The 136809-nt window shown below is 42.3% G+C and overlaps 4 protein-coding genes and 1 long non-coding RNA gene across 7 annotated transcripts; 4 read left to right on the plus strand and 1 right to left on the minus strand.

Annotated features, from left to right (window-relative positions):
- Window positions 1-859: 859 nt before the first annotated feature.
- On the minus strand, window positions 860-23321 carry LOC139542025 (zinc finger protein 664-like). Of its 3 annotated transcripts, XM_071346999.1 has the most exons (3): window positions 22722-23318; window positions 11563-11680; window positions 860-2248 (listed from the first exon to the last, which is right to left on the minus strand). In XM_071346999.1, the coding sequence occupies exons 1-3, from the start codon at window positions 23044-23046 to the stop codon at window positions 2227-2229; spliced, it is 465 nt and encodes a 154-aa protein (XP_071203100.1). In that variant the 5' UTR covers window positions 23047-23318; the 3' UTR covers window positions 860-2226. The 3 variants fall into 3 exon arrangements, with proteins under 3 accessions (XP_071203100.1, XP_071203099.1, XP_071203098.1); XM_071346998.1 differs by lacking the exon at window positions 11563-11680 and having other exon boundaries at window positions 22722-23321; XM_071346997.1 differs by lacking the exon at window positions 860-2248 and having other exon boundaries at window positions 6968-11680; window positions 22722-23321.
- Window positions 23322-37742: 14421 nt separating this feature from the next.
- On the plus strand, window positions 37743-65462 carry LOC139542026 (zinc finger protein 180-like). The gene is made up of 2 exons (XM_071347000.1): window positions 37743-38426; window positions 61370-65462. Exons 1-2 carry the CDS (start codon window positions 38096-38098, stop codon window positions 62437-62439), a joined length of 1401 nt encoding a protein of 466 aa, XP_071203101.1. The 5' UTR covers window positions 37743-38095; the 3' UTR covers window positions 62440-65462.
- Window positions 65463-67495: 2033 nt separating this feature from the next.
- On the plus strand, window positions 67496-69758 carry LOC139542037 (uncharacterized). The gene is made up of 3 exons (XR_011668457.1): window positions 67496-68922; window positions 69009-69088; window positions 69216-69758. It is a non-coding gene; the product is annotated as an uncharacterized lncRNA (long non-coding RNA).
- A 45579-nt stretch (window positions 69759-115337) lies between these two features.
- LOC139543231 (neoverrucotoxin subunit beta-like) lies at window positions 115338-129708 on the plus strand. The gene is made up of 3 exons (XM_071349488.1): window positions 115338-115412; window positions 117538-117630; window positions 127695-129708. The coding sequence occupies exons 2-3, from the start codon at window positions 117540-117542 to the stop codon at window positions 129239-129241; spliced, it is 1638 nt and encodes a 545-aa protein (XP_071205589.1). The 5' UTR covers window positions 115338-115412; window positions 117538-117539; the 3' UTR covers window positions 129242-129708.
- Window positions 129709-132076: 2368 nt separating this feature from the next.
- On the plus strand, window positions 132077-134091 carry LOC139543232 (neoverrucotoxin subunit alpha-like). Its single transcript, XM_071349489.1, has one exon. The coding sequence runs from the start codon at window positions 132172-132174 to the stop codon at window positions 133621-133623; it is 1452 nt and encodes a 483-aa protein (XP_071205590.1). The 5' UTR covers window positions 132077-132171; the 3' UTR covers window positions 133624-134091.
- Window positions 134092-136809: the final 2718 nt, after the last annotated feature.

A 136809-nucleotide genomic window follows, 5' to 3' on the forward strand; every position in this document is an offset into this window, starting at 1 on the left:
CTAGGAGGAACTATAGATCTCTGTGAGGAACTATAGATCTCTGTGAGGAACTATAGATCTCTGTGAGGAACTATAGATCTCTGTGAGGAACTATGGTTAAGTAAGCATTTTTTCACTTTAAAATGTATGCAAAACAAAAACCATTGCTGCTTTAAAACCACGTGTGTGTACAAATATTAGTATTTACTGGTGTTACTCTGACGTACTTCTAAATTATAATATACAATCGTATCTTTTCTCCTTTCTCTTTTTATAGAATCCTAAAACTCACTAGCTTCTATTCCACTTGGAACGAGTCCAAACAAAACTCATCTCCAATATGGAAAAACGTGCAGTCAAAATAAAATGTGATCAAATGTACACCCCTTTGTGAATATGTATTGGCAGTAATTAACTTAATGGTGAGGCATGGAATAATAAAAATGTATCTTTTGAAATATGAGGTGATTTGAATCATGCTTCTTCAGTAGTGGAATAAAGACAATTAGCACTTGAATGTTGTCAAGAAATACTGGAGTGATGTAGGATTGTTAATAAAATTGATTACAGACCCATTTATTATACTGCGTCCATGTGTATAGGCTGCAAGTACGTTGAAATTAAGTGGTTTTCAAGTCATTGACAAAACTTTCACTTTCAACTACAACCGAACGGATATTGGACGTCGGGCATAGTCTTCTTTTCAATTACATTTTGCTCGGTGGAATAGCCCCAATGTAAAAACACAGTTTTAACATGTCTAAATCAATAACCAATATGCAGAAACAGTTTGTGATATATTCAAAACCTAAACATAACATGTGCTATGTACACAAACATCTGCCACAATAATCATATGACTTTTTTTTTTTTTTTAAACAAGCACCTAATAAACTGCACAAGCACCAGCAACGCTGTTGTTTTGACAAGTAGCAATAAATCACGGATATCGATTAGGGGGGGAAATCAGTTCTACGTGCTGTTGAAACTAACGACAAAAAAAACATTGAAATGGGAGATATCTTTTACCTCACTGGTTAGAGGACAACCTGCAGAAGACAGTCAGCTACATTTTGGAGTGATGCATTGAAATGTAGGGGTCGCTAAACAAAGGAACGTAACACTTATTTGTCATCTCTCATCGATATCACGTTGAAATCATTTGTGCGAGAGGAGGGAGATGAGGTTGCACGTCCTGTTAAAACTAACAGCTCAAAAAACACACGGAATCTGGGAATAATTTGTACATCCCTGGTTAGAGGACAATTTGTGGAAAACAGCTAGCTACATTTTGATTCAAGTGGGTCGCCAACGTGGTAAGTGTAATGCAACTCTTTTTTTTGTTAGTCACTTTTTGTTAAATCACATAAATAGTACTCTTTTCAATTCAGACCCTAGATTTTTCCGTGAGGCTAATATCCATATCATGCTGAAATCAATAGAAAAGGGGGCAAACGTTTAGGGTTCTACATTGTGACATTATTAAAATACTCCTTCTACAATGTTTAAACATTCTACATTGTGAGATTTTATTTAATTGATATCGTGAAATAACTCCTTCATGTATGTTTTTTCTGATGTTTGATCAGAGATCTTTTACTAGAGTATCTCTTGTCACATTGATCACAGCTATAAGATTTCTCTCCTGTGTGTGTCCTCTGGTGTATAGTCAGACTGCTAGACGTAACAAAACTCTTCCCACATTGATCACAGCTATAAGGCTTCTCTCCTGTGTGTGTTCTCCGGTGTGATATCAGGCTGAATGACTGACTAAAAGTCTTCCCACATTGGTTACAGTTATACGGTTTCTCTCCTGTGTGTGTTCTCTGGTGTTTAGTCAGACTGCTAGATGTAACAAATCTCTTCCCACATTGATCACAGCTATAAGGTTTCTCTCCTGTGTGTGTTCTCTGGTGTGATTCTAAACATCCTGAAGAAACAAAACTCTTTCCACAGTCAGAGCAGCTTAAAAGTTTCTCTCCTGTGTGTGTTCTCTGGTGTTTAGTCAAACTGCTACATGTAAGATATCTCTTCCCACATTGATCACAGCTATAAGGTTTCTCTCCTGTGTGGATTCTCTGATGAATTGTAATGCCTGCTGAGGAGGTGAATCTCCTCCCACAGTCAGAGCAGCAATGCGATTTCTTCCCTGTGGTTCTCTGCAGGTGTGTCTTGAGGTGTTCTGATCTGGAGAGACTCTTCTCTGCCTCGTCAGCATCATGAGGTTGTTGAGGCTCCCCAGAGGATTCAAGATAGTCCCATCTCTCTCCTGCGTGAACAAAGTCAGACAGATGGTTAAAGGCCCACAACAGCAGAAATCCACTGTAAAAGGTGATGCCAACAGCGTAGCCATGTTGTACAACAATTGACGTCTGTAATGAATGTTAAAATTATTTCACAATTGTCTTAAGACAGTCAAGTGAGAAAGTCCTATTTTGTCTTGTTTTCACATCAGTAGAAACATCGATGATTGTAGGCTAGAAGAAAGTTATTAAAGTTGCTGATATGAGTGCATTTCACACTACTTTTGGATTATAATTATAAGTCTCATTTGAATGTCCTGTGTGTTATTGTGTTATTGTTACAAATCAACTGCTTTATACTTAAAAAAACACTTAAACCAGTAAAAGGCTCTTTCGCTAGCTTTTCCATCAGCCTGAAACTGATGGTTTGTACACCAAGTGTATGCCAAATTGGCCCATAACTTCACCTAACAACAACATAGACCTACTGTAGGACCCATAAATTCACCTAACAACAACATAGACCTACTGTAGGACCCATAACTTCACCTAACAACATAGACCTACTGTAGGACCCATCTTTCTATTGCTGGCCATGCTTCCCACCTGGCTACCCCTACCCCGGTCAACAGCACTGCACCCCCCACAGCAACTCGCCCAAGCCTTCCCCATTTCTCCTTCTCCCAAATCCAGTCAGCTGAGCTGATGTTCTGAAAGAGCTGCAAAATCTGGACCCCTACAAATCAGCCGGGCTAGACAATCTGGACCCTTTCTTTCTAAAATTAACTGCCAAAATTGTTGTAACCCCTATTACTAGCCTGTTCAGCCTGTTCTTTCGTGTCGTCTGAGATTCCCAAAGATTGGAAAGCAGCTGCAGTCATCCCCCTCTTCAAAGGGGGGGACACTCTTGACCAAAACTGCTACAGACCTATATCTATCCTACCCTGCCTTTCTAAGGTCTTTGAAAGCCAAGTCAATAAACAGATTACCGACCATTTCGAATCCCACCATACCTTCTCCGCTATGCAATCTGGTTTCAGAGCTGGTCATGGGTGCACCTCAGCCACGGTCAAGGTCCTAAACGATATCCTAACCGCCATCGATAAGAAACAATACTGTGCAGCCGTATTCATTGACCTGGCCAAGGCTTTCGACTCTGTCAATCACCTCATCCTCATCGGCAGACTCGATACCCTTGGTTTCTCAAATGATTGCCTCACCTGGTTCACCAACTACTTCTCTAAAAGAGTTCAGTGTGTCAAATCGGAAGGCCTGTTGTCCGGGCCTCTGGCAGTCTCTATGGGGGTGCCACAGGGTTCAATTCTTGGACCGTTCTTTTTTCTGTATACATTAATGATGTCGCTCTTGCTGCTGGTGAGTCTCTGATCCACCTCTACGCAGACGACACTATTCTGTATACTTCTGGTCCTTCTTTGGACACTGTGTTAACAACCCTCCAGACGAGCTTCAATGCCATACAACTCTCCTTCCGTGGCCTCCAATTGCTCTTAAATACAAGTAAAACTAAATGCATGCTCTTCAACCGATCGCTGCCTGCACTCGCCCGCCCGTCCAACATCACTACTCTGGACGGTTCTGACTTAAAATATGTGGACAACTACAAATACCTAGGTGTCTGGTTAGACTGTAAACTCTGCTTCCAGACTCACATCAAACATCTCCAATCCAAAGTTAAATCTAGAATTGGCTTCCTATTTCGCAGCAAAGCATCCTTCACTCATGCTGCCATACATACCCTTGTAAAACTGACCATCCTACCGATCCTCGACTTCGGCGATGTCATTTACAAAATAGCCTCCAATACCCTACTCAATAAATTGGATGCAGTCTATCACAGTGCCATCCGTTTTGTCACCAAAGCCCCATATACTACCCACCACTGCGACCTGTACGCTCTCGTTGGCTGTCCCTCGCTTCATACTCGTCTCCAAACCCACTAAAGTCCCCCCTTATCTCAGCTCGCTGGTCACCATAGCAGCACCCACCTGTAGCACGCGCTCCAGCAGGTATATCTCTCTGGTCACCCCCAAAACCAAGTCTTCCTTTGGCCGCCTCTCCTTCCAGTTCTCTGCTGCCAATGACTGGAATGAACTACAAAAATCCCTGAAACTGGAAACACTTCTCCCTCACTAGCTTTAAGCACCAGCTGTCAGAGCAGCTCACAGATTACTGCACCTGTACATAGCCCATCTATAATTTAGCCCAAACAACTACCTCTCCCTCTACTGTATTTATTTATTTTGCTCCTTTGCACCCCATTATTTCTATCTTTACTTTGCACATTCTTCCACTGCAAATCTACCATTCCAGTGTTTTACTTGCTATATTGTATTTATTTCGCCACCATGGCCTTTTTTATATTTTTATTTATTTATATATATATTTTGTTTGCCTTCACCTCCCTTATCTCACCTCAATTGCTCACATTGTATATAATTGTTTTTTCTACTGTATTATTGACTGTATGTTTGTTTTACTCCATGTGTAACTCTGTGTTGTTGTATGTGTCGAACTGCTTTGCTTTATCTTGGCCAGGTCGCAATTGTAAATGAGAACTTGTTCTCAACTTGCCTACCTGGTTGAATAAAGGTGAAATAAAAAAAATAAACTTCACCTAACATAGACCTACTGAAAGACCCATAACTTCACCTAACAACATAGACCTACTGTAGGACCCATAACCTCACCTAACAACATAGACCTACTGTAGGACCCATAACCTCACCTAACAACATAGACCTACTGTAGGACCCATAACCTCACCTAACATAGACCTACTGAAAGACCCATAACCTCACCTAACAACATAGACCTACTGTAGGACCCATAACCTCACCTAACAACATAGACCGACTGTAGGACCCATAACCTCACCTAACAACATAGATCTACTGTAGGACCCATAACCTCACCTAACAACATAGACCGACTGTAGGACCCATAACCTCACCTAACAACATAGACCTACTGTAGGACCCATAACCTCACCTAACAACATAGACCTACTGTAGGACCCATAACCTCACAACATAGACCTACTGAAATACCCATAACCTCACCTAACAACATAGACCTACTGTAGGACCCATAACCTCACCTAACAACATAGACCTACTGTAGGACCCATAACCTCACCTAACAACATAGACCGACTGTAGGACCCATAACCTCACCTAACAACATAGACCTACTGTAGGACCCATAACCTCACCGAACAACATAGACCGACTGTAGAACCCATAACCTCACCTAACATAGACCTACTGTAGGACCCATAACCTCACCCGACAACAACATAGACCTACTGTAGGACCCATAACCTCACCTAACAACATAGACCTACTGTAGGACCCATAACCTCACCTAACAACATAGACCTACTGTAGGACCCATAACCTCACCTAACAACATAGACCTACTGTAGGACCCATAACCTCACCTAACAACATAGACCGACTGTAGGACCCATAACCTCACCTAACAACATAGATCTACTGTAGGACCCATAACCTCACCTAACAACATAGACCGACTGTAGGACCCATAACCTCACCTAACAACATAGACCTACTGTAGGACCCATAACCTCACCTAACAACATAGACCTACTGTAGGACCCATAACCTCACCTAACAACATAGACCTACTGAAATACCCATAACCTCACCTAACAACATAGACCTACTGTAGGACCCATAACCTCACCTAACAACATAGACCTACTGTAGGACCCATAACCTCACCTAACAACATAGACCGACTGTAGGACCCATAACCTCACCTAACAACATAGACCTACTGTAGGACCCATAACCTCACCTAACAACATAGACCGACTGTAGAACCCATAACCTCACCTAACATAGACCTACTGTAGGACCCATAACCTCACCCGACAACAACATAGACCTACTGTAGGACCCATAACCTCACCTAACAACATAGACCTACTGTAGGACCCATAACCTCACCTAACAACATAGACCTACTGTAGGACCCATAACCTCACCTAACAACATAGACCTACTGTAGGACCCATAACCTCACCCGACAACAACATAGACCTACTGTAGGACCCATAACCTCACCTAACAACATAGACCTACTGTAGGACCCATAACTTCACCTAACAACAACATAGACCGACTGTAGGACCCATAACTTCACCTAACAATAATATAGACCCATAACACTGGACTATATATAATTTATATTATTATTATATTATAATACAGTAGGACTTTTGTCCCAGAAAAAAAAAGTTATTTCATTTTTATTGCTTCTTCAAATCAAAACAACAACAGTTTTCAGCTTTGTTAAAGAACAAGCACACTGTTTACAAAAGCTTTGTTAAATCAGCACAACAGTTTTCAGCTGTGCTAACATCATTGCAAAATGGTTTTCTACTGATCAATTAACCTTTTAAAATGATAAACATGGATTAGCTAACACAACGAGCCATTGGAATACAGGAGTTATGGTTGCTGATAATGGTCCTCTGTACGCCTATGTAGATATTCCATTATTATCAAATTTATAATCATAAAAATGATGGATTTGAAACATTTAGGTACATAAACAGTTGAAGTCGTAAGTTTACATACACCTTAGCTAAATACATTTAAACTCAGTTTTTCACAATTCCTGACATTTAGTCTCAGGTCAGTTAGGATCACCACTTTATTTTAAGAATGTGAAATGTCAGAATAATAGTAGAGAGAATGATTTATTTCAGCTTTTATTTCTTTCATCACATTCCAAGTGGGTCAGAAGTTTACATACACTCAATTAGTATTTGGTAGCATTGCCTATAAATTGTTTAACTTGGGTCAAACGTTTCAGGTAGCCTTCCACAATCTTCCCACAATAAGATGGGTGAATTTTGGCCCATTCCTCCTGACAAAGCTGGTGTAACTGAGTCAGGTTTGTAGGCCTCCTTGCTCGCACACATGTTTTCAGTTCTGCCCACAAATTGTCTAGAGGATTGAAGGCAGAGCTTTGTGATGGCCACTCCAATACCTTGACTTTGTTGTCCTTAAGCCATTTTGCCACAACTTTGGAAGTATGCTTGGGTCATTGTCTATTTGGAAGACCCATTTGCGACCAAGCTGTAACTTCCTGACTGATGTCTTGAAATGTTGCTTCAATATATCCATATATTTTTCCTTTCCTCATAATGCCATCTATTTTGTGAAGTGCACCAGTCCCTCCTGCAGCAAAGCACCCACACAACATGATGCTGCCACCCCCATGCTTCACGATTGGGATGGTGTTCTTCACCTCCCCCTTTTTTCTCCAAACATAACAATGGTCATTATGGCCAAACAGTTCTGTTTCATCAGACCAGAGGACATTTCTCCAAAAAGTACAATATTTGTCCCCATGTGCAGTTGCAAACCGTAGTCTGGCTTTTTTTATGGCGGTTTTGGAGCAGTGGCTTTTTCCTTGCTGAGCGACCTTTCAGGTTATGTCGATATAGGACTTGTTTTACTGTAGATATAGATACTTTTGTACCCGTTTCCTCCGGCATCTTCACAAGGTCCTTTACTGTTGTTCTGGGATACATTTGCTCTTTTCGCACCAAAGTCCGTTAATCTCTAGGAGGCAGAACACGTCTCCTTCCTGAGCGGTATGACGGCTGCTTGGGCCCATGGTTTTTATACTTGTGTACTATTGTTTGTACAGATGAACGTGGTACCTTCTGGCGTTTGGAAATTGCTCCCAAGGATGAACCAGACTTGTGGTCTACCATTTTTTTCTGAGGTCTTGACTGATTTCTTTTGATTTTCCCATTATGTCAAGCAAAGAGGCACTGAGTTTGAAGGTAGGCCTTGAAATACATCCACAGGTACATCTCCAATGGACTCAAATTATGTCAATTAGCCTATCAGAAGCTTCTAAAGCCATTACATAATTTTCTGGAATATTCCAAGCTGTTTAAAGGCACAACTAACTTTGTGTATGTAAACTTCTGACCCACTGAAATTGTGATACAGTGAATTATAAGTGAAATAATCTGTCTGTAAACAATTGTTGGAAAAATGACTTGTGTCATGCACAAAGTAGATGTCCTAACCAACTTGCCAAAACTATAGTTTGTTAACAAGAACAAGTGTATATAAAATGGACAGACTAGGTCTATACTGCTCCTACATGGTGTAACAATACATCATGTAGATGTATATAATGAACAGACTAGGTCTATACTGCTCCTACATGATGCAACAACACAGTGCATTCGAAAAGTACTTAAACCCCTTCACTTTTTCCAAATTTTGTTACGTTACAGCCTTATTCTAAAATGGATTTAAAAATTTTAAAATACTCCATCTACACACAATATTCCATAATGACAAACCAAAAACACGTTTTTAAATCTTTTTGCTAATTTATTAATATAAACTGAAAAATCTACATAAGTATTCAGACGTTTACTACGTACTTTGTTGAAACACCTTTGGCAGCGATTACATCCTTGAGTCTTCTGGAGTATCACGCTACAAGCTTGGCACATCTGTATTTGGGGCGTTTCTCCCATTCTTCTCTGCAGATCCTCTCAAGCTTTGTCAGGTTGGATGGGGTGCGTCGCTGCACAGCTATTTTCAGGTCTCCGATCGGGTTCAAGTCCGGGCTCTGGCTGGGCCACTCAAGGTTATTCAGAGACTTCTCCTGAAGCAACTCCTGCATTGTCTTGGCTGTGGGCTTAGGGTCATTGTCCCTTTGGTAGGTGAACCTGCACCCCAGTCAGAGGTCCTGAGCTCTCTGTAGCAGGTTTTCATCAAGGATCTCTCTGCACTCTGTTCATCTTTCCCTCGATCCTGACTAGTTTCCCAGTCCCTGCCGCTGAAAAACATCCCCACAGCATGATGCTGCCACCACCACGCTTTACGCTAGGCGAGCCACTTGGCAGTCAGGCCAAAGAGTTCAATCGTGGTTTCATCAGACCAGAGAATCTTGTTTCTCATGGTCTGAGAGTCTTTAGGTGCCTTTTGGCAAACTCCAAGCGGGCTGTCATGTGCCTTTTACTGAGGAGTGGCTTCCGTCTGGCCTCTCTACCATAAAGGCCTGATTGGTGGAGTGCTGCAGAGATGATTGTCCTTCTGGAAGGTTATCCCATCTCCACAGAGGAACTCTGGAGCTCAGAGTGACCATCGGGTTCTTGGTCACCTCCCTGACCAAGGTCCTTCTCCCCCGGTTGCTCAGTTTGGCCGGGCGGCCAGCTCTAGGAAGAGTCTAGGTGGTTCCAAACTTCTTCCATTTAAGAATGATGGCGACCATTGTGTTCTTGGGGACCTTCAATTCTGCAGACATTTTTTGGTACCCTTCCCCAGATCTGTGCCTTGACACAATCCTGTCTCTGAGCTCTACGGACAATTTCTTCGACCTCATGGCTTGGAATTTGCTCTGACATGCACTGTAAACTGTGGGACCTTATATAGACAGGTATAATCCTAATATGATTTAATGTGGCACAAAACAAAAACACAAATTCTCAGTCAAAAATATAAGTCGGAATACAGCCTTTCTATTCTCTCATGTGATTTCAGGTTCTCTGACTGGGAAAATGTTCTTCCACACAGAGAGAGAGCAGTGATAGGGCTTTTTCAGTGTGTATTCTCTCATGCTTCTTCAGGCTCCTGAACCAGATAAAACTATTTCCACACTGGGAGCATTGGAAAGGCTTTTCTCCTGTGTGTATTCTCTCATGAGCTTTAAGGTCTCCTACTCGTTTAAATCTGTTTTTAACGCTGGGAGTAATGGTAAGGCTTTTCTCCTGTGTTTGTCCACTCATGCTCCTTCCGGCTCCCTAACTGAAGAGAACCTAACTGAAGAGAACTCATTCCACAGTGGGAACAGTGATAAGTCTGGTCCCTCTCCTACCAAAGACAGAGTATTTAGTTAAATACTAAAAAGAGAACTGAATTAAACCTCCATAAAATACAACCGTCTTCCTGCGAGGCTAGAATCCTCAAAAACCTGAAGTCAGTTTTCAGAACATACCATAATTTTCATAACTTGGTGGCTGCCCTAATAATAATAATAATAATAATAATAATAATAATGTAGAACATAAAATCTAACCTTTCTTGCATGTTTATAGACTGAGCAGAGCTCTATAATAGGGAATGGGAAAGGGAGATACCTAGTCAGTTGTACAACTGAATGCATTCAACTGAAATGTGTCTTCCGCATTTAACCCAACCCCTCTGAATCAGAGAGGTGCGGGGGGCTGCCTTAATCGACATCCACGTCTTCGGTGCCCGGCTTTTCTTTTGTGTGTATCCTTTCATGCCTTTTCAGGGTAGCTAACACGTTAAAACTCTTTCTACACTGGGAACATTGGAAAGGCTTTTCTCCTGTGTGTGTCCTCTCATGAGCTTTTAGGTCCCCTACTCGGGAAAATCTATTTTTACACTGGGAGCAGTGGTAAGGCTTTTCTCCTGTGTGTATTCTCTCGTGCTCTTGTAGGTGCCCTCTCTGAGTAAAACTGTTTCCACAATGGGAACATTGGAATGGCTTTTCTCCTGTGTGTATTCTCTCATGTCTTTTTAGGTTACTTAACACAATAAAACTCTTTCCACACTGGGAACATTGAAAAGGCTTTTCTCCTGTGTGTGTCCACTCATGCTCCTTCAGGCTCCTCGACTGAATAAAACTCATTCCACAGTGGGAACAGCGATGAGGCTTTTCTCCTGTGTGTATTCTCTCATGCCTTTTCAGGTTAGCTAACACAGTAAAACGCTTTCTACACTGGGAACAATGGAAAGGTTCTTCTCCTGTGTGTGTCCACTCATGAGCTTTTAGGTCCCCTGATCGGGAAAATCTCTTTTCACACTGGAAGCAGTGGTAAGGCTTTTCTCCTGTGTGTATTCTCTCATGCCTTTTCAGGTTAGCTAACAGAGTAAAAATCTTTCTACACTGGGAACACTGGAAAGTCTTTTCTTCTGTGTGTGTCCACTCATGTGCCTTCAGGCTTGCTAACTGAATAAAACTCATTCCACAGTGGGAACAGTGATAAGGATTTTCTCCTGTGTGTATTCTCTCATGCCTTTTCAGATTAGCTAACAGGGTAAAACTCTTTCCACACTGGGAACATTGGAAAGTCTTTTCTCCTGTGTGGGTCCTCTCATGAGCTTTTAGGTCCCCTGATCGGGAAAATCTCTTTTCACATAAGAAGCAGTGGTAAGGCTTTAATCCTGTGTGTGTACTCTCATGAGCTTTTAGGTCCCCTGATCTGGAAAATCTCTTTTCACATTGGAAGCAGTGGTATGGCTTTTCTCCTGTGTGTGTCCTCTCATGGCGTTTTAGGTTCCCTAACCAGCGAAAACTCTTTTCACAGTGGGAGCAGTGGTGTTGTCCCGCTGGTTTGGGCGTCTCTGGATCTGGTTCCCCTGAAGGACTCTTCCTGCTGTCATAGTGAGAGTCTGCTCTTTCTCCTGTCAAAGACAAACAGTATCTAGTTACACAGAGACCTAACTGAAACCTCCACATGATAAAACTGTCTTCCTATGAGGTTTAATCTAGACTAGATCCCTCAATAAAAGAGCAGAACTGGTCATCACAGAGTGGCTGTAGTGCTTTGTAGGCTGGGTAAATCCATTTGAATTCAATACATTTTTGACAACATTCCGTTTGATTAAAAAAAGAAGCTTTCCTTACATGTTTGCATATGGAAGAAGTGGTAAAAAAGTCACTTTTTGTAACTGAATGAAAAAACATTCATGAGATATACAGTATCAGTCAAAAGTTTGGACACACCTAGTCATTCATGGGTTTTTCTTTATTTTTTACTATTTTCTACATTGTAGAATAATAGTGAAGACATGAGAACTATGAAATAACACATATGGAATCATGTAGTAACCAAAAAAGTGGTAAACAAATCAAAATATATTTTAGATTCTTCAAAGTAGCCACCCTTTGCCTTGATGACAGCTTTGCACACTCTTTGCATTCTCTCAACCAGCTTCACCTGGAATGCTTTTCCAACAGTCTTGAAGGAGTTCCCACATATGTTGAGCACTTGTTGGCTGTTTTCCTTCACTCTGTGGTCCAACTCATCCCAAACCATTTCAATTGGGTTGAGGGCAGGTGATTGTGGAGGCCAGGTCATCTGATGAAGCACTCCATCACTCTCCTTTTTGATCAAATAGCCCTTACACAGCCTGGAGGTGTGTGGGGTCATTGTCTTGTTGAAAAACAAATGATTGTCCCACTAAGCACAAACCAGATGGGATGGCGTATCGCTTCAGAATGCTGTGGTAGCCAGACAGGTGTGTGCCTTTCCAAATCATGTCCAATCAATTGAATTTACCACAGGTGGACTCCAATCAAGTTGCAGAAACATCTCAACGATGATCAACGGAAACAGTATGCACCTGAGATCAATTTCAAGTCTCATAGCAAACAGTCTGAATACTTATGTAAATTAAGGCATCTGTTTTTTCTTTTTAATACATGTGACATGTTTTCTACAAACCTATTTTAGCTTTTTCATTATGAGCTGTTGTGTGTACAGTCGTGGCCAAAAGTTTTGAGAATGACACATTTTAATTTTCACAAAGTCTGCTGCCTCAGTTTGTATGATGGCAATTTGCATATACTCCAGAATGTTATGAAGAGTGATCAGATGAATTGCAATTAATTGCAAAGTCCCTCTTTGCCATGCACATGAACTGAATCCCCCAAAAACATTCCCACTGCATTTCAGCCCTGCCACAAAAGGACCAGCTGACATGTCAGTGATTCTCTCGTTAACACAGGTGGGAGTGTTGACGAGGACAAGGCTGGAGATCACTCTATTATGCTGATTGAGTTCGAATAACAGACTGGAAGCTTCAAAAGGAGGGTGGTGCTTGGAATCATTGTTCTTCCTCTGTCAATCATGGTTACCTGCAAGGGAACACGTGCCATCATCATTGCTTTGAACAAAAAGGGCTTCACAGGCAAGGATATTGCTGCCAGTAAGATTGCACCTAAATCAACCATTTATCGGATCATCAAAAACTTCAAGGAGAGCTGTTCAATTGTTGTGAAGAAAGCTTCAGGGCGCCCAAGAAAGTCCAGCAAGCGCCAGGACCGTCTCCTAAAGTTGATTCAGCTGTGGGATCGGGGCACCACCAGTACAGAGCTTGCTCAGGAATGGCAGCAGGCAGGTGTGAGTGCACCTGCACGCACAGTGAGACAAAGACTTTTGGAGGATGGATTGGTGTCAAGAAGGGCAGTAAACAACTAACTTCTCTCCAGGAAAAACATTAGGGACAGACTGATATTCTGCAAAAGGTACAGGGATTGGACTGCTGAGGACTGGGGTAAAGTCATTTTCTCTGATGAATCCCAAATCCGATTGTTTGGGGCATCTGGAAAATAAGCTTGTCCGGAGAAGACAAGGTGAGCGCTACCATCACTCCTGTGTCATGCCAACAGTAAAGCATCCTGAGACCATTCATGTGTGGGGTTGCTTTTCAGCCAAGGGAGTGGGCTCACTCACAATTTTGCCTAAGAACACAGCCATGAAAAACGAATGGAACCAACACATCCTCCGAGAACAACTTCTCCCAACCATCCAGGAACAGTTTGGTAACGAACAATGCCTTTTCCAGCATGATGGAGCACCTTGCCATTAGGCAAAAGTGATAACCAAGTGGCTCAGGGAACAAAACATTGATATTTTGGGTCCATGGCCAGGAAACTCCCCAGACCTTAATCCCATTGAGAACTTGTGGGCAATCCTCAAGAGGCGGGTGGACAAACAAAACCCCACAAAATCTGACAAACTCCAAGCATTGATTATGCAAGAATCGGCTGCCATCAGTCAGGATGTGGCCCAGAAGTTAATTGACAGCATGCCAGGGCGGATTGCAGAGGTCTTGAAAAAGAAGGGTCAACACTGGAAATATTGACTCTTGCATAAACTTCATGTAATTGTCAATAAAAGCCTTTGACACTTATGAAATGCTTGTAATTATACTTCAGTATTCCATAGTAACATCTGACAAAAATATCTGAATATCTGACACTGAAGCAGCAAACTTTGTGGAAATTAATATTTGTGTCATTCTCAAAACTTTTGGCCATGACTGTAGATTGATGAGGATTGTTATTTATTTAATCCATAGTAGAATAAGGCTGTAACGTAACAAAATGTGGAAAGACTTTAGTGACATAAATAAGGGGTTAAAGACATGTAAAATATATAAAATAAAATGATATCTATATTTATCTCAGATACAGGACAAACACTTCAGAACAAACTTCCTTTAGATTTTTTTGGGGGAAACAATGTTACTATGGTTACTGTTGTTCCATGTTGTGAATGTTATCCAATGTGTTACTATGGTTACTGTTGTTCCATGTTGTGAATGTTATCCAATGTGTTACTATAGTTACTGTTGTTCCATGTTGTGAATGTTATCCAATGTGTTACTATGGTTACTGTTGTTCCATGTGTTTCTACAGTACTATACCGGGGAAGCCCTTCATGTTGGAGGGTGTTTCTACAGTACTATACTGGGGAAGCCCTTCACGTTGGAGGGTGTTTCTACAGTACTATACTGGGGAAGCCCTTCACGTTGGAGGGTGTTTCTACAGTACTATACTGGGGAAGCCCTTCACGTTGGAGGGTGTTTCTACAGTACTATACTGGGGAAGCCCTTCACGTTGGAGGGTGTTTCTACAGTACTATACCGGGGAAGCCCTTCATGTTGGAGGGTGTTTCTACCGTACTATACTGGGGAAGCCCTTCATGTTGGAGGGTGTTTCTAGAGTACTATACTGGGGAAGCCCTTCACGTTGGAGGGTGTTTCTACAGTACTATACTGGGGAAGCCCTTCACGTTGGAGGGTGTTTCTACAGTACTATACTGGGGAAGCCCTTCACGTTGGAGGGTGTTTCTATAGTACTATACCGGGGAAGCCCTTCATGTTGGAGGGTGTTTCTACCGTACTATACCGGGGAAGCCCTTCATGTTGGAGGGTGTTTCTACAGTACTATACCGGGGAAGCCCTTCATGTTGGAGGGTGTTTCTACAGTACTATACCAGGGAAGCCCTTCACGTTGGAGGGTGTTTCTACCGTACTATACCGGGGAAGCCCTTCATATTGGAGGGTGTTTCTACAGTACTATACCGGGGAAGCCCTTCATGTTGGAGGGTGTTTCTACAGTACTATACAGGGGAAGCCCTTCATGTTGGAGGGTGTTTCTACAGTACTATACTGGGGAAGCCCTTCACGTTGGAGGGTGTTTCTACAGTACTATACCGGGGAAGCCCTTCATGTTGGAGGGTGTTTCTACAGTACTATACCGGGGAAGCCCTTCATGTTGGAGGGTGTTTCTACAGTACTATACAGGGGAAGCCCTTCATGTTGGAGGGTGTTTCTACAGTACTATACAGGGGTAGCCCTTCATGTTGGAGGGTGTTTCTACAGTACTATACAGGGGAAGCCCTTCACGTTGGAGGGTGTTTCTACAGTACTATACCAGGGAAGCCCTTCACGTTGGAGGGTGTTTCTACAGTACTATACCGGGGAAGCCCTTCACGTTGGAGGGTGTTTCTACAGTACTATACCAGGGAAGCCCTTCACGTTGGAGGGTGTTTCTACAGTACTATACTGGGGAAGCCCTTCACGTTGGAGGGTGTTTCTACAGAACTATACCGGGGAAGCCCTTCACGTTGGAGGGTGTTTCTACAGTACTATACTGGGGAAGCCCTTCACGTTGGAGGGTGTTTCTACAGTACTATACTGGGGAAGCCCTTCACGTTGGAGGGTGTTTCTACAGTACTATACTGGGGAAGCCCTTCACGTTGGAGGGTGTTTCTACAGAACTATACCGGGGAAGCCCTTCATGTTGGAGGGTGTTTCTACCGTACTATACTGGGGAAGCCCTTCATGTTGGAGGGTGTTTCTACAGTACTATACTGGGGAAGCCCTTCACGTTGGAGGGTGTTTCTACAGTACTATACTGGGGAAGCCCTTCACGTTGGAGGGTGTTTCTACAGTACTATACTGGGGAAGCCCTTCACGTTGGAGGGTGTTTCTATAGTACTATACCGGGGAAGCCCTTCACGTTGGAGGGTGTTTCTACCGTACTATACCGGGGAAGCCCTTCATGTTGGAGGGTGTTTCTACAGTACTATACCGGGGAAGCCCTTCATGTTGGAGGGTGTTTCTACAGTACTATACCAGGGAAGCCCTTCACGTTGGAGGGTGTTTCTACCGTACTATACCGGGGAAGCCCTTCATATTGGAGGGTGTTTCTACAGTACTATACCGGGGAAGCCCTTCATGTTGGAGGGTGTTTCTACAGTACTATACAGGGGAAGCCCTTCATGTTGGAGGGTGTTTCTACAGTACTATACTGGGGAAGCCCTTCACGTTGGAGGGTGTTTCTACAGTACTATACCGGGGAAGCCCTTCATGTTGGAGGATGTTTCTACAGTACTATACCGGGGAAGCCCTTCATGTTGGAGGGTGTTTCTACAGTACTATACAGGGGAAGCCCTTCATGTTGGAGGGTGTTTCTACAGTACTATACAGGGGTAGCCCTTCATGTTGGAGGGTGTTTCTACAGTACTATACAGGGGAAGCCCTTCACGTTGGAGGGTGTTTCTACAGTACTATACTGGGGAAGCCCTTCACGTTGGAGGGTGTTTCTACAGTACTATACAGGGGAAGCCCTTCACGTTGGAGGGTGTTTCTACAGTACTATACTGGGGAAGCCCTTCATGTTGGAGCGTGTTTCTACCGTACTATACTGGGGAAGCCCTTCACGTTGGAGGGTGTTTCTACAGTACTATACTGGGGAAGCCCTTCACGTTGGAGGGTGTTTCTACAGTACTATACTGGGGAAGCCCTTCACGTTGGAGGGTGTTTCTACCGTACTATACCGGGGAAGCCCTTCATGTTGGAGCGTGTTTTGCGTTTGACACTTCAGCAACTGGTTCCAGTGTGTTAGTAGAGGGTTTCATTCATATTCGGAAAGGATTTGGCTGGAGGGAAGGTTGTGCCAAATCCTGTCGTTTGTAAGGAACCCAGAATTGAGGAACCTGATGGGTTATCAGAAAAGTACCCTACAGTGTTCCCAGCATGTGCCGTTACACGTGCTCTGTCTAAGAAAGTCACCGGGGGCAAGTCTAGTGTTGAGGATGTTCGCGATCCCACCATGGTCGATCTGTCTGAGACGTTTATGGGGGATCCTGATTTTGGTAATTTCCTGAGTTGACCTCTCCTTTGAAAACCCCAAAGGTGAGAGTTTGTAGAACCTCAATGAAGAGAAGATCCCTACAGTTGACACTTGGATGTCTAGGAAGCAGCAGCTTGCTGAACAGAGTAAAGATGTTTCTAGGAAGCAGCAGCTTGCTGAACAGAGTAAAGATGTTTCTAGGAAGCAGCAGCTTGCTGAACAGAGTAAAGATGTTTCTAGGAAGCAGCTGGTTGATGAACAGAATAAAGATGTTTCTAGGAAGCAGCAGCTTGCTGAACAGAGTAAAGATGTTTCTAGGAAGCAGCTGGTTGCTGAACAGAGTAAAGATGTTTCTAGGAAGCAGCTGGTTGCTGAACAGAGTAAAGATGTTTCTAGGAAGCAGCTGCTGGCTGAACAGAGTAAAGATGTTTCTAGGAAGCAGCTGGTTGCTGAACAGAGTAAAGATGTGTCTAGGAAGCAGCTGGTTGATGAACAGAGTAAAGATGTTTCTAGGAAGCAGCTGGTTGCTGAACAGAGTAAAGATGTTTCTAGGAAGCAGCTGGTTGCTGAACAGAGTAAAGATGTTTCTAGGAAGCAGCTGGTTGATGAACAGAGTAAAGATGTTTCTAGGAAGCAGCTGGTTGATGAACAGAGTAAAGATGTTTCTAGGAAGCAGCTGGTTGCTGAACAGAGTAAAGATGTTTCTAGGAAGCAGCTGGTTGATGAACAGAGTAAAGATGTTTCTAGGAAGCAGCTGGTTGATGAACAGAGTAAAGATGTTTCTAGGAAGCAGCTGGTTGCTGAACAGAGTAAAGATGTTTCTAGGAAGCAGCTGGTTGATGAACAGAGTAAAGATGTTTCTAGGAAGCAGCTGGTTGATGAACAGAGTAAAGATGTTTCTAGGAAGCAGCTGGTTGATGAACAGAATAAAGATGTTTCTAGGAAGCAGCAGCTTGCTGAACAGAGTAAAGATGTTTCTAGGAAGCAGCTGATTGATGAAGAGAGTACAGATGTTTCTACTAGGAAGCAGCAGATTGCTGAACAGAGTAAAGAAGTTTCCCTCTCCCCTCTTTTTGCTGAGATACATCCAGAAAAGGAGTTTAATTAAGTTTGTGCTGGTAATTTTGTATGCTCTCGTTGGCTGACCCTCAGTACATAATCGCCATCAAACCCACTTGCTCCAGGTCATCCATAAGTCTTTGCTAGGTAAAGCCCTGCCTTATCTCAGCTCACTGGTCACCATAGCAATACCCACCCGTAGCACGCGCTCCAGCAGGTATATTTCACTGGTCATCCCCAAAGCCAACACTTACTTTGGCCGCCTTTATTTCCAGTTCTCTGTTGCCAATGACTGGAACGAATTGCAAAAATCACTGAAGCTGGAGTCATATCTCCCTCTTTAACTTTAAGCATCAGCTGTCTGAGCAGCTTACCGATCACTGCACCTGTACACAGCCAATCTGTAAATAGCACACCCAACCTCCTCATCCCCTTAGTTATTTATCCTCTTGCTCTTTTGCACCCAAGTATCTCTACTTGCACACCATCATCTGCACATCTATCGTTCCAGTGTTAATGCTAAATTGTAATTATTTCACCTCTATGGCCTATTTATTGCCTTACCTCCCTACTCTTCTACATCTGCACACACTGTACATAGATTTTTCTATTGACTGTACGTTTGTTTGTGTGTAACTCTGTGTTGTTGTTTTTGTCACACTGCTTTGCTTCATCTTGGCCAGGTCGCAGTTGTAAATGACAACTTGTTCTCAACTGGCCTACCTGGTTAAATAAAGGTTTTTAAAAAAGGACTAATTAATACATGCATTAACAGAAATGAATGTAACCAAATGACAGGAATTAACGGTACATTTACTACTGGTGACATTTGTAATGGGGAATTGATATAATAAACTCAATCTAAGGGCAATCAATTCACACAATGAAACAATGAAGGAGCAAGAATTGGTGGAAGCCAGCGGAGGACATTCTGAAGAGAGACTCACTTATATCTTCACCACACAACCCTCCCCTTCTTGTCTCAACATTTTAAATAATACTCAAGATACATTATCTTCACACATATTTGAGATGCTTTTCACTGACAGCTGAACCTCCATAATCAGTGAGGTCTATTGCCACACACACTGCCCAAATAGGCATAAGTCTACAAGCTTGTGCTTTGAAACCATACACAGGTATTTTTTTAAAGAAGCTAATGATCCCTGATTCCTCTGTGGAAACGTCATGCTTTCTGGTAAAGTATTTATTTCTGTATAGACAGGAGTAATTATATAATTTGGGCAAATGTATTTACCTATTGGACCCACCACTATGTCATTTCTCTCCTGTTCGATTGGACCCACCGCTATGTCATTTCTCTCCTGTTCTACTGGACCCACCACTATGTCATTTCTCTCCTGTTCTTTGGACCCACCACTATGTCATTTCTCTCCTGTTCTTTGGACCCACCACTATGTCATTTCTCTCCTGTTCTATTAGACCCACCACTATGTCATTTCTCTCCTGTTCTATTGGACCCACCACTATGTCATTTCTCTCCTGTTCTATTAGACCCACCACTATGTCATTTCTCTCCTGTTCTATTAGACCCACCACTATGTCATTTCTCTCCTGTTCTATTAGACCGACCACTATGTCATTTCTCTCCTGTTCTATTGGACCGACCACTATGTCATTTCTGTCCTGTTCTATTGGACCCACCACTATGTCATTTCTCTCCTGTTCTTTGGACCCACCACTATGTCATTTCTCTCCTGTTCTATTGGACCCACCACTATGTCATTTCTCTCCTGTTCTATTGGAGCCACCACTATGTCATTTCTCTCCTGTTCTATTAGACCCACCACTATGTCATTTCTCTCCTGTTCTATTGGACCCACCACTATGTCATTTCTCTCCTGTTCTTTGGACCCACCACTATGTCATTTCTCTCCTGTTCTATTGGACCCACCACTATGTCATTTCTCTCCTGTTCTATTGGACCCACCACTATGTCATTTCTCTCCTGTTCTATTAGACCCACCACTATGTCATTTTTCTCCTGTTCTATTAGACCCACCACTATGTCATTTCTCTCCTGTTCTATTGGACCCACCACTATGTCATTTCTCTCCTGTTCTTTGGACCCACCACTATGTCATTTCTCTCCTGTTCTATTGGACCGACCACTATGCCATTTCTGTCCTGTTCTATTGGACCCACCACTATGCCATTTCTCTCCTGTTCTATTGGACCCACCACTATGTCATTTCTCTCCTGTTCTATTGGACCCACCACTATGTCATTTCTCTCCTGTTCTTTGGACCCACCACTATGTCATTTCTCTCCTGTTCTATTGGACCCACCACTATGTCATTTCTCTCCTGTTCTATTGGACCCACCACTATGTCATTTCTCTCCTGTTCTATTGGACCCACCACTATGCCATTTCTCTCCTGTTCTATTGGTTTTCAAATCAACTTTATTCCGTTGTCCAGAAACGAAAGGCACAAACTGCTTCATTACAGGAGTTCCACGTTCTGTTCAGATCCATTACCCTCATCTAAATGTGATTTCTGTCATTCTGAGCACCGTGGGTGAACAACCCTAATGGGTTATGCACCCAAGATGTGTCGAGTAAAGTTCTCAAAACGGCCAGTAAATTAAAATCTTCCCGTCACGGAAACCCTGGTAGCATTATAATGGGCATTACTGAGCGAGATCAGTGACATCACCCAAACTGGCTGTAGATCTCAATGTTATGTGGACAGGAAGCTACTAAAATGTAGCAAATAAAACATCTAAATATCTCAAATTAATATTTTAAAGATATCAAAAGGAGAGGAATATGTGTAGAGCGGACGACAAAGGAGGGGATCCCACAGTAGTTGTCAGCAGATAGACCCTTCTCAAATATATACAGTATATCACAAAAGTGAGTACACCCCTCACATTTTTGTAAATATTTGAGTATATCTTTTCATGTGACAACACTGAAGAAATGACACTTTGCTACAATGTAAAGTAGTGAGTGTACTGCTTGTAAAACAGTGTAAATTTGCTGTCCCCTCAAAATAACTCAACACACAGCCATTACTGTCTAAACCGCTGCCAACAAAAGTGAGTACACCCCTAAGTGAAAATGTCCAAATTGGGCCCAATTAGCCATTTTCCCTCCCTGGTGTCATGTGACTCGTTAGTGTTACAAGGTCTCATGTGTGAATGGGGAGCAGGTGTGTTCAATTTGGTGTCATTGCTCTCACACTCAAACATGGCAAAGAACTCTCTGAGGATCTGAAAAAAAATAATTGTCTACATAAAGATGGCCTGGGCTATAAGAAGATTGCCAAGACCCTGAAACTGAGCTGCAGCACGGTGTCCAAGACCATACAGCGGTTTAACTGGACAGGTTCCACTCAGAACAGGCCTCGCCATGGTCGACCAAAGAAGTTGAGTGCACGTCCTCAGCGTCATATCCAGAGGTTGTCTTTGGGAAATAGACGTATGAGTGCTGCAGAGGTTGAAGGGGTGGGGGTCAGCCTGTCAGTGCTCAGACCATACGCAGTACACTGCATCAAATTGGTCTGCATGGCTGTCGTCCCAGAAGGAAGCTTCTTCTAAAGATGATGCATAAGAAAGCCCACAAACAGTTTGCTGAAGACAAGCAGACTAAGGACATGGATTACTGGAACCATGTCCTGTGGTCTAATGAGACCGAGATGGTGTCAAGCGTGTGTGGCGGCAACCAGGTGAGGAGTACAAAGACAAGTGTGTCTTGCCTACAGTCAAGCATGGTGGTGGGAGTGTCATGGTCTGGGGCTGCATGAGTGCTGCCGGCACTGGGGAGCTACAGTTCATTGAGGGAACCATGAATGCCAACATGTACTGTGACATACTGAAGCAGAGCATGATCCCCTCCCATTGGAGACTGGGCCGCAGGGCACTTTTCCAACATGATAACGACCCCAAACACACCTCCAAGACGACCACTGCCTTGCTAAAGAAGCTGAGGGTAAAGGTGATGGACTGGCCAAGCATGTCTCCAGACCTAAACCCTATTGAGCATCTGTGGGGCATCCTCAAACGGAAGGTGGAGGAGTGCAAGGTCTCTAACATCCACCAGCTCTGTGATGTCGTCATGGAGGAGTGGAAGAGGACTCCAGTGGCAACCTGTGAAGCTCTGGTGAACTCCATGCCCAAGAGGGTTAAGGCAGTGCTGGAAAATGATGGTGGCCACACAAAATATTGACACAAAATATCCAAAGTTAAAAACAAATTTAAAGCGGTACTTACGGGTGTTAATCAGTTCTCCTATCTCCTCCTCTTCATCTTCCAATGTGACAGTAATCTCTCCTTCCTTCTTCACTCCAAAAACGACATCCTCCTCTTTATCGTCCTCCTCTTCTTTCACCATAACATACTCCTCCTCCTCCTCTTTCACTCTGAACGTGTCTTCCTCTTCTTTTACTGTAACAGCCTCACTCTCTACTTCTTGTTTAACTGTGACATCCTCCTCTTCCTTCTCCTCTTTCACGACAATGTTCAGCCCCAGAGCTTCTTTCTCCGTCCAGCAGACATCCTCTTCTTTAACAGGAGGAGAGTAGTTTAGGGAGCTCATGGTCGGGGATATTGGCTAGTTAGCTATCATTAGCGACTAGGCTAGTGCTAACTTAACCAGCCAGCTACTATTAGCTGACTAATACAAAATAACGTAAGTATTAAATCAAATATGTTATCAGGTAGATACGACAGAAATGTGTTTAAAATACAATAGCTAATATAGACCAAAAGCGTATAAATAGCTTGAATCTTTCGGCTATGTTGGCTAGCAAGCTACCGAGGTGGTTGACTAGCTGTTTATGAAGAACCGTCCACTAGATTATACGTCACGCTAGCAGCATTGCCTGAAAGACGCACATCGCCGTCTGTTGACTGGAGTGGGAAACGCAGTTAAATATTTTTTTTCTTATGTACAGACAATGATTGTTTTAAATGGATTTAATACTATTACATTGAGACATACAAAGACAGGAATGTGTTGATTGATTAGTGCGAATAAAAAATGTTTACTACAGCACATTTAAGGCAGAATCAAGTCTAAATAAGTAGCTGCTGTAGGTTTATACTGCTCCTACATGGTGAAACAATACATCATGTAGATGTATATAATGAACAGACTAGGTCTATACTGCTCCTATATGGTGTAACAATACATCATGTAGATGTATATAATGAACAGACTAGGTCTATACTGCTCCTACATGGTGTAACAATACATCATGTAGATGTATATAATGAACAGACTAGGTCTATACTGCTCCTACATGGTGTAACAATACATCATGTAGATGTATATAAGGAACAAACTAGGTCTATACTGCTTCTACATGGTGTAACAATACATCATGTAGATGTATACTACCGTACAAAAGTTTGGGGTCACTTAGAAATGTCCTTGCTTTTGAAAGAAAATCACATTTTTTGTCCATTAAAATAACATCAAATTGATCAGAAATACAGTGTAGACATTGTTAATGTTGTAAATGGCTATTGTAGCTGGAAACGGCTGATTTTTTATGAAATATCTACATAGGCGTACAGAGGCCCATTATCAGCAACCATCACTCCTCTGTTCCAATGGCACATTGTGTTAGCTAATCCAAGATAATCATTTTAAAAGTCTAATTGATCATTAGAAAACCCTTTTGCAATTATGTTAGCACAGCTGAAAACTGTTGTGCACATTTAACAAAAGCTTTTGTAAACAGTCTGTGACCCTTCTTGTTCTATAACAAAGCTTTTATAAACAGTGTTTTTGCATAACAATCAGGGAGTAGAACAACAATAATCATCACCCTCTTGACCAATCTTCCCTCCCCTTAACATTGGGTTTGATTCAGACCCTGTCAGTGTGCCAGGTGGACATTGGGTTTGATTCAGACCCTGTCAGTGTGCCAGGTGGACATTGGGTTTGATTCAGACCCTGCCAGTGTGCCAGGTGGACATTGGGTTTGATTCAGACCCTGTCAGTGTGCCAGGTGGACATTGGGTTTGATTCAGACCCTGCCAGTGTGCCAGGTGGACATTGGGTTTGATTCAGACCCTGCCAGTGTGCCAGGTGGACATTGGGTTTGATTCAGACCCTGTCAGTGTGCCAGGTGGTCATTGGGTTTGATTCAGACCCTGTCAGTGTGCCAGGTGGACATTGGGTTTGATTCAGACCCTGTCAGTGTGCCAGGTGGACATTGGGTTTGATTCAGACCCTGTCAGTGTGCCAAGTGGACATTGGGTTTGATTCAGACCCTGTCAGTGTGCCAGGTGGACATTGGGTTTGATTCAGACCCTGCCAGTGTGCCAGGTGGACATTGGGTTTGATTCAGACCCTGCCAGTGTGCCAGGTGGACATTCCCTGCCAGCGTGCCAGGTGGTCATTCCCTGTCAGTGTGCCAGGTGGACATTGGGTTTGATTCAGACCCTGCCAGGTGGTCATTGGGTTTGATTCAGACCCTGTCAGTGTGCCAGGTGGACATTGGGTTTGATTCAGACCCTGTCAGTGTGCCAAGTGGACATTGGGTTTGATTCAGACCCTGCCAGTGTGCCAGGTGGTCATTGGGTTTGATTCAGACCCTGCCAGTGTGCCAGGTGGTCATTGGGTTTGATTCAGACCCTGTCAGTGTGCCAGGTGGACATTGGGTTTGATTCAGACCCTGTCAGTGTGCCAAGTGGACATTGGGTTTGATTCAGACCCTGTCAGTGTGCCAGGTGGACATTGGGTTTGATTCAGACCCTGCCAGTGTGCCAGGTGGACATTGGGTTTGATTCAGACCCTGCCAGTGTGCCAGGTGGACATTCCCTGCCAGCGTGCCAGGTGGTCATTCCCTGTCAGTGTGCCAGGTGGACATTGGGTTTGATTCAGACCCTGCCAGTGTGCCAGGTGGACATTGGGTTTGATTCAGATCCTGCCAGTGTGCCAGGTGGACATTGGGTTTGATTCAGACCCTGTCAGTGTGCCAGGTGGACATTGGGTTTGATTCAGACCCTGCCAGTGTGCCAGGTGGACATTGGGTTTGATTCAGACCCTGCCAGTGTGCCAGGTGGACATTCCCTGCCAGCGTGCCAGGTGGTCATTCCCTGTCAGTGTGCCAGGTGGACATTGGGTTTGATTCAGACCCTGCCAGTGTGCCAGGTGGACATTGGGTTTGATTCAGACCCTGCCAGTGTGCCAGGTGGACATTGGGTTTGATTCAGACCCTGCCAGTGTGCCAGGTGGACATTGGGTTTGATTCAGATCCTGCCAGTGTGCCAGGTGGACATTGGGTTTAATTCAGTCCTTGCCAGTGTACCAGGTGGACATTGGGTTGATTCGGACCCTGCCAGTGTGCCAGATGGACATTGGGTTTGATTCAGGCCTTTCCAGCATCGCCAGAAATTTATTCCAAGGTCAGTAACTTATTCCCACAGAACCACCCCAGACCTTTCATGCATGACTAAAAACACCTAAGTATTAGATTTACTGCCATGGTCTCGTATGTCACCGCCTCAGACACCATTCACAATGCTGGCTGAGGTACGAGTAAAACATGACATATTATTTCTTAACCATTCACAATACTGGGTGAGGTACGAGTAAAACATGAAATATTATTTCCTAACCATTCACAATGCTGGCTGAGGTATGAGTAAAATATGAAATATTATTTCCTAATTGTAAAAAATTCCCCACTCCTTTAAAAAAATATTACAAATAATTTCAGACTCAAATATGTCATTTTAAATAGCTCAATTCAATCCAGCGGGGCCTTTTTAACACAGACAGTTGTTCCTGCTGTAGATGTTATGCCTTTGTACAGATCTAGGATCAGTTCTCCTCCACAATGCATATTCAGTACCGGTCAATTGTTTGGACACACCTAAAAATGCAATGTTATTTCTTTATTTTAACTATTATCTACTGTGTAGAATAATAGTGAAGACATCAAAACTATGAAATAACTCATGGAATCATGTAGTAACCAAAAAAAGTGTTAAACAAATCAAAATATAATCTATATTTTATATTATCCAAGTTTATCATTTTAAAAGGCTAATTGATCATTAGAAAACCCTTTTGCAATTATGTTATCACAGCTGAAAAATGTTGTGCTGATTAAAGAAGCAATAAAACTGTCGTTCTTTAAACTAGTTGTATCTGGAGCATCAGCATTTGTGGTTTCGATTACAGGCTCAAAATGACCAGAAACAAATAACTTTCTTCTGAAAACCGTTAGTCTATTATTTTTCTGAGAAATGAAGGCTATTCCATGCGAGAAATTGCCAAGAAACTGAAGATCTTGTACAATGCTGTGTACTACTCCCTTCACAGAACAGCGCAAACTGTCTCTAACCAGAATAGAAGGAGGCCCCAGTGCACAACTGAGCAAGAGGACAAGTACATTAGTGTCTAATTTGAGGAACAGACACCTCAAGTTTTCAACTGGAAGCTTTATCAAATAGTACCCGCAAAACACCAGTCTCAACGTCAACAGTGAAGAGGCGACTCCGTGATGTTGGCCTTCTAGGCAGAGTTGCAAAGAAAAATCCATATCTCAGACTGTTTTAAAGAAAATAAAAGATTAAGATGGGCAAAGTAACACAGACGTTAGGCAGAGGAAGTGTCACGATCGTCTTGAGGTGAAAGAGTGGACCAAGGCGCAGCGTGATAGAAAGACATCTTCTTTATTATGAAGATGAAACAAACGAACAAAAACAACAAACAGAAGACCGTGAAGCTATTCAAACAAATAGTGCTGACACTAAACACTACACATAGACAATTACCCACAACAGCCCAATGCCTATGGCTGCCTTAAATATGGCTCCCAATCAGAGACAAATGAATGACAGCTGTCTCTGATTGAGAACCATTCAGGCAACCATAGACATACCTAGATACCTACACTCAACACAAACCCATACACTCTACCAAAACCCCTTATACCATACAACCACCCAAGACGAGACAAATAACACAAACATCCCCCCTGTCACACCCTGACCTAACCAAAATATTACAGAAAACAAAGATAACTAAGGCCAGGGCGTGACAGGAAGATTGGAAAAAAGTGTTATGGACAGACGAATCTAAGTTTGAGGTGTTTGGATCACAAACAAGAACATCCGTGAGATGCAGAAAAAATGAAATGATGATGGAGGAGTGCTTGATGCCTTCTGTCAAGCATGGTGGCTGGTAATGTGATGGTCTGGGGGTGCTTTGGTGGTGGTAAAGTGGGAGATTTGTACAGGGTAAAGGGGATCTTGAAGAAGGAAGGATATCACTCCATTTTGCAACGCCATGCCATACCCTGTGGACGGTGCTTAATTGGAGCCAATTTCCTCCTACAACAGGACAATGACCCAAAGCACAGCTCCAAACTATGCAAGAACTATTTAGGGAAGAAGCAGTCAGCTGGTATTCTGTCTATAATGGAGTGGTCAGCACAGTCACCGGATCTCAACCCTATTGAGCTGTTGTGGGAGCAGCTTGACCGTATGGTACATAAGAAGTGCCCATCAAGCCAATCCAACTTGTTGGAGGTGCTTCAGGAAGCATGGGGGGGAAATCTCTTCAGATTACCTCAACAAATTGACAACTAGAATGCCAAAGGTCTGCAAGGCTGTAATTGCTGCAAATGGAGGATTCTTTGACGAAAGCAAAGTTTGAAGGACACAATTATTATTCCAAATATAAATTATTATTTATAACCTTGTCAACGCCTTGACTATATTTCCTATTCATTTTGCATCAAGTACATGCTGCATTGTGGGTAAATGGTGACTAGCTGACTGATTTATAAATAATAATAAGTAGTTATTTCTGATGTAAGGTGATTTGTAGATCAGTCAGTTAGCCGTCGCCTGCAGTGTCGAACAAGCCCAATACCAAACCAATCAGGTGGTTATTCAACGAAATGAAGCTTCAGACGTCATTGATGACGTGCTGCTGATAAAGTGATACAGGCATCAGCACACTGCTTTGAAGTTTACTGCTTAGAGATTTGGACGCATGCCTCGTAGCTCCGGTATCAAACGTAACATCCCTACCGAAATGTTGACAGAACAAAAAGGAGCAAGCAAGTTGATTTTCTCTTTAGTTTTGTGCCCACGGAAAGAAGGCACCAGAGTCTACCGTGCTAATGGGTTCCCTCTAGATAACACAACCACACAGTACATGGAAAGAATGAGGCCTATTGGAGGCATTTCTGAACATGGCGCCAATGTAAACAGAGGTTTTTGGATATAAATATTAACTTTATCGAACAAAACATTTCTGTATTGTGTAACATGAAGTCCTATGAGTGTCATCTGATGAAGATCAAAGGTTAGTGATTAATTTGATCTCTATTTCTGCTTTTTGTGACTACTGTCTTTGGCTGGAAAAATTACTGTGTTTGTGTCACGATCGTGTGGGGGAGAGACGGACCAAAACGCAGCATGTGGAAAATAAGCCATCTTCTCTTTATTGTGAAGAAGGAAAAAAACGAAACAAAACACTTACAAACTAACAAAACAATAAACGACCGTGAAGCTATAAACGTAGTGCACACACACAGGCTACAAACGTTCACCATAGACAATTACCCACAACAAACTAAAGCCTATGGCTACCTTAAATATGGCTCCCAATCAGAGACAACAGAAACCAGCTGTCTCTAATTGGGAACCCATTCAGGCAACCATAGACTTTCCTAGACAACTACACACAACATAGACACAGCTAGACAACTATACTAAACATAAACCCAACTACTCTAAATAAACCCCCTAAACCTTACAACCACCCTAGACACTACAAAACCCACATAAATTACCCATGTCACACCCTGACCTAACTAAAATAATAAAGAAAACAAAGAATACTAAGGCCAGGGCGTGACATAACCCTCCCCTTAAGGTGCGAACTCCGGGCGCACCAGCACATAGTCTAGGGGAGGGTCTGGGTGGGCGTCCTTCCACGGTGGCGGCTCCGGCACTGGTCGTGGTCCCCACCCCACCACAGTCACTACCCGCCTCCGTAGCTTCCTCCAAATGGCCACCCTCCACATTAACCCCACTGGATTAAGGGGCAGTTCCGGACTAAGGGGCAGCTCCGGACTAAGGGGCAGCTCCGGACTAAGGGGCAGCTCCGGACTAAGGGGCAGCTCCGGACTAAGGGGCAGCTCCGGACTAAGGGGCAGCTCCGGACTAAGGGGCAGCTCCGGACTAAGGGGCAGCACCAGGATAAGGGGCAGCACCAGGATAAGGGGCAGCTCCGGACTGAGGGACGGCAGCTCCTGACTGAGGAACGGATCCTGGCTGGATGACGGCTCTGGCGGAACCTGGCTGGACGGCTCTGGCGGATCCTTTTTGGACGGCTCATGGTTGGGTGACGGATCTGGCTGCTCATGGTTGGGTGACGGATCTGGCTGCTCATGGCTGGCTGACGGATCTGGCTGCTCATGGCTGGCTGACGGATCTGGCTGCTCATGGCTGGCTGACGGATCTGGCTGCTCATGGCTGGCTGACGGATCTGGCTGCTCATGGCTGGCTGACGGATCTGGCTGCTCATGGCTGGCTGACGGATCTGGCTGCTCATGGCTGGCTGACGGATCTGGCTGCTCATGGCTGGCTGACGGATCTGGCAGATCCTGTCTGGTTGGCGGCTCTGGCAGATCCTGTCTGGTTGGCGGCTCTGGCAGATCCTGTCTGGTTGGCGGCTCTGGCAGATCCTGTCTGACGAATGGCTCTAGCGGCTCCTGACTGACGAACGGCTCTGACGGCTCGGGACAGACGGGCGGCTCTAATGGCTCGGGGCAGACGGATGGCTCAGATGGCGCTGGGTAGACGGATGGCTCAGATGGGGCTGGGTAGACGGATGGCTCAGATGGGGCTGGGTAGACGGATGGCTCAGATGGCGCTGGGTAGACGGATGGCTCAGATGGCGCTGGGTAGACGGATGTCTCAGATGGCGCTTGGCAGACGGGCGGCTCAGATGGCGCTTGGCAGACGGGCAGTTCAGGCATCGCTGTGTAGACGGCAGACTCTGGCCGGCTGAGGCGCACTGTAGGCCTGGTGCGTGGTGCCGGAACTGGTGTTACCGGGCTGGGGACACGCATCTCAGGGCTAGTGCGGGGAGAAGGAACAGGGCATACTGGACCCTGGGGACGCACATTAGGCCTAGTACGTGGTGCCGGAACTGGTGGTACCGGGCTGGGGACACGCATCTCAGGGCTAGTGCGGGGAGCATGAACAGGGCATACTGGACCCTGGGGACGCACATTAGGCCTAGTGCGTGGTGCCGGAACTGGTGGTACTGGGCTGGGGACACGCATCTCAGGGCTAGTGCGGGGAGCAGCAACAGGACGCACAGTACTCTGGGGACACACAGGAGGCTTGGTGCGTGGTTTAGGCACTGGTGGTAAAGGGCTGGAGACACGCACCATAGGGCTAGTGCATGGATGAGGCACTGGTGGTACTGGGCTGGGGACTGTCACAGGAGAGTTAGTACGTGGAGCTAATACAGGAGGTGCAGGACTAGGGAGGCGTACAGGAGGCCTGGTTTGTGGGACTGTCATTCCCAGACGGTTAGCACGCACATCAGGACGAGCATGGAGAGCTGACTCAGGTAACATCACATCCCGCACACGCTCTGTCGGGTGGATCTTGTGCCTCACGCACCAACACAGCAGCTCCCTCATTTCACTCTCTTCCAACCTCCCCAATAAATCCTTAACAGTCTCTGTATCATTCCCATTGCTCACCTCCAATATCAGCCCGACTGGCTCAGGTTCCCTCTTAGAGTCCTCACGGGTAGCACGGGAAGTTGACGCAGATCTCCCATCTGGACTCGCCACACTCCCCATGAGCCCCTCCCCAATAAATTTTTGGGTATTACTCACGGGTTTCCAGCCTTGCTTCCGTGCTGCCTCCTCATATCGCCTCCTCTCGGCTTTCGCTGCCTCTAGCTCTTCACGAGGGAGGCGATATTCTCCCGGTTGTGCCCAAGGTCCCTTACCATCCAGTATCTCCTCCCATGTCCAAGAATCCTGTGTAGGTGGGTCCTGTTGCCGCTTTACACGCCGCTTGATCCGATGTTGGTGGGTAATTCTGTCACGATCGTGTGGGGGAGAGACGGACCAAAACGCAGCATGTGGAAAATAAGCCATCTTCTTTTTATTGTGAAGAAGGAAAAAACGAAACAAAACACTTACAAACTAACAAAACAATAAACAACCGTGAAGCTATAAACGAAGTGCACACACACATGCTACAAACGTTCACCATAGACAATTACCCACAACAAACTAAAGCCTATGGCTACCTTAAATATGGCTCCCAATCAGAGACAACAGAAACCAGCTGTCTCTAATTGGGAACCCATTCAGGCAACCATAGACTTTCCTAGACAACTACACACAACATAGACACAGCTAGACAACTATACTAAACATAAACCCAACTACTCTAAATAAACCCCCTAAACCTTACAACCACCCTAGACACTACAAAACCCACATAAATTACCCATGTCACACCCTGACCTAACTAAAATAATAAAGAAAACAAAGAATACTAAGGCCAGGGCGTGACAGTTTGTCTGTGATTTTGCGGTGACCTAACATAATCGTTTGTGGTGCTTTCGCTGAAAACTTTGGTGGGATTAACAACAAGATTACCTTTAAAATGGTATAAGATACATGTATGTTTGAGAAATTTTTATTGAGATTTCAGTTGTTTGAATTTGGCGCCCTGCACTTTCACTGGCTGTTGTCATATCATCCCGTTAACGAGATTATAGCCATAAGAAGTTATAGTCATAACGTTAAGCTTGTCATATGATGAACTTCAACTTAAATACTGGATCTTGCTGTGGGACAGTTTTTTGTATTCTACTGTATTCTACTAATAGTTACTACATAGTAATATGGGCTACTAATAGTTACTACATAGTAATATGGTCTACTAATAGTTACTACATAGTAAAATGGTCTAATAGTTACTACATAGTAACATGGTCAGAGGATATTAGGATGAGAAACATGGTCTCCTAATAGTTACTACATAGTAATATGGTCTACTAATAGTTACTACATAGTACCATGGTGTACTAATAGTTACTACATAGTAACATAGTCAGAGGATATTAGGATGAGAAACATGGTCTACTAATAGTTACTACATAGTAATATGGTCTACTAATAGTTACTACATAGTAACATGGTCAGAGGATTTTAGGGAGGGAAACATGATCGACTAATATTTACTACATATTAATATGGTCTACTAATAGTTACTTCAGAGTAATCTGGTCTACTAATAGTTACTAGATAGTAATATGGTCTACTAATAGTTACTACATAGTACCATGGTCTACTAATAGTTAATACATAGTAATATGGTCTACTAATAGTTACTACGTAGTAACATGGTCTACTAATAGTTACTACATAGTAATATGGTCCACTAATAGTTACTACATAGTAATATGATCTACTAATAGTTACTACAAAGTAACATGGTCTACTAATAGTTACTACATAGTAACATGGTCTACTAATAGTTACTACTTTGTAACATGGTCTACTAATAGTTACTACAAAGTAACATGGTCTACTAATAGTTACTACTTTGTAACATGGTCTACTAATAGTTACTACAAAGTAACATGGTCTACTAATAGTTACTACATAGTAACATGGTCTACTAATAGTTACTACAAAGTAACATGGTCTACTAATAGTTACTACATAGTAATATGGTCTACTAATAGTTACTACTTTGTAACATGGTCTACTAATAGTCACTTCATGGTAATATAGTCTATTAATAGTTACTACATAGTAACATGATCTACTAATAGTTACTACATAGTAACATGGTCTACTAAAGGTTACTACATAGTAATATGGTCTACTAATAGTTACTACATAGTAATATGGTCTACTAATAGTTACTACATAGTAATATGGTCTACTAATAGTTACTACATAGTAATATGGTCTACTAATAGTTACTACATAGTAACATGATCTACTAATAGTTACTACATAGTAATATGGTCTACTAATAGTTACTACATAGTAATATGGTCTACTAATAGTTACTACATAGTAATATGGTCTACTAATAGTTACTACATAGTAATATGGTCAGAGGATATTAGGGTGAGTAACATGGTCTACTAATAGTTACTACGTAGTAACATGGTCTACTAATAGTTACTACATAGTAATATGGTCTACTAATAGTTACTACATAGTAATATGGTCTACTAATAGTTACTACGTAGTAACATGGTCTACTAATAGTTACTACATAGTAATGTGGTATAATAGTTACTACATAGTAATATGATCTACTAATAGTTACTACATAGTAATGTGGTATAATAGTTACTACATAGTAACATGGTCTACTAATAGTTACTACATAGTAATATGGTCTACTAATAGTTACTACATAGTAATGTGGTATAATAGTTACTACATAGTAATATGATCTACTAATAGTTACTTCATAGTAACATGATCTACTAATAGTTACTACATAGTAATATGGTCTACTAATAGTTACTACATAGTAATATGGTCTAATAGTTACTACATAGTAACATGGTCTACTAATAGTTACTTCATAGTAACATGATCTTCTAATAGTTACTACATAGTAATATGGTGTAATAGTTACTACATAGTAATATGGTCTACTAATAGTTACTTCATAGTAACATGGTCTACTAATAGTTACTACATAGTAACATGGTCTACTAATAGTTACTACATAGTAATATGGTCTACTAATAGTTACTACATAGTAATATGGTCTAATAGTTACTACATAGTAACATGGTCTACTAATAGTTACTTCATAGTAACATGATCTTCTAATAGTTACTACATAGTAATATGGTGTAATAGTTACTACATAGTAATATGGTCTACTAATAGTTACTTCATAGTAACATGGTCTACTAATAGTTACTACATAGTAATATGGTCTAATAGTTACTACATAGTAACATGGTCTACTAAAGGTTACTACATAGTAATATGGTCTACTAATAGTTACTACATAGTAATATGGTCTACTAATAGTTACTACATAGTAATATGGTCTACTAATAGTTACTACATAGTAATATGGTCTACTAATAGTTACTACATAGTAACATGATCTACTAATAGTTACTACATAGTAATATGGTCTACTAATAGTTACTACATAGTAATATGGTCTACTAATAGTTACTACATAGTAATATGGTCTACTAATAGTTACTACATAGTAATATGGTCAGAGGATATTAGGGTGAGTAACATGGTCTACTAATAGTTACTACGTAGTAACATGGTCTACTAATAGTTACTACATAGTAATATGGTCTACTAATAGTTACTACATAGTAATATGGTCTACTAATAGTTACTACGTAGTAACATGGTCTACTAATAGTTACTACATAGTAATGTGGTATAATAGTTACTACATAGTAATATGATCTACTAATAGTTACTACATAGTAATGTGGTATAATAGTTACTACATAGTAACATGGTCTACTAATAGTTACTACATAGTAATATGGTCTACTAATAGTTACTACATAGTAATGTGGTATAATAGTTACTACATAGTAATATGATCTACTAATAGTTACTTCATAGTAACATGATCTACTAATAGTTACTACATAGTAATATGGTCTACTAATAGTTACTACATAGTAATATGGTCTAATAGTTACTACATAGTAACATGGTCTACTAATAGTTACTTCATAGTAACATGATCTTCTAATAGTTACTACATAGTAATATGGTGTAATAGTTACTACATAGTAATATGGTCTACTAATAGTTACTTCATAGTAACATGGTCTACTAATAGTTACTACATAGTAACATGGTCTACTAATAGTTACTACATAGTAATATGGTCTACTAATAGTTACTACATAGTAATATGGTCTAATAGTTACTACATAGTAACATGGTCTACTAATAGTTACTTCATAGTAACATGATCTTCTAATAGTTACTACATAGTAATATGGTGTAATAGTTACTACATAGTAATATGGTCTACTAATAGTTACTTCATAGTAACATGGTCTACTAATAGTTACTACATAGTAATATGGTCTAATAGTTACTACATATTAACATGGTCTACTAATAGTTACTACATAGTAATATGGTCTACTAATAGTTACTACATAGTAATATGGTCTACTAATAGTTACTTCATAGTAACATGGTCTACTAATAGTTACTACATAGTAATATGGTCTAATAGTTACTACATATTAACATGGTCTACTAATAGTTACTACATAGTAATATGGTCTACTAATAGTTACTACATAGTAATATTTTGAGTTTGAATTTATTTTTACAGGGACAGTGTACATTAATCAACGTTTCAGTAAAAGTGCCGATTTTAGCCAGCCGGCTAATTTTCAACCGCAGTCCCTGTGCAGGTTATTAAAAACAATTACAATATAGACAATCATTGAGCAGTGAGCACACGTAGAGCAACATAGGACAAGCAAGACATAGCATACAGACAGAGCAACATAGGACAAGCAAGACGTACCATACAGACAGAGCAACATAGAACAAAAAGCAGCAAGACAAAATTCATAAAAGCAACAAAGTGTTTCCACACCTCACAAGCTACAGACAACATGGAAGGCGGCAATACACAGCTAGGGATTATGTTCACAAATCTGATTGACCTTTAGCCATGTCTTCAAGCATTTTGTGAAAGTGTGATATGTGGTGCAGTTATGTGTGTCTGATGGCAGTGTATTCCAGACATGGGAAGCTCTCACAGCGAAAACGGATTTACTAAAGGTGCTTTTCCTTAAGGGAACTATACAGTCACCTCTCATGGCAGACCTTGTGGATCTGCTGCCATATGTTTGGGTTTTCTGTTTAACAAAAATACTGAGTGGAAGGGGAGCCAGGCCATTTAGGATCTTGAATACAAGACATGCGTCGGTGTATTGCACAAGATTTTCCCAACTCAGGAGCTCATGCATTCTGAGGATGTAACAGTGATGATGGCTATTGTGCTTCCTATCAAGCACTTTGAGTGCCTGTTTGTAGACAGACTGAATAGGTTTTAATGTTGTACAGCAAGATTGGGCCCAACTAGTCAAGCAGTATGTTAAGTGGAGGAGTTTCATAGATTTGAAGTACAGTTTTGCTACCTCTGTAGTCAAACAATTTCGTATAAATCGGAAATTAGCTATGTTGAATTTGGTTATTTGAATGACCTATTTCACATGCTTTTTAAAAAAGAGGTTGGAATCAAGTATGATGGCAAAGTACTTAAAATCAGATACCACCTGGAGCTTCTCCCCTGACACATAGACATCTGGCTCAGTAGCATCTGTTGCCCTCTTTGTGAAGAACATGCAAACAGTTTTTTTTCACATTGAGATACAAACACGAGTCACTGAGCTACTTTGTAACCTGGCCCATTACAGTAGTGAGTTCTTGTGCAGCTTGTTGTTTGCTCTTTGCATGCACATATATCACTGTATCATCTGCATAAATGCAGAACTTCAGACCCAGTACAGACAGAAGGCAGATCATTAATGTACAGGCATGTGATACGTGGTATAGAAAAGTCCAATCTTAGGAGAGTACATGGGAGGCACTATACTGTGTGTCTGCAGGTGTCTATCTGGTCAAAACCACTGATACAGGTACCCCTCCACCCTCTGGGATGGATGGATGGGATGGGTCATGTCTACAGAGAAACCTAGATTCAATTACTTAGATTTGAGTGTATTGGGTATATGTTGTGAAAATGTTAGATATCACTTGTTAGATATTAGTGCACTGTCGGAGCTAGAACCACAAGCATTTTGCTACACCCACAATAACATCTGTTAAAGATGTATGTGACCAATAAAATGTGATTTGGTTTGAAATAAACGTCCTATTTATCAAAGGTGCATTTTGGCTGGGGTCAAAATGACTCCAAAGGATTTGAATTTGTTAAAAGTCCATTTTGATACAGAAACACTAAACCATGATTTAGATTGATTAAGAACAAGTTGATTGACAAAGTCATGAAAAATTGGAAGATTTGAATAAACCACATTTTGGCTATGATCAAAGATATGCCTCTGTGGTCAAAATGATCCATGTCAGAAGTATGGTTCAATGCAAATATGTAGTGGGTGTAAAGTTTGTTTTAATTTCACACTCATTAAACACGAATCAATCAACACATGCTTCTCTTTGAACTACTTAATATAATATTCAACTTTTAGGAAATCAATGAAAAACACAATTTTGGTTCCTCAATTGCGTTGCCCACACCAGTCAGCAGATGGCGACGTGCGTCTTTTAGGTTCAGGCGATGCTGCTAGTGTGACGTATAATCTAGTGGACGTGACGCTCCTTCAACAACAACAGCTAGTCAGACACCTCGGTAGCTTTCTAGCAAATATAGCTACAACATTCACGCTCTTTACACTGTTTTGGCGTATATTAGTCGCTGTTACACACTTCTGTCGTATGTACTTGTTGGCCCATTCAATTATATATTTACGTTGTTTTGATCAGCTAGCTGGTTTGCTAAGTTAGCTTAGAACTAGGCTAGTCGCTAATGCTAGCTAGCTAACATCCCCGACCATGAGTTCACTAAGCTACTCTCCTCCTGCTAAAGAAGAGGGGGTCTGCTGGACGGAGAAAGAAGCTATCATGAAAGAGGAGGTTGAAGAGAAGGATGTTACAGTACAAAAACAAGTAGAGGGTGAGGCTGCTACCGTGAAAGAAGAAGAGAAAGACGTTTCAGTGAAAGAAGAGGAAGATGCGTTCAGAGTGAAAGAGGAGGAGGATGTTACAGTAACAGAAGTGGAGGAAGAGAAAGAGGAGGAGGCAGTTTTTGGAGTGAAAGAGGAGGAGGGGGAGATTACTGTCACATTGGAGGAAGAAGAGGAGGTTGGAGATCTGTTTAACACCAGTAAGTACCGTCTCTGCAGTCGTTGAACCAATATGCAGTTTAGGGGTTCTACACTTTAATGTTGTTCTGTAGGAATGGCTGAAGCTACACTGTAATGTGTAGAACATCAAGAGTGGACCATCAACCAAACGTTAACAATTGATCAAATGCGTCCAATGACAATTCCTGAAATACTGTAGTCCTCAATATCTCCTATTAGATTAGCCCAATATGTAGTTTTACAGGGGCAATCAGCAGTTGTTACATCCATTTAGGGATTTATACATTAATATGTTCACATCTGTTTCTTGAAGAATTCACTTAAAAATGCATCATGAGCTTAGTTCAACTGTCATACCCCACCAGAACCCCAAATATAAGCTTTTTTTACTCCAATGTTGTCAGTAAATATAAACAAACACCGTATATCCTCAAAACATGGTTAAAACTATATTGTTGATATCATGGATGGTTACATTTCTCCAGCCCCATCCCTCAGCTTTTTACCGAAACGGGCAGGGAGTACGCTTTGTTATTGTTGCTACTGCTGATTGCTGCCCCCATTACTCCTCAAGGTCCAAGGACTGTATGTTATTTTCAGAGGTAGACTGGCTCTGGCAGGTAAAATAGTCAAATAATCCACCTAAATGTGAATCGATTCTCAATTGCGATACGTTTCTAGAAACATAAATCGCTGTACTTTCATATCACATCAAAATAATTTCACTTAATACTTTCATATCACATCAAAATAGGTAACCAGTCGCGACGCCCCAAACGGTAAACAGAATTTGTTTCTCGTAATTTCTCCTTCCTTCAGGCTTCTTTTTCTTCTTTGGACTTTATATGGCGATTGGAAACCAACTTTAAGGTGCATTACCACCATCAACTGGACTGGAGTATGGACCTCAGTTCATCTTTCAATCACCCACGTGGGTATATACCAAGACAGTCATGAAGAGGGCACAACAAAACCTTTTCCCCCTCAGGAGACTGAAAAGATTTGGCATGGGTCCCAAGATCCTGAAAAGGTAACACAGCCTGACCGGTTGCATCACCGCCTGGTATGGCAACTGCTCGGTATCTGACCGTAAGGCGCTACAGAGGGTAGTGCGAAGTACATCACAGTACATCACTGTGGCCAAGCTTCCTGCCATCCAGGACCTATATAATAGGCGGTGTCAGAGGAAAGCCCACAAAATTGTCAGAGACTCCAGTCACCCAAGTCATAGACTGTTTTCTCTGCTACCGCACGGCAAGCGGTACCGGAGCGCCAAGTCTAGGACCAAAAGCCTCCTCAACAGCTTCTACCCCCAAGTCATAAGACTGCTGAACAATTCATAAAATCGCCACCGGACAATTTACATTGACCCACCCCACTCCCTTTTGTGCACTGCTGCTACTCGCTGGTTGTTTGTTATCTATGCATAGTCACTACGCCCCCGCCTTCATGTACAGATTACTTCAACTAGCCTGTACCCCCGCACACTGACTCGGTACCAGTGCCCCCTGTATATAGCCTCGTTATTGTTATTCTCATTGTGTTACTTTTTATTATTACTTTTTATTTTAGTCTACTTGGTTAACATTTCCTTCTTCTTGAACTGCACTGTTGGTTAAGGGCTTGTAAGTAAAGCATTTCACGGTAAAGTCTAAGTTGGTGTCTTGACGGATTTGTAAAAAACGGTTTGTCATAAAACACTATATATACAGTGGGGAGAACAAGTATTTGATACACTGCCGATTTTGCAGGTTTTCCTACTTACAAAGCATGTAGAGGTCTGTAATTTTTATCGTATGTACACTTCAACTGTGAGAGACGGAATCTAAAACAAAAATCCAGAAAATCACATTGTATGATTTTTAAGTAATTCATTTGCATTTTATTGCATGACATAAGTATTTGATCACCTACCAACCAGTAAGAATTCCGGCTCTCACAGACCTGTTAGTTTTTCTTTAAGAAGCCCTCCTGTTCTCCACTCATTACTTGTATTAACTGCACCTGTTTGAACTCGTTACCTGTATAAAAGACAACTGTCCACACACTCAATCGAACAGACTCCAACCTCTCCACAATGGCCAAGACCAGAGAGCTGTGTAAGGACATCAGGGATACAATTGTAGACCTGCACAAGGCTGGGATGGGCTACAGGACAATAGGCAAGCAGCTTGGTGAGAAGGCAACAACTGTTGGCGCAATTATTAGAAAATGGAAGAAGTTCAAGATGACGGTCAATCACCCTCGGTCTGGGGGCTCCATGCAAGATCTCAACTCGTGGGGCATCAATGATCCTGAGGAAGGTGAGGGATCAGCCCAGAACTACACGGCAGGACCTGGTCAATGACCTGAAGAGAGCTGGGACCACAGTCTCAAAGAAAACCATTAGTAACACACTACGCCGTCATGGATTAAAATCCTGCAGCGCACGCAAGGTCCCCCTGCTCAAGCCAGTGCATTTCCAGGCCCGTCTGAAGTTTGCCAATGACCATCTGGATGATCCAGAGGAGGAATGGGAGAAGGTCATGTGGTCTGATGAGACAAAAATAGAGCTTTTTGGTCTTAACTCCACTCGCCGTGTTTGGAGGAAGAAGAAGGATGAGTACAACCCCAAGAACACCATCCCAACCGTGAAGCATGGAGGTGGAAACATCATTCTTTGGGGATGCTTTTCTGCAAAGGGAACAGGACGACTGCACCGTATTGAGGGGAGGATGAATGGGGCCATGTATCGCGAGATCTTGGCCAACAACCTCCTTCCCTCAGTAAGAGCATTGAAGATGGGTCGTGGCTGGGTCTTCCAGCATGACAACGACCCGAAACACACAGCCAGGGCAACTAAGGAGTGGCTCCGTAAGAAGCATCTCAAGGTCCTGGAGTGGCCTAGCCAGTCTCCAGACCTGAACCCAATAGAAAATCTTTGGAGGGAGCTGAAAGTCCGTATTGCCCAGCGACAGCCCCAAAACCTGAGGGATCTGAGGAAGGTCTGTATGGAGGAGTGGGCCAAAATCCCTGCTGCAGTGTGTGCAAACCTGGTCAAGAACTACAGGAAACGTATGATCTCTGTAATTGCAAACAAAGGTTTCTGTACCAAATATTAAGTTGTGCTTTTCTGATATCAAATACTTATGTCATGTAATAAAATGCAAATTAATTACTTAAATTAATTACTTAAAAATCATACAATATGATTTTCTGGATTTTTTTTTTAGATTCCGTCTCTCACGGTTGAAGTGTACCTATGATAAAAAATTACAGACCTATACATGCTTTGTAAGTAGGAAAACCTGCAAAATCGGCAGTGTATCAAATGCTTGTTCTCCCCACTGTATATATATATATTTTTTTTTTGTGTTGCTGACACCCCTCTCCAGAGGTGTCTCATTATTGGGATTCATTTCTGATTCCTACCTGTAGCTCACTGTAAAGTGTCTAGTGATACAGGTTAAAGGGCCCTGTTGGAGATTGGTGGTTGGTAGCGGAGTCGAGGGAACTAGCAGGGTTGGACACGGCCATGTTATTATCCCACACACAGTCTCTGTGGTTCATATGAACCCCATTCCTGGGAATTAGATTTGTTTACAAATCGCCCCTGTCTGTTACCACAGAAGGGTTCCATCTGTCCCGTTCCCAGCTAGGTTACGAGGCGCTTTGTTGCCAGTACCTATGACTGGTTCATAGGGGAAACCTCCATGCTTATTATAGAAAAAGTAATTAGAGGAAAACTACTAAAACTATTTATTAAACTGAAATAAAATAGCAAACCTGTTTGAAAAATGAAAACTATTCCAAAACTATCTTTTACTCCAAAACTAAAATAGCCTAAAATAATATTATATTAAATAATAATATTATGTTCAGTTTGAATAATTTATATCTTAACTTTGGACAAAAATAGAATTGGGTTTTAAATATTTTTTACGTGTTTTTCAAGCTTCTGAACCTGGTGGCTGGTAAATGCTGCCATGGGATGGCAATGTTTCAAATAGACCTAGCTTGTGTATCACTATCACTTGCTATCACCAGAAATACTTTAAGAAATTAGGATATTGGAAACTCCTTTCAATTCGTATTAACAGCTTAAAGAAAATAACATTGGCATGAATTACCATCTGTGAACAAGAAGCACAACAATACAAATATTTCAGAGATGTGAGATAATTCACTTGTTCTCTGTAATATTGTATAGCTTTGCAATCGTGACATTATGTACTTTCAAGGAAAATAAGCATGTTTCTCGACTCGTACCCCGGCTTTAAAAAGGGATTTCGTGAGAATTAGCTTAGGAAATGCGTGTCACAGCATGACAATGTGCCTGCCTATTGAATTTGGAATGCACTGTACTGTTCATCTCTGAAACTCACTGAGGTAATTCCTTTGATACAGCAGTAGCAATACAGGGATATAACATCTACAGAAAAGACAGGAATGCTTATGGGGGAGCTGTTGCTGTATACAGAGCATTCGGGAAAGTAGTCAGACCCCTTGACTTTTTCCACGTTTTTGTTACTTTAAAGCCTTATTCTAAAATTGATTAAATTCTTTCCCCCCCTTTAATTTAGCTAATTTATTTGGCACACCTGCATTTGGGGAGTTTCTCCCATCCTTCTCTGCAGATCCTCTCAAGCTCTGTCAAGTTGGATGGGGAACATCAATGCACAGCTATTTTCAGGTCTCTCCAGAGATTTTAGATCGGGCTCAAGTCCGGGCTCTGGCTATGTCACTCAAGGACATTCAGAGACTTCTACCGAAGCCACTCCTGCGTTGTCTTGGCTGTGTGCTTAAGGTCGTTCTCCTGTTGGACGGTGAACCTTTGCCTCAGTCTGAGGTCCTGAGCACTCTGTGGTCCTGACTAGTCTCCCAGTCCCTGCAGCTGAAAAACATCCCCACAGCATGATTCTGCCACCACCATGCTTCACCGTAGCGATGGTGCCAGGTTTCCTCCAGGCGTGACGCTTGGCATTCAGGCCAAAGAGTTCAATCTTGGTTTCATCAGACCAGAGAATCTTGTTTCTCATGGTTTGAGAGTCCTTTAGGTGCCTTTTGTCAAACTCCAAGCAAGCTGTCATGGGCCTTTTACTGAGGAGTGGTTTCCGTCTGGCCACTCTACCATAAAGGTCTGATTGGTGGAGTGCTGCAGCGATGGTTGTCCTTCTGGAAGGTTCGCCCATCTCCACAGAGGAACTTTGGAGCTCTGTCAGAGTGACCATCAGGTTTTTGGTCACCTCCCTGACCAAGGCCCTTCTCCCCCAATCGCTCAGTTTGGCCGGGTGATCAGCTCTAGGAAGAGTATTTAATTTAAGAATGATGGAGGCCACTGTGTTCTTAGGGACCTTCAATGCTGGAGAATTTTTTTGGTATCCTTCCCCAGATCTGTGACTCGACACAATCCTGTCTTGGAGCTCTAAGGACAATTCCTTCGACCTCATTGCTTGGTTTTTGCTCTGACATGCACTGTCAACTGTGGGACCTTATATAGACAGGTGTGTGCCTTCCAAATGATATCCAATCAATTGAATTTACCACAGGTGGACTCCGAACAAGTTGTAGATACATCTCAAGAATGATTAATGGAAACAGGATGCACCTGAAAGCAATTTTGAGTCTCATAGCAAAGGGTCGGATTAAATAAGTTATTTCTGTTTTTTACCTGTTTTCCCTTTTTCATTATTGTGTGTAGATTAATGAGGATTCTATTTTTTAAATACATTTTAAAATAAAGTTGTAACGTAACAAAATGTGGAAAAGGGGAGGGGTCTGAACTTTTTGAATGAACTATGTTTTATTTCATTTAAAATGTAACCTTTATTTAATTCACAATCACGGCCGGTTGTGACACAGCCTGGACTCGAACAGGGGGGTCTGTAGTGACGCCTCAAGCACTGAGATGCAGTGTCTTAGACCGCTGCGCCACTCAGCAGCCCAAAAATCATGTTCTAGTGCTGTCCCCAACTAAAATAAAACTTGGTCAACCAAGAGTCGTCTGTTCTTTCTACCAATCGATTGGTTGAAATGTTGTATGTATTTTTCCATATACACTGCTCAAAAAAATAAATGGAACACTAAAATAACACATCCTAGATCTGAATGAATGAAATATTCTTATTAAATACTTTTTTCTTTACATAGTTGAATGTGCTGACAACAAAATCACACAAAAATAATCAATGGAAATCAAATTTATCAACCCATGGAGGTCTGGATTTGGAGTCACACTCAAAATTAAAGTGGAAAACCACACTACAGGCTGATCCAACTTTGATGTAATGTCCTTAGAACAAGTCAAAATGAGGCTCAGTAGTGTGTGTGGCATCCACGTGCCTGTATGACCTCCCTACAACGCCTGGGCATGCTCCTGATGAGGTGGCGGATGGTCTCCTGAGGGATCTCCTCCCAGACCTTGACTAAAGCATCCGCCAACTCCTGGACAGTCTGTGGTGCAACGTGGCGTTGGTGGATGGAGTGAGACATGATGTCCCAGATGTGCTCAATTGGATTCAGGTCTGGGGCACAGGCGGGCCAGTCCATAGCATCAATGCCTTCCTCTTGCAGGAACTGCTGACACACTCCAGCCACATGAGGTCTAGCATTGTCTTGCATTAGGAGGAACCCAGGGCCAACCGCACCAGCATATGGTCTCACAAGGGGTCTGAGGATCTCATCTCGGTACCTAATGGCAGTCAGGCTACCTCTGGCGAGCACATGGAGGGCTGTGCGGCCCCTCAAAGAAATGCCACCCCACACCATGACTGACCCACCGCCAAACCGGTCATGCTGGAGGATGTTGCAGGCAGCAGAACGTTCTCCACTGCGTCTCCAGACTCTGTCACGTCTATCACATGTGCGTGTGAACCTGCTTTCATCTGTGAAGAGCACAGGGCGCCAGTGGCGAATTTGCCAATCTTGGTGTTCTCTGGCAAATGCCAAACGTCCTGCACGGTGTTGGGCTGTAAGCACAACCCCCACCTGTGGACGTCGGGCCCTCATACCACCCTCATGGAGTCTGTTTCTGACCGTTTGAGCAGACACATGCACATTTATGGCCTGCTGGAGGTAATTTTGCAGGGCTCTGGCAGTGCTCCTCCTTGCACAAAGGCGGAGGTAGTGGTCCTGCTGCTGGGTTGTTGCCCTCCTACGGCCTCCTCCACGTCTCCTGGTGTACTGGCCTGTCTCCTGGTAGCGCCTCCATGCTCTGGACACTACGCTGACAGACACAGCAAACCTTCTTACCACAGCTCGCATTGATGTGCCATCCTGGATGAGCTGCACTACCTGAGCCACTTGTGTGGGTTGTAGACTCCGTCTCATGCTACCACTAGAGTGAAAGCACCGCCAGCATTCAAAAGTGACCAAAACATCAGCCAGGAAGCATAGGAACTGAGAAGTGGTCTGTTGTCACCACCTGCAGAACCACTCCTTTATTGGGGGTGTCTTGCTAATTGCCTATAATTTCCACCTTTTGTCTATTCCATTTGCACAACAGCATGTGAAATTTATTGTCAATCAGTGTTGCTTCCTAAGTGGACAGTTTGATTTCACAGAAGTGTGATTGACTTGGAGTTACATTGTGTTGTTTAAGTGTTCCCTTTATTTTTTTGAGCAGTGTATATACACACCCCATGTGTTTTAATAAGATCAACTATATGTACTGAACTGGTCTGATGCTTTAAGCACGCGTTTGATTAAATAATTAAGACACGCAAATGACTCGAGGGAGCCAAGATAACCAAGATAACCTAACCAGAAGGAGAAAAATACTGCCGTTATGCTCTTGAAGTTTCCGGTAATGGGCTACACCAGAGGTTGGCAACCTTTTCCATTTGGAGTGCCAAGTTATCTTACCATTTCTACCAATCTGCGTGCCAGTTAGGATTTTCATCTGCACATTTTACTGGAACAGTTTAATTTAATTCATAATAGTATCTCAAAATTATAGAATGTAGATTAATCTACATTTTATATAAATCTAAATGAAAATTATACAAATTTAAACTGATGAGGACAGAGGGCGCTGTTTTCACTTTGGGGGAAAAACGTGCCCAATTTAAACGGCCTCGTACTCAATTCTTGCTCTTACAGTATGCATATTATTATTACTATTGGATAGAAAACACTCTCTAGTTTCTAAAACCGTTTGAATTATATCTGTGAGTAAAACAGAACTCATTTGGCACAAACTTCTTGACCAGCAAGTGGAAAATCTGAAATCGATGCTCTCTTCTGGGTCCTGCCTATAAATGGGCATGATACCTATTAGTATACATGCACATCATACACCTTCCCCTGGATGTCTGAAACTGGAAACACTTATCTCCCTCACTAGCTTTAAGCACCAGCTGTCAGAGCAGCTCATAGATTACTGCACCTGTACATAGCCCATCTATAATTTAGCCCAAACAACTACCTCTTTACCTACTGTATTTATTTATTTTGCTCCTTGGCACCCCATTATTTCTATCTCTACTTTGCACCTTCATTCACTGCAAACCAACCATTCCAGTGTTATTTTTTACTTGCTATATTGTATTTACTTCGCCACCATGGCCTTTTTATATTTTTATTTATTTATATATATATTTTGTTTGCCTTCACCTCCCTTATCTCACCTCACTTGCTCATATTGTATATAGACTTATTTTTCACTGTATTATTGACTGTATGTTTGTTTTACTCCATGTGTAACTATGTGTTGTTGTATGTGTCGAACTGCTTTGCTTTATCTTGGCCAGGTCGCAATTGTAAATGAGAACGTGTTCTCAATTTGCCTACCTGGTTAAATAAAGGTGAAATAAATAAAAATAAAAATGTCAAGATGCAGTGTGAGAAAAAATGGAGTGTTTATCTTGGTCTGAGATGGAATACGTCCTCTTGGAATGACGTGTCACCCATTTCCTGTTTTCAGGAAGGCGCGAGGTTGGACCTGGATTTGCCTTCTGAATAGCTTTCGTTATAGGCGACTACTATCTCCGGCTTTGATTTTATTTGATACATATGACAATATCATCGTAAAGTATGTTTTTTCAATATAGTTTTATTAGGTTTTTGAAATTTATTCGGGACGTTAGGTGTGTTGCGTTGTGTGCCTTTGTTCAGAAAGGAGACCTTCGCGCCACTTGGCTAGTGCGCTTGCTAATTCAAGAGGGAAAATGGATGTTCTAAATCCAAACAACGATTGTTCTTGACAAAGGACACCTTGTACAACATTCTGATGGAAGATCAGCAAAAGTAGGACCCATTTTATGATGTTATTTCATATATCTGTCGAACTGTGTACTATTAGTTTTGCGCCCAGGTTTTGGGCACTCGGTCGACATAACGTAAGCCTTATGTGGTAATGAAGTTATTTTTAGAATTCTAACACGGCGATTGCATTAAGAAGTAGTGTATCTATCATTTCCTATACAACATGTATTTTTTAGTTATGTTTATGAATAGCTATTTGGTCAGAATATGTGTCAGAAAAAGTGTCAGAAAAAAATCCGGACGTTGTGGGAAAAAGTAGCTATGTTAGCAGAATGTATAACCACTGATTTCAGCTCTAAATATGCACATTTTCGAACAAAACATAAGTGTATGTATAACCTGATGTTATAGGACTGTCATCTGATGAACCTTATCAAGGTTAGTCAAAAATTATATATCTTTTGCTGGTGTGTCACGATCGCTAACTTTTACTGCTGGGAAATGGCTTGTGTTTCTGGCTATTGTGGTAAGCTAATATAACGCTATATTGTGTTTTCGCTGTAAAACACTTAAGAAATCGGAAATATTTGCTGGATTCACAAGATGCTTGTCTTTCATTTGCTCTACACTATGTATTTTTCAGAAATGTTTTATGATGAGTATTTAGGTATTTGACGTTGGTGTCTGTAATTATTCTGGCTGCTTTCGGTGCAATTTCTGATTGTAGCTGCAATGTAAACTATGATTTATACCTGAAATACGCACATTTTTCGAACAAAACAAAGATTTATTGAATAACATGTTATAAGACTGTCATCTGATGAAGTTGTTTGTTGGTTAGTTTGGTTGGTTCTTGGTTAGTTAGGTTGGCTTTGTGCATGCTACCTGTGCTGTGAAAAATGTCTGTACTTTTTTGTATTTGGTGGTGAGCTAACATAAATATACGTGCTGTTTTCACTGTAAAACATTTTAAAAATCGGACATGTTGGCTGGATTCACAAGATGTGTACCTTTCATTTGCTGTATTGGACTTGTTAATGTGTGAAAGTTAAATATTTCTAAAAAATATATTTTGAATTTCGCGCTCTGCCTTTTCAGTGGAATGTGGGAGGAGTTCCACTGGTGGAACACCTGAGCAGTAAAGGTTAAAAGTAACTTTTATTGCCATTGCCAACTATGTAAAAATAGCCTACATAAAGCCAACAAATTAAAATATTGCAGCCTGCAGGTAGAAAATATCCTATAAATCACATTTGCTGCACATGGCCTGTCTACAACGAACTGGAAACATTGTATCAACTATCAACTGGGTCGGCCCAAAATTGGAGATAGCAAGCTTGCAACATTGTATAAAATATTGTATAATATAAAATATTCCCGCGCCAGTGAGTTTGGGACAGACACAGCTGTCGGCTATTTGTGCAAAGAATAAGAAGTAATCAGGTATTTTATGACTTTCCACTGGATCAGAGCGTTACATTTTTCCCTTTTATGCTGAGTGGTTATCGAAAGGGCAAGAGTTAGAAATATTTTACGAAAATACTTTGAGGAACTGTTGTCATTCACAATTGATTTTGATTAGACTTTGTTTACTTGCTGTTTGAGGTGAAGAAAAAATTACTTTGAGAAGCTCCACAACTCATTAGTGGTGGTGCGTTAAGACAATCAGAAATACTATCAGACAACCGCAAATGGGCACATTCATAGGCCTAAATTTGCGCGCAGGCCAGGTAGACTAATCCTACTTCTATATGGCTAATCAGGTAGACTAATCCTACTTCTATATGCGTAATCAGGTGTGCATCCTTTCTCAACATTGACAGGAGTGTTTCAAACAAAAGACAATGAATAAATTGACAAAACTGACGCATCTTGCGGGGTCAGGTCTGGGTGGTCTGCCATGGGGTGTTTCATTTAGTATCCGTTTGGGTCGGCATGGGGAATGATTGTAATTCCCCATAGTATGTTTTACCGAAGTTGACATTGAGATATTAAAGACATGATAGATCAGACGCAGAGTATATAAAGGAGTGAGATCTGTAGAAAGACAGAGTGGCTGTGGAATGTGCTGGGTGGACGGGAGGAGATCACAGGAGTGCTATAGGGGAAGCGGATGGACATCTGTGGATTAGGCGAAGGAGGGGTTGAGGTCAGGAGGTCAGGTCAGATCCCCTGAAGGGAGTAATAAGGGTTAAGTATCCTGTTACCCTCTTCCTGTGGAACCAGGAAATGTAATGATTGGAGAGAAGGAGGAGTGTCCAAAGTGAGGGATATATACTTGTGATGGTGAGAACATGTTTTTGTCTGAATTACAGCTGTAACGACCCTTTGGGAATAATTAAACTTGGTTAAGCTTCTCTAGTGTCCGTGAGTTATTTTCTCTGAAATATTAGAACCTAACACTATAATTAGTGTTCCCTGAAGGAGGGAAACGAGGTACAACACCTGTTTGGCCCCACCCCTTCCTGGGTCGGTGAAGAGTGGTATTAAATTTAAGGAATAAACCCGAGCCTCACGCTCATCACCTGTAGAAGGCAGGGCTTCCAGCGAGGCGTGAATTTAATAGTATGTTGTACCTAGTTTCCCTCCTTCAGGGAACAGTAGTTATAGTCATAACGTTACGCTGGTCATATGATGAACTTCAACTTAAATAGGGGATCTTGCTGTCGGACAGTTTTTTTGTATTCTGAAATGCACTCGACCTACGTATCATTTAGTGGCTCCTTATGTTACGCTGGTTTTCGTGGGCACAGAAATACTAAATCATTTCAGTTTTCTAAATCCAATGGTTTTTAACTGAGAGTCATCTTGTAATCCAAGATGGCGTAGCAGTAAAATGTGCTTGTTGTAAATGTTATGTTTTTTTCATCATTTTTTGCAATATATTTCAATCTCTTTTTCCATTTTAAAATTAAATATACCTTCCAGCAACCCGCCTCACCCAATGTGATACCGATCTGCTATTTTTTAGACCTTATAGCTAGAACCTCCATCAGCAGCTAGCCAGCTGACCAACTAATTAGCTACTAGCTATTTAGTCATTGTTAGCCACTGCTAGCGGCCTTTACTTTTTTTAGCTCAGACACCAGCCGCTTTTAGCCTGGATAATACCTGCCAGTCTGCATAGCGCAATATCAACCCTGAGGATATCGGACTGTTTTTCTCCACTACATCACCGTATTCCTGACGTAAGGTCTGGACCATTACATCGGATAATCGCAGCTAGCTAGCTGCTACCGAGTGGCCCAGCCCCGAAGCTAGCTTTGAGCCAGGCCCATCTCCCGGCCTGCTTAGTGGACCCTATGATCACTCGGCTACACAGCTGATGCCTCCCAGACTCTTCACTAAGACGACTAGAAGCCACTACATCACCGGATTCCTGCCGTAAGCTCTGGACTTTTGCACCGGATTGGCTATATTGGCTAACGCCCTTGTCCCGAAGCTAACACCAGTTAGCCTCGAGCCAGGTGCATCTCCCGGCTAGCAAACAAAATTACTCCAGCTACAATACCTCTTTTGCCAATTGGCCTGGACCCTTTGTCGACACGGAGCCCCGCCGATCCATCACGACTGGTCTGCCGACGCAATTCCGTCCGATGTGCCCTCAACTGGCCTTTGCAGGACGTTGGTGACATCCTTGTCCCGAAGCTAGCACCAGTTAGCCTCGAGCCAGGCGCATCTCCCGGCTAGCGTAGTAATGACTACCTAATGGCTTCCCTGGTTCATATATTGCTGTTCACTGGACCCTATGATCACTTGGCTACATAGCTGATGCCTGCTGGACTGTTCATTAAGCACGGTACTCCATTTTGTTTATCTGTCGGCCCCAGCCTCGAACTCAGGCCCTGTGTGTAGTTAACTGACCCTCTCTGCCCATTCATCGCCATTTTACCTGTTGTTGTCTTACCCGTTGTTGTCTTAGCTAGCTCTCCCAATCAACACCTGTGATTGCTTTATGCCTCTCTTTATGTCTCTCTAATGTCAATATGCCTTGTATACTGTTGTTTAGGGTAGTTATCATTGTTTTATTTGACTGGAGCCCCTAGTCCCACTCAACATGCCTCAGAGAGCTCTTTTGTCCCACCTCCCACACATGTGGTGACCTCTGTGGTGGTTAATTTCTTTACTATCAAATGAGGAGAGACAAACTTCACACAAGTCAGAGTTGTACTTAAACTAAACCTTTAATAATAAGAGCTTTGCAATAGCAATGACTTATCAACGATTCACCATTTTCTAATGATCCGTTGAGAGTGGCAAAACAAAAGTACAAAGATCTTTTATAGCCAAGATACACCCCTTTCAACCTACATGACGAACAACAGATACATAGAATGGTCACAAGGTTAAGATTTGTATGAAAGATATCTATAGTACATAGCAGACAGCATCTGCTGTGTCAACAGTTTTCATTGTATAGACCAGTGTCTGGCCCTCCTACTCCAAACTAGAACCGTCTTTTCCTGGTACGGTATAGAACAGAACCACTAACTCATGTTCTCTGGAATGCTCTTTAGGTTTTATCACCCAAAGACATCGTAAATCTCCTTTGTCAGTGTTATCTCATAGAGGCCCATCCTCAGTAGAACACACACACAATAGTTAACCTGTTTGGGCTGCAAGGGACAGTATTGAGTAGCCAGATAAAAGGTGCCCATTTCAAACGGCCTCGTACTCAATTCTTGCTCGTACAATATGCATATTATTATTACTATTGGATAGAAAACACTATCTAGTTTCTAAAACCGTTTGAATTATTTCTCTGAGTGAAACAGAACTCATTCTGCAGCACATTTCCTGACCAGGAAGTGGAAAGTCTGAAATCGATGCTCTGTTCTTCTTCCTGCCTATAAATGGGCACGAGACCTATTAGTATACATGCACGTCATACACCTTCCCCTGGGTGTCAAGAGGCTGTGAGAGAAGAAATGAGGTGATTATCTTGGTCTGAGATGGAACACATCATCTTGGAATGACGTGTCCCCCATTTTCGGTACTCTGAAGAGCGTGAGCTGGACAGTGGGATTGCCTTTTGTTTAGCTGCCGTTATAGGCGACTATTATCTCCGGCTTTGATTTTATTTGATACATGTCACCATATCATCGTAAAGTATGTTTTTTCAATATAGTTTCATCAGATTATTTACATTTTTTCGGGAGTTTTGCCGTGTTCCGTTCTCTTCCGTTTGTTGACATGGAGAGCTTTGTGCCACTAGGCTAGCGCGCTTGCTAAATGAAGAGGGAAAGTTGCCGTTCTAAATCCAAACAACGACTGTTCTGGACAAAGGACACCTTGTCCAACATTCTGATGGAAGATCAGCAAAAGTAAGAAACATTTTATGATGCTATTTCATATATCTGTCGTAGTCGTCGGCGCCCAAGTGTTTCTGGCTATTGTGCTAAGCTAATATAACGCTACTGTCTGTACATTATGCCTTGAATCTATCCAACCACGCCCAGAAATCTGCTCCTTTTATTCTCTGTTCACAACCCACTAGACGACCAGTTCTGATAGCCTTTAGCCGTACCCTCATCCTACTCCTCTGTACCTCGGGTGATGTAGAGGTTAACCCAGGCCCTGTGTGTCCCCAGGCGCTCTCATTTGTTGACTTCTGTAATCGAAAAAGCCTTGGTTTCATGCATGTTAACATCAGAAGCCTCCTCCCTAAGTTTGTTTTACTCACTGCTTTAGCACACTCCGCCAACCTTGATGTCCTTGCCGCGTCTGAATCCTGAATCCAAAGATTCTGAAATTTCCTTCCCCAACTACAACATTTTCCGTCAAGATAGAACTGCCAAAGGGGGCGAAGTTGTAATCTACTGCAGAGATGGCCTGCAAAGTGCTATCCTACTTTCTAGGTGTAAGCCCAAACAGTTCGAGCTTCTAATTTTAAAAATGAATCTCTCCAGAAATAAGTCTCTCACTGTTGCCATCTGTTATAGACCCCCCTCAGCTCCCAGCTGTGCCCTGGACACCATATGTGAATTGATTTCCCCCCATTCTATCTTCAGTTCGTTCTGCTAGGTGACTTAAACTGGGATGCCTGGTTGTTCTTTAAAAGTAATTTCCTTACCACCTTAAATAAGCATGCCCCTTTCAAAAAATGTAAAACTAAGAACAGATATAGCCCTTGGTTCACTCCAGACCTGACTGCCCTCAACCAGCATAAAAACATCCTGTTGCGTACTGCACTAGCATCGAATAGTCCCTGCGATATGCAACTTTTCAGAGAAGTCAGGAACTAATACACACAGTCAGTTAGGCAAGCAAAAGCTAGCTTTTTCAAACAGAAATTTGCATCCTGTAGCTCTAACTCCAAAAAGTTTTGGGACACTGTAAAGTCCATGGAGAATAAGAGTACCTCATCCCAGCTGCCCACTGCACTGAGGCTAGGAAACACTGTCACCACCGATAAATCCACGATAATTGAGAACTTCTGTCAGGATTTGGCCAGGATTGTTCCGGTTTTGGCCACTAGATGCCCCCGTTGTGCTTTTTTGACCCTTTTGTTTTCCCTTGTTTCCAGTTATTATTTGCACCTGTGCCTCGTTTCCCTTGAATGTATTTAAACCCTTAGTTTTCCTCAGTTCTTTGCTCTGTGTTTGAATGTTAGCACCCAGCCCTAGCGATGCTGTGAACATTTGTTGCTCCAGTTGGACTCTCTTGTGATACTGTTATTGTTCTGTTTTTGTTCTCGTTTATTTATTTTGGATTATCTTTTGAGGCTTTTTCCTGCTGTACTTACCACCTTGTGGATTTACCTTTTGACTTGGAGGATTTCCTTCTTCTCTTGGAATTACTTTTGATGTTGTGGATTTATATTTTTGCCTGAAGAACTTTCCTTTTTTCTTTATTTAAACACCGTCTCAAGTACTGCTGTGTCTGCCTCATCTTCTGGATTCTGCCGACTATTAGTGGCTCAGTTTGCGAAGTGACTGTTTCTCACACCGGAGACCCGAGTTCGTAACCGGGTCCTCCATGCTTTCCTCCTGGCTACCCCAATCCCGGTCAACAGCTCCCCACTCCCTGCATCTACAAGCCCAAACCTCCCCAGCTTCTCCTTCACCCAAATCCAGATAGCTTATGTTCTGAAAGAGTTGCAAAACCTGGACCCGTACAAATCAGCTGGGCTAAACAATCTGGACCCTCTCTTTCTAAAAAATTATCCGCGGCCATTGTGGCAACCCCTATTACTAGTCTGTTTAAACTCTCTTTCGTATCGTCCGAGATTCCTAAAGATTGGAAAGCTTCCGCGGTCATCCCCCTCTTCAAAGCGGGTGACACTCTAGACCCAAACTGTTACAGACCTATATCCATCCTGCCCTGCCTTTCTAAAGTCTTCGAAAGCCAAGTTAACAAACAGATCACTGACCATTTTGAATCCCGCCGTACCTTCTTCGCTGTGCAATCCGGTTTCCGAGCTGGTTACGGGTGCACCTCAGCCACGCTCTAGGTACTAAACGATATCATAACCGCCATCGATAAAAGACAGTACTGTGCAGCCGTCTTCATCAACCTGGCCAAGGCTTTCGACTCTGTCAATCACCGTATTCTTATCGGCAGACTCAACAGCCTTGGTTTCTCAAATGACTGACTTGCCTGGTTCACCAACTACTTCTCAGATAGAGTTCAGTGTGTCAAATCGGAGGACCTGTTATCCGGACCTCTGGCAGTCTCTATGGGGGTACCACAGGGTTCAATCCTCGGGCTGACTCTTTTCTCTGTATGTACCAACGATGTTGCTCTTGCTGCGGGTGATTTCTTGATCCACCTTTACGCAGACGACACCATTCTGTATATATCTGTCCCTTCTTTGTACACTGTGTTAACAAACCTCCAAACGAGCTTCAATGCCATACAACACTCCTTCCCTGGCCTCCAACTGCTCTTAAACGTTAGTAAAACTAAATGTATGCTCTTCAATCGATCGCTGCCCGTACCCGCCTGTCCAGCATCACTACTCTGGACGGTTCTGACTTAGAATATGTGGACAACTATAAATGCCTAGGTGTCTGGCTAGACTGTAAACTCTCCTTCCAGACTAATATTAAGCATTTCCAATCCAAAATTAAATCTAGAATTGGCTTCCTATTTCACAGCAAAGCCTCCTTCACTCACGCTGCCAAACATACCCTCGTAAAACTGACTATCCTACTGATCCTTGACTTCGGCGATGTCATTTTCAAAATTGCCTCCAACACTCTACTCAGTAAACTGGATGCAGTCTATCACAGTGCCATCTGTTTTGTCACCAAAGCCCCATATACCACTGTTCTCGTCGGCTGGCCCTCGCTACATATTCGTCGCCAAACCCACTGGCTCCAGCTCATCTATAAGTCTTTGCTAGGCCGCCTTACATCAGCTCACTGGTCACCATAGCAACACCCACCCATAGCACGCGCTCCAGGAAGTATATCTCACTGGTCATCCCCAAAGCCAACACCTACTTTGGCAACCTTTCCTTCCAGTTCTCTGCTGCCAATGACTGGAACGAATTGCAAAAATCGCTGAAGTTGGAGACTTATATCTCCCTCACTAACTTTAAGAATCAGCTATCTGAGCAGCTTACCATTCACTGCAGCTGTACACAGCCCATCTGTAAATAGCCCATCCAACTGCCTACCTCATCCCCATGTTTTTATTTACTTTTTTTGCTCACACCAGTATTTCTACTTGGACATCATCATCTGCACATCTATCACTCCAGTCTTAATGCTAAATTGTAATTACTTTGCTACTATGGCCTATTTATTGCCTTACCTCTGTACTCCATTTGCACACACTGTATATAGATTTTTCTATTGTGTTATTGACTGTACTTTTGTTTATCCCATGTGAAACTCTGTTGTTTTTGTCACACTGCTTTGCTTTATCTTGGCCAGGTCGCAGTTGTAAATGAGAACTTGTTCTCAACTGGCCTACCTGGTTAAATAAAGGTGAAAAAAAACAAAAATGTATGAATTGTTCATGACGTCCTCCAGGGATTAAAAAAAAAAAAAATCTTGTTGAAAAGTGATATATAAATACAGTAAAGTAAAATAGTGTTTTTTTTAGACAACTGCGAACTTGAAGGAGTGAGTGATGTCATAGTAAGGCATTCAAGGAGTTGGCTTGATGGGAAGTCGTGATGTCATCCAACAGGCGACTGATCTTCATGTGAATATTCATTATTCTTTTTAAAATCCTTCCTGTTCTGTCAAGTTGAATGTTGAACATTGCTAGAAAGCCATTTTCAAGTTTTGCTATAGACTTTCAAGACGATTTTACTCCAAACTGTAACTAGGCCACTCAGGAACATTCAATGTCATCTTGGTAAGCTCCTCCAGTGTAGATTTGGCCTTGTGGTTTAGGTTATTGTCCTGTTAGTACAGTTTTTGTATTCAGATCACTGAGATGCACTCTACCTACGTAACATTTAGTTTCCTTATATTACGCTGGGAAAACAGTTTTCATTGGCACAGAAATTCTAAATCATTTCAGAGTATGCAAAATCCAATGGTTCTAACCGAGAGTCACCTTAACTTTATTGACAACACCCAAATGGATACTGTGATTAACACGGTTCTTCAATAATTACACATAATTCTTAATACTGTAGCTGTTTTGTTAGTCACATGTTCAACTATCTTGAAAATAAAGGAGAGCCGCACACTAAAGTATTCCCTTAAACGGATGTTTCTAAAAAAATTAAACATGTCTACCTTAACATCAAAATCGTTGCACTGGGTTGTAGGCACAAAAGATAACCCTTTATTAAGCAAAGAGACATGGGCAGGGCTCAATATCTTGCTTGATAAATTAAAGACACTCTGTCCCGTGGGTTCTGGGACCGTGTGAACGGTCTCCTCTGCCTCTGATAGTCGTTTCTTCTTACCCCGTCGGGTGCGGCATCTCGTCGATGCGCGTGCCTGCGGCCACCTCCGCCCTTCCGTCTGTCCAGTCTCTCTTTGAAAAAAAACTACCACTGGAAGCCGATGAGGCGCTGGTTGTAGAGTGTTGATCAGACGGGGGTGGATCGAAGTTAGCGGCATCCCTCCTGCGTCTGCCATGGAGAGGAGGAGCAGGACCTCCCTTGTCAGGGTTTCTCCAGAAGTAGACTTTGTCCTCGGCCTTGTCTTTTTTTGTCTTGGTTGAATTTCTTGATTTTAAGTTCCTTTATTTCTGTAGACAACTTGTCCTGGAGCGCTTGGTTAGTTTTCATCAGTTCATTGAATATGCCATCATCATTAACAGCTATTTGTAGAGCTGTTGCTTACCTAGACATACTCCGTCTCCTTTTAGAAGCAAGAGTTATTTTATTCCTCCAACCAATCGCAATCACTCTATCGAGACATATTGCAGACTTGTTGAAAAAGATGTTGCTCATCTCCTTAAGAACAAACAGGAGTCCAAATCTTTCCATAATTTACCTAAGGAGAAAAAACAAGCTTTGCTTGATTTTAAAATCCGATACCTCAGTCCTTATTCGTCCTGCCGATAAGGGTGGGTCGGTTGTACTGATGGATAGGACAGTTTATGTAAATGAGTGTCATAGACAACTGCTTGACAACACCTTTTACAAGAAACTCAGAAGTGACCCTGCTTCCCAATTTCCGAACACTATCGTTACTGTCCTAGATGGGTATTTAAGTTAAGCAGTATGATCTCTATCATTGAATCTCTTGATCCTCTCCCTGAGAATACCTTGTTAGTTACTTTTGATGTTGAGTCGTTGTACACAAATATTCCACACGAGGGCGGTATTGAAACTATGGAACATTTTATTTTGCAACGTGACCCTAATGAACTACCTTCCAGTGCATCATGCATTATAACATTGGCTGAATAGTACTCACACACAACTATTTCATGTTTCTAAATGATTTCTTTATTCAGACGAAGGGTACTGCTATGGGATCCCCCATGGCTCCTTCCTATGCTAATTTGTATGTGAGTTACATGGAGAAACAGTCTATTTTCAATCCTCTCAAAAATGTTTTCTTGATTAACATCATTATTTGGAAACGGTATATTGATGATATTTTTGTTCTATGGAGGGGTGATGCAAAACAGCTCCAGGCGTTCCATGCTTTTCTTAACTCCTGTTCTGAACATTTGAGATTTACTATGCAATCTGATACACCTCAAATCACTTTTCTTGATCTTCTGATCTTGTGTGAAAATAATGTTCTATACACTGATCTTTACAGGAAACCTACTGATCGTAACAGTTTGTTGAGAGCTGACAGTTGTCACCCACTTCCCTTGAAAAATAGTTTGCCCTACAGCTAATTCTGTCGAATCCAAAGAATTTGCAAAAAACAATCAGATTTCGACAGAAATATGGCTGAGACTCAAAGAAAGTTCAAGGAGAGGGGGTACAAATATGATCAGATTAATATTGCCATTGAGAAAAAAAAACTAAAAACTAGACATTACCCTTTTCAAGGGTAGTCTCGCAAAAAAACGCGTTCTTGCATTCTAACTACCCGCTATTCAAAGCGCTCTGAACAAATTAAGGGAATCGTTCACAAACATTGGCACATTCTAAAATCCGATGATAGTCTCGGTAATGGGCCACTCAGGAACATTCAATGTCATCTTAGTAGAAATCTCAGAGACCAATTGGTACACTCTGATTTAACCCCCCAAGATATTCCTGAACAACGTCTATTTGTGCCCCTACTGGATGGAAATTACAAGTGTAATGGCTGTGCTCAATGCAATGGCACTTATAAATGCAGATCCTTTAAACACCCACAAACAGGGAAATCAATCCCAATCAAAGGCGTTATTACGTGCTCCACTAAGGCAGGTATTTATCTTATAACTTGTCCTTGTGGTAAAAATGATGTGGGTAAAACAAAGCGCGAATTAAAAGTATGTACCTCAGAGCATCGTAGCACCATTAGGTGCAAAAACTTGACTTACCCAGTTGCGGCCCACTTTTTGGAGGCAGGCCACTCGATTTCGTCTCTGCGTTAAATTGGCATCGAACATGTCACCCTCCCTAGGAGAGGGGGTGACCTTGATAATTGATTGTTAAAACGAGAGGCTGCCTGGATCTTTAACTTAAACACCCTTGCTCCCTTCGGTCTCAACGTAGACTTTGATCTGAAGCCATTCTTGTGATTATTGTGACTTTGCCATTGTAATTGTTTGTAAGCTTGTGTAGTCTAAAATGAATCTATGATCGTATGCTATCCATTTGTTTTTTGTATGCTGTTCTTTGTATGCCATTTTAATATTTGAGAATTAACCAATGATATTAGGCCCCTCTTGGCCATGATTACAGACACCTGTGTGTCTATTGACACTATATAAACGAGTCATCCCACAGTGTTTGTGATTATACCCTGCTGAAGACAGCTTGGCTGTCGAAACGTTGGATATTATATTTTTGCATCTGAGCTCCTAGAGTGTGCGGCTCTCCTTTCAAGTTTTCTACTCCGCTAGCCAGCACCTCGCCTAAATAGGTGTGCGTTTATTTTTCTTCTAGACATGTTCAACTATCATCAGCTGATCCAGGAAATCATTTTCTGAATGACAGTCAAATGACAAACATCACAACATGCAAAAACAACCAAAGTGCTTCTTCATTCATTACTCTGGTAAAGACAGTTATGCCGTGCTCCACGTTGGATCCAACATCCCTAACAAATTGATGTTTATAGTGTGTTATTGTCTGCTTGATTTACAGTAGGGTCTCGTTAGTCTGTTTGGACACAGAGATACTTACCTCATAATGTGTAGAGAACTGTTCCTTGATGGATAGGCTATTGTACAACACACAGAGCTATTTTCCTATATTTGTTGTTAGGTGAAGTTATGGGTCCTACAGTAGGTCTATGTTATTAGGTGAAGTTATGGGTCCTACAGTAGGTCTATGTTATTGTTAGTGTAAGTTATGGGTCCTACAGTAGGTCTATGTTATTGTTAGTGTAAGTTATGGGTCCTACAGTAGGTCTGTTATTGTTAGGTGAAGTTATGGGTCCTACGGTAGGTCTATGTTATTGTTATGGGTCCTAGAATACACTATGTATGTCATGCAACAACAACCAAAGTGCTTCTTCGTTCATTACATAGGTAGATTCGTTGTTAGGTGAAGTTATGAGCCAATTTAGCAAACAGTGTACAAACCCTCATTGTCAGGCTGATGGAAAAGCTAGCCAAAGAGCATTTTACTGGTTGAAGTGTTTTTTAAGTACAAAGCGGTTGATTTGCGATGATGACACACATTATTTTAAGCAGGACATTCAAACGAGCCTTACAATTTTAATCCAAAGTAGTGTGAAATGCACTCATAAGCAACCTGGAAATGGAGGTTACTCCCCTGAGATTTCCCATATTCACATTCAGAATACATTGTGAAAAACTAAAATCTTTGCTCACCATTTTTGCTCCTGGCAGATATACTACATCCATAACTATCGGTTCCTCATTAGCAGGGAGGAGTTTCTACAACCAAATTGCATGTGCATCGCCCTCATGCCGCAATTTTAGAAAACACAAAATGGGGCCTATATTGGAGACCAAAAGTCGTCTGGCACACTACTTAGAGTTTCAACAGCATGAATAACTTATTTCTAGTCTACAATCTTAGATGTTACTACTAATGTGAAAACAAGACAAAATATGACTGTTCTTGCTCATTTTAAGACAAATGTCAAATAATTATTACATTCAGTACAGACGTCAATTGTTGTACAACATCATGGCTACACTGTTGGCATCACCTTTTACAGTAGATGTCTGCTGTTGTGGGCCTTTAACCATCTGTCTGACTTTGTTGTTCACACAGGAGAGAGACGGGACTATCGTGGATCCTCTGGGGAGCCTCAACAACCTCATGATGCTAACAAGGCAGAGAAGAGTCTCTCCACATTAGAACACCTCAAGAAACACCCGCAGAGATCCACAGGGAAGAAACCTCACTGCTGCTCTGACTGTGGGAAGAGATTCACCTCCTCAGCAGGCATTAAAATTCATCAGAGAACACACACAGGAGAGAAACCTTATAGCTGTACTCAATGTGGGAAGAGTTTTACTCATTCAACCAGCCTGATGTCACACCAGAGAACACACACAGGAGAGAAACCTTATAGCTGTACTCAATGTGGGAAGAGTTTTACTCATCTAAGCAGCCTGATATCACACCAGAGAACACACACAGGAGAGAAACCGTATAGCTGCGGTCAATGTGAGAAGAGTTTTTTTACATCTGGCCATCTGAAGATACACCAGAGAACACACACAGGAGAGAAACCGTATAGCTGTAATCAATGTGAGAAGAGTTTTTTTACATCTAGCTATCTGAAGATACACCAGAGAACACACACAGGAGAGAAACCTTATAGCTGTGGTCAATGTGGGAAGAGTTTTACTCAGCTTAGCAACCTGATTTCACACCAGAGAACACACACAGGAGATAAACCATATAGCTGTGATGAATGTGGGAATAGTTTTAGAACGGTGTGTAATCTGACTCATCACCAGAGAACACACACAGGAGGGAAACCTCATAGCTGTACTCAATGTGGGAAGAGTTTTTTTACATCTAGCCAGCTGAAGATACACCAGAGAACACACACAGGAGAGAAACCTTATAGCTGTGATGGATGTGGGAAGAGTTTTACTCAGCGAAGCAGCCTGAAATCACACCAGAGAATACACACAGGAGAGAAGCCTTATAGCTGTACTCAATGTGGGAAGAGTTTTGCTTACCTAAGCAGCCTGATATCACACCAGAGAACACACACAGGAGATAAACCATATAGCTGTAATGAATGTGGGAAGAGTTTTACTACTTCGAGCAATCTGACTCTTCACCAGAGAACACACACAGGAGAGAAACCTAATAGCTGTACTTAATGTGGGAAGAGTTTTGTTCAATCTGGCAATCTGACAGTACACCAGAGAACACACACAGCAGATAAATCTTATAGCTGTAATCAATGTGGGAAGAGTTTTACTCAGTCAAACAGCCTGGTACAACACCAGATAACACACACAGGAAATAAATCTCGAGATAATCTGATAAAAGATCTCTGATCAAGTAATAGAAAATACATACATGAAGGAGTTGTTTCATGATATCAATGAATTAATGTCACAATGTAGAATGTTAATACATTGTAGTAGGAGTATTTGAATGATGTCACAATGTAGAACCCTAAACGTTTGCCCCCTTATCAATTGATTTCAACATGATATGGATATTAGCCTCAGGGGGAAAATCCAGGCCCTGAATTGGAAGAGTACTGTTAAGATTTTTTTTTAAATGTACTAACAAAAGAGTTGTGTTACACTTACCACGTTGGTGACCCACTTGAATCATAATGCAACACTTCAAAATGTAGCGAGCTGTTTTCTACAAATTGTCCTCTAACCAGGGATGTACACCAGGGATGTACACATTACTCCCAGATTCCGTGTGGTTTTTGTTTTAACAGGACGTGCAACCTCATCTCCCTCCTCTCGCACAAATGATTTTAGCATGATATTGAGGATTTATGACAAATTTGTCTTGCGTTCCTTTGTTTAGCAACCCCTAAATCTAAATGCATCACTCCAAAATTTAGCTGACTGTCTTCTGCAAGTTGTCCTCTAACCTGTAAGCTAAAAGATATCTCCCATTTCCATGTTTTTTTTTTATGTTAGTTTCAACAGCAAGTACAACCTGATTTCCCCCCCTAATCGATATCAGTGATTTATTGCTACTTGTCAAAACAACAGCGTTTTTGGTGCTTGTGCAGTTTATAAGGTTCTTGTATAAGTACATTCAAGTAATATTATTATTGTGGCAGATGTTTGTGAATATAGTACATTTTATGTTTATTTTTTCAATTTATCACAAACTGTTTATGCATTTGGACTATTGATTTTTGACACGTTAAAACTGTGACATTGGGGCTATCCCACCGAGCAAAATGTCGTTGAAAATAAGACATTGCCCGACATACACTATAAGTTTGGTTTTAGTTGAAAGTGAAAGTTGGAAAGAAATCTATTTAATTTCAACGTACTTGCAGCCTATACACATGGTCGCAGTATAATAAATTGGCCTATAATCAATTTTATGAACAATCCTACATCACTCCAGTATTTATTTACAACATTCAAGTGCTAATTGTCTTTATTCCACTACTGAAGAAGCATGACTTAAATCACCTACTCATATTTCAAACATTCAGCCTGACAAAATATATATTTTATGCCTCACCATTAAGTGAATTATTGCTAATACATATTAACAAAGGGGTGTACATTTGGTTTAGATTTTTCATGTTAAATATTCGTGTTAGATTTAGTAACCGTAATTATTTTTGCAACCAACTGACAATTTTTGGGTACAATTATATTGACATTGTTGCCCTGCTTTTAGAATATCAGGGTTCATTCTCAGATGTGCCAACCCAAATGTACTAGAGCATGACATTGGGGACTGGGCCCTGATCCAACAACATGCCTATTGAGTGAACCCTGAAAAGAGAGAAAAGCTCCGCAGTGAGGTGGAAAGTTACTACAGATATTGCAGGAGTTTCCTCTTGAAATCAGACATGTCTGTGGTAAGGACAACTTGGTTGCTGATTGTCTCAAAGGTGAGCAGTCAAAAAGATTTGTGTTTAGCCAGTGCGTTACAATGGATCACAATTTATTTTGACTGCATGTTTTTCCTATTGGAGATGAGTTTTGTTTGGGCTCGTTTCAAGGGGACGAGAGTTCTAGAAGCTAGTGAGTTTTAGGATTCTATCGAAAGAAAAGGGATTAAAAAATAATACAATATGGTTTTTGTTGTTGACGCATGTTGATAGTTAGTAATTACTTTCTTTTCTCATCGCTACAACTCCCGCACAGACTCGGGAGAGGCGAAGGTCGAGAGTCATGCGTCCTCCGAAACACAACCAAGCCGCACTGCTTCTTAACACAGCACGCATCCAACCCGGAAGCCAGCACCAAGGAGACACCGTACACCTAGTGACCTAGTCAGCGTGCACTGCGCCCAGCCCGCCACAGGAGTCACTAGTGCGCGATGAGACAAGGATATCCCTGCCGGCCAAACCCTCCCTAACTAGGCCAATTGTGCGCCGCCCCATGGGCCTCCTGGTCTCGGCCTGGTCTCTTGGTTCAAGCCTGGGCTTGAACCAAGAGTCTCCGGTTGCACAGCGATGCAGTTCCTTAGACCACTGTGCCACTCGGGAGCCTTGAAGTTGTTTTCTGTTGGTGGTAAGCAAACTTGTCCAACAAAAACATAGGATATATTTGTTGTCTTAAGGGGGAAGGTGTTACAGGCTTTGGTTTTTCCATTTATGTTTTGAGGTTGGACTTTAGCACGTATAGCTCATTAGCACGTAGGACGCCCTGATTGGTGTCACCTCTTTAGCCACCCGTGCTGGCTTGTCCATCTTGTTAGTGGGAAGGTGTTTCACCTGAGCTGGTCCAGGTTCTATTTAAGAGTGTCTGGCCCAGTGCTCCAGTTGTCTTGATAGATGTGGAGAGTCAACACCTTTAGTTGTGCTACCTTTTTGGTTTGCTTCCTGTCTTTACGTTTGGTGTGGGTTTTTCTTTCGTTTGCCTCTTCTTGGGCAGATTTAGTGGGTGGCTTTTACTTCCCAGTTGTTGTCACTAGTCAACTTTCAGTGGACACTCCCATAGTGTCTATCAGAGACCCTCCTAAAAAACAAGCTTATATTTTGGGTTGGATATTATTCATATTTTAATCAATGGCATTTCCTTAGAATGTTCATTAGTCTTTCAGTTGTTATTCTTCTGTTTTTTATCCTCTTATGTTTGTTGTGTACTAAATATTTCTGTTTATTTTCATAGTTTTTTTGTATGAAGTCATTGTTGCATCCATGTCTGAAATGTGGTGTATAAATAAAGCTTGATTTGAACATATTGTAAAACAAATTAACCCAATGACCGACCAATCAACAGACTCTTGGTATCCCCCTTGTCCCTTTCCCAATGTCATGTACTAGACCAGGTACTGTGTTACAGCTGCTCTCTCCTCCTCAATGCCACAAACTCGAACTCATCTCACTGAGATGAGGTCCAAAGCCCTCTCCTCCACAGTTTCCCCAACCTAAACTCACTGAGATGAGGTCCAAAGAGGTGACGTCTAATAGAGATGGTTTGGTTAACCACATGAGTAACCTTGCCTGAAGACTTGTTTGGTCCCCAAGCACATTAATTTGGCATCCATGTTTCATGGAAAGAGACAGTAAAGTTAAGCCCAGAGTGTACCAGGTGGACATTGGGTTTGATTCAGACCCTGTCAGTGTACCAGGTGGACACTGGGTTTGATTCAGACCCTGTCAGTGTGCCAGGTGGACATTGGGATTGATTCAGACCCTGCCAGTGTGCCAGGTGGTCATTGGGTTTGATTCAGACCCTGCCAGTGTGCCAGGTGGACATTGGGTTTGATTCAGACCCTGCCAGTGTGCCAGGTGGACATTGGGTTTGATTCAGACCCTGCCAGCATGGCCAGAAATGTATTCCAAGGTCAGTAATTTATAACCACAGAACCACCCCAGCCGTTTCATGCATGACTAAAAACACCTAAGTATTAGATTTACTGCCACGGTCTAGTATGTCACCGCCTCAGACACCATTCACAATGCTGGCTGAGGTACGAGTAAAATATGACATATTATTTCCTAATTGTAAAAAATGCCCCACTCCTTTAAAAAAAATATATGGCAAGGCTTTAGCTCAGTGGGCTACTCCATTGTTGATGAAAGCAGGAGAAGCTACTCCATTGTTGAGGAAAGCAGGGGAAGCTACTCCATTGTTGAGGAAAGCAGGGGAAGCTACTCCATTGTTGAGGAAAGCAGGGGAAGCTACTCCATTGTTGAGGAAAGCAGGGGAAGCTACTCCATTGTTGATGAAAGCAGGAGAAGCTACTCCATTGTTGAGGAAAGCAGGGGAAGTGTTGTAACAGAACTGTCTGAGATCTGGGGGAAGGGAAGCTGCTCACTGATTGGCTGTAATGACAAGGGTCTCTCCAAAATCTATCACTATTCCCCCAAATCTACCACTAATAGCCCAAGCCTCCACAGGCCCTGTCTTGTATTGACAAACAGAACAAATCATTTAACATTCAAATATGTCATTTTAAATAGCTAAATTCAATCCAGCTGGGCCTTTTTAACACAGACAGTTGTTCCTGCAGTACCAGTCAATTGTTTGGACTCACCTACAAATTCAATGTTTTTTCTTTATTTTAATTATTGTCTACATTGTAGAATAATAGTGAAGACAACACAACTATTAAATAACATATATGGAATCATGTAGTAACCAAAAAAGTGTTAAACAAATCAAAATATATTTTATATTTGAGATTCTTCAAAGTATTCACCCTTTGCCTTGATGACAACTTTGCACACTCTTGGCATTCTCTCAACCAGCTTCACCTGGAATGCTCTTCCAACAGTCTTGAAGGAGTTCCCACATATGCTGAGCACTGCTTTTCCTTCACTCTGCGGTCCAACTCATCCCAAACCATCGCAATTGGGTTGAGGTCAGGTGATTGTGAAGGCCAGGTCATCTGATGCAGCACTCCATCACTCTCCTTGGTCAAATAGCCCTTACACAGCCTGGAGATGTGTTTTGGGTCATTGTCATGTTGAAAAACAAATGATAGTCCCACTATGCACAAACTACATGGGATGGCGTATCGCTGCAGAATGATGTGGTAGCCATGCTGGTTAAGTATGCCTTGAATTCTAAATAAATTACAGACAGTGTCACCAGCAAAGCATCCCCCACACCATCACACCTCCTACTCCATGCTTCACGGTGGGAACCACACATGAGAAGATCATCCGTTCACCTACTCTGCATCTCACAAAGACACAGCGGTTGGAACCAGACCAAAGGACAGTTTTCCACTGATCTAATGTCCATTGCTCGGGTTTCTAATGTCCATTGCTCGGGCCCAAGTCTTTTCTTGATATTTGTGTCTTTTCTTTATTTTATTTTTTATTTCATTTCATTTTATTTTTTTTACCCCTTTTTCTCCCCAATTTCATGGTATCCATTTGGTAGTTACAGTCTTGTCCCATCGCTGCAACTCCCGTACGGACTCGGGAGAGGCGAAGGTCGAGAGCCGTGCGTCCTCTGAAACACAACCCAGCCAAGACACAGTGCTTCTTGATACAATGTCCGCTTAACCCGGAAGCCAGCCACACCAATGTGTCAAAGGAAACACCGTACACCTGGCGACCGTGTCAGCGTGTATTGCATCCGCCCCGCCACAGGATTCGCTAGTGCAGGACGGGACAAGAATATCCCTGCGGGCCAAACCCTCCGCTGACCTGGACGACGCTGGGCCAATTGTGCGCCGCCCAATGGGTCTCCCGGTGGTGGCCGGCTGCAACAGAGCCTGGACTCGAACCAGGATCTCTAGTGACTTAGACCACTGCACCACTTGGTGTCCTTTTAGTAGTGGTTTATTTGCAGCAATTTGACCATGAAGGCCTGATTCACACAGTCTGATGTTGAGATGTATCTGTAACTTGAACTCTGAAGCATTTATATGTGCTGCAATTTGAGGTGCAGTTAACTCTAATGAACTAATCCTCTGCAGCAAAGGTAACTCTGCTGGTCTTCCTTTCCTGTGACAATCCTCATGAGAGCCAGTGTCATCATAGCAATTGATTGTTTTTGCAAATGCACTTGAAGAATCTTTCAAAGTTCTTGAAAGTTTCCATATTGACTGACCTTCATGTCTTAAAGTAATGATGGACTGTCATTTCTTTTTGCTTGTTTGAGCTGTTGCCATAATATGGAGTGATTAAAGTAAACCAAAGTTTTGGAAATACATAATGCCATCTAACCAAATATCAAAGAATGTTAGCTATATGCAGTTAGCCAACTAGCTATGGTCAGCGAGCTGGAGCCATACTAATGGAGACCAGTTACAACCCAACTAACAAAACCCAACTTAAACAAAACTGCAGATCAAAAGAGCAGAGACAAACAGAATGGTGGCTGGGAAAATCGCCAATATCCAAAATAGATAGATTCCAGATCAGTCAGCTAGTGCGCTAGCAGTAAGCCAAGGTGGAAAAAGTTGCAAAACTCCAATAGTCTACTACACAGAGAACATGCTGAAAAGTAGTGATGGGGAAACAAAGCTTCTTAAAGTATTGTCGCTTTCCAGCCTATTGTGTCAAAAATCTATTAGGATACAAATGTGTGGAAATGATCTTCTCAGAAATGAATCAAGTCTATGGAATGGATATAGACAAAAAGATAATTCAAGGACTAGCAGAGGTAGAGAGGCGAGGCAGGGGTGAGGACATCATCCTGCTATTTTGACAGTCCCTGAAGGACAATACAGAAGAGGTATTTGCTCTTATTCCTTCCCTTTCACTAATGTATTTTGTAATAAAATTAGCAAGTGTAGTAAGATCATTGCTTTACCTTACTAGGACTGGAGACCACAGCAGCGATTCTGCTCTTGCCCTACCTCTTCAATGAGGACCCGAGTGGCCTTTATGTCCGTGACAAGGTATGCCTATGCACCAATCATCTGTTTCTTCGTAAACATAGGTGTGCATGCTTATATAAAACTACAGCTGAATATTTGTTATGTTCTTTGTATGTGTATTCATCTTTTCTTACTTTTGTTGACACAGATTTCACCGCTTTTCACTCCTTTACTGCACATCGGCGGAAATCCATTTCACCATGAGAGTGAAATCCCGCTGGCCTTTGATAGGGAGAACATCCACGCCCTTGAGGACGTCCCAATGGGACTTGGGGCTCTGCTAAGGCTGGATTTTTATTTTCCATTCAATTTCCCAAAAATGTCAGAAAAACACTTATGTTGTTAAGTTACTGTGTTCTGGGGATAAGAGAAGTTGGGGTGGAGTTACCAGGGCCGGTCATAAAGATGGCAAACTTCCTAACATAGCTAAGTGAATATGATATACACACTAAAGCTGAAAAATCTGTATTTAGCATCAAGTCTACAATGTTGTTAGTTTAACTATGATTCATTTTTAATGTATGTTGTTTTTATTGTACATCATTATTTTATATATTTTAAATGTCATGAAAAGCACTATACAAAGTAAATGTATTATTTATTATGGTCTGACATGTCTGCAGAAATGTTGCAATTTTGTAATGTGTTTTATTTGGTAAATTGTTTTGTAAATATTAATTCACATTTGTGGTGCCACTAAATAAACAATTAATTATTTAAATCAAAATTGTTATTATTATTAAAATATGTTTTTATAGTGGAGGGAGGGTGGACAGGGAGTTAAAAAAATGAACCCCAAAAGGTTCTTTGAGGAACCATGATAAGGGGTTCTTCAAAGAACTTATAGGGGTTCCCACAAAAGGTTCTTCAAAGAACCCTTAAGGGTTCCCCCAGGAACCTTTACTTTTTAGAGTGTATATTGATAAAAGTCACCTTGTCCGAGAGACATTTACATAGTTATACACAGCCAAATTTGGGATGACTATTTTAGGGCGAAATAGCGGCCACAACAGACAGACCTGATATTGGCCATAATTCAACGTCCTTGGACGGGGTATGACCAAAGTTATTCTATTTAGCTACACTTTGTAGTACATTTTTACACTATAATACATGTTTCTGATGCCACATCGCCCTTTTTTAAAGGGAGTCGTTGGTTTTTAGGGGCAGTCGCTTTTTAGCTTTTTGTCTGAAAGTATTTTCTCAACTGCGATACCAACTCCAGTCAGCAGATGGCGATGTGCGTCTTTCAGGTGATTCTGCCACTGTGACATATATTCTAGTGGACGGGACGCTTCTTCAACATCAACAGCTAGTCAGCCACCATGGTTCACTCTAACTTTATGGAAAAAGGTTTATTCAATAAATCTAGCAACTCCTCTCATACTGCGAAGAACCCCCCCAGGCAATAAGGGCAGTTTTATTTCAAATGTAGTACCCGGACAGGGAAAATCCAATAAGCGTTTTATAGTTTCATCCTTAGGGAAACTTACCCTAAAGTGGACACACTCCCATCAGTTTCTGAGACAATTTCCCAGACTTTGTAGACTGTTCAATAATGCTTAAACCTCATCTTTATCAAATTATCCATTAAAGATACCAACTCAAAACCTATGTTCGTCTACATATCAGTTGTTTATTAAATTGTATCTAATTATATTCCCAGTATTACTTTAACAAATCTCTAGTAATCATTATACACACGTACAATTCATCATTTTCATATATTAACAGTATCCATATAAAACGTAAGAAATTCTCAGGTACTCACGACAAACATTCCATTTGCTTTTTCAAGGACTCTCCATAGCTACGAAGCAGCTCTTCAAACATACTTCCAGCAGAACCAAAAAAATATACGTTTGTTTCTTGGACAATGACCGGATCCTCAACGGTTCTCTAACCTCCCAGAGACCACGGCAGAATCAAGCCTCCCAGGAACTATAGACCTTCCGCTGCTTTCTAAAATATCATCCCGCTTATTATCCAAATTTCAATCATCTGATTAAGTATATTTCTATATGTTACTATCCAAACGTCAGATTAAGACTCATTTCCACATTCACACAACTCATATCACAGTCACACAATGCTATTCTCAAACATACCTAATAAATTAGTTGTTTTTCAACAATATTTTAACCTGCAGGAATATTTTCAAATTTCTATCTCATGGTTAGTTCCTAGGATAATGCATCTCATACATTTACATCTTTCAATACTTTACTTCTCACGAGTCACAATCCCGGATCCGGGAGCACCCTCATCAGTAAAAAAGCTGACTAGCATAGCCTAGCATAGCGCCACAAGTAAATACTAGCATCTAAATATCATGAAATCACAAGTCCAAGACACCAGATGAAAGATACACATCTTGTGAATCCAGCCATCATTTCCTATTTTTAAAATGTTTTACAGCGAAAACACAACATGTATTTCTATTAGCTAACCACGATAGCAAAAGACTCAACCGCATATTTTCACCATTTTTTTTACAGCATAGGTAGCTATCACAAATTCGACCAAATAAAGATATAAATTGTCACTAACCAAGAAACAACTTCATCAGATGACAGTCTTATAACAGATTTATTGTATAGCATATGTTTTGTTCGAAAAATGTGCATATTTCAGGTATAAATCATAGTTTTACATTGCAGCCACCATCACAAGTCTCACCAAAGCAGCTAGAATAACTACAGAGACCAACGTGAAATACCTAAATACTCATCATAAAACATTTATGAAAAATACATGGTGTACAGCAAATGAAAGACAAACATCTTGTGAATCCAGCCAATATTTCAGATTTTTTAAGTGTTTTACAGCGAAAACACAATATAGCATTATATTAGCTTACTACAATAGCCTACCACACAACCGCATTCATTCAACACAACGTTAGCGATAGCGAATAAACCAGCAAAAGATATACATTTTTTCACTAACCTTCACAATCTTCATCAGATGACAGTCCTATAACATCATATTACACAATACATATATGGTTTGTTCGAAAATGTGCATATTTAGCGGCACAAATCGTGGTTATACAATGTGAAAACGTAGGCAAAATGCAATAAAAATGTCAGGAGAAAACTTGGAGAGGCACCTAATCTAATCAAATAACTATTCATAAACTTTACTAAAAAATACATGTTGGACAGCAAATTAAAGATAGCTTAGTTCTTAATGCAACCGCTGTGTTAGATTTTTAAAAATAACTTTAGTACGACATACAGCTTACGTTATAGCGAGACAGCGCCCAAAATCGGGGCGGGAAATACGACCACACATTTGACAGAAATACGAAATAATATCATAAATGGTTCCTACTTTTTGATGAGCTTCCATCAGAATCTTGTACAGGGGGTCCTTTGTCCAGAATAATCGTTGTTTGGTTGTAGAATGTCCTCTTCATCTGCCGAATTATCAACCAAGACTGGCCACGTCATTCCAAGAGGTCTTGTTCGGCCTCAGGTAAAGCTATACACCCCATTCCACCTCTCACTGCCTATTGACATCTAGTGGAAGGCGTATGCAGTGCATGTAGACCCATAGATTCCATGCAAATTAATAGGATGACCCTGGAACAGAGCCCCCGATTTCAGATTTCTCACTTCCTGACAGAAAGTTTGCTGCAAAATGAGTTCTGTTTTACTCACAGATATAATTCAAACGGTTTTAGAAACTAGAGAGTGTTTTCTATCCAATAGTAATAGTAATATGCATATTGTACGAGCAAGAATTGAGTACGAGGCAGTTTAATTTGGGAATGATTTTTTACAAAGTGAAAACAGCGCCCCCCTATTGACAAAAGGTTTTAAAATGGGGTCCAGGTTTAAAACAATTATAGGTTTAAAATAATTACAGGTGCACCTTACTATCTTATACTATATCCTAAATGGTCTGAACTAGTAAACACAGATTCTAGTTTTCATCTAGTTCAGAGCCTCCTGACTGGGCCCTGTTTACACCTCCACACAGGAATACACACTCAGAGCCTACAGCCTCGGCCCTGTTTACACCTCCAAGGTGCCCCCTCACACACAGGAATACACACTCAGAGCCTACGAGGCATTTCTAAAAACTACACTTTGCGTGTTTCGCTCACCTCATTCTTTAATTTAAACTAGATTTGAGATGTGGTATCCACTCGGCTCGCTGCCTCTCAGGTCAAAGGTGGGTCCATCTGCTCCGTTCCGAAGTGTGGTCTCCCTGAGATCCCTGGAGCACCATTTACCCAGGTCGTCAGAAGCGGTCACCAAGTGAAGATTCACATCCCCGTCGCCAAATGTGGTGGTTAATTTCTTTCATATCAAATGATGAGACAAACTTATCACACAAGTCAGAGTTATTCTTAAACTAAATCTTTATTCACTTATTAATAAGGGAGCAGGTCAATACAACGCACACATATAAAGTGAATCAATTGAGTGCTCTACGATAATGATGGCTGGTTGACAAATCACCCTCAGATGACTCGTTGAGAGCCCAGAGACAAAAGTATTTTATAGCCAAGATACACCCCTTTCAACCTACATGACGAACAGATGTATAGAACGAGTCACAAGGTTAAGAGTTGTATGAAAGATAGTTATAATTCTAAGCAGACAGTATCTGCTGTAAAAACAGTACTCTTTGTTTAGAGACCAGGGTCTGGCCCTGAGGTCATCTCTCCCTGGTACCATATAGAACAGAAACATTAACTCATGCTCTGGAATGCGGTCTCTTTAGGTTTTATCACCCAAAAGACATTGTAAATCTCCTGTCAGTGTTATCTCCCAGAGGCCCATCCTCAGTAGAACACACAGACACAATAGTTATAAAAACCCTCTATTCTGTTACATAAAACAACCATTTGATGCAATAAAAGTATTATAACATAATCTTGCAATTTTGCTCTCAGTGTCCACTGAAAATTGACTGGTAACAACAACTGGGACATAAAATACACCCACCATGAGACCCACCAAAAATTCCCAAGAAGCAAACAAAAGAAGAAAAAAAACACACCAAACAAAACAGGAAGCAAACCAAAAAAGGTGGAGCAACTAAAAGTTGTTGACTCTCCACATCTATCAATACAACTATAGCACTGGGCCAGACACTCTTAAATAGAACCGGGACCAGCTCAGGTGAAACACCTTCCCACTAAAGAGATGGACAAGCCAGCACAGGTGTAACACATACTGACTAAAGAGGTGACACCAATCAGTGCGTCCTACGTGCTAACGAGCTATACGTGCGAAAGTCCAACCTCAAAACATAAATGGAAAAACCAAAGCCTGTAACACCTTCCCGCTTTAAGACAACAAACATATCCTATATTTTTGTTGGACAAGTTTGCTTACCACCAACAGAAAACAACTTCCATTTCACATTATAATCAACTACAATGCTTCACCTTCACCAATATAAACATGGTATCTGTCTACTGGCTGTCAACAATTAAAAACAGAAAAAACACATTTCAAAATGTATATATTTTTCTACAATCTTATTTTTTGAAAAACTCACTAGCTTCTAGATCTCTCGTCTTCCTAAAACTCACTAGTTTCTAGAAAGAGAGAAGCGGAAACTCCTTAATATCCGTAGTAACTTTCCAGCTCACTGCGTAGCTTCTCTCTCGTTTCAGGGTTCACTCGATAGGTATGTTGTTGGATCGGGGCCCAGTCCCCAATGTCATGCTCTAGTACATTTGGTTTGGCACATCTAAGAATGAACCCTGATATTCTAAAAGCAGGGCAACAATGTCAATATAATTGTACCAAAAATTGTCAGTTGGTTACATAAATAATTATTATTACTAAATGTTACATGAATTGTAAATATGAAATATCAAAAACAAATGTACACCCCTTTGTTAATATGTATTGGCAGTAATTAACTTAATGGTGAGGCATGGAATAATAAAAATGTATATTTTGTCATGCTGAATGTTTGAAATATGAGGTGATTTGAATCATGCTTCTTCAGTAGTGGAATAAAGACAATTAGCATTTGAATGTTGTCAAGAAATACTGGAGTGATGTAGGATTGTTCATAAAATTGAGTACAGACATTATACTGCGTCCATGTGTATAGGCTACAAGTACGTTGAAATTTAAAAAATTCAAGTCATTGAAATAACGACCCGAAAAGACATCTTCTCAACTTTCACTTTCAACTAAAACCAAACTATATTGGAAGTTGGGCATAGTCTTATTTTCAACGTCTTTTCAATTACATTTTGCTAGGTGGGATAGCCCAATGTCAAAACACAGTTTAAACGTATCCAAATCAATAACCAATATGCAGAAACAGTTTGTGATATATTCAAAACCTAAAACCTAAAATGTACTATCTACACAAACATCTGCCACAACAATCATATTACTTGTATTTTTTAAAACAAGTACCTTATAAATTGCGCAAGCACCAAAAACGCTGTTTTTTGGACAAGTAGCAATAAATCACTGATTTCGATTAGGGGGGAATTCAGATCTACTTGCTGTTGAAACTAACACAACTAAAAAAACAAATGGAAATGGGAGATATCTTTCACCTCACTGGTTAGAGGACAACCTGCAGAAGACAGTCAGCTACATTTTGGGGTGATGCATTTAGATTTAGGGGTCGCTAAACAAAGGAACGCAACACTTATTTGTCATCTCTCATCGATATCACGTTGAAATCATTTGTGCGAGAGGAGGGAGATGAGGTTGCACGTCCTGTTAAAACTAACAGCTCAAAAACCACACGGAATCTGGGAATAATGTGTACATCACTGGTTAGAGGACAACTTGTAGAAAACAGCTAGCTACATTTTGATTCAAGTGCGTCACCAACGTGGTAAGTGTAACACAACTTTTTTTTTTGTTAGTCACTTTTTGTTAAATCCTATAAATAATACTCTTTCAATTCAGAGCCTGGATTTCCCCCAATGAGGCTAATATCCATATGTTAAAACATTCTACATTGTGACATTATTAAAACACTCCTACTACACTGTTAAAACATTCTACATTGTGACATTATTAAAACACTCCTACTACACTGTTAAAACATTCTACATTGTGACATTATTTCATTGATATCATGAAACAACTTCTTCATGTATTTTCTGATGTTTGATCAGAGATCTTTTATCAGAGCATCTCTTGTCACATTGATCACAGCTAAGAGATTTCTCTCCTTTGTGTGTGCTCTGGTACAGCTGTGATTTTGAAAAGCTTTTCCCACAATCTGAACAATGCTGAAGCTTCTCTACTGTGTGTGTGTTCTCTCGTGTACTATCAGGCTGCTTGACTGAGTAAAACTCTTCCCACATTGATTACAGCTAAAATGTTTATCTCATGTGTGTGTTCTCTGGTGCACTATCAGGCAGCTTTACAAAGTAAAACCCTTCCCACATTGATCACAGCCATAAGATTTCTCCCCAGTGTGTATTCTCTGGTGTGATTTCAGGTTGCTTTGCTAAGAAAAACTATTTCCACAGTGATCACAGCCAAAAGGTTTCTCTCCTGTGTGAATTCTTTGATGCATTTTAAGGTCTACTGAAGAGTTGAATCTCTTCCCACTTTCAGAGCAGCAGTGAGATTTCCCTTCCATGTGTATTCTCAGGTGAACTTTTAGTGAATCTGATCTTGAGAAACATTTCCCGCAGTCAGAGCACCAGTACGGTTTCTATCCCGTGTGATATCTCAGATGTATTTTAAGTTCTGATGAAGATTTGCAACATTTCCCACAATTAGAGCAGCAGTGAGATTTATCACCTGTGTGAACTCTCTGGTGTAGTTTAAGTGAATCTGATTTTGAGTAAGTCTTCTCAGTCAGAGCAGCAGTGAGGTTTCTTTCCTGTGGTTCTCCGCTGGTGTTTCTTGAGATGTTCTGATATGGAGAGACTCTGCTCTGCATCATCAGCATCATGTTGTTGTTGAGGCTCCCCAGAGGATCTACGATAGTCACATCTATCTCCTGTGTGAACAACATAGTCAAACAGATGGTTAAAGGCCTACAACAACAGAAATCGTGAAATCGTGATCCCCAGAGCGTACCCATAAAGTTGTACAAAAATTGACGTCTGTTAAATTATTTGACAATTGTCTGAAGACAGTCAAGTGAGCAACAATAGTCATATTTTGTATCTCTTTACATTAGTAGTAACATCGATGATTGTAGGCTAGAAAAAAGTTATTAAAGTTGTTGAAATCCTAAGCAGTGTGCCAGACAACTTCTGGGCCCCAATATGGGCCCCTTTCTGTGTGTAACAGATGTGAAATGGCTAGCTAGTTAGCGGTGGTCCGCGCTAATAGCGTTTCAATCGGTTACGTCACTCGCTTTGAGACCCTGAAGTAGTGGTTCCCCTTGCTCTGCAAGGGCCGCGGCCTTTGTGGATCGATGGGTAACGATGCTTCGTGGGAGACCGTTGTTGATGTGTGCAGAGGGTCCCTGGTTCGCGGCCGGGTCGGGGCGAGGGGACGCCGTAAAGTTATACTGTTACATTGATGCTGTTGACCCGGATCACTGGTTGCTGCGGAAAAGGAGGAGGTCGAAAGGGGGGTGACTGTAACGGATGTGAAATGGCTAGCTAGTTAGCGGTGGTCCGCGCTAATAGCGTTTCAATCGGTTACGTCACTCGCTTTGAGACCCTGAAGTTGTGGTTCCCCTTGCTCTGCAAGGGCCGCGGCCTTTGTGGAGCGATGGGTAACAACGCTTCGTGGGTGACTGTTGTTGATGTGTGCAGAGGGTCCCTGGTTTGCGCCCGTGTCGGGGACGGTCTAAAGTTATACTGTTACATGTGTTTGATAAAATTGCGGCATGAGGGCGATGCACATACAATTTGGTTGTAGAAACTCTGCCTGGAGCAAAAATGGTAATCAAAGATTTTAGTTTTACACAAAGTATTCTGAATGTGAACGGGGGAAAACTCAGGGGAGTAACCTCCATTTCCAGGTTGCTTATGAGTGCATTTCACACTACTTTGGATTATAATTGTAAGGCTCGTTTGAACGTCCTGCTTAATATAATGTTTGTGTCATCATCGCAAATCAACCGCTTTGTACTTTTTAAAAAACACTTCGACCAGTAAAATGCTCTTTGGCTAGCTTTTCCATCAGCCTGACAATGAGGGTTTGTACACGGTTTGCCAAATTGGCCCAAAACTTCACCTAACAACAAATATAGGAAAATAGCGCTGTGTGTTGTACAATAGCCTATCCATCAAGGAACAGTTCTCTACACATTATGAACAAAGTAGGGATGTTGGATCCAACGTGGAGCACGGCATAACTGTCTTTACCAGAGTAATGAATGAAGAAGCACTTTGGTTGTTGTTGCATGTCGTGATTTTATTTATTTATTTCACCTTCATTTAACCAGGTAGGCTAGTTGAGAACAAGTTCTAATTTGCAACTGCGACCTGGCCAAGATAAAGCATAGCAATTCGACACATACAACAACACAGAGTTACACATGGAATAAACAAAACATACAGTAGAACAAAAATAAAAAGTCTAAATACAGTGAGTGCAAATGAGGTAAGTTAAGGCAATAAATATGCCATGGTGGCGAAGTAATTACAATATAGCAATTAAACATTGGAATGGTAGATGTGCAGAAGATGAATGTGTAAGTAGAGATACTGGGGTGCAAAGGAGCAAGATAAATAAATAAATACAGTATGGGGATGAGGTAGGTAGATAGATGGGCTGTTTACAGATGGGCTATGTACAGGTGCAGTGATATGTGAGCTGCTCTGACAGCTGGCGCTTAAAGCTAGTGAGGGAGATGTGAGACTCCAGCTTCAGAGATTTTTGCAGTTCGTTCCAGTCATGGGCAGCAGAGAACTGGAAGGAAAGACGACCAAAGGTGATGTTTGTCATTTGACTGGCATTCAGAAAATGATTTCCTGGATCAACTGATGATAGTTGAACATGTGACTAACAAAACAGCTACAGTATTAAGAATTATGTGTAATTATTGAAGAACCGCGTTAATTACAGTATCCATTTGGGTGTTGTCAATAAAGGTCCCATATTTTTATTTATATATATATTTTTTCATCTTATTTAACCAGGTAGGCCAGTTGAGAACAAGTTCTCATTTACAACTGTGACCTGGCCAAGATAAAGCAAAGCAGTGCGACAAAAACAACATAGTTATACGTGGTATAAACAAAAGTACAGTCAATAACACAATAGAAAAATCTATATAGTGTGTGCAAATGGAGTACGGAGGTAAGGCAATAAATAGGCCATAGTAGTGAAGTAATTACAATTTAGCAAATTAACACGGGAGAGATAGATGTGCAGATTATGATGTGCAAGTAGAAATACTGGTGTTCAAAAGAGCAGAAAAAGTAAATAAAAACATGGGGATGAGGTAGGCAGTTGAATGGGCTATTTACAGATGGTCTGTGTACAGCTGCAGCAATCGGTAAGCTGCTCAGAGTGCTGATGCTTAAAGTTAGTGAGGGAGATATAAGTCTCCAACTTCAGCGATTTTTGCAATTCGTTCCAGTCATTGGCAGCAGAGAACTGGAAGGAAAGGCGGCCAAAGGAGGTGTTGGCTTTGGGGATGACCAGTGAAATATACCTGCTGGAGTGCGTGCTACCGGTGGGTGTTGCTATGGTGACCAGTGAGCTGAGTTAAGGCAGAGCTTTACCTAGCAAAGACTTATAGATGACCTGGAGCCAATGGGTTTGGCGACAAATATGTAGCGAGGGCCACCCGACAAGAGCATACAGGTCGCAGTAATCAAATCAAATCAAATTTTATTTGTCACATACACATGGTTAGCAGATGTTAATGCGAGTGTAGCGAAATGCTTGTGCTTCTAGTTCCGACAATGCAGTAATAACCAACAAGTAATCTAACCTAACAATTCCACAACTACTACCTTATACACACAAGTGTAAAGGGATAAAGAATATGTACATAAAGATATATGAATGAGTGATGGTACGGAACGGCATAGGCAAGATGCAGTAGATGGTATAGTGTACAGTCTATACATATGAGATGAGTAATGTAGGGTATGTAAACATAAAGTGGCATAGTTTAAAGTGGCTAGTGATACATGTGTTACATAAAGATGGCAAGATGCAGTGGATGATATACAGTACAGTATATACATATACATATGAGATGAGTAATGTAGGGTATGTAAACATTATATTAAGTGGCATTGTTTAAAGTGGCTAGTGATACGTTTTTACATAATTTCCATCAATTCCCATTATTAAAGTGGCTGGAGTTGAGTCAGTATGTTGGCAGCGGCCACTGAATGTTAGTGGTGGCTGTTTAACAGTCTGATGGCCTTGAGATAGAAGCTGTTTTTCAGTCTCTCGGTCCCTGCTTTGATGCACCTGTACTGACCTCGCCTTCTGGATGATAGCGGGGTGAACAGGCAGTGGCTCGGGTGGTTGTTGTCCTTGATGATCTTTATGGCCTTCCTGTGACATTGGGTGGTGTAGGTGTCCTGGAGGGCAGGTAGTTTGCTCCCGGTGATGCGTTGTGCAGACCTCACTACCCTCTGGAGAGCCTTACGGTTGTGGGCGGAGCAGTTGCCGTACCAGGCGGTGATACAGCCCGACAGGATGCTCTCGATTGTGCATTTTTATTTTATTTTACCTTTATTTTACTAGGCAAGTCAGTTAAGAACAAATTCTTATTTTCAATGACGGCCTAGGAACAGTGGGTTAACTGCCTGTTCAGGGGCAGAACGACAGATTTGTACCTTGTCTGCTCGGGGATTTGAACTTGCAACCTTTCGTTTACTAGTCCAACGCTCTAACCACTAGGCTACCCTGCCGCCCTGCCGCCTCTGTAGAAGTTTGTGAGTGCTTTTGGTGACAAGCCGAATTTCTTCAGCCTCCTGAGGTTGAACGTTGAGTGTGACATTCTTTTCCTGACACCACACTCCGAGGGCCCTCACCTCCTCCCTGTAGGCCGTCTCGTCGTTGTTGGTAATCAAGCCTACCACTGTAGTGTCGTCCCCAAACTTGATGATTGAGTTGGAGGCGTGCATGGCCACGCAGTCGTGGGTGAACAGGGAGTACAGGAGAGGGCTCAGAACGCACCCTTGTGGGGCCCCAGTGTTGAGGATCAGCGGGGTGGAGATGTTGTTACCTACCCTCACTACCTGGGGGCGGCCCGTCAGGAAGTCCAGGACCCAGTTGCACAGGGCGGGGTCGAGACCCAGGGTCTCGAGCTTGATGACGAGTTTGGAGGGTACTATGGTGTGTGGATGGTACTATGGTTAAATGCTGAGCTGTAGTCGATGAACAGCATTCTCACATAGGTATTCCTCTTGCCCAGATGGGTTAGGGCAGTGTGCAGTGTGGTTGCGATTGCGTCGTCTGTGGACCTATTGGGTCGGTAAGCAAATTGGAGTGGGTCTAGGGTGTCAGGTAGGGTGGAGGTGATATGGTCCTTGACTAGTCTCTCAAAGCACTTCATGGTGACGGAAGTGAGTGCTACGGGGCGGTAGTCGTTTAGCTCAGTTACCTTAGCTTTCTTGGGAACAGGAACAATGGTGGCCCTCTTGAAGCATGTGGGAACAGCAAACTGGGATAAGGATTGATTGAATATGTCCTTAAACACACCAGCCAGCTCGGAATGCCGTCTGGGGACGCTGCTGGGAATGCCGTCTGGGCCTGCAGCCTTGCGAGGGTTAACACGTTTAAATGTTTTACTCACCTTGGCTGCAGTGAAGGAGAGCCCGCAGGTTTTGGTAGCGGGCCGTGTCAGTGGCGCTGTATTGTCCTCAAAGCGAGCAAAAAAGTTATTTCGTCTGTCTGGGAGCAAGACATCCTGGTCTGCGACGGTGCTGGTTTTCTTTTTGTAATCCGTGATTGACTGTAGACCCTGCCACATACCTCTAGTGTCTGAGCTGTTGAATTGCGACTCTACTTTGTCTCTATACTGGGACTTAGCTTGTTTGATTGCCTTGCGGAGGGAATAGCTACACTGTTTGTATTCGGTCATGTTTCCGGTCACCTTGCCCTAGTTAAAATCAGTGGTTCGCGCTTTCAGTTTCACGCGAATGCTGCCATCAATCCACGGTTTCTGGTTTGGGAATGTTTTAATCGTTGCTGTGGGTACGACATCGTCAATGCACTTTCTAATGAACTCGCTCACCGAATCAGCGTATTCGTCAATGTTGTTGTTGGACGCAATGCGGAACATATCCCAATCCACGTGATCGAAGCAGTCTTGAAGCGTGGAATCAGATTGGTCGGACCAGCGTTGAACAGACCTGAGCGTGGGAGCTTGCTGTTTTAGTTTCTGTTTGTAGGCTGGAAGCAACAAAATGGAGTCGTGGTCAGCTTTTCCGAAAGGAGGGCAGGGGAGGGCCTTATATGCGTTGCGGAAGTTAGTATAACAATGATCCAAGGTTTTACCAGCCCTGGTAGCACAATCGATATGCTGATAGAATTTAGGGAGTTTTGTTTTCAGATTATCCTTGTTAAAATCCCAACCTACGATGAATGCAGCCTCAGGTTGTGTGGTTTCCAGTTTACAAAGAGTCAGATAAAGTTCGTTCAGGGCCATCGATGTGTCTGCTTGGGGGGGGATATATACGGCTGTGATTATAATCGAAGAGAATTCCCTTGGTAGATAATGCGGTCGACATTTGATTGTGTGGAATTCTAAATCTGGTGAACAGAATGACTTGAGTTCCTGTATGTTGTTATGATCACACCACGTCTCGTTGATCATAAGGCATACACCCCCGCCCCTCTTCTTACCAGAAAGATGTTTGTTTCTGTCGGCGCGATGCGTGAAGAAACCAGCTGGCTGCACCGACTCCGTTAGCGTCTCTTGAGTGAGCCATGTTTCCGTGAAGCAAAGAACGTTACAATCCCTGATGTCTCTCTGGAATGTTACCCTTGCTCGGATTTCATCAACCTTATTGTCAAGAGACTGGACATTGGCGAGTAGTATGCTAGGGAGTGGAGCGCGATGTGCCCGTCTCCGAAGCCTGACCAGGAGACCGCTTCGTTTGCCCCTTTTTCGGCGTCGTTGTTTAGGGTCACCGGCTGGGATCAGATCCATTGTATTGGGTGGAAGGCAAAACACAGGATCCTCTTCGGGAGAGTCATATTCCTGGTTGTAACGATGGTGAGTTGACGTTGCTCTTATATTCAGTAGTTCCTCCCGACTGTATGTAATGAAACCTAAGATTACCTGGGGTACCAATGTAAGGAATAACACATAAAAAAACAAAATACTGCATAGGTCCCTAGGAACGCGAAGCGAGGCGGCCATCTCAGTCGGCGCCGGAAGTCACTCTAGTAGTGGGTGGTATATGGGGTTTTAGTGACAAAACAGATGGCACTGTGATAGACTGCATCCAATTTGCTAAGTAGAGTGTTGGAGGCTATTTTGTAAATGATATAGCCGAAGTCAAGGATCGGTAGGATAGTCAGTTTTACGAGGGTTTGTTTGGCAGCATGAGTGAAGGAGTCTTTGGATTGGAGATAGGTATTGTAGTTGCCCACATATTCAAAGTCAGAACCGGCAGCTATCGGTTGTTGATTGATTGGTTGTTCTTATCGGCTGTTGAGTCTGCCGATAAGAATACGGTGATTGACAGAGTCGAAAGCCTTGACCAGGTCGATGAAGACGGCTGCACAGTACTGTCATTTATCGATGGCGGTTATGATATCGTTTAGTACCTTGAGCGTGGCTGAGGTGCACCCGTGACCAGCTCGGAAACTGGATTGCACAGCGGAGAAGGTACGGTGGGATTCGAAATGGTCAGTGATCTGTTTGTTAACTTGGCTTTCGAAGACTTTAGAACGGCAGGGCAGGATGGATATAGGTCTGTAACAGTTTGTGTCTAGAGTGTCACCACCTTTGAAGAAGGGGATGACCGCGGCAGCTTTCCAATCTTTATGAATCTCAGATGATACAAAAGAGAGGTTGAACAGACTAGTAATAGGGGTTGCAACAACGGAGGCAGATAATTTTAGAAAGAGAGGGTCCAGATTGTCTAGCCCAGCTGATTTGTACGGGTCCAGGTTTTGCAGCTCTTTCAGGAACATCAGCTTTCTGGATTTGGGTGAAAGAGAAGCTGGTGAGGCTTGGGCAAGTAGCTGCAGGGGGTGCAGAGCTGTTGGCCAGGGTTGGGGTAGCCAGGAGGAAAGCATGGCCAGCTGTAGAGAAATGCTTATTGAAATTCTCGATTATCGTAGAGTTATCAGGGGTAACAGTGTTTCCTGGGATGAGGTGCTCTTATTCTCCATGGACTTTACAGTGTCCCAAAACGTTTTGGAGTTAGAGCTACAGGAAGCAAATTTCTGTTTGAAAAAGCTAGCCTTTGCTTTCCTAACTGACTGTGTGTATTGGTTCCTGACTTCTCTGAAAAATGCATATCGCAGGGACTATTCGATGCTAGTGCAGTACACCACAGGATGTTGTTGTGCTGGTCGAGGGCAGTCAGGTCTGGAGTGAACGAAGGGCTATATCTGTTCTTGGTTCTACATTTTTTAAAAGGGGAATGTTTATTTAAAGGTGGTGAGGAAATTACTTTTAAAGAACAATCAGGCATCCTCTACTGACGGGATGAGGTCAAAATCCTTCCAGGATACCCGGGCCAGGTTGATTAGACAGGCCTGCTTGCAGAAGTGTTTTAGGGAGCGTTTGACAGTGATGAGGTGTGGTCGTTTGACCGTGGACCCATAACAGATGCAGGCAATGATCGCTGAGATCCTGATTGAAAACAGCAGAGGTGTATTTGGAGGGCAAGTTGGTCAGGATAATATCTATGAGGGTGCCCATGTTTACATATTTAGGGTTGTACCTGGTGGGTTCCTTGATAATTTGTGTGAGATTGAGGGCATCTAGCTTGGATTGTAGGACAGCCGGGGTGTTAAGCATATCCCGGTTTAGGTCACCTAATAGAACGAATTCTGAAGATAGATGGGGGGCAATCAATTCACATATGGTATCCAGGGAACAGCTGGGAGCTGAGGGGGGTCTATAACAGGCGGCAACAGTGAGAGACTTATTTCTGGAGAGATTCATTTTTAAAATTAGAAGCTCGAACTGTTTGGGCATGGACCTGGAAAGTATGACAGAACTCTGCAGGCCATCTCTGCAGTAGATTGCACCTCTCCTTTTGAGAGTTCTATCTTGATGGAAAATGTTGTAGTTGGGGATGGAAATTTCAGAATCTTTGGTTGCCTTCCTAAGCCAGGATTCAGACACGGCAAGGACATTAAGGTTGGCGGAGTGTGCTAAAGAAGTGAGTAAAACAAACTTAGGGAGGAGGCTTCTGATGTTAACATGCATGAAACCAAGGCTTTTACGATTACAGAAGTCAACAAATGAGAGCGCCTGGGGACACACAGGGCCTGGGTTAACCTCTACATCACCCGAGGAACAGAGGAGTAGGATGAGGGTACGGCTAAAGGCTATCAGAACTGGTCGTCTAGTGCGTTGTGAACAGAGAATAAAAGGAGCACATTTCTGGGTGTGGTAGGATAGATTCAAGGCATAATGTACAGACAGGGTTATGGTAGGGTGCGGGTACCATAGAGGTAAACCTAGGCATTGAATGACGATAAGAGAGGTTGCATCTCTGGAGGCACCAGTTATGCTAGGTGAGGTCACCGCATGTGTGGGAGGTGGAACAAAATAATTCTCTGAGGCATGTTGAATGGGACTAGGGGCTCCGCAGTAAAATAAAACAATGAGACCTACCCTAAACAACAGTATACAAGGCATATTGACATTAGAGAGACATAAAGCGAGGCATAAAGCAATCACAGGTGTTGATTGGGAGAGCTAGCTAAGACAACAACGGGTAAGACAACAACAGTTAATCAGCTAAGACAACAACAGGTAAGTGGCGATGAATGGGCAGAGAGGGTCAGTTAACTACACACAGGGCCCGAGTTCGAGGCTGGGGCCGACAGATAAACTAAATAAACTAAATGGAGTACCGTGATTAATGAACAGTCCAGCAGGCATCAGCTATGTAGCCAAGTGATCATAGGGTCCAGTGAACAGCAATATATGAACCAGGGAAGCCGATATGGTAGTCTTTACTACGCTGGCCGGGAGATGCGCCTGGCTCGAGGCTAACTGGTGCTAGTGTCGTGGAAAATCGGTTCAAATATAACACTTACAAGAACTTGTGAAATCAAATATGCTTTTAATACAATTGTATAGCAAGCCGGAATGGCCCGCGGAACTCCCACTTTCCCAGAGCCCTAGCTCTTATATTTATACACACATAGCATTATGTTCATCCCTCATGCAAATGACGTTTCTTCCCTTAAGTCATTCGCCACCATTATCTTTTAGTTCAGGCTTCCTGCTTGTTCACGCCCAATAACGCCCATATCTGCTTTCAGTTAGATTATAATGGTGACCGGACCCTCTCTTATCCTAAAAATAATATATGTCTATCTATCCTATAGGCCTTCGTCTTTTTAGAAGCAGCTGACTATGGGTCCCTCTATCATTAGTGTGTCAGCAGACCATGGGTCTCTTCCTTTCATTAATGTGTCAATGTACTCTTTGTTTTGTTTGCCTTTATTGGAATCAGCAGACATCTATCCTATAGGCCTACGTCTTTTTAGAAGCATCTGACTATGGGTCCCTCTATCATTAGTGTGTCAGCAGACCATGTGTCTCCCCTATCCTTAGTGTGTCCAGTTGTCATAGGCGCCTATGTGTCTCCCTGTCTTCCTGTGGTCTGTTTTTAATGTTCAGCTGTCCTATACGTCTATGTGCTGTCCTATACATCTGTGTTATTTATGTGTCTCATTTACTCCCACACTAGCTTCGGGACAAGGGCGTTAGCCAGCCACTATAGCCAATCCGGTGCAAAGGTCCAGAGCTTACGGCAGGAATCCGGTGATGTAGTGGCTTCTAGTCGTCTTAGTGAAGAGTCTGGGAGGCATCAGCTGTGTAGCTGAGTGATCATAGGGTCCACTGAGCAGGCCGGGAGATGGGCCGGGCTCAAGGCTAGCTTCGAGGCTGGGCCACTCGGTAGCAGCTAGCTAGCTGCGATTATCTGGTGTAATGGTCCAGAGCTTACAGCAGGAATACGGTGATGTAGTGGAGAAAAACAGTCCGATACGCTCAGGGTTGATATCACGCTGTGCAGTCTGGCAGCTATTATCCAGGCTAAAAGCAGCTTGTGTCTGAGCTAAAAAGGTAAAGACCGCTAGCAGTGTCTAACAATGACTAAATAGCTAGTAGCTAATTAGCTGGTTAGCTTCTGATGGCTAGCTGCTGATGGAGGTTCTAACTATAAGGTCTAAAAAATAGCAGATCCGGATCACACTGGGTGAGGTGGGTTGCCGGAAAGTACACTGCTCAAAAAAATAAAGGGAACACTTAAACAACACAATGTAACTCCAAGTCAATCACACTTCTGTGAAATCAAACTGTCCACTTAGGAAGCAACACTGATTGACAATACATTTCACATGCTGTTGTGCAAATGGAATAGACAACAGGTGGAAATTATAGGCAATTAGCAAGACACCCCCAATAAAAGGAGTGGGTCTGCAGGTGGTGACCACAGACCACTTCTCAGTTCCTATGCTTCCTGGTTGATGTTTTGGTCACTTTTGAATGCTGGCGGTGCTTTCACTCTAGTGGTAGCATGAGACGGAGTCTACAACCCACACAAGTGGCTCAGGTAGTGCAGCTCATCCAGGATGGCACATCAATGCGAGCTGTGGCAAGAAGGTTTGCTGTGTCTGTCAGCGTAGTGTCCAGAGCATGGAGGCGCTACCAGGAGACAGGCCAGTACATCAGGAGACGTGGAGGAGGCCGTAGGAGGGCAACAACCCAGCAGCAGGACCGCTACCTCCGCTTTTGTGCAAGGAGGAGCAGGAGGAGCACTGCCAGAGCCCTGCAAAATGACCTCCAGCAGGCCATAAATGTGCATGTGTCTGCTCAAACGGTCAGAAACAGACTCCATGAGGGTGGTATGAGGGCCCGACGTCCACAGGTGGGGGTTGTGCTTACAGCCCAATACCGTGCAGGACGTTTGGTATTTGCCAGAGAACACCAAGATTGGCAAATTCGCCACTGGCGCCCTGTGCTCTTCACAGATGAAAGCAGGTTCACACTGAGCACATGTGACAGACGTGACAGAGTCTGGAGACGCCGTGGAGAACGTTCTGCTGCCTGCAACATCCTCCAGCATGACCGGTTTGGCGGTGGGTCAGTCATGGTGTGGGGTGACATTTCTTTGGGGGGCCGCACAGCCCTCCATGTACTCGCCAGAGGTAGCTTGACTGCCATTAGGTACCGAGATGAGATCCTCAGACCCCTTGTGAGACCATATGCTGGTGCGGTTGGCCCTGGGTTCCTCCTAATGCAAGACAATGCTAGACCTCATGTGGCTGGAGTGTGTCAGCAGTTCCTGCAAGAGGAAGGCATTGATGCTATGGACTGGCCCGCCCGTGCCCCAGACCTGAATCCAATTGAACACATCTGGGACATCATGTCTCACTCCATCCACCAACGCCACGTTGCACCACAGACTGTCCAGGAGTTGGCGGATGCTTTAGTCCAGGTCTGGGAGGAGATCCCTCAGGAGACCATCCGCCACCTCATCAGGAGCATGCCCAGGCGTTGTAGGGAGGTCATACAGGCACGTGGAGGCCACACACACTACTGAGCCTCATTTTGACTTGTTTTAAGGACATTACATCAAAGTTGGATCAGCCTGTAGTGTGGTTTTCCACTTTAATTTTGAGTGTGACTCCAAATCCAGACCTCCATGGGTTGATAAATTTGATTTCCATTGATCATTTTTGTTGTCAGCACATTCAGCTATGTAAAGAAAAAAGTATTTAATAAGAATATTTAATTCATTCAGATCTAGGATGTGTTATTTTAGTGTTCCCTTTATTTTTTGAGCAGTGTACATTTAATAAAAAAAATTAAAAAGAGATTGAAATATATTGCAATTTATACAAAAAAAGACAAAAAACATAACATTTACAACAAACACGTCCTACTGCTACACCATCTTGGATTACAAGATGACTCTCAGCTAAAAACCATTTAGCAAACATAAAAACCATTTAGCAAACTCTGAAATTATTTAGTATTTCTGTGCCCACGGAAACTGTTTTCCAAAGTATCATAAGGAGCCACTAAATGATACGTGGTTCGAGTGCATTTCAGAATAGAAAAAAACTGTCCGACAGCAAGATCCCGTATTTAAGTTGAAGTTCATCATATGACAAGAGTAACATTATGACTATAACTACTGTTCCCTGAAGGAGGGAAACTAGGTACAACATACTATTAAATTCACGCCTCACTGGAAGCCCTGCCTTCTACAGGTAATGAGTGTGAGGCTCGGATTTCTTCCTTAAATTTAATACGGCTCTTCAGCGACCCAGGAAGGTGTGGGGCCAAACAGGTGTTGTACCTTGTTTCCCTCCTTCGGGTAACAGTAATTATAGTGTTAGGTTCTAATTTTTCAGAGTAAATAACTCACGGACACTAGAGAACCTTAACCAAGTTTAATTCTTCCCAAAGGGTCGTTACAGCTGTAATTCAGACAAAAACATGTTCTCACCATCACAAGTATATATACCCCACTTTGGACACTCCTCCTTCTCTCCAATCCTTACATCTTCTGGTTCGACAGGAAGAGGGTAACAGGATATTAAACTCTTATTACTCCCTTCAGGGGATCTGACCTGACCTCAACCCCTCCTTCGCCTAATCCACAGATGTCTATTTGCTTCCCCTAAAGCAATCCTGTGATCTCCTCCCGTCCACCTAGCACATTCCACAGCCACTATGTCTTTCTACAGATCTCACTCCTTTATATACTCTGCGTCTGATCTATCATGTCTTTAATATCTCAATGTTCAAAGTTTAGCCGGAATCCAACAGTCATAAAGTTACACTCCCTTTATGTCGGTAAACTTCGGTAAAACATACTATGCGAAAATACAATCATTCCCCATGCCGACCAAAACGATACTAAATGCCCCTGGCAGACCACCCAGACCTGACCCCGCAAGATGCGTCAGTTGTCAATTTATTAATTGTCTTTTGTTTGAAACACTCCCGTCAATATTGAGTAAGGACGCACACACCTAATTACGCATATAGAAGTAGGACTAGTCTACCTGGCCGGCACACAAATGTAGGCCTATAAATGTGCCCATTTGGGGATGTCTGATAGTATTTCTGATTGTCTTAACGCACCACCACTAATGAGTTGTGGAGCTTCTCAAATACATTTTTCTTCAACACAAACAGCAAGTAAACAAAGTCTAATCAAAATCAATTGTGAATGACAATAGTTCCTCAAAGTATTTTCATAAAACATTTCCAGCTCTCACACTTTCGATAACCACTCGGCATGAAAGGGAAAAATGTCATGCTCCGATCGAGTGGAAATGTCATAAAATACCTGATTACTTCTTATCCTTTGCACAAATAGCCGACAGCTGTGTCTGTCCCGAACTCACTGGTGCCGGGAAACTGAGGGCCTAGAATATTTTATACGATGTTGCAAGCAAGTTTCGGAGGACCCAGTTGATAGTTGATACAATGTTTCAAGATCGTTGTAGACAGGCCATGTGCAGAAAATGTGATTTAAAGGACATTTTCTACCTGCAGGCTGCAATGTTTTTATTTGTTGGCTTTATGTAGGCAATTTTTACATAGTTGGCAATGGCAATAAAAGTTACTTTTAGATTTGTATCATTTTCATTTAGATTTAGATAGAATGTAGATTAATCACAGACAATGAATTTGATTTATAAATTAAATGAAACTGTTCCACGAAAATATGCATATGAAAATCCGAACTGGCACGCAGATTGGTAGAAATGGTAAGATAACTTGGCACTCCTTCTGGTTAGGTTATCTTGATCTCTGGCTCCCTCAAGTCATTTGTGTGTCTTCGTTATTTAATCAAACAGCATGCTTAAAGCATCAGACCAGTTCAGTACATATAGTTGATTTTATTAAAACACATAAAAGGTGTGTATATATATGGAAAAACACAAAAAACATTTCAATCAATCGATTGGTAGAATGAACAGACGACTCTTGGTCAATTTATTTTAGGTGGGGACAGCACTAGAACATGGTTTTGGGGCTCCTGAGTGGCGCAGCGGTCTAAGACACTGCATCTCAGTGCTTGAGGCGTCACTACAGACACCCCGGTTCGAGTCCAGGCTGTGTTTACAACCGGCCGTGATTGTGAATTAAATAAAGATTACATTTTTAAATAAAATAAAACAGAGTTCATTCAGAAAGTTCAGACCCCTCCCCTTTTCCCACATTTTGATACGTTACAGCTTTATTTTAAAATGTATTTAAAAAATAGAATCATCATTAATCTACACACAATAATGAAAAAGGGAAAACAGGTAAAAAACAGAAATAACTTATTTATTCCGACCCTTTGCTATGAGACTCAAAATTGCTTTCAGGTGCATCCTGTTTCCATTAATCATCCTTGAGATGTATCTACAACTTGTTCGTAGTCCATGTGTGGTCAATTCAATTGATTGGATATGATTTGGAAGGCACACACCAGTCTATATAAGGTCCCACAGTTGACAGTGCATGTCAGAGCAAAAACCAAGCAATGAGGTCGAAGGAATTGTCTTTAGAGCTCCGAGACAGGATTGTGTTGAGGCACAGATCTGGGGAAGGGTACCAAAAAACATTATGCAGCATTGAAGGTCCCTAAGAACACAGTGGCCTCCATCATTCTTAAATGGAATACTCTTCTTAGAGCTGGCCACCCGGCCAAACGGAGCGATTGGGGGAGAAGGGCCTTGGGCAGAAAGGTGACCAAAACCTGATGGTCACTCTGACAGAGCTCCAAAAAGTTCCTCTGTGGAGATGGGAGAACCTTCCAGAAGGACAACCATCTCTGCAGCACTCCGCCAATCAGACCTTTATGGTAGAATGGCCAGATGGAAACCACTCCTTAGTAAAAGGCACATGACAGCCTGCATGGAGTTTGACAAAAGGCACCTTAAGGACTCTAAAACCATAAGAAACAAGATTCTCTGGCTTGATGAAACCAAGATTGAACTCATTGGCCTGAATGCCAAGAGTCACGTCTGGAGGAAACCTGGCACCATCCCTACGGTGAAGCATGGTGTTGAGATGTTTTTCAGCAGGAGGGACTGGGAGACTAGTCAGGATCGAGGGAAATATTAACGGAGCAAAGTGCAGAGAGATCCTTAATGAAAGACCTGCTCCAGAGCGCTCAGGACCTCAGACTGGGGAAAAGGTTCACCGTCCAACAGGACAACGACCTTAAAACCTCTTGACGCTAGGGGTCATATTTTTTTATTTTTTTAAAATAGCGTTCCCAAGGTAAACAGACTATTTCTCAGGTCCAGATCGTAGAATATGCATATAATTGACAGATTTGGAAACTTTGGAGTGTTTTCTATCCTAAACTGTCAAAATATTGTCTGTGAGTATAACAAAACTGATTCTGCAAGCGAAAACCTGAGAAAAAATAACCCGGAAGTGATATTTGTTTTCAAAAATCTGTGTTTCCTGGACCTCCTTTCTTCCATTTAAAGGGGTATCAACCAGATTCCCTTTCCAATGGCTTCCTCAGGCTGTGACCAGGCTTTAGACATAGTTTCAGGCTTTTATTTTGAAAAATGAACGAGATTTTTCAAAAGTAGTCAGGTGTCCTCTGAATAGTGCCTGCACGCCAGAGGGGAGCTCTCCATTTTCCTTTTGTCTCTTAATGAATAGGTTATGGACCGGTTGAAATATTGTCGATTATGTTTGTTAACTTCTCTACGCTACGGATCCCTTTTATGGGATCACTTTCCTAAACAACCGCTAGAATTGCAAGGCGCCAAATGCATAAATAATACAAAAAATATTTATAATCATGCAATCACAAGTGAAATATACCAAAACACAGCTTAGCTTGTTGTTAATCCACCTATCGTGTCAGATTTTGAAAATATGCTTTACAGCTAAAGAAATGTAAGCTTTTGTGAGTGTATCAATCAATGCTACAACAGCTAGCCCCAAATTAGCATGGTCACGAAAGTCAGAAAAGCAATAAAATTGTCACGCCCTGACCATAGTTTGCTTTGTATGTTTTATGTTTTGGTTGGTCAGGGTGTGACCTGTGTGGGCATTCTATGTTGTATGTCTGGTTTGTATATTTCTATGTGTTTGGCCTGATATGGTTCTCAATCAGAGACAGGTGTTTTGCGTTGTCTCTGATTGGGAACCATATTTAGGTAGCCTGTTTTGTATTGTGTGTTGTGGGTTATTGTCTATGTTATGTTGCATGTTAGCACATTGTTTATATAGCGGTCACGTTCGTCTTATTCGTTTTGTTTTGTAAGTTTGTTTAAGTGTTCTTCATTAAATAGAAGAATGTATTCAAACCACGCTGCGCTTTGGTCCGCTCTTACAACGATCGTGACAAAAATTAATCGCTTACCTTTGATAATCTTCGGATGTTTGCACTCACGAGACTCCCAGTTACACAACAAATGTTCTTTTTGTTCGATAAATATTACTTTTATCACAAAAAAACGCCATTTGGGTTGCGCATTATGTTGAGAAAACCAAAGCCTTGTTCCGTTCGACAAATTCCAAAAAGTATCTGTAATGGTCGTAGAAACATGTCAAATGTTTTTTATAATCAATCCTCAGGTTGTTTTTAACAAACATAATCGATAATATTTCAACCGGACCATAACCTATTCTTTAAGAGAGAAAAGGAAAATGGGGATCCCCTCTCTCACGCGCAGGAATTATTCAGAGGACACCTGACTACTTTTGAAACATCTCGCTCATTTTTCAAAATAAAAGCCTGAAACTATGTTTAAAGCCTGGTCACAGCCTGAGGAAGCCATTGGAATAGGAATCTGGTTGATACCCCTTTAAATGGAGGATAGACGGTCCAGGAAACACAGATTGTTTTTTAAATATCACTTCTGGGTTAGATTTTCTCAGGTTTTCGCCTGCAGAATAAGTATTGTTATACTCACAGACAATATTTTGACAGTTTTGGAAACTTTGGAGTGTTTTCTATCCTAATCTGTAAATTATATGCATATTCTACGATCTGGGCCAGAGAAAATGTCCGTTTACCTTCGGAACGTTATTTTAAAAAATAAAATAAATCTGACCCCTAGCGTTAAGATTAAGTTGAAGTTTAAGTATAACTCTGACTAGTGTGTGGTTTGTAACTCTCCTCATTTGGTAATACAGGAAAATGCCACGACATTTGGCAACGGGGATGGGATGTGAATCTTCACTCGGTGACCGCTGCTGACGACCTAGGTAAATCATGCACGAGGGATCCCTCAAACTTGGGATCTCAGGGAAACCACACTTTGGGAACGAAGCAGATGGACCCACCTTTGATCTGAGAGGCAGCGAGCCAAGTGGATACCACATCTAGAACTTAGTTTTTTTTAAAGAAAGAGGTGAGCGAACCACACACACTTGAAGTCAAATGTTTAGAAAAACCTCTGTTACGTAGGCTCTGAGTGTGTATTTCTTTGTGAGGAGGGCACCTTGAAGGCGTAAACAGGGCCGAGTCAGAGGAGAGTAATCTGAGAGTTAGCGGACTCAAAGATACTCTGCTATTGGTCGGTTGCGGGGGACCTAGAGCCGTCCTGACATTGAATTGATCACAGTGGGGATTGGTGCGGTCTGTGGGGGTGAGGGGCCAGGGTGACTGTGTGTTCTGTGTGAAACACGGTACTTGGTGAAGCCCTATTGGAAGAAGGACGTCATTCTGAAAGTGTCTGTGTGACTGTCTAAGTGACCCTCAGAGGTGGTATTTTAAATGTGCTAGCCAGGTATGCCCTGGGTTACTCTGTGTGAGTATTTTGTAATAATTTAATAGATTGTTTAGGTTAAATTGAGAGACTAATTCATTCAAAATAATAGCGAAGCGAATTTCGATGCAAGACGGTGTCTGTTGCCTAAATAATCTGCTGGAATAACGTATTGAGAATGGAGTCGTATTTAAATTACTGTATCATAGAGGAGGCAGTTACCTAAATTAAAGAAATTCAAAATAATAGCGGAGAGATAATGGCGATAGAGTGGTGCCCACCGAAATGTTTTTCATTCTTATAGATTGACTGACATATGTTATAAATTTGGCGCTGTACGTGTTATTTTTAAAGTCTTGGACATTTCATAAGTGGGAAGAGGAAAGAGAAGAGAAAGTTGTAAAGTTTGGTTTTAATCTTACGATAGAGGTAAGGCAGAACGTTGTTTGAGAGGGGTTATATTTTTGCCCACTGGAAGAAAAAAAACATAGGATATGTTAGCCTTTCTGAACCACCCATCCCGGATCCGGGATAATTGTCATCAGAAACGCTGCCTAGCACAGCCTAGCATAGCGCCACAGGTAAATTATATAATATAATATCATGTAATCACAAGTGCAATATTGAAAAACACAGCTTAGCCTTTTGTTAATCCACCTGTCGTCTCAGATTTTGAAATTATGCCTTACAGCGAAAGCAATACAAGCGTTTGTGTAAGTTTATCGATCGCTAGACAAAACAATAAGTACACCTAGCATCAGGTAACTTGGTTACGAAAATCTGAAAAGCAATCAAATTAATCGTTTACCTTTGATGATCTTCGGATGTTTTCACTCACGGGACTCCCAGTTAGACAACAAATGTTCCTTTTGTTCCATAAAGATATTTTTTATATTCAAATACCTCCGTTAGTTTGGTGCGTTATGCCCAGGAATCCACCGGAAATAGCAGTCACGACAGCGCAGACAAAAAGTCCAAATTATATCCATAATGTCCACAGAAACATGTCAAACGTTTTTTATAATCCATCCTCAGGGTGTTTTTCAAATATCTATTCGATAATATATCAACCGGGACAGTTGGCTTTTCACTAGGACCGGGAGGAACAATGGCCGCCTTTCTCTGTTACGCAGAACTCACTCTGAGAGCCCCCACCTATCCACTTACGCAATGTGGTCGTTCACGCTCATTCTTCAAAATAAAAGCCTGAAACTATGTCTAAAGGCTGTTGACACCTTAGGGAAGCCATAGAAAAAGAGGTCTGGTTGATATCCCTTTAAATGGGCAATAGGGATGCATAGGAACAGAGAGGTTTCAAAAACAGGGTCACTTCCTGATTGGATTTTCCTCACGTTTTAGCCTGCAATATCAGTTCTGTTTAACTCACAGACAAGATTTTTACAGTTTTGGAAACTTCAGAGTGTTTTCTATCCTAATCTGACACTTATATGCATATTTTAGTTTCGGGGGCTGAGAAATAGGCAGTTTCAAATGGGTACGTTTTTTAGCCAAAAATGAAAATATCGCCTCCTAGCCTTTTTAAGCTGAAAGCGATTCAGGTGTGAATAAGGAAACATTGTGATAATGTATTCTGATGGTTATTGATTCTTGGTTTGATTGTTTAGGTAACACCAGTGAATTTGAGCAGGAAGAACTGTATTCTAACATTGTAATCTGTTTCCATTACGTGGAACAATGTCAGGTCATTAAAGTTGATTGCAGTTTGAGTAATTTTTATTTTTACAGGGACAGTGCACATTAATCACAGTTGTGTGTGTCTAATGGCAGGGTATTCCAGACATGGGAAGCTCTCACACTGAAAGCAGATTGACTAAAAGTGATTTTCCTTAACTTCTTATGGCTGAAAGGGCAGTATTGAGTAGGTTGGATGAAAGGTGCCCATATCAAACAGCCTGCTCCTCAGTCATAGTTGCTAATATTTGCATATTATTATTAGTATTGGATAGAAAACACTCTAAAGTTTCTAAAACTGTTTGAATTATGTCTGTGAGATTGTCTCATATTGGCAGGGAAAATCCTGAGTTGTAATCAAAACAGGAAGTCAGAAATCTGAGCTTGTATGTATTCACCAGAGTCCCTAATGAAATCCCATTGAGATATGAATGATTGTGCACTGCCTAGGGGTTCCACTAGATGTCAACCATCTATATAAATTATAATGAGACTTCTATGATGTTGTGGGAGAGAATGATATCAGAATCAGTCAGGTGTCCATCAAGCAGCCATTGCGTTCCATTGCTCACGAAGACAAGAAAGAATACTCCGGTTGGAACTTTATTGAAGCTATATGTTAAAAACATCCTAATGATTGATTCTGTACTTAGTTTGAAATGTTTCTTCAACCGGTAATATCACTCTTTGAAGTTTTTGTCCGATATAACGCTGACCAGAATTAGCGTTTGGATATGTAAACCAGACGCGCTAACAAAAGAAGGTATTTGAACATAAATAATGGATTTTTTCGAACAAAACAAACATTTATTGTGGACCTGGGATTCCTGGTGTGCTTTCTGATGTAGATCATCAAAGGTAAGGGAATATTTATAACGTATTTTCGTGTTTATGTTGATGCCATCTTTGCAGCTGTGGTATTTTACTTTTGAGCGCCGTCTCAGATTATAGCGTGCGTTTCTTTTTCCGTAAAGTTTTTTTGAAATCTGACACAGCGGTTGCATTAAGGAGAGGAATATCTATAATTCCAAGTGTATAACTTGTATTATCATCTATATTTATGATGAGTATTTCTGTTGAAACGATGTGGCTATGCAAAGTCACTTGATGTTTTTGCAACTAGGAATCTAGTCGCCTCAATGTAAACTCAGATTTTTTTATATAAATATGAATTTAACTTCTTATGGCTGCAGCCCGGTGTCGGTACACTTATGACAACAGCCACTTCAAGTGCAGGGCGCGAAATTCAAAATATATATTTTTTAAATATTTAACTTTCACACATTAACAAGTCCAATACAGCTAATGAAAGATACACATCTTGTGAATCCAGCCAACATGTCCGATTTTTTAAATGTTTTACAGGGAAAACACCACGTATATTTATGTTAGCTCACCTCCAAATAGAAAAAAGCACAGACATTTTTCACAGCACAGGTAGCATGCACAAAACCAACCAAACTAACCTAGAACCAACCAAACTAACCAAGAAACAACTTCATCAGATGACAGTCTTATAACATGTTATACAATAAATCTATGTTTTGTTTGAAAAATGTGCATATTTCAGGTATAAATCAGTTTTACATTGCAGCTACCATCACAGCTACCGTCACAAAAAGCACCGAAGCAGCCAGAGTAATTACAGACACCAACGTGAAATACATAAATACTCATCATAAAACATTTCTGAAAAATACATGGTGTATAGCAAATGAAAGACAAAGATCTTGTGAATACAGCCAATATTTCCGATTTTTTAAGTGTTTTACAGCGAAAACACAATATAGCGTTATATTAGCTTACTACAATAGCCAAACACACAACAGCATTGATTCAAGGCAAACGGTAGCGATAGCTAATAAACCAGCAAAAGATATCAATTATTTCACTAACCTTCATAAACTTCATCAGATGACAGTCCTCTAACATCATATTACACAATACATATATAGTTTGTTCGAAAATGTGCATATTTAGATCTGATATCAGTGGTTATACACTGTGCTAACGTAGCATATTTTTCCCAGATTGTCCGGGTGTGTTTATGACACTCACCTATTCTGACCAAATAACTATTCATAACCTTTACTAAAAAATACATGTTGTATAGGAAATGATAGATACACTAGTTCTTAATGCAATCGCCGTGTTAGAATTCTAAAAATAACTTCATTACGACATAAGGCTTACGTTATGGCGAGAGAGTGCCCAAAACCTGGGCGCAAAACTAATAGTTCACAAGTTCGACAGATATATGAAATAGCATCATAAAATGGGTCCTACTTTTGATGATCTTCCATCAGAATGTTGTACAATGGGTCCTTTGTCCAGAACAATCGTTGTTTGGTTTTAGAACGTCCTTTTTCCCTCTTGAATTAGCAAGCACACTAGCCAAGTAGCGCGAAGCTCTCCTTCCTGAACAAAGGCACACAACGCAACACGCCTAACGTCCCGAATAAATTTCAATAATCTAATAAAACTATATTGAAAAAACATACTTTACGATGATATTGTCACATTTATCAAATAAAATCAAAGCCGGAGATATTAGCGGTCTATAACGACAGCTTTCCAGAAGGCAATCCCAGGCTCCTTCTCGCGCGTTCCAGGAAACAGGAAATGGGTGTCACGTCATGCCAAGAGCTTTTATTCCACCTCAGACCAAGATAAACACTCCATTTCTTCTCTCACTGCCTATTGACATCTAGTGGAAGGTGTATGACGTGCATGTGTACTAATACATATCAAGCCCATTTATAGGCAGGCCTTAGAACAGAGCATCGTTTTCAGATTTTCCACTTCCTGATCAGGAAGTTTGCTGCAAAATGAGTTCTGTTTTACTCACAAATATAATTAAAACGGTTTTAGAAACTAGAGAGTGTTTTCTATCCAATAGTAATAATAATATGCATATTGTACGAGCAAGAATTGAGTACGAGGCCGTTTGAAATGGGCACCTTTTATCCATCTACTCAATACTGCCCCTGCAGCCATAAAAGGTTAATCAAACAAAAGGTTAATCAAATCAATTAATCAAACAAAACATACATGAAGTCCTATGAGTGTCATCTGCTGAAAATAATCATTTTATCTCTATTCTGATTTTTGTGAAGCTATCTTTAGCTGGAAAAAATGGCTGTGATTATTGTGGTTTTGTGGTGACCTAACATAATCGTTTGTAGTGCTTTCGCTGAAAAGCCTATTTGAAATCGGACACTTTGGTGGGATTAACAACAAGATTACCTTTAAAATTATATAAGACACATGAATGTCTGAGGAATTTTAATTATGAGATTTCTGGTTTTTGAATTTGGCGCCCTGCACTTCGACTGGCTGTTGTCATATCGGTCCAGTTAACGGGACTGCAGCCATAAGAAGTTTTAAGGGAACTATACAGTCATCTCTGCCCTCCAGGTTCCCTTGGAGAGTTCATCAATGAGCTTGACGCCCTGATAAGTTCCTTTCCTGAGGATGGCTCACCTCTCACAGTTCTGGGTGACTTTAACCTCCCCACGTCTACCTTTGACTCATTCCTCTCTGCCTCCTTCTTTCCACTCCTCTCCTCTTTTGACCTCACCCTCTCACCTTCCCCCCCTACTCACAAGGCAGGCAATACGCTTGACCTCATCTTTACTAGATGCTGTTCTTCCACTAATCTCATTGCAACTCCCCTCCAAGTCTCCGACCACTACCTTGTATCCTTTTCCCTCTCGCTCTCATCCAACACTTCCCACACTGCCCCTACTCGGATGGTATCGCGCCGTCCCAACCTTCGCTCTCTCTCCCCCGCTACTCTCTCCTCTTCCATCCTATCATCTCTTCCCTCTGCTCAAACCTTCTCCAACCTATCTCCTGATTCTGCCTCCTCAACCCTCCTCTCCTCCCTTTCTGCATCCTTTGACTCTCTATGTCCCCTATCCTCCAGGCCGGCTCGGTCCTCCCCTCCTGCTCCGTGGCTCGACGACTCATTGCGAGCTCACAGAACAGGGCTCCGGGCAGCCGAGCGGAAATGGAGGAAAACTCGCCTCCCTGCGGACCTGGCATCCTTTCACTCCCTCCTCTCTACATTCTCCTCTTCTGTCTCTGCTGCTAAAGCCAATTTCTACCACTCTAAATTCCAAGCATCTGCCTCTAACCCTAGGAAGCTCTTTGCCACCTTCTCCTCCCTCCTGAATCCTCCTCCCCCTCCTCCCCCCTCCTCCCTCTCTGCTGATGACTTCGTCAACCATTTTGAAAAGAAGGTCGACGACATCCGATCCTCGTTTGCTAAGTCAAACGACACCGCTGGTTCTGCTCACACTGCCCTACCCTGTGCTTTGACCTCTTTCTCCCCTCTCTCTCCAGATGAAATCTCGCGTCTTGTGACGGCCGGCCGCCCAACAACCTGCCCGCTTGACCCTATCCCCTCCTCTCTTCTCCAGACCATTTCCGGAGACCTTCTCCCTTACCTCACCTCGCTCATCAACTCATCCTTGACCGCTGGCTACGTCCCTTCCGTCTTCAAGAGAGCGAGAGTTGCACCCCTTCTGAAAAAACCTACACTCGATCCCTCCGATGTCAACAACTACAGACCAGTATCCCTTCTTTCTTTTCTCTCCAAAACTCTTGAACGTGCCGTCCTTGGCCAGCTCTCCTGCTATCTCTCTCAGAATGACCTTCTTGATCCAAATCAGTCAGGTTTCAAGACTAGTCATTCAACTGAGACTGCTCTTCTCTGTGTCACGGAGGCGCTCCGCACTGCTAAAGCTAACTCTCTCTCCTCTGCTCTCATCCTTCTAGACCTATCGGCTGCCTTTGATACTGTGAACCATCAGATCCTCCTCTCCACCCTCTCCGAGCTGGGCATCTCCGGCGCGGCCCACGCTTGGATTGCGTCCTACCTGACAGGTCGCTCCTACCAGGTGGCGTGGCGAGAATCTGTCTCCGCACCACGTGCTCTCACCACTGGTGTCCCCCAGGGCTCTGTTCTAGGTCCTCTCCTATTCTCGCTATACACCAAGTCACTTGGCTCTGTCATATCCTCACATGGTCTCTCCTATCATTGCTATGCAGACGACACACAATTAATCTTCTCCTTTCCCCCCTCTGATAACCAGGTGGTGAATCGCATCTCTGCATGTCTGGCAGACATATCAGTGTGGATGACGGATCACCACCTCAAGCTGAACCTCGGCAAGACGGAGCTGCTCTTCCTCCCGGGGAAGGACTGCCCGTTCCATGATCTCGCCATCACGGTTGACAACTCCATTGTGTCCTCCTCCCAGAGTGCTAAGAACCTTGGCGTGATCCTGGACAACACCCTGTCGTTCTCAACTAACATCAAGGCGGTGACCCGTTCCTGTAGGTTCATGCTCTACAACATTCGCAGAGTACGACCCTGCCTCACGCAGGAAGCGGCGCAGGTCCTAATCCAGGCACTTGTCATCTCCCGTCTGGATTACTGCAACTCGCTGTTGGCTGGGCTCCCTGCCTGTGCCATTAAACCCCTACAACTCATCCAGAACGCCGCAGCCCGTCTGGTGTTCAACTTTCCCAAGTTCTCTCACGTCACCCCGCTCCTCCGCTCTCTCCACTGGCTTCCAGTTGAAGCTCGCATCCGCTACAAGACCATGGTGCTTGCCTACGGAGCTGTGAGGGGAACGGCACCTCCGTACCTTCAGGCTCTGATCAGGCCCTACACCCAAACAAGGGCACTGCGTTCATCCACCTCTGGCCTGCTCGCCTCCCTACCTCTGAGGAAGTACAGTTCCCGCTCAGCCCAGTCAAAACTGTTCGCTGCTCTGGCACCCCAATGGTGGAACAAACTCCCTCACGACGCCAGGTCAGCGGAGTCAATCACCACCTTCCGGAGACACCTGAAACCCCACCTCTTTAAGGAATACCTAGGATAGGATAAAGTAATCCTTCTAACCCCCCCCCCCCCCCTTAAAAGAGTTAGATGCACTATTGTAAAGTGGTTGTTCCACTGGATATCATAAGGTGAATGCACCAATTTGTAAGTCGCTCTGGATAAGAGCGTCTGCTAAATGACTTAAATGTAAATGTAAATCTCTCATGGCGGATGTTGTGGATCTGATGCCATAATGTTTGGGTTTTCTGTTCAACAAAAGTACTGAGGAGAGTGGGAGCCTGGACATTTAGAATCTTGAATACAAGCTAGGCGTCAGTGTATTGCATAAGATTTTTTCCAACTCAGGAGCTTATGCTTTCTATAGCTATTGGGTTTCCTATCAAGTACTCTGAGAGCCGGTTTGCAGACAGACTGAATGGGTTTTAATGTTGAACAGCAAGCTTGGGCCAAACTAGTAAGGTAGTATGTTAAGTGGGGGAGTATCATAGATTTTAATTATAGTTTGGTTACCTCTGTAGTCAAAACCATGTCATATGTTTTGGAAATTAGCTAGGTATAATTTGGTTATTTGAGTTACTTTTTTATTTCCTTTTTAAAAGAGAGGTTGGAATCAAGTATGATGCCGTGGTACTTAAAATCAGATACCACCTGGAGCTTTTCCCCTGATACAGGGGACGGATGGAAGTTATCTAAAGTATGTAAGTTAAAGGAGACATGGGAGAACACGTCTACACTTTTCTTAAATGCCTGGGATTAAATATCACTGATTCCTTACGCTGAGAAATGTACTACATTTGCAACAGAGGAAAAGATTATTACATTTAGATAGTAATGATATGAGGATAATTGTATCTAAGGGTAGTGTATGTTCACTTAAGCATATACAGTGGGGAGAACAAGTATTTGATACACTGCCGATTTTGCAGGTTTTCCTACTTACAAAGCATGTAGAGGTCTGTAATTTTTATCATAGGTACACTTCAACTGTGAGAGACGGAATCTAAAACAAAAATCCAGAAAATCACATTGTATGATTTTTAAGTAATTCATTTGCATTTTATTGCATGACATAAGTATTTGATCACCTACCAACCAGTAAGAATTCCGGCTCTCACAGACCTGTTAGTTTTTCTTTAAGAAGCCCTCCTGTTCTCCACTCATTACCTGTATTAACTGCACCTGTTTGAACTCGTTACCTGTATAAAAGACACCTGTCCACACACTCAATCAAACAGACTCCAACCTCTCCACAATGGCCAAGACCAGAGAGCTGTGTAAGGACATCAGGGATAAAATTGTAGACCTGCACAAGGCTGGGATGGGCTACAGGACAATAGGCAAGCAGCTTGGTGAGAAGGCAACAACTGTTGGCGCAATTATTAGAAAATAGAAGAAAATAGAAGAAGTTCAAGATGATGGTCAATCACCCTCGGTCTGGGGCTCCATGCAAGATCTCACCTCGTGGGGCATCAATGATCATGAGGAAGGTGAGGGATCAGCCCAGAACTACACGGCAGGACCTGGTCAATGACCTGAAGAGAGCTGGGACCACAGTCTCAAAGAAAACCATTAGTAACACACTACGCCGTCATGGATTAAAATCCTGCAGCGCACACAAGGTCCCCCTGCTCAAGCAGGCGCATGTCCAGGCCCGTCTGAAGTTTGCCAATGACCATCTGGATGATCCAGAGGAGGAATAGGAGAAGGTCGTGTGGTCTGATGAGACAAAAATAGAGCTTTTTGGTCTAAACTCCACTCGCCGTGTTTGGAGGAAGAAGGATGATGAGTACAACCCCAAGAACCCATCCCAACCGTGAAGCATGGAGGTGGAAACATCATTCTTTGGGGATGCTTTTCTGCAAAGGGGTCAGGACGAATGCACCGTATTGAGGGGAGGATGGATGGGGCCATGTATCGCAAGATCTTGGCCAACAACCTCCTTCCCTCAGTAAGAGCATTGAAGATGGGTCGTGGCTGGGTCTTCCAGCATGACAACGAAACGAAACACACAGCCAGGGCAACTAAGGAGTGGCTCCGTAAGAAGCATCTCAAGGTCCTGGAGTGGTCTAGCCAGTCTCCAGACCTGAAACCAATAGAAAATCTTTGGAGGGAGCTGAAAGTCCGTATTGCCCAGCGACAGCCCCGAAACCTGAAGGATCTGGGGAAGGTCTGTATGGAGGAGTGGGCCAAAATCCCTGCTGCAGTGTGTGCAAACATGGTCAAGAACTACAGGAAACGTATGAGCTCTGTAATTGCAAACAAAGGTTTCTGTACCAAATATTAAGTTCTGCTTTTCTGATGTATCAAATACTTATGTCATGCAATAAAATGCAAATTAATTATTTAAAAATCACACAATGTGATTTTCTGGATTTTTGTTTTAGATTCCGTCTCTCACAGTTGAAGTGTACCTATGATAAAAATTACAGACCTCTACATGCTTTGTAAGTAGGAAAACCTGCAAAATCGGCAGTGTATCAAATACTTGTTCTCCCCACTGTATATACATTGGAGTAGATTAAAATGTATGATTAATGATTTGAGGTACAGTGGAATTATCATTATTATAAGGTTTTGTTTATAGTTAACTTTTGAGTTACTGAATCGGTGTAGTATAATGAATGCTAACGAAGTGTTTTGTGTTTTTTCTGGGAAAATGGGGGTGTCATTGTCTTCCTTTGAAATGTTTCCTGGAACTAAAATCTTTGGGAAAGTGAGTGAGATTGAGGTCGTAAACTATCAAATTGAAAAGGGCCTGGAAGTTTTTGTGTGTTTTTACCTTAAGGTTTGCAAATACACACACACACACAACACATTAGTTGTGACTATTTGTTGGTGTTTTTAAAATACTATGTTTGATTTGTTTTAAAATTTCCTTTGGGTTTGGTGAGTGGTTTATTTGTTTTAGTGCCAAGGTATCTTAAAGGGGCACGCACGTACATGGAATTTTTCTGAGTTTTTTATTTTCTGAGTTTTAATTAAACACGTGAATTCTTTTGATAAAGGAATGTTCCGGGAACCTGGGATACGACATGTAGGAAATGTTTGACTATTTTTGTATTTTGTCTAATATAGTAAGAAACACTTCTTTGAAGGGATTTGTATGACCTATGACCTTTATCATGACTTTCTGTTGTGGCTTGATCACCCTCATTGAAAAGCCATTTGGATAATGAATGTATGGTCATTGGTAGTACTGATTTTAAGGTCATTTGTGTAATTGATAAATATAGATCTTAGCCATATTAACTAAGGGTAGGCTGCTTTAAGTCTATTTTCCGATGACCATATGGGTAAAATTACTTTTCTTTGTAGAGTTTTTCAGAGTAGTGATTTTATTTGATTAGGTTATTTGAAATTGTGTTATCTTTTGACCAGTAGTAGTGTTGTTTTATACATTACTCTCATGGAGAGATATGTGTTAAAAATGGGGGAGGATTCAGTTCTTTGAGGTTTTGGATTGAAGTTTACACACCTTGAGTGATATGTGGAGGAGTGTATTGTATTGTTGTGTTGTTTGTGCTGTTCTATTCGCGATGGGTTGTAGGTCTAACTTCCTGATCCTTTGGCTCTACGATGGAGTTGACAGTGTGATAGGGAGTATAAGCCAATTTGAAATAATAGTTTCAATAAAATGTGTGGATATTCTCTTTGAAATATGTTTAGACATGTGTATTAAGAATAATTGGTAAAAGTAATAATTTATCATGTAGTTAATGAACTGAACTAAACTGTTGTTCTGATCTGTTCTTTCGAGGTTATCATGAAAAGTGACATCAGACGGTATCGTAATGCAATGAAGAGTTAATCTTCTCCTTTCCCCTTTCCCCCTTCTGATAACCAGGTGGCGAATCGCATCTCTGCATGTCTGGCAGACATATCAGTGTGGATGACGGATCACCACCTCAAGCTGAACCTCGGCAAGACGGAGCTGCTCTTCCTCCCGGGGAAGGACTGCCCGTTCCATGATCTTGCCATCACGGTTGACAACTCCATTGTGTCCTCCTCCCAGAGCGCTAAGAACCTTGGCGTGATCCTGGACAACACCCTGTCGTTCTCAACCAACATCAAGGCGGTGACCCGTTCCTGTAGGTTCATGCTCTACAACTTTCGCAGAGTACGACCCTGCCTCACGCAGGAAGCGGCGCAGGTCCTAATCCAGGCACTTGTCATCTCCCGTCTGGATTACTGCAACTCGCTGTTGGCTGGGCTCCCTGCCTGTGCCATTAAACCCTTACAACTCATCCAGAACGCCGCAGCCCGTCTGGTGTTCAACTTTCCCAAGTTCTCTCACGTCACCCCGCTCCTCCGCTCTCTCCACTGGCTTCCAGTTGAAGCTCGCATCCGCTACAAGACCATGGTGCTTGCCTACGGAGCTGTGAGGGGAACGGCACCTCCGTACCTTCAGGCTCTGATCAGGCCCTACACCCAAACAAGGGCACTGCGTTCATCCACCTCTGGCCTGCTCGCCTCCCTACCTCTGAGGAAGTACAGTTCCCGCTCAGCCCAGTCAAAACTGTTCGCTGCTCTGGCACCCCAATGGTGGAACAAACTCCCCCACGACGCCAGGTCAGCGGAATCAATCACCACCTTCCGGAGACACCTGAAACACCACCTCTTTAAGGAATACCTAGGATAGGATAAAGTAATCCTTCTAACCCCCCCCCCCCTTAGAGTTAGATGCACTATTGTATAGTGGTTGTTCCACTGGACATCATAAGGTGAATGCACCAACTTGTAAGTCGCTCTGGATAAGAGCGTCTGCTAAATTACTTAAATGTAAATGTAAATGTAAGAGTTAATTGGACCGAACTGTGTGTGTACCTCAAAACCCCCTCTAACTGGCTGAAGAAGAGTGACAAAGGCGTTGAATAAGGCCCTGTCTGAACCACTTCTACGGAGAGAAGAGAGCCGAGCCAGAAATTCTACAGTGCACAGTATCCGATCTAAGCTATCAACTGCTTTTCTCTCATGTTTCTCTCAGGAGTGTGAGAGGAGTCCACGTGGAGTGAGCATGCAGCCCCCAGCCTCACTCCAGGTTTTCACTCAAAATCTCACGATACATGGCCCCATTCATTCTGTCCTTTACACGGATCAGTCGTCCTGGTCCCTTTGCAGAAAAACAGCCCCAAAGCATGATGTTTCCACCCCCATGCTTCACAGTAGGTATGGTGTTCTTTGGATACAACTCAGCATTCTTTGTCCTCCAAACACGACGAGTTGAGTTTTTACCAAAAAGTTATATTTTGGTTTCATCTGACCATATGACATTCTCCCAATCTTCTTCTGGATCATCCAAATGCTCTCTAGCAAACTTCAGACGGGCCTGGACATGTACTGGCTTAAGCAGGGGGACACGTCTGGCACTGCAGGATTTGAGTCCCTGGCGGCGTAGTGTGTTACTGATGGTAGGCTTTGTTACTTTGGTCCCAGCTCTCTGCAGGTCATTCACTAGGTCCCCCCGTGTGGTTCTGGGATTTTTGCTCACCGTTCTTCTGATCATTTTGACCCCACGGGGTGAGATCTTGCGTGGAGCCCCAGATCGAGGGAGATTATCAGTGGTCTTGTATGTCTTCCATTTCCTAATAATTGCTCCCACAGTTGATTTCTTCAAACCAAGCTGCTTACCTATTGCAGATTCAGTCTTCCCAGCCTGGTGCAGGTCTACAATTTTGTTTCTGGTGCCCTTTGACAGCTCTTTGGTCTTGGCCATAGTGGAGTTTGGAGTGTGACTGTTTGAGGTTGTGGACAGGTGTCTTTTATACTGATAACAAGTTCAAACAGGTGCCATTAATACAGGTAACGAGTGGAGGACAGAGGAGCCTCTTAAAGAAGAAGTTACAGGTCTGTGAGAGCCAGAAATCTTGCTTGTTTGTAGGTGACTAAATACTTATTTTCCACCATAATTTGCAAATAAATTCATTAAAAATCCTACAATGTGATTTTCTGGATTTTTTTTCTCATTTTGTCTGTCATAGCTGAAGTGTACATATGATGAAAATTACAGGCCTCTCTCATCTTTTTAAGTGGGAGAACTTGCACAATTGGTGGCTGACAAAATACTTTTTTGCCCCACTGTATTGAAGCAACATCTCAAGACATAAATCAGGAAGTTAGAGCTTGGTCGCAAATGGGTCTTCCAAATGGACAATGACCCCAAGCAAACTTCCAAAGTTGTGGCAAAATGGCTTAAGGACAACAAAGTCATGGTATTGGAGTGGCCATCACAAAGCTCTGACCTCAATCCTATAGAACATTTGTGGGCAGAACTGAAAAAGCGTGTGTGAGCAGGGAGGCCTACAAACCTGACTCAGTTACACCAGCTCTGTCGGGGGAATTGGCCAAAATTCACCCAACTTATTGTGGAAGGCTACCCAAAACGTTTGACCCAAGTTAAACAATTTAAAGGCAATGCTACCGAATACTATTTGAGTGTATGTAAACTTCTGACCCACTGGGAATGTGATGAAAGAAATAAAAGGTGAAATAAATCATTCTCTTTACTATTATTCTGACATTACACATTCTTACAATAAACCGGTGATTCTAACTGACCTAAGACAGGGAATTTTTACTAGGACTAAATGTCAGGAATTGAGAAACAAAAATTCTTAATATTAATTCTCCAAATATTAGCTACTGTTTCATCAACATGTTTTGACCATGACAGTTTACAATCCAGGGTTACACCAAGCAGTTTAGTCACCTCAACTTGCTCAATTTCCACATTATTTATTACAAGATTGAATTTAGGTTTAGAGTTTTGAGAATTATTTGTCTCAAATACAGCGCTTCTGGTTTTTGAAATATTTAGGACCAACTTATTTCTTGCCGCACATTCTGAAACTGACTGCAGCTCTACGTTAACTGTTGCAATAATTTAACTCACTGTAGTAGCTGACGTGTGAAGTTAAGCATGTCAGCCAGTGGCATGTCACTAGTAAAGATTGTAAGGGGCCTAATGTCAGGGAAATTTCTGTTAAACCCTATTAATGCTTGTGTCACGCCCTGACCTTAGTTCCTTTGTTATGTCTCTATTTTGGTTTGGTCATTGCGTGAGTTGGGGTGGGCGTTCTATGTTTTGTTCTATGTTTTGTATTTCTATGTGTTGGGCCTGGTATGGTTCCCAATCAGAGGCAGCTGTCAATCGTTGTCTCTGATTGAGAACCATACTTAGGTAGCCTGTTCCCACCTGTTGTTTGTGGGTAGTTGTTTTCTGTTTTGTGTATTGCACCTTGCAGAACTGTTCATTTGTCGTTTTGTTGTTTTTGTTCATGTGTTCGTATTTATTAAAAGTAATATGGACACGTACCACGCTGCACCTTGGTCCTCTTCTCCTTCTCCCGACGACAATCGTTACAGCTTGTGTACTAAAATAACTTTCTTTAAGCCTAGTTGTCTAGGAATTAAGGTTGAGATTGTTAAATAAACTAGATCATATGAGATAGAAATTGTGTGTGCATTAGTGCAGGCCTGTTTTTGCTTTCTTTTGTCATTGTAGCATAAGAAGCCTAGTTAAGGAAGTATGACCCCATAATGTCTGTGTCACGTTCCTGACCTGTTTTCCTTGTATTTGTTTAGTATGGTCAGGGCGTGAGTTGGGTGGGCATTCTATGTTTTGTGTTTCTATGTTGGGTTAAATGTGTTGCCTTATATGGTTCTCAATTAGGGGCAGGTGTTATACGTTTCCTCTGATTGAGAACCATATTAAGGTAGGCTGTTCACACCGTTTGTTTGTGGGTGAATGTCTTCCGTGTCTGTCTGTGTACCACACGGGACTGTATTCGTTTGTTCATGTTCGTGCGTTCTTTGTGTTCGTTAAGGTCTGTTTACGTCGTTTTGTTATTTTGTAATTATTCAAGTGTGCTTCGTCTTTCGTTTGTTTAAATAAATTCATTATGTATTCACAACACGCTGCGTTTTGGTCCGATCCTTCTCGCCTCTCCTCATCCGAGGAGGAGGAAGAAAATGACGAACGTTACAGTCTGGGCACTCAGCCAAGAGCTGACAAGCGTAATTTATGGGTTCCTGATAGTCAGACAAAAACTGTGGTTCCTCTGAAATCTACTGAAACCGGAGCAATGTGTTATATCCTGCGCACCAGTGATAAAGCTGTTGTTCTGTTTGGAGCCTGTTTCTGGATGAAAGGTTCATGCTTGTATGTGTGTATATGTGTGGGGGTCGACAACCAAAGGCGATAGCTTGCCCAACTTGGGGAACAGTTGATCTACTGTTAGAGGAAGTATGTCAAATTACATTTTATTGGTCACATACATGTGTTTAGCAAATGTTATTGCAGGTGTTTCTAGCTCCAACAGTGCAGTAATATATAACAAGAAATATCTAACAAATTCACAACAATACACACTAATCTAGAGTAAACAAATGGAATTACATTTACATTTACATTTAAGTCATTTACATTTAAGAATATATAAATATTTGGACAAGCATTGTCAGAGCGGCATATACTAAGATACAGTAGAATAGAATACAGAATAGAGTATATATATAATAGAATCCCTCCATAAGGCAATCAAACAGTCAAAACGTCAGAATAGAGAAAAAGTGGAGTCGCAATTCAACGGCTCAGACACGAGACGTATGTGGCAGGGTCTACAGACAATCACGGACTACAAAGGGAAAACCAGCCATGTCGCAGATGCCGACGTCTTGCTTCCGGACAAGCAAAACACAACATTCTTTGACCGCTTTGAGGATAACACAGTGCCACCGACGTGACCTGGGACCAAAGACTGTGGAGTCTCCTTCTCCGTGGCCGACGTGAGTAAGACATACGTAAGAATACTGTTCATTGACTACAGCTCAGCATTTAACACCATAGTACCCTCCAAGCTCATCATTAAGCTCGAGGACCTGTGTCTGAACCCCACCCTGTTCAACTGGGCCATGGACTTCCTGACGGGCAGCCACCAGGGTGGTGAAGGTAGGAAACAACACTTACACTTTGCTGATCCACAACACTGGGGCCCAACAAGGGTGCGTACTCAGCACCCTACTGTACTCCCTGTTCACCCATGACTGCGTAGCCACGAACGCCTCCAACTCAATCATCAAGTTTGCAGACGACACACCGGTAGTAGGCCTGATTACCAACAATGACGAGACAGCCTACAGGAGTTGAGGGCCCTGTGAGTTTGGGGTTTGAGTTCGGGTGGTGCGGTCTGCCCAACGCATCACCGGGGGAAAACTACCTGCCCTCCAGGACACGTACAGACCCCGATGTCATCGGAAGACCAAAAAGATCATCAAGGACAACAACCACCTAAGCCACTGCCTGTTCAGCCCGCTATCATCCAGAAGGCGAGGTCAGTACAGGTGCATCAAAACTGGAACCGAGACACTGAAAAACAGCTTCTATCTCAAGGCCATCAGATTGTTAAATATCCATCACTTGCACAGAGGCTGCTGCCCTATATAGACTTGAAATCACTGGCCACTTTAATAAATGGAACACTAGCCACTACTCATCTCATATGTGTATACACTGTATTCTATTCTGTTCTACTGTATCTTAGTATATGCCGCTCTGAAAATGCTTGTCCAAATATTTATATATTCTTAATTCCATTTGTTTACTCTAGATTAGTGTGTATTGTTGTGAATTTGTTAGATATTACTTGTTATATATTACTGCACTGTTGGAGCTAGAAACAAAAGCATTTCACTACACCTGCAATAACATTTGCTAAACACATGTATGTGACCAATAAAATGTAATTTGACATACTTCCTCTAACAGTAGATCAACTGTTCCCCAAGTTGGGCAAGCTATCGCCTTTGGTTGTCGACCCCCACACATATACACACATACAAGCATGAACCTTTCATCCAGAAACAGGCTCCAAACAGAACAACAGCTTTATCACTGGTGCGCAGGATATAACACGTTGCTCCGGTTTCAGTAGATTTCAGAGGAACCACAGTTTTTGTCTGACTATCAGGAACCCATAAATTATGCTTGTCAGCTCTTGGCTGAGTGCCCAGACATTATGGGGCCATACTTCCTTAACTAGGCTTTTTATGCTACAATGACAAAAGAAAGCAAAAACAGGCCTGCACTAATGCACACACAATTTTTATCTCATATGATCTAGTTTATTTAACAATCTCAACCTTAATGCCTAGGCAACTAGGCTAAAAGAAAGATATTTTAGTACACAACCATTAATAAGGTTTAACAGAAATTTCCCTGACACTAGGCCCCTTACAAGCTTTACATACATGAAGGGAACATTTTGACATTTGCGGTATGGTTAGTGAGAAACACCATATTGTGAATGTACGGTCCCTTACCAGACGTCCGCCAACGTTTGTAAAATTTGCGGGCTGTGCCGGGCCGTGCACAGGGGCCAGATCTTTCAGCAAGTCATTGAACGAAGTCTCTCGGACATTTGGTTTCCGTTTTATAAAATTTTAAAATGTTGGGTCATTTTTCCGCTGTCCCGGTAATTCCCACCAGAGGGCAAATGAATCATATTGCAAATGTACAATCATATTGCAAATGTACGTGGCCTTTTCTCCTAAATGGAAAAGATTTTGAAAGACGAAACTTGGTGAGCATAGGTTTGACATAATGGGCAGTTGAAGCCTCAACGATTTTTGATTTATGGCCATTTTTCTGGGATAAAAGGTCAAAATCGAAAATAGAGCGCTAATTTGACCGCTACACGTCAAAGTACATAAACCTACGGTGTCAGGAAAAAAAGAAACAGCCATTTATCTATCGTAATTTAAGATAAATCGTACATTGTACAATTGGTGATGTTCACAAAAATGAGTTTTTTTCCCAAAAAAGTTACAGATCCAGTTGCAGCATGTTCAGACAAACATTTTTTAAGTAGGTTTCGAAGCTCTGCGAGAATTCTGTGATTTTATGTGATTTTATGAAATAACACACACTCATATAACCCTCTGTAAATAAGTAACTTCTTAACATAAAGACTTAAAACTCAATATTATTTAAGAGCCTACCTCATGGAGGATATGTGTTCACTTTCAGCTTCCTGTGTCAACCGGAAGTACCTTAAAATGGTGTCATAGGGGCAGTTTTGAAGGGTTAAAAAGGTCAGATCTTTTCAAAACCTCATATGTGTGATTAGGCAACCCTCATGAACTGTAAAACAGTCATTTCTCCCAACAGATGTCAAAGAGAAGGTTTCTCACACACACGCACACACACACACAGCAAGGATGGAGTGACAAAGTGCGGTGCTTTAAGACACACAGAGCCTGCAATGTCATTACCATTATCTCTAGGCTGTGCCGAGATCAACGAGATGCCCCGCTTGACCGTAGCTTGCTCGGTCTGAGCGCAGCGACAGTGACAAGATAAGGCCCAAAATGAAGCCTGGACCTAAATTTCATTTGGTTTTGGGATCTAAATTTCAATTGCTTTTGGGAGACAGAGAAAGAACCGTTAACCTCTACTTCATCACCCTCCCGGATCCGGGATCCTCCTCATCAGAAAAGCTGACTAGCATAGCCTAGCATAGCGCCACAAGTAAATAATAGCATATAAATATCATGAAATCACAAGTCCAATACAGCAAATGAAAGATAAACATCTTGTGAATCCAGCCATCATTTCCGATTTTTAAAATGTTTTACAGCGAAAACACATGTATTTCTATTAGCTAACCACAATAGCCAAACACACAACCGCATATTTTCATCATGTTTCCACCATAAAAAATATCACCAAAGCAGCCGGAATAATTACAGAGAGCAACGTGAAATACCTAAATACTCATCATAAAACATTTATGAAAAATACATGGTGTACAGCATATTAAAGATAAATATCTTGTGAATCTAGGCACACTAACCTTGACCGTGTGGCATTAACCCTTAACAGTTAAAAGAAGGTGTTTACATCAAACAATTTACAATGACATCTCTCCCCATAGGAAAACATTGCCTGCACCCCTAAATTCAACGTGAAGCCTATGTGGGTTATGAATGTCTTATGAACCTGTCTTCGATGACAATCCATCAGGCCACTATGAGGTCTACCTGTGTCGATTCTAAGCTTCCTGAAGCAACCGATTAAATTCACCCTAAAAGTGTTTTGATATACATAACCTGCAATTGTGAAAATCACTGCATTCAACCCTGTGTAGATCGGTCAATTTTTATCATACAGACTTAAAACTCAGGATTCTGTAACAGCATACCCTAATCAATATATGTGTTTACTTATAGCTTCCTGTGCCAACCGTAAGTGCCTTAAAATGGTGCCATAGATTCAAACATAATCGTTTGTAGTGCTTTCGCTGAAAAGCATATTTGAAATCGGACACTTTGGTGGGATTAACAACAAGATTACCTTTAAAATGAAATAAGACACATGTTTGTTTGAGGAATTTTAATTATGAGATTTCTGCTTTTTGAATTTGGCGCCCTGCACTTTCACTCGCTGTTGTCATATCATCCCGGTAGCGGGATGGCAGCCATAAAAGGTTAATTTCACATTTTCACAAACTTCAACGTTTTTCCTTTCAAATGATATCAAGAATATTGATATTCTTGCTTCAGGTCCTGAGCTACAGGCAGAAAGATTTGGGTATGTCATTTTAGGCAAAAATTGGGAAAAAAGGGTTTGATCCTTTTTTTCCAAACCACATCATTAAAAAGTGTATTTTCCTTTGAAGAGCCGGTTCCTAAGAATTGAGTGGAGCTGCGTGGGTGTGGGAGATTAAAGATCGCAGTGTAATTTGTAATTCCATAGAATGGTGTGTCCAAACTTTTGACTGGTGTGTGTGTGTGTGTGTGTGTGTGTGTGTGTGTGTGTGTGTGTGTGTGTGTGTGTGTGTGTGTGTGTGTGTGTGTGTGTGTGTGTGTGTGTGTGTGTGTGTGTGTGTGTGTGTGTGTGTGTGTGTGTGTGTGTGTATATATATATCCGCTGCAGAAGGCATTTTTCACACAAGCCTTCAGAAAGACGTCGAAACACGGAGACATTCCTGTTCTTCCCTTGAAGACAAGTATCAAGGTAAAATGCTGCTGCTTGCAGTGACGTAATTAATTGTGCTGAATGGACAGCTATTGCCTGTGTGTGTGTGTGTGTGTATGTGTGTGTGTGTGTGTGTGTGTGTGTGTGTGTGTGTGTGTGTGTGTGTGTGTGTGTGTGTGTGTGTGTGTGTGTGTGTGTGTGTGTGTGTGTGTGTGTGTGTGTGTGTGTGTGTGTGTGTGTGTGTGTGTGTGTGTGTGTGTGTGTGTGTGTGTTTGTGTACATATGTACATATATACATATATACATATATAAACTCAGCAAAAAAGAAATGTCTCTTTTTCAGGACCCTGTCTTTCAAAGATAATTCATAAAAATCTAAATAACTTTACAGATCTTTATTGTAAAGGGTGTATGTATATATGTATATATATATATATATATATATATATATATATATATATATATATATATATATATATATATACACCCTTTACAATATATATTTTTTACAATATATATATACCCTTATATATATATATATCTAAATATATATATATATATATATATATATATATATATATATATATATATCTAAATCAAAACTGTGAGTTTCAAAAACACTCAAATTAAAGGAATTTGGTTATTAAAATAGTGAATTGTTTAACCTGTCTAGCCCCCCACATTCCACTGAAAAGGCAGCGCGCGAAATTCAAAAAATATTTTTTAGAAATATTTAACTTTCACACATTAACAAGTCCAATACAGCAAATGAAAGATAAACATCTTGTGAATCCAGCCAACATGTCCGATTTTTTAAGTGTTTTACAGCGAAAACACAATATAGCATTATATTAGCTTACCACATTAGCCAACCACACAAACGCATTTATCAGCAGCAAAATGTAGCGATTGCAAAAACCAGCAAAATATATAAAATTATTCACTAACCTTGACAAACTTCATCAGATGACAGTCCTATAACATCATGTTACACAATACATATATGTTTTGTTCGAAAATGTGCATATTTAGAGCTACAAATCCTGGTTTTACAATGTGAATATGTAGCCAAACTGCACAAAATTCTCCGGAGATATTTTGGACAGTCACCTGATCTAATCAAAGAACTCATCATAAACTTTACTAAAAAATACATGTTGTACAGCAAATGAAAGATACACTAGTTCTTAATGCAATCGCCGTGTTAGATTTTTAAAAATAACTTTAGTACGACATACAGCTTACGTTATAGCGAGACAGCGCCTGCAATGAGGGCGGAAAATAGAACTAAACATTTTCCACAGAAATACGAAATAACATCATAAATGGTTCCTACTTTTGCTGAGCTTCCATCAGAATCTTGTACAAGGAGTTCTTTGTCCAGAATAAATCGTTGTTTGGTTTTAGAATGTCCTCTTCTCCTGTCGAATTAGCAACCATAGCTAGCCATGTGGCGCAAACGTGCCCAACTTCACCTGACGCAAAGAAAAGAAAATTCCAAAACTCGCAATAAACGTTCAATAAACTGATACAACTCGGTTGAAAAAAACTACTTTATGATGTTTTTATCACATCTATCAAATAAAATCAGAGCCGGAGATATCTAACGTGTATACCGAAAGCTTTTCAGAAGGCAATCTGGGGTTCCTTCTCGCGCCTTCGAATACAATGAAATTTCCAGTCACGTCATTCCAAAAGCTCTTGTTCAGCCTCAGATCAAGCTAGACACCCCATTCCACCTCCCACTGCCTGTTGACATCTACTGGAAGGCGTATGAAGTGCATGTATATCCATAGATTTCAGGCAAATTAATAGGAAGGCCCTGGAACAGAGCCTAATTTTTCACTTCCTGTCAGGAAGTTTGCTGCAAAATGAGTTCTGTTTTACTCACAGATATAATTCAAACGGTTTTAGAAACTTGAGAGTGTTTTCTATCCAATAGTAATAATAATATGCATATTGTACGATCTAGAATAGAGTACAAGGCCGTTTCATTTGGGCACGATTTTTTCCCAAAGTGAAAATAGCGCTCCCTACACACTAACAGGTTAATCGCTGTCAACGATACTTTGTTTGTATTCAATAACCGCAGCGGGTTGTTCTAAATCAGAAACATTGTTGCCAGGAGCTATTACTCAACCTCGTACACTTTTGGTTTTTCCAGTCATGGACTCCAAGCCCATTGAGGTAGCAGCCCTGAGCAGGGCGCTGTATCCTGGCATGCTGTACGACTGTCGCAACGACTCCTTCATCCCAGGTACTGTACTCCATGTTCCATAATAACAGCAATAATAGTAGCCTAATGTAATAATAATAATGCAATCATTCGGCGTAGTCGTCTCGCATGTGACAAATAAAAGTTGATTTGATTTGATCTCCTTTGTCTTGATCGCATTGAGGGAGAGGTTATTGCCCTAGCACCACACAGCCAGGTCTCTGACCTCCTCTCTATAGGCTGTCTCATCGTTGTCGGTGATCAGGCCTACCACTGTTGTCATCTGCAAACTTAATGATGGTGTTGGAGTCGTGCCTGGCCATGCAGTCATGAGTGAACAGGTAGTACAGGAGAGGACTGAGCACCCACCACTAAGGGACCCAGTGTTGAGGATCAGCGTAGAGGATGTGTTGTTACCTACCCTGTAACCTACCACCTGATGTCCAGGATACAGTGTTAGAGGGGGGTGTTTAGTCCCAGGGTCCTTAGCTTAATGATGAGCTTTGAGGGCATTATAGTGTTGAATGCTGAGCTGTAGTCAATGAATAGCATTCTCACATAGGTGCTCATTTTGTCCATTTGGGAAAGGGCAGTGTGGAGTGCAATAGAGATGACATAATCTGTGGATCTGTGGGGGCAGTATGCAAATTGGAGTGGGTCTAGAGTTTCTGGGATAATGGTGTTGATGTGAGCCATGACCAGCCTTTCAATGCATTTCATAGCTACAGACGTGAGCGCTACGGGTTGGTAGTCATTTAGACAGGTTACCTTAGTGTTCTTGGGCACAGGGACTATGGTGGCCTGCCCCATAAAGGTTTACCTTCAGACACTGTTTAGATGTATAGTTTCTTACTGACACTGGGGCTTTTTGAGCTTTGCTATTGGTTTCTTTCTTTGCTGGCTCTTCTCCCACTTCTTATGGAGACTCTTCGGGTAGGCTCGCTCAATATAAATGGCGCCAGAGATGCGGGAAAGAGGAGTGTGTTGGGTGAATATGTAAAACAAACAAAAAAGTACAGGTGTTGTTTCTGCAGGAGACACATGGTGATGTGTTGAATGAAGTCGATTGGGGGCTCTGGTGGAAAGGGGCAAGTGTGTTGAGCCATGGAACAAATCTTAGTGCAGGGGTGGCAGTCCTTTTTGCAATAAAAAAATTTGCTCCTCTAAGGAGGTGTGTAGGGGTAGGCTGCTTGTTGTTAAAGCAGAAATTAACAACATGGGCTTTGTCTATATAAATGTGTATGCGCCTAATACAGGGAGAGAAAGAGGGGTTCTATTTGGGAGTCTTAGACAGGAACTCTTACAGGTAGCGCCTGAGGAGACGCTGGTGGTCTGAGGGGACTGGAACTGTACAATAGATTTGAAAAAACACAGAAATGGGGAAGAGCCTCATTCAGTGTCAGTGGGAGTGTTACGCGACATCTTTAAACTTTCAGTGATACCCATCCCGGATCCGGGAGCATCCTCATCAAAAAGCTGACTAGCATAGCCTAACCTAACGGGACAGGGATATCATATAATATAATTTCATGAAATCACAAGTCCAATACAGCAAATGAAAGATAAACATCTTGTGAATCCAGCCATCATTTCCGATTTTTAAAATGTTTTACAGCGAAAACACAATATGTATTTATATTATTAGCTAACCACAATAGCCAAACACACAACGGCATGTTTTCACCATGTTTCCACTGCATAGGTAGCTTTCACAAAACCCACAAATAGAGATAAAATTTATCACTAACCTTGAACAACTTCATCAGATGACAGTCTTATAACATCATGTTATACAATACATTTATGTTTTTTTCGAAAATGTGCATATTTGAGGTATAAATCATAGTTTTACATTGCAGCCACCATCACAAATAGCACCAAAGCAGCCAGAATAATTACAGAGAGCAACGTGAAATACATAAATACTCATCATAAAACATTTATGAAAAATACATGGTGTACAGCAAATGAAAGATAAACATCTTGTGAATCCAGCCAATATTTCCGATTTTTTAAGTGTTTTACAGCGAAAACACAATATAGAATTATATTAGCTCATCACAATAGCCAAACACACAACGCCATTTATCCACCGCCAACATAGCTTTCGCAAAAACCAGCAATAGATATAAAATTAATCACTAACCTTTGGACAACTTCATCAGATGACAGTCTTATAACATCATGTTATACAATACATTTATGTTTTGTTCGAAAAGGTGCATATTTAGAGCTGCAAATCGTGGTTATACGTCGTGAATACGTAGCAACAATTCACCAGAATCTCCGGAGATATTTTTGGACACTCACCTAATCTAACCAAAGAACTCATCATAAACTTTACATAAAAATACTAGTTGTATGGCAAATGAAAGATACACTGGTTCTTAATGCAACCGCTGTGTTAGATTTTTTTAAATAACTTTACCACAACATACAGCATGCAATATTGTGAGACAGCGCTCTCCAATTCTCCGCCGTGTTGGAGCCAACATATTCCACAGAAATACGAAATAACATCATAAATTTTGTCTTACTTTTGCTGAGCTTCCATCAGAATGTTGTGCAAGGAGGCCTTGGTCCAGAATAAATCGTTGTTTGGTTTTAGAATGTCCATTTCTTCTGTCGAATTAGCAACTTTGGCTAGCCATGTCGAGCTCACGTGTCCTTCATCTCTTGGCGCAATCAACAAAAAATTCCAAAATTCCCAATAAACGTCGACTAAACTGGTCAAACTCGGTTGAAAATCCATCTTTATGATGTTATTGTCATATGTATCCAATAAAATGAGAGCCGGAGCAATTCGTAGTGTATACCGAACGCTTTTCAGAAGACAATGTGAGGTTCCCCTGCGCGCCGTCGAAAACTGACAAAAGACCGGACCTGCCACTCCAAAAGGTCTTATTCGGCCTCACATCAAGCTAGACACCCCATTCAACCTTCTACTGCCTGTTGATATCGAGTGGAAGGCGTATGAAGTGCATACAGATCGATAAATAAAATCCAGTTGAATAGGCAGGCCCTGACACAGCCTCATTTTCAGATTTTTCACTTCCTGTATGGAAGTTTGCTGCCAAATGGGTTCTGTTTTACTCACAGATATAATTCAAACAAAAGTTTTAGAAACTTCAGAGTGTTTTCTATCCAATAGTAATAATAATATGCATATTGTATGATCTAGAACAGAGTACGAGGCCATTTAATTTGGGCACGATTTTTTCCAAAGTGAAAATAGCGCCCCCCTATTCACAAGAATTAATCAGTTCGACCTAGTGGATGTTTGGAGAACTAAACATCCAAACACAAGACAGTATACATGGGTGAAGGTTTTCGGGGCTAGGGTGAGTGCAGCCCAACTTGATCGCATTTACATGTCTAGGAATCGGAGCAACAGGCTGTTGGGCGCTACCATTCTCCCAGTGGGGTTTTCGGGTCACCACATAACCATGGCTCGGCTGTCTATTTCACCAGGGCCCCGGCAGGCATCCTATTGGAAGTTCAATGTAAAGCTCTTACAAGATGCAACCTTTTGCTCAGGTTTCCAGACCTATTGGGAAAGGTGGGGGCAGCGAAGAGAGGAGTATGAGTCTCTGAGTCAATGGTGGGATGTGAGGAAAGTCCATATTCTGGCTTTTCTGTCAACAGTACACAGCTCTCTCATCCTCAGAGGCTAGGAGAGTATTGGGGGTACTAGAGCGTTGTATTATTGAGATAGTGGGGCAAGGCAATGTAGGCCTCCAGGCTAATTTAGCCGAATTACGTAGGGAACTGGGCAGTTTTTTCCATGTTAAAGCAAAGGGAGCACATGTAAGAGCTAGGTTCTCCATGCTCAAGGAGATGGAGGCTCCCAGCTCCTTCTTCTTTGGTGTGGAAAGACAGAGCAGTGAAGCCAAGGGTATGCATTCTCTACGGCTGTCTGATGGGTGGGTGACCTCTGTGGTAGGTGAGATGCGGGAGCGGACTGTGGAGTTTTATACTGAGTTGTATAGGGCAGAAGTGTGTGATCCTATGTGTGCTCAGGTTTTGTTCGCAGGACTCCGTCAGCTCTCTCTGGCACAGAGGGATGAAATGGACATTCCTCTGTTGTCCCATGAACTGGCAAAAGCCGTAACCCAGATGTCCCCCGGTCATGCAACCCCCGGGGGTTGATTTATAAATAATTCTGGGGAATAATTGGACAGGATTTCTTTTGCGTGTTGCGTGAATGCGTCGGGGTAGGAGAGTTGCCGATGAGCTGCCGTCGGGCGGCTCGGACTCTCCTGCCCATAAAAGGGGACTTGTGTGAACTTAAGAACTGGAGGCCTGTGGCATTACACTGAGCGGACAACAAGATATTTGCCAAGGTCCTCTCTAACAGGATGAAGTCCCATTTGGACTCGATAGTACATAAAGACCAAAAATACTGTGTACCGGGACGCTCAATCACGGACAACTTGTTCTTAATCAGGGACATGTTGGACTTGTCGAGAGGTTCAAATGTGAACTTTGGACTGGTCTCTTTAGATCAAGAGAAGGCTTTTGATAAAGTGGACCATGAGTATCTGTTTAATGTGATGTTTGGGTTTGGGAAGAGTTTTTTGACCTGTGTGAAGCTGTTGTATGCTGGGGCGTCATGTATGGTCAAGGTGGAAGGGGGGCTCAGTAGGCCAGTCTGGGTGAGATGGGGCATTAGACAAGGATGCCCTCTATCTGGGCAGTTATACACATTAGCCATTGAGACTTTTTTGGGACTGCTACGCAGGAGACTGCAGGGATTGTGCTGGACAGGCATGGATGTGGTGACAGGCATAGCAGTGTCAGCATATGCAGATGACGTTTCTGTGATGGTCAGGGATGGTCAGGATATGCAGGCACTAGAGACTAGTCTGAAGGTGTACGAGGGAGCTTCTTCAGCTAAGGTGACCTGGGCCAAGAGCAAAGTTCTGTTATGTGGGGCATGGGGAGATAGGGCTCCTCCTCTGCTTCCAGAGGGTTTACAGTGGGGTTGTGACGGGCTTAAAGTGTTGGGGGTGTACCTGGGCTCGGAGAAGTGGTTCAGGAAGAACTGGGAGGGGCTGTCACAGGCAGTGGTGTCAAGACTGGCCAGGTGGAGGAGGCTCCTGTCCCAAGTGTCATACAGAGGGAGGGTGCTGATAAACAACAACCTGGTGGCATTTTCCTTGTGGCATAAACTGGCTGTCCCCCCCCCCCCCCGCCGGTCTGCGTGACCTGCAATGCAAGCTGGTGGACTTTTTCTGGTTGGGCGGCAGTGTTGTACATGACCATCCACGAAGGAGGACAGGGCCTGATGGAACTGGAGAGCAGGATGGCTGCTTTCCGGCTACAGGCAGTGCAGAGACTGCTGTACCATACTGATGTTGGCTGGAGGGAACCAGCATGCGCTGCTGAGGAGAGCTGGCGGATTAGGGTTGGACTGGCAGCTGTTCCTCGTGAAGCTGGAGAGGCTGAGTACAGCAGGTCTCTCGAATTTTTACTCTGCAGTGCTATAGGCATGGCAGCTGCTAAGGCCCACACGAGAAGGGGGTGTGGAGCCTGGGCTGTGGGTGTGGGAGGAGACTATCTTCAACAACCCAGCCATCCCTTTGAGATCGGTTCAATCGGCCACACTGCAGAGGCAACTGATGGCAGTGGGTTTACAAAGGCTGGGTGACCTGAGACTGCTGGGAGAGGAGGGGTGGAAAACCCCGGAAGTCTTGGCACAACAAACAGGAATAACGTCTCTTAGGCTGCTGGAGAGATTCCTGGAGGAGGTCCAGGAGGCACTGTCTGAGCCGGTAAGGGGGGTGTTTGAGCAGCCAAAGGGGGAGGGGCAACCAATGTTTCCACGACTGCAGGTGACAGCAGAGACTGGAGACCGGCAAGGGGGTCTGGAGGACTTGTTAGATTTTAACACTCCGAGCCTGGGCAAGTTTGAAGGGGTGGGAGGTATAGCCCTCTACAACCACTGCGTTAAGGTTAGGAACATTAGGAGCCTAACAGGAGTGAAGGCACATCAGTGGCAGGGGGTATGTGGGGCGGAGAGTATGGTGGGTTTTAGATGGAGGGGGCTCTACAAACCCCCAGTACCAAAGAAGTAATGTCACCTCCAATGCAGGGTTCTTCATGGAGCCCTGGACACTAACAGCTGGTTGGCACGGGGTTGAACCGGGAATCAGGCAGGGGTGTCCTTTCTGTGTAACGAAAGAAACTGTGATTCATGTGTTTTCTGTCTGCACCAGGTTAATGCAACCGCTGTGTCAGATTTCAAAAAGCTTTACGGCAAAAGCACAATATTCAATAATCTGAGAACAGCGTTCAGCAACAAAAGGAAGTCATACAGTTACCCGCCAACTCGTGCAGTCAACGAAACTCATAAATAGTATTATAAATCTTCACTTACCTTTACTGATATTCATCGGAATGCACTCCCAGGACTCCCACTTCCACAAGAAATGTTTGTTTTGTTCGGTAATGGCCATCATTTATGTCCAAATAGCTATTTTTGTTAGTGTGTTTGGTAAACATATCCAAAGTCAGGAAGCGCGTTCACTAAAAGCAGATGAAATGTCAAAAAGTTCCGTAACAGTCAATAGAAACATGTCAAACGATGAATTGAATCAATCTTTAGAATGTTTTTAACATAAATCTTCAATAACGTTCCAACCGGAGAATTCCATTGCCTTCAGATGTGCGATGGAACAGAACTGCCTCTCATGTGAACGTGCATGGTCAGAGCATGGTCACCTCATGGCAGACCTGACTCATTCCTGTCTCCTTCGGCCCCACTTCACAGTAGAGGCATCAGACAAGGTTCTACAGACAGTTGACACCTAGTGTAAGTCCTAGGAAGTGCAAATAGATCCATATCCCACTGTGTATTCAATAAGGGCAGGGTTGAAAATCGACCAACCTCAGATTTCTCACTTCCTGTTTGGATTTCTTCTCAGGTTTTTGCCTGCCATATGAGTTCTGTTATACTCACAGACATCATTCAAAACGTTTTAGAAACTTCAGAGTGTTTTCTATCCAATACTAATAACAATATGCATATATTAGCAACTGGGACTGAGGAGCAGGCAGTTTACTATGGGCACCTCTGGGCACCTTTCATCCAAGCTACTCAATACTGCACCTGCAGCCTAAGAAGACTTTTCGTCACGTTTTAGTGAACCGTGCTTTGTGACTTTGGAATTGTTTACCAAACGCGCTAACCAAAGTAGCTAATTGGACATAAATAACGGACATTATCGAACAAATCAAGCATTTCTTGTGGACCTGGGATTTCTGGGACTGCATTCTGATGAAGTTCATCAAAGGTAAGGAAACATTTATCATGTATTTTCTGGTTTCTGTTGAGTCCAACATGGCGGTTAATTTGACTCTTGTTCTGAGCTCCGTCTCAGATTATTGCATGGTTTGCTTTTTCCGTAAAGTTTTTTTGAAATCTGATTCAGCAGTTGCATTAACGTCTTATGTCTGCAATCCCGGTAACGGAATGATATGACAACAGCCAGTGAAAGTGCAGGGCGCCAAATTCAAAATAACAGAAATCTCATAATTAAAATTTCTCAGACATACATGTGTCTTATACCATTTTAAAGGTAATCTTGTTGTTAATCCCGCCAAAGTGTCCGATTTCAAATATGCTTTCAGCGAAAGCACTACAAATGATTTTGTCAGGTCACACCAAACCACAATAAGCACAGCCATTTTTCCTGCGAAAGATATCAGTCACAAAAAGCACAAATAGAGATAAAATTAATCACTAACCTTTGACGATCTTCATCAGATGACACTCATAGGACTTCATGTTACACAATACATGCATGTTTTGTCTGATAAAGTTCATATTTATATAAAAAAAATCAGAGTTTACATTGGCGCGTTACATTCACTAGTTCCAAAAACATCCAGTGATAGTGCATAGCCACATCGTTTCAACAGAAATACTCATCATAAATGTAGATGATAGTACAAGTTATACACATGGAATTATAGATATACCTCTCCTTTAAGAACAAGTGTATCTTTAATTCTATGTAAAAAATGTATCTTTCATCAAAGTTTATGATGAGAATTTATGTTATTTGACGTGGCTCTCTGCAATTTCTCCAGATATTTTGGAGGCATTTCTGAACTTGGCGCCAATGTAAACTGAGGTTTTTGGATATAAATATGAACATCGAACAAAACATCGAACAAAACATATATGTATTGTGTAACATGAAGTCCTATGAGTGTCATCTGATGAAGATCATCAGAGGTTAGTGAGGCCTTCTCCTTAAAACTTCTTATGGCTGCAATCCCGTTAATGGGATGATATGACAACAGCCAGTGAAAGTGCAGGGCGCCAAATTCAAAACAACAGAAATCTCATAATTAACATTCCTCAAACATAAATGTGTCTTATACCATTTTAAAGGTAATCTTGTTGTAAATCCAGCCACAGTGTCCGATTTCAAAAAGGCTTTACGACGAAAGCAAACCAAACGATTATGTTACTTCAGAGCCAAGTCACAGAAAAACACAGCCATATTTCCAGCCAAAGAGAGGAGTCACAAAAAGCAGAAATATAGATAAAATGAATCACTAACCTTTGATGATCTTCATAAGATGACACTCATAGGACTTCATGTTACACAATACATGTATGTTTTGTTCGGTAAAGTTCATATTTATATCCAAAACATCTGAGTTTATATTGGTGCGTTATGTTCAGTAGTTCCAAAACATCCGGTGATTTTGCAGAGTCACATCAATTTACAAAAATAGTCATCATACATGTTGATGAAAATACAAGTGTTATACATGGAATTTTAGATCCACTTCTCCTTAATGCAACCGCTGTGTCAGATTCTTTTTTAACTTTAAGGAAAAAGTAAACCTTGCAATAATCTGAGTACGGCGCTCAGACGACAAATCAACCCAAAGAGATATCCACCATGTTGGAGTCAACAGATGTCAGAAATAGCATCACAAATATTCACTTACCTTTGATGATCTTCATCAGAATGCACTCCCAGGAATCCCAGTTCCACAATAAATGTTTGTTTTGTTCGATAATGTCCATCATTTATGTCCAAATTCCTCCTTGTTGTTTGCACGTTCAGTACACAATCTAAACTCACGACGCACGTGCAAGTCCAGCGGAAAGTACGGACGAAAAGTCCAAAAAGTTCCGTTACAGTCCGTAGAAACATGTCAAACGATGTATAGAATCAATCTTTAGGATGTTTTTAACAGAAATCTTCAATAATGTTCCAACCGGAGAATTCCTTTGCCTTCAGACATGCGATGGAACGCAGCTAACTCTCACATGAACGCGCATGGTCAGCGCATGGTCAGCTCGTGGCACTCTGGGAGAGACCTTACTCAATCTCCTCTCAATCGCCCTCACTTCACAGTAGAAGCATCAAACAAGGTTCTAAAGACTGTTGACATCTAGTGAAAGCCTTGGGAAGTGCAACATGATCCCATTTCCACTGTATCTTGGATAAGCAAAGAGTTGAAAATCCAACTTCCTAGTTGGATTTTTTCTCAGGTTTTTGCCTGTCATATGAGTTATGTTACACTCACAGACATCATTCAAACAGTTTTAGAAATGTCAAAGTGTTCTCTATACACATATACTGATAATATGCATATCCTAGGATCTGGGCCTGAGTAGCAGGCAATTTACTCTGGGAACGCTTTTCATCCGGACGTGAAAATACTGCCCCTACCCCAAAGAAGTTAATGGGATGGTCTCTGCGTGCCTTAGGGTTGAGTTTGAGTACTATAGAATGATAAAAAAGTGTGGAGATGTTTCAGGAGATATGGTGTGTTGGGGGGGGGGGGGGCTGTCTGTATAGCTGGGGAAGATGTTTTGGATGTACGGTTGTAGAAGTGGATATTGTTTTGGGTATTGTGATGTTGGTTTGTATCATGTGGTAGATGGAAAGGTGAGTATGGTACATGTATGCAGTACATATATTTTGTTTATTTATTTTTAAGTGGGGGTAAGTTTTTTAAATGAAATGAGAAAGTTTCAGTAAAGAAAGACAAAAAGTCAAGTCTCTCTCTCTCTCTCTCTCTCTCTCTCTCTCTCTCTCTCTCTCTCTCTCTCTCTCTCTCTCTCTCTCTCTCAGGTGTCACCCTCTGGGACACTGATGCTATAAAAAGAAACCTTGATGTCCATCAACATCCAAGCTCAGATTTCACAATCTCAACCTCCAACTCCTTGATGGTGAAGTCCAATCTGCTGGACGTGAGTGCTTCACTGAAGGCCAGCTTCATGGGGGGACTGATAGAGGTGGAGGGGTCAGCGAAGTATCTGAAGGATGACGTCTCCTCTGCAAGGCAGTGCAGGGTCACTATGAAATGCAGCAAGACTGTTCGCTACGAGCAGCTGACCATGAGCAACCTGGGTAAGATTACCTACCCCTGGGTGCTTGATAAGCATACAGCCACTCACATCATCACAGCCGTGCTGTACGGGGCTCAAGCCTTCATGGTTTTCGACCAGATGGCTTCTACAGAAGAACAGAAGCAGGAGATCCAGGGGACCCTGCATATGATGGTCAAGAAGATCCCTATGTTCTCCATCGAAGGGGAGGGAAAGGTGCAATTGACAGAAGAGGAGAAGACGACTGCAGATCGGTTCAGCTGCAGGTTCCACGGCGATTTTGATATAAAACAGAATCCCACCACTTACCTGGAAGCCATCGAGGTGTATAAAACTCTACCGGGGTTGCTGGGGGAGAAGGGGGAAAAGGCTGTGCCTGTGAAAGTGTGGCTCTACCCTATGATGAAGCTGCACTCCAACGCTGCTCAGCTGTTGCGAGAGGTCAGCGTGGATCTGGTCTCCCAGGTCGAGAAGGTGCTGGACTTGTTCAAAGAGGTCAACGTGAGAGCAAATGACATGATCGGCGACAGCTTTCTCAACCAGTTTGAAGATCTGAAAGACAAACTGGGACAGTTCCAGCAGAATTTCCTGCAGTATAAAACAGTGTTTGAGAAAGCTGTGTCCAGGGTCCTGCCAGCTATCCGGGGGGGCGGAGAAAAGGAGCAGAAGCTGGTTGATATACTGAACACCCACAATGATTCTCAATTCACCAGCAGCAAGATGAAGAAGTGGCTGGACGAGAAGGAGATTGAAATGAACCTGTTGAGATCCTACACTGATATGCTGAAAGACTTTCCCATCATGAACTCAAGAGTCAAACTTTTCAAAGTCCTCTTCGATCCCATGATTGAGACTGTCGTCTGCTTCACCTTCACCTCTCTGCAAAACAAAGAGCCATATCTCTCTAACCTGACCCAGTGCCTCCAATCTGATGATTTCAGGAAGCTGGAGAAGAATTATAGTTTTGTACCAAGTGCCCCTGAAGAGGAGACCCAGCCATGGTACACCTCCCCTGAGCTCTCAAAGAAAATTAGAGATATCATTCCGCAGTTCTGCGTTATTTCAGAGAATCATCAAACCGACAATAAATTCAGATTCATTGTGGCCTCGATCTCAGACCCCTCTGATCCCGGAGTCTCCATTCGCACGTACCGCTGTGGGGAAAGAGTGGATTTCCAATCGATGCTCCAACACCTCATGGGGACTGAAATGTTTGGACCACACAAAGTGGAGGAGAGAGCAGTGAAGACAGCAGCTGAGACAGGCACAGAGCCAGGTCAGGAGAAGTGAACAGCCACGGACACACCTGACACATCAGGGCTGCAGGCTGCTTGTGCAGCCAGTGCGGAGACTGAGCTTTTGCCTTTGTTTTTATTTCAGTGTAACAATCTGTCCAGCGTGTGAAGAAACCACTTCACTTTCTTTCTTCTGTCCAGTATTCTCTTTCTTTTGAAAAGTCTTTCTAAATATTGTTTCAACAACATTTTTTTCCATCTGTTTTCTGATTTGTCTCTCTCAATGCTCTATTAGGATGAGGTGGAGGGGTGTGGGGGGGATTTAAAACTCAACTCCCAACAGACTGGTTTGTAAAAAAAATAACTCAATACTGAAACAATAAGCAGCTTAGAAATGACTGATAACTCAATTTATATTATTTTAACACAAGTCTATATATGGGGAAATGTAATGGCCTATCTGTACACCTGCAAATCAATCCACGATTCACTAATAAATAAAGTACATTTCTTTGAAATTCACCATTGTCTTTGTGTGTCATTTGGTCACGGTTGAGAATGTATGTAGCCTGGGGGTCTGAATGACTAGGGTGTTATGGGGTACCACGTGCACCAGTTCAATCCCCAGGTGCACCAGTTCAATCACCAAGTGCACAGGCTGGACTTAGTGCAATGAGAGAGAAGTATGACCTTTATGCCCTAGTCGGCTGGCCCTCGCTACATGTTCGTCGTCAGACCCACTGGCTCCAGGTCATCTACAAGGCTATGCTAGGTAAAGTGCCGCCTTATCTTAGTTCACTGGTCACGATGGCTACACCCACCCGTAGCACGCGCTCCAGCAGGTGTATCTCACTGATCATCCCTAAAGCCAAAACCTCATTTGGACGCCTTTCCTTCCAGTTCTCTGCTGCCTGCGACTGGAACGAATTGCAAAAATCTCTGAAGTTGGAGACTTTTATCTCCCTCAACAACTTTAAACATCTGCTATCCGAGCAGCTAACCGATCGCTGCAGCTGTACATAGTCCATCGGTATATAGCCCACCCAACCGCAAGATGAGGTAAGGTGTGAGACCGTGCCACGAAATACCATATCATGTGCTTTCAGAAGGGCCTCTCGCAACATTTCACAACTGCTCATGCCTGACAATTTGCAAGTGATATTAAGAACTCTTATGACCAACTTCTCTAAACTGTCTTGAAATACAACTCTCGTTCTGTTTATGTTTTTGTGGGATGAATCTTACCTGTTTATTGTAATATGTTTCCTCCCAGCAGGCCTGCAGAGTCTGAAAATAAAGGCTGCTTCTACAGAATTCCTTTGAAGATAATGAATATAGATAAAATGAATCACTAACCTTTGATGATCTTCATAAGATGACACTCATAGGACTTCATGTTACACAATACATGTATGTTTTGTTCGGTAAAGTTCATATTTATATCCAAAACATCTGAGTTTATATTGGTGCGTTATGTTCAGTAGTTCCAAAACATCCGGTGATTTTGCAGAGTCACATCAATTTACAAAAATAGTCATCATACATGTTGATGAAAATACAAGTGTTATACATGGAATTTTAGATCCACTTCTCCTTAATGCAACCGCTGTGTCAGATTCTTTTTTAACTTTACGGAAAAAGTAAACCTTGCAATAATCTGAGTACGGCGCTCAGACGACAAATCAACCCAAAGAGATATCCACCATGTTGGAGTCAACAGATGTCAGAAATAGCATCACAAATATTCACTTACCTTTGATGATCTTCATCAGAATGCACTCCCAGGAATCCCAGTTCCACAATAAATGTTTGTTTTGTTCGATAATGTCCATCATTTATGTCCAAATTCCTCCTTGTTGTTTGCACGTTCAGTACACAATCTAAACTCACGACGCACGTGCAAGTCCAGCGGAAAGTACGGACGAAAAGTCCAAAAAGTTCCGTTACAGTCCGTAGAAACATGTCAAACGATGTATAGAATCAATCTTTAGGATGTTTTTAACAGAAATCTTCAATAATGTTCCAACCGGAGAATTCCTTTGCCTTCAGACATGCGATGGAACGCAGCTAACTCTCACATGAACGCGCATGGTCAGCGCATGGTCAGCTCGTGGCACTCTGGGAGAGACCTTACTCAATCTCCTCTCAATCGCCCTCACTTCACAGTAGAAGCATCAAACAAGGTTCTAAAGACTGTTGACATCTAGTGAAAGCCTTGGGAAGTGCAACATGATCCCATTTCCACTGTATCTTGGATAAGCAAAGAGTTGAAAATCCAACTTCCTAGTTGGATTTTTTCTCAGGTTTTTGCCTGTCATATGAGTTATGTTACACTCACAGACATCATTCAAACAGTTTTAGAAATGTCAAAGTGTTCTCTATACACATATACTGATAATATGCATATCCTAGGATCTGGGCCTGAGTAGCAGGCAATTTACTCTGGGAACGCTTTTCATCCGGACGTGAAAATACTGCCCCTACCCCAAAGAAGTTAATGGGATGGTCTCTGCGTGCCTTAGGGTTGAGTTTGAGTACTATAGAATGATAAAAAAGTGTGGAGATGTTTCAGGAGATATGGTGTGTTGGGGGGGGGGGGGCTGTCTGTATAGCTGGGGAAGATGTTTTGGATGTACGGTTGTAGAAGTGGATATTGTTTTGGGTATTGTGATGTTGGTTTGTATCATGTGGTAGATGGAAAGGTGAGTATGGTACATGTATGCAGTACATATATTTTGTTTATTTATTTTTAAGTGGGGGTAAGTTTTTTAAATGAAATGAGAAAGTTTCAGTAAAGAAAGACAAAAAGTCAAGTCTCTCTCTCTCTCTCTCTCTCTCTCTCTCTCTCTCTCTCTCTCTCTCTCTCTCTCTCTCTCTCTCTCTCTCTCAGGTGTCACCCTCTGGGACACTGATGCTATAAAAAGAAACCTTGATGTCCATCAACATCCAAGCTCAGATTTCACAATCTCAACCTCCAACTCCTTGATGGTGAAGTCCAATCTGCTGGACGTGAGTGCTTCACTGAAGGCCAGCTTCATGGGGGGACTGATAGAGGTGGAGGGGTCAGCGAAGTATCTGAAGGATGACGTCTCCTCTGCAAGGCAGTGCAGGGTCACTATGAAATGCAGCAAGACTGTTCGCTACGAGCAGCTGACCATGAGCAACCTGGGTAAGATTACCTACCCCTGGGTGCTTGATAAGCATACAGCCACTCACATCATCACAGCCGTGCTGTACGGGGCTCAAGCCTTCATGGTTTTCGACCAGATGGCTTCTACAGAAGAACAGAAGCAGGAGATCCAGGGGACCCTGCATATGATGGTCAAGAAGATCCCTATGTTCTCCATCGAAGGGGAGGGAAAGGTGCAATTGACAGAAGAGGAGAAGACGACTGCAGATCGGTTCAGCTGCAGGTTCCACGGCGATTTTGATATAAAACAGAATCCCACCACTTACCTGGAAGCCATCGAGGTGTATAAAACTCTACCGGGGTTGCTGGGGGAGAAGGGGGAAAAGGCTGTGCCTGTGAAAGTGTGGCTCTACCCTATGATGAAGCTGCACTCCAACGCTGCTCAGCTGTTGCGAGAGGTCAGCGTGGATCTGGTCTCCCAGGTCGAGAAGGTGCTGGACTTGTTCAAAGAGGTCAACGTGAGAGCAAATGACATGATCGGCGACAGCTTTCTCAACCAGTTTGAAGATCTGAAAGACAAACTGGGACAGTTCCAGCAGAATTTCCTGCAGTATAAAACAGTGTTTGAGAAAGCTGTGTCCAGGGTCCTGCCAGCTATCCGGGGGGGCGGAGAAAAGGAGCAGAAGCTGGTTGATATACTGAACACCCACAATGATTCTCAATTCACCAGCAGCAAGATGAAGAAGTGGCTGGACGAGAAGGAGATTGAAATGAACCTGTTGAGATCCTACACTGATATGCTGAAAGACTTTCCCATCATGAACTCAAGAGTCAAACTTTTCAAAGTCCTCTTCGATCCCATGATTGAGACTGTCGTCTGCTTCACCTTCACCTCTCTGCAAAACAAAGAGCCATATCTCTCTAACCTGACCCAGTGCCTCCAATCTGATGATTTCAGGAAGCTGGAGAAGAATTATAGTTTTGTACCAAGTGCCCCTGAAGAGGAGACCCAGCCATGGTACACCTCCCCTGAGCTCTCAAAGAAAATTAGAGATATCATTCCGCAGTTCTGCGTTATTTCAGAGAATCATCAAACCGACAATAAATTCAGATTCATTGTGGCCTCGATCTCAGACCCCTCTGATCCCGGAGTCTCCATTCGCACGTACCGCTGTGGGGAAAGAGTGGATTTCCAATCGATGCTCCAACACCTCATGGGGACTGAAATGTTTGGACCACACAAAGTGGAGGAGAGAGCAGTGAAGACAGCAGCTGAGACAGGCACAGAGCCAGGTCAGGAGAAGTGAACAGCCACGGACACACCTGACACATCAGGGCTGCAGGCTGCTTGTGCAGCCAGTGCGGAGACTGAGCTTTTGCCTTTGTTTTTATTTCAGTGTAACAATCTGTCCAGCGTGTGAAGAAACCACTTCACTTTCTTTCTTCTGTCCAGTATTCTCTTTCTTTTGAAAAGTCTTTCTAAATATTGTTTCAACAACATTTTTTTCCATCTGTTTTCTGATTTGTCTCTCTCAATGCTCTATTAGGATGAGGTGGAGGGGTGTGGGGGGGATTTAAAACTCAACTCCCAACAGACTGGTTTGTAAAAAAAAATAACTCAATACTGAAACAATAAGCAGCTTAGAAATGACTGATAACTCAATTTATATTATTTTAACACAAGTCTATATATGGGGAAATGTAATGGCCTATCTGTACACCTGCAAATCAATCCACGATTCACTAATAAATAAAGTACATTTCTTTGAAATTCACCATTGTCTTTGTGTGTCATTTGGTCACGGTTGAGAATGTATGTAGCCTGGGGGTCTGAATGACTAGGGTGTTATGGGGTACCACGTGCACCAGTTCAATCCCCAGGTGCACCAGTTCAATCACCAAGTGCACAGGCTGGACTTAGTGCAATGAGAGAGAAGTATGACCTTTATGCCCTAGTCGGCTGGCCCTCGCTACATGTTCGTCGTCAGACCCACTGGCTCCAGGTCATCTACAAGGCTATGCTAGGTAAAGTGCCGCCTTATCTTAGTTCACTGGTCACGATGGCTACACCCACCCGTAGCACGCGCTCCAGCAGGTGTATCTCACTGATCATCCCTAAAGCCAAAACCTCATTTGGACGCCTTTCCTTCCAGTTCTCTGCTGCCTGCGACTGGAACGAATTGCAAAAATCTCTGAAGTTGGAGACTTTTATCTCCCTCAACAACTTTAAACATCTGCTATCCGAGCAGCTAACCGATCGCTGCAGCTGTACATAGTCCATCGGTATATAGCCCACCCAATTTACCTACCTCACCCCCCATACTGCTTTTATTTATTTACTTTTCTGCTCTTTTGCACACCAGTATCTCTACTTGCACATGATCATCTGATGATTTATCACTCCAGTGTTAATCTGCTAAATTGTAATTATTCGATTTATTGCCTACCTCCTCATGCCTTTTGCACACATTGTATATAGATTCTCTTTTTTCTACCATGTTATTGACTTGTTTATTGTTTACTCCATGTGTAACTCTGTGTTGTTGTCTGTTCACACTGCTATGCTTTATCTTGGCCAGGTCGCAGTTGCAAATGAGAACTTGTTCTCAACTAGCCTACCTGGTTAAATAAAGGTGAAATAAAAATAAATAAATAAAAACTCCATAAGTTGACCAATGGCGCCCTCAAGTGACCTTTCCCGGTAGTGGGGTGCTCCCAAAGCGGGCATGGAAGTCTGGATGCTCCCTAAAAGCATTTAAAACCGTTTTGAAAATCGTGACTGGTAACCCAAAACATGAAACATAGAATATTTTCGTGAAGAAAAAACATAGTGCAATGAACAGATATGTCTGGACTTAGTCGTTTTTCTGAACTTTTTTAAAAACCTCCATAAATCACTCAGGCCGTAGGGATCTCCCATAGTGGGCATGGAGGTCTGTATGCCCCCTAAATGCATTTAAAACCGTTTTGAAAATTGTGCCTGGTAACCCAAAAATAAAACCAGGTGCACGGTTGGACTTAGTCTCTAGAGCGAAAGGAAAAAGTGGGCACTCTGTCACTTTTTTGACCAATTTCTGAAATGTTCAAATAATTATTAAAAATACTTCCCGAGGGGCTAGAGGTCCCAAATTTTGGCTCATACCCTCTCTCGCGATGGCCAACAATTACCCCTGTTCAGCTATTGGCCCCGCCATCCCACTTCTTTCCAAAAATTTAAACATGATTTTCTATTAAAATGTTTTATTGAAAAACGGTTTTAACTAGATGTAAGTAAATGCTGATTGACAATAAAGTATTATTTTGATGTAAAAAATATGGTATGCAATTCCTATGTAGAGAAGGTTCTCTCTGGGAGTTGTTCAATATGACTTCAACTTGTACAGGGCACTCTTGTAAAATAGATGTTTAATCTCAATGTGACTCCCTGTTTAAATAAAAGTTAAATACAATTTAAAAAAACATCAACACAAACACAGGATATGGGGTACACATGGTATCACATCATTACATACTAGGCCCTACTGCACCATTCCAGCATCTGGAATTGACTCAACATGTTTGAGGTGGGGGATCAATACATGTGGGGGAAGAGGTGGCTGTCGAATGTATGATTCTGATATGTACAGTTAAGTTCATTGTATGTGTGTGGGGGAGGGGGGGGGGCGTCCATGTTTGTGTCCGTACTCTGAGGTGTGTTTGAATATGAATGAGCAGCAGTGTTGTGATGTGTCCTATCCCGTCCTTGCAGAGTGATCTTCCTTGGCCTCATCACATGTCTCAGTGGCTCCTCCACGGTACAGCCCCCACACTCATCGCTAGAGATCGAACTTCAGACTCCCTCCAAAACCACTGAACCCCTCAACACACCGAAAGAGATTACGGTGCACACCCTTAGAGGGAGCCGAAACAGGATAACTCCCTCCAAACTCACAAAGACACAGAGGAGGAGGAACTATCCAACACCCAGGGAGAGAGAACGAGTGACCTCAGTCGAACACAGTCAGAAAGAGGAGGTGGAAGAGGCGTTAGATAGAGGAGGAGGTTACCCCAGAGGCAATTCCTCCTGTTCATGTGAGCAAGAAAGAGCAGAAGGCTTCTGATCAGCCAAATGGCAGGCAGAGGGAGAGGTCATAGTGATTCACACCCACAGAGAGAAAGACAACCTCTTGGTTGAGATGAACCACACAGAGGTAGAGGCAGAGGGCCTTCAGTGCTAGCCAGTCAGCCTGCCTGTTCTGATCCTCAAGTCAATTGTATTTAAATTCATGTTCATTAAAGATTTTTATTCAAGAATTTAAAAGTCCCATTTACTTAATGATAATTTTTCACTGTCTTCAACCCTCAAGAACCAGCGTGAGTCTGGGTCGCCCTTTTACTGGGCAAACACAACTTGCATATCGTCATAGACTAGGCCGAAACGTTAATCGTTTAACCTTGCTTGAATAAAACAATGCATTTTTTATAGTGAGGAAGCGTTGCGCTTTTTCCTTTTC

This window comes from Salvelinus alpinus, chromosome 17 (assembly GCF_045679555.1).
Source record: "Salvelinus alpinus chromosome 17, SLU_Salpinus.1, whole genome shotgun sequence".
Taxonomy (NCBI): domain Eukaryota; kingdom Metazoa; phylum Chordata; class Actinopteri; order Salmoniformes; family Salmonidae; genus Salvelinus; species Salvelinus alpinus.

Bases quoted from the DNA above. Each gene is read 5' to 3' on its own strand.
- LOC139542025 (XM_071346997.1), bottom strand. From the start codon at position 23,046: ATGAGCTCCCTAAACTACTCTCCTCCTGTTAAAGAAGAGGATGTCTGC. The intron at 11,681-22,721 runs GTAAGTACCGCT...TGTCTTTGACAG, and splicing joins AGGAGAACTGATTAACACCC to GAGAAAGAGCAGACTCTCAC.
- LOC139542026 (XM_071347000.1), top strand. From the start codon at position 38,096: ATGAGTTCACTAAGCTACTCTCCTCCTGCTAAAGAAGAGGGGGTCTGC. The intron at 38,427-61,369 runs GTAAGTACCGTC...TTGTTCACACAG, and splicing joins TGGAGATCTGTTTAACACCA to GAGAGAGACGGGACTATCGT.
- LOC139543231 (XM_071349488.1), top strand. From the start codon at position 117,540: ATGGACTCCAAGCCCATTGAGGTAGCAGCCCTGAGCAGGGCGCTGTAT. The intron at 117,631-127,694 runs GTACTGTACTCC...TCTCTCTCTCAG, and splicing joins CAACGACTCCTTCATCCCAG to GTGTCACCCTCTGGGACACT.
- LOC139543232 (XM_071349489.1), top strand. From the start codon at position 132,172: ATGGTGAAGTCCAATCTGCTGGACGTGAGTGCTTCACTGAAGGCCAGC.